The sequence below is a fragment of the Ochotona curzoniae genome, unplaced genomic scaffold, assembly GCF_017591425.1.
Source record: "Ochotona curzoniae isolate NIBS_2020 unplaced genomic scaffold, NIBS_Ocur_1.0 contig_605, whole genome shotgun sequence".
In the NCBI taxonomy this organism is placed as follows: domain Eukaryota; kingdom Metazoa; phylum Chordata; class Mammalia; order Lagomorpha; family Ochotonidae; genus Ochotona; species Ochotona curzoniae.
In genome coordinates this window covers 1,349,743-1,489,130 of record NW_024466491.1, presented here as the reverse complement: position 1 = coordinate 1,489,130, position 139,388 = coordinate 1,349,743, and the positions used below count along the sequence as shown (strand labels likewise).

Below are 139,388 nucleotides of genomic sequence, written 5' to 3'. Positions count from 1 at the left end.
TGCAAAGCAGAGGACTGTCCATTGTGCCAGCCCCAGCCCTGTTTATTTCCCAGGCTCACCTCAGCTACATCTGCTCTGTTCCTCCCGAACAGCCCCATTTCCAAAATAGGCTTTCCTCCCACCCCCTGCGTGAGTACCCTAAAAAGTCGTTATGGAGTTAGACACTTTTTATTCATGACTGTCAATTTTTTTTAAATGGATCATCTTGAAACTATGAAGTATTCCCAGAACTGTGAATTAACTATTCACATGCAGAGACTGCTTTTTTTAAAACACAGATGAAGCTAATGAGAACAGCTACCCTTTATATAGCCTACAGACTAACTCCTGTGCAAGGATCTCTCACACGTTAGAAAGCACCTGTTTTGGGGTGCATTTTTGCACACCGGGAAGCTGTACCTCCAAGGGCACACATCCGTTGTCCAGGGGCTCCCAAGTCTGAAATAGAAAAGCCAGTATCAAAACTCAGGTCAGGGCGATCACAACATTTGTCTTCCTTTTAGTCATAGCCACCGCTCGTGGTGGCTGTCACTGCTGTTCATACGAAGCAGAGGCCCCTTCCAGGCCAAGGAGGTCTTCTCCCTCCATGGCTGACTTACACAGAGATTCTCACGTCTTCATCATCTCACAAGTTCAAAGGAAAGAAAGAAATCTATATTGACCAAAATCTGACAACATCTGGGGGGAACGTCACTACGTGGATAGCACGCTATGAAATTATGGTTGCGGGGGCTTCATGTATAACAAATATCTTTTATTCAGAAAGGGTTAAACTATGGAAACAGGAAAAAAAAAATCTTTGCTCCCACAGCATTGCAGTTAAAAAATCGAAAGAATGAGCACAGAACGTGTTAGACATGTCACATCATGAGTTTGTTACAACCCAGAGAATGATGCATTCTTGTGGATCATAACATCAATTGTGGATTTCACTGAGGGGGTCAACATGTCTTCATTAATGTAACATAAATATGTGCATATGTATATATGCATATCTGTATATGTGTACATATCTGTACGGATACATATTTTGACAACAGGGTTACCCAACTTTAACATTAGGAGCCCTTGGTACCTACAGACCGGTTGTCTGTAAATTCTTAATAATACTTTTGCCTGACACATGAGAATTGCACACATGTAGGTGCTGTGTGACTGTGTCCCCAAAGACAGCACGGTGAAATATAAATGAATGTACGTATCACCTCCGTTACTTCTCTTTGTAAGGTGAGAGATTTTGAAATACACATTTTAGTTCCGCTGATGTGTACAACGTCTTATTCAGTCTCTTCGGTTTCTGATGAGACAAGCCTAGCAAACACTTGTAACAGCAGGTGCTGCGTGATCTCACTTTACCTGTCACCTGAGAACTAGCGAGAAGGAAGGGGGCTGATCACTCTTTGGGGGCTGGTATCCCTTGTAGGATGCGGTTGGGCAGGATGCCTGGCTGGACATACTAGCTGTTGGTGATAGAATCCCCTTACCACAACGATCAGAAACATCTTCAGATAGTGCCAAACACCCTCCTGGGGAATAGAACCAATTCCAACTGCAAACCCAGAGCTTGGGGTCCTTTCTCTCAGACCCCAAGCTTCTTCTGGCTCCCTCTTCTTAGTCATCTAAGCCCCTATTTGCTGCCTTTGCAGTTCCCACCGATGTGTGTCTAATTCTTTACTCCTCCTGGCTAGTTATTCAGATCCTCTCAATCAGAACCCGCCTACTGCCTCTCCTTTGCTTCTTCTTGATACTTTTTTTTTTTTTTCATGGTTTTCTCCTCAGCACAGACCCAGCAGGAACGTGCAAAACACAGAAGCATTCTGGATAATGCTACAAAATATCTCCTCTTGTCACACCTAAGTTTTCTCACCTGCCCAAGGAACCTACCTCATCAGGTATCAGGAGTTGCACAACAGGTGAGGTTTTTGAGAGTGCATCACCCTGGTTTGAAGCCTGCTTCTCCACAGGCATGCATTGCCTGACAAATTGTACAAACTGCCTGCTTCTCTAAGTCACCCGTGGGTGCCGGGTCAGGGAAGTTAATTGCCTTAATCTACAGACCCAGGGACAAAGGAGGGCTGCCCCAACTGGGGACTGGCTGATCAAAGAGGGGCTTGGCTGAACCTGGTCATTAATATTTATACCATCCTTTCCCCATCTGCCGTCTTCTCTGACTGTGGTCCTTTGGCCCCTGTCTCTGCTGTGGAGATGTTGGGACCCTGGGGATGCTTCCAGGATGTAGGTAACCTCAGGGAGTCTGTGTCCTCACTACTACTCCTCCCTCCCTTCCTGCCAAGAGGAAGCCAATTACCTGAGCATCTCAGGGGTCTGGAGTGAAGTTTATGGTTCCACAAATGTGAGATTTGGGACACTGAGTGTTTGTTACGAAACAGCGCCACTTCCATTACCCACAGGACCCAGGAAGTTGCTTGAGATTTTTCCTTGACCCTCATCTTCCCCATCTGAATTCTCTTGTTCTGTAAATGGTGTTTTAAAGGATTGATAAAATCGAAGGACACACAAATTTCTTTCAACCTATTGAGGAGCTGAACCGCTACCCAGAAGGACACTGGAAAATCATCGTCATGAATTTCCTTGGCATTAGTTCAAATCTTGAACACATCTGATGCAACAACAAGTGAAAACCTTGAAAAACACTTGTTTTAATTGAAAAAAAAATTTTTTTTTAACTTGAGGCAAAATTATATGACATAATGAATCAATTTAAAGTGTCAACTCCCTGGGACTCACTTCTGATGTGCAGCCTCTGTCTCTATTTGTTTTCAAAACATTTTTTTTTTTATCTCCCCACATAGAAATCCTATCATCATGATCAATCATTTCTCCATTCACTCTTTCCTTGTCCTGATGGTTCCCTAAATCAAACTGGAGGAGTACAGAGACAGAACTCGTCCATCGACTGGTTCACTCCCCAGTTAGCTGCAACGGCCAGAGCTGGGATGGTGTCCGGAGCTGGGAGCCAACTTTGGGTTTCCCACGTGGGGTCAGCAGCCCAAGGCCTGGGCCCCACGTGGGACTTGAACCAGTGCCCAGATAGGATGCTGGTGCTGAGGTCAAAGGATTGCCTGCTCTGCCGCTGTGTTCGCCCCAGCTTCATCTCTCTTTTAAAATATGTAACTAATTGGCTATAATCAAAGTCCAGACTTGAAAACACCGTTGCAGAATCAAGTAGGCAGCTAGACCAAATAAAGATAAAATACAAGGCACTCCAATTGTGTTCTAACAGGCAAAGAGTAAAATTGAATTCCCATTTTATATCCGTGTAAGTAAACACGCATTGTTCTGTTCTTAGCTATCTTATAAAATAGCATTATTTATAAATGCTTTGTCTTATTTATTTCAATGACATGAACTTGCAAAAGCCTCAAAACTTGGAAAGCCTCAATAGGGTAATAGCTCTGAATTTTCTCACTAATGCTTCCTACTCCCGTACATTTCCCAATTTTTTTTTAACATACGCCAAAAAAAAAAAAATCTTTTCAGTAAATAGGGCATGTCAGTTTCTTTGCTTAAACCACCTCCCCATACAAGTTTTTTTTTTTTTTTAATTCAAGTAGCCTGTGAATTTTGAGGTTTCTTTTTTTGCTTCGCTGAAGTGCAACAAGAAAAGGCTGTGATCATTTTTATGCAAGCAATTTCCTTAAAGGGGGAAAAGTTATTCCCTATATTGTGTCTTAGAGTTGTTGCTTTCATTTTATGGTCATTAGAGGGAAAACAATAGGGGGTTTTCATACACTCTGGCCAAATATATATATACAATTGTGAATTGTAAATCTTATGCACCAAGTCTTTTTCTTCAAAATTGCATTTATACTACATAGCTTAGATTTTTTTAAAGATTTATTTTTATTATTTTTATATTGGAAAGGCGGATATACAGAGAGGAGAGACAGAGAGGAAGATCTTCCGTCCGATGATTCACTCCCCAAGTGAGCGCAACGGCCGATGCTATGCCGACCCGAAGCCAGGAACCTCTTCCGGGTCTCCCACGCGGGTGCAGGGTCCCAAAGCTTTGGGCTGTCCCCGACTGCTTTCCCAGGCCACAGGCAGGGAGCTGGAAGGGAAGTGGGGCTTCTGGGATAGAACCGGCACCCATATGGAATCCCGGGCGTGCAAGGCGAGGACCTTAACCACTGCGTCACCGCGCCGGGCCCCATAGCTTAGATTTTTAAAATATCCCCATAAGAGATGACCTACTTTTCCCTAACCCTTGAATCTTCCCTACCCTGATCAACTATGTAAACATCATCAAAAATTAAAATACAAAATTTAATAATTAAAAAAAAAGAGATGAACTGACATGATATGCAACTGCTGTGTGCCTGTGTGTGTATTTTATTTTTTCATTTTTACAAATACTATTTTGTTAACTGAAGGAGTCCAGGGTATACAGAAACATAAAACCAAACATGTTTCTCAGAATTTTATCACATGGGCTTCTCAGAGGATGTACAATTGTATGTAGATAAATGGAGGATTTGCAGGAACACACGGAGAGAAAACAAAGATAATATAAACTACGAAAAGAAATAAATATTGACAATAAAGAATAAAATGAAAATGGAATTTAAAAAAAGGTTTATTTGTATTGCAAAGTCAGATACATAGAGAGGAAGAGAGACAGAGAGGAAGATCTTCTGTCTGTTGATTCATTCCCCAAGTGACTGCAATGGCCAGAGCTGTGCCAGGAATTTCATTCTTTTGGTATTTGAGTAGTATTCCATGGAATACATGTGCTACAATTTCTTTATCGATTCCTCTTTGGAAATGCACCCAGGTTGTTTCCACATCTTTGCTATTTTAGTTTGTGCTGCTGTGAATATAGGATTACAGATCCTTTCTCATGTGCGGATTTCATTTTAATTGGATATATCACCAAAAGTGATAGCCAGGTCCATTTTCAGCCCTCTTCACACTCTGCATTCTTATTTCCACAGTAATTGTACCAGCCTACATGCCAAAAGCCGTGAAGGAGGGTACCTTTCTTCCCGTATCCACACCAGCAGGTGTTGTGAGTGGAATTCTGAATGTAGGCCAATCTCACTGGAGTTTGGTGAAAATCGGTGTGGTTTTCATTTGGATTTCCCTGACAGCTAAGCAGCCTGAGCATTTCTTCCTATGTCTATTCGACATTTGAATTTGTTCTTTCCAAAAATGCCTAATTCATTTCACAAGTTGCTTGTTGTGTGGTCATGGACTTCCTGAAGCTCTTTGTACACCCTGGATGTTAGTCTCCTATTGGTTGGGTAGTGTGCCAAAATTCTATTCTATTCTATTCTATTCTATTCTATTCTATTCTATTCTATTCTATTCTATTCTATTCTATTCTATTCTATTCTATTCTATTCTATTCTATTCTATTCCATTCCATTCCATTCCATTCCATTCTATTTCTATTCTATTCTATTTCTATTCTATTCTATTCTATTCTATTCTATTCTATTCTATTCTATTCTATTCTATTCCATTCCATTCCATTCTATTCTGTTCTATTTCTTCACTTGTTGAACATAGGCTTTGCTGCACAGAGGCGCTTTAGCTCATTGTAGTCCCATTTGTTTTTCTTGGCTTTGACTGCCCGTGCGTTTAGTGACTTTCTTAAACAGCCTTTCCTCATTGCTGTATCTTGGAGAGCGCTTCCTGTTTTGCTGTAGTTTCTGAGTGCAGATTGACGTCCTTCGTCCATTTAGAGTAGATTTTTGTATAAGGTGAGAAGTCAGGGGTCTTGCTTCTTATCTCTGCAGGCTGCTGTTCAATTGTCCCAACAGAAGAATTTATTGAGGAGACCAGACGTTCCCCCTGGATTATATTGTGTTCTCTTGTCAAAGATTAGTTGGCTATTCATGTGTGGGCTCCCTTCTAGGGTTGTCCTTCTGTCTCATTGATCAGCTCTGTTTCTGTACCAGTACCACACTGTTTGGATGACTGCTGTTCTATGTCTTGAGGTCTGGAATTGTGATTCCTTCTGCTTGGTTTTTATTCTTCAAGATAGCTTTAGCTCTTTGTGGATTCCTGTGTTTCCAGATGAAATTTCGTATCTTCTTTTCTAATCTGAGATGAGTGTTGGGGAGGAATCTTGATTGCGGTCATGTTAAAGCGGTGTATTAGTTTTGCTACTACGGACATTTTGATGATGTTGATTCTGTCAATCCAGGAACGTGGTAAATTTCAACATCTTTTAACGTCTGCTATTTCTGTTTAAACTGTCTCTTAGTTTCACCATAGAGGTCATCCATATCTTTGGTGAAATTCATTCCAACGTATTTATAATTTCCCCTTTGCTATTTTATAGGGGACTGCAGTTACAATTTTTTTTCTTTCTTTCTCAGTTATGGAGTTATTTGTGTTTACTAGCACCATCGACTTGTGTTCATTAATATTCTATCCTGTTACCTTGCCAAAGGTAGTTTTGAGTTCCAACAGTCCCTTATTTAGACTTTTGGGAAAACCAGTATTGTGAGTTTGATGTCAACAGCCTGCGCTTGGAAGCAGAGCAAAGGAACACAGGTGATCTTTCTTGTGTCAAGGTCCCAGGTACAAATTCTTTTCCCCATTCCCTCTTGCATCAGCATCAGCCAGTCCTCTGAGACTGGGACATCCTGGACCTGCTGGCTAATGAGGAGCTCTGGGCACTGAACCCCCAAGAGTCCTTCAAGGGTAAATAATGAGCCAGCACCTTCAGACCTGGGCTTTGCCCTGTGCTATGGGCCATAGCATTGTGAGCTCTGGTATGAGAAGGACGCAGCCTGAGTCTGTTTCTTCTCCAATCCTGAGTAGAGAAATGTGAGGCACCGCTGCATGGTGGGAAGAGGAGAAGCAGCAGAGCCCTCAGCCTGGGTCATGCCTCAGCTGAGACTCAGCACAGCCTGGTAAGTGCTGAGGGAGACAAAGGCATTGTGGAATATCAGGAGCATTATTTGTCCGTCATGAAGACAAAAATGTTGGTTGTGACAGAAGGGGAGAGAATATTAGGAAAGCTGTCAGTTGGCCAGATTGCAATGTGCAAGGAGCATGACCTTTACTGCCCTGTGATGACCCGGGTGTTTCTCATTTTTCTTCCTCCAGGAAGACGCCTTCTGCCCACTGTGCTCTTCCTTTGGGGTTTCTTTACAGATCGTGGTGGGCAGGAGCCTGTGAAGGATGGCAGGGTTCAGAGTCAAAGACCACAGAGAGAGCAGGCACAGGGTCATTTAGAGATGGTCTCCCTCTAGAGAAATGTCACTTCAACTTTCCGCTTCCTTCCCTCCTCTTGTAATCATCACGCTGTACCCAAAAATGAGACACTCAGTTGGGGTGTGAGTTCCCATCTCTACTGCAGAATCTGCACAGGTTAATAACAACGAACTTCAGACATATCTGATGCTTTGGCCTCTGGAACTCTAGTATACTTTCTGATGAATCAGGGACAGTGGCGTGGAGGGAGGCGTCAGGTCCAGAGATGTGGTCTCATTTTGAATCCTGACCTTGTTATTGGTGTGTTTTCAGGATCTCTAATACGGGGCATGTCGTCTCAACCGCTACATCTTTGAATGATGAATGAACTCGTAATGTAGACACCCTCTGTGTGACCTACAGGCATAGATGAATCAAAAGTGAACAAATACATTTTACATATTGTTTACTACTTTTTAAAGTCAACTATTTTATTCGCTAAGTTGCAACCTGCTGGACACTGTGCATTCCAACTCTTCACCAGGATGTGTTGCTGTTCTTATATGAAAACTCAGTACATTTGCGAAGCATGGGGTTATTGTAATACAAACTTTTAAAAAAAATCTATGCATATGTTTTCTACATAGTACATTTGCCACATACCGTCAAAAGTTTTTTCTCCCTAATCTATTTTCATATTAAAATAAACTCACTCTTTTATTCAGTACTTACAATAGTTTTTCGAGTGTCAACACGCACTCGCTCAGGTTAAGCTGGGTATTTTGAGGGTGATTGTCTTTTGCTTTTGATTTCCCATGTACCACTTGCTACTTGGCAGAGAGGAGGCATCGAAAGCAAAAATCTCTGTTCCTACTGAGCACAGCCGCCCATGACTCATGATCATCAGCCTCAGTCAGTGTGTCTGTAACCCCCTGGGTGTCTGCTGTCAGCACCTCCATCCTCTGCAGGAATGTCCAATAGGAACAGTGGTGGTTTCTTCCTGGGACAGCAGATCAGCTGCTGAAGAGCAAGACTGCATGCCATATTATTTTGAACTTTATCTTTTAGACTTTTCTCTAGGCAAGCAAGATGGATGTAGAGATTTAGAACATATTGTCATCTTAATAAAAGAGTTCAATGATATTCTTTTCTCTCTGCTCATGTTGGGACAGACAGAGGGTTTGAAGGAAATGTGTGCGCTTGATGGAGGGACAAAACCAAGTTTGAATATACGTGAGGCAGTACTTAGAGAGTGAAGGTGAGAGACAGAGAGATCTTTCATCATGGGCTCACTCCTCAAAGGGCCAAAAGGAAAGCAAACGGGTTGGTCCAAGGCCAGGAGCCAGCCATGGGTGTGTGTAGTGTCTCAAATGAGTGTAAGCTAAAGATACAATTCTTTAGTCTCTCATGAACCTGTTTGGACATGCATGGCATGCATTGGGCTGCGGTAGGAGGAGCCTGCCTCGCCCTTGAGTACCCAACTCTAATCTCTACTCTCCACTGTGATCCAGTTCCTGCTAATGAGCACAGTGAGAGGCAGCCTGTGTTGGTGCTGGTATTGAGTTCCTGTATCACGTGGGGGGATCAGGCTGGAGTTGCTGGCTTCCGGTTTCAGCTGGGACCAGGACCACCTGCGGTGAGCATTTGGGAGATGAATCAAAGGACAGAGGTGGGTCATTCTCTCTGTTTGTCAAATGAAATGAAAAATGAATAAAATTGAGTTAAAGTTCATTTAAAAAAAAAATCACCTTCCCAAGGCCTCTAAGCAAACAACGATACACAGGTACGTAAACTATTCAACTGCATTTATATTGTGTTCTGGAATTCTGGGTTTTGCATTTCTTCCTTGGTGCAATAGCAATTTATGAGCTGATAAAATGATGACTTAGATTTGTCTTTAGAAGTCAAAATTAAGGGCTGGCATGGTAAGCTACTGGCTAAAGTCCTCACCTTGCCAGGATCCCATATGGGCACTGATGCATGTCCCAGCAGCCTCACTTTCCACCCAGCTCTCTGCCTGTGGCCTGGGAAAGCACTGGAGGACGGCCCAAAGCCTTGGGACCCTGCACCCACTTAGGAGACCAGAAAGATGTGCCTCACTCCTGACTTTGGATCAGCTCAGCTTCCCCTGTTGCAGCCACATGGGGAGTGAATCATTGGATGGAAAATCTTCCTCTCTGTCTCTCCTTCTCTCTGTATATCAGACGTTCAGAATTAAAAAAAAAAAAAAAAGTAAAAAAAGTCAAAGTGTTATGGAAACTTTCTTAATCATCCGTAGGAAGGTTGGGAATCCACCCTGGCCTTGGGCCTTCCCTACAACCACATGTTAAAATTCTAAGACCTATAAAACTGTATTGCCAGGCAAGAGATCAAACAGAAAAAATATTTTAAACATATTTAAGAAAGAGACAGTTGATATATTTTAAAAAATTTTTTCTTGAAGCAGAATTACAGAGACAGGGAAAATATAGTGTTCTTCCATTATCTAGTTCACTTCTTAGATGGTTTTACTGGCCAGAGATGAGAGCTAATGGTCAGCCTTGGAGACAGGAGCTTGTTCTGGGATGCCCGTATCAGTGGCAAGGGTACCAGTCTATGTAGCATAACTTACTGCTCTCACAGGCTGATCTGCATGACACTGTATTGGAAGTGGAGAAGCTTGAAAAGCAAGAACTGGAACTAATAGAGTTTGCCAACAGTGCAGACTGCCCACTGATCATTGATGCCCCAAAGCTGGCTCCAAACTGTAGGCATTTTTAAAGGTTCAAATACTGTGAAGAATATAGCTACATAAAATTATGAATTTTAAATCTTATGTGCCAAAATATTTCCCCCTCACATTCCATTTTACTACACACCTTATAGTTTCTGCTGTAGCATCAGCATCGCAGGTTGAATTGCAAATATGTGCAACTGAGTTGAACTGGTTTTCTTTTTTCACCAACACTATTTTTTTTCCTGATGAAATATAGGTTATATGGAAGCACGAAACCACACACGTGTCTCAGAATTCCACCTCATGGGCTTCTCCGAGGATCCAGAGCTACAGCCCTTCCTCATAGGACTTTTCCAGTCCATGTACCTGGTCACGGTGCTCGGGAACCTGCTCATCATCCTGGCTGTCACCTCTGACTCCCACCTCCACACACCCATGTACTTCTTCCTCTGCAGCCTGTCCTTGGCTGACGTGGGGTTCATCTCCACCACAGTTCCCAAGATGATTGTGGACATCCTCACCCACAGCACAGCCATCTCCTATGGCGGCTGCCTGACTCAGATGTTCATGTATGTCCTCTTTGGATGCATGGATGATGTGCTCCTGTTGGTGATGGCTTATGACCGCTTTGTCGCCATCTGTCACCCCCTGCATTACCAGGTCATCATGAACCCTCGCCGCTGTGGCTTCCTACTTTTGCTGTCCTTGATGGCCAGCCTTTTGGATTCCCTGATGCAGACTTTGGTTCTCGTGGGGGTTACTTGCTTCAGCGGAGTGGACATTTCTAGTTTCTTCTGTGACCCTTCTCAACTCCTCAACCTTAATTGCCCTGACACCTTCAGTAGCGACATAGTTGAATATCTTGTTGCCATCGTATATGGTTTGGTCCCTGTGTCAGGGATCTTTTACTCTTACTACAAAATTGTGTCCTCCATTCTGAGGGTCCCATCAGCAGGTGGCAGGTACAAAGCCTTCTCCACCTGTGGCTCTCACCTCACAGTGGTATGCTTATTTTATGCAACAGGCATTGGTGTTTGTATCAGTTCAGCCTTCTCACTTTCTGCTTGGAAGCGTGCGGTGACCTCAATGGTGTACACTGTGTTCACCCCCATGCTGAACCCCTTTATCTACAGCTTGAGGAACAGGGATATGAAGAGGGCCATGAGGAGGCTCCTGAGCAGTGCTGTTGGGGTCCCTGTCCCTGCAAGAGGGAAAGGAGAGCAAATCTAACAGCACAAACCTCCAAGTCCCACCTCTCTGTGACATGATGTGTGAAGCTTTTGTCCTCTCCAAATCCTGTGTCTCAATATTGCTGCTTAATGGGGAATGTTGACAGAGCTTTTATGCATGGGAAGTCTCACATCTGAGTTCTGTCGCACATGTGGAGTTTATTATCGATGAGCCAGGTATTCTGCACAGATGCCCAACCAACCACAATTTAGGTATTTTGGGAGATTCTATCTCTCATGTATCATATCCACTTTCCATATGCAATTTGGATGTAACTTGTTTGTGCTGGTTTTCAGTGTGGACCCAGAACACTTCTCCTTTTTCTTGATCCACCTGTGACATTTACGCAATCACAGACCAGGTCCTGGGTGCCAGAGATTCTGATTCCTTGAACTGATGCAAAGACATGAATGAGAATGTTTTAAAAATATTTGTTTTACTATTTTTTTGGAAAGGCACTGTTAGAGAGTGAGATAGACTCAATGAAACTGTTAAATATATCATGACAATAGGATGCTGGAGTTCGTGCCATTGGACAGCTTGCCATTTGATTTGGTGTTAGTCCATCCATCAGAAATATTTTCAGTGTAGTTCACCGAGCTCCTTGAATGTGTATCTTAACTACCACTTTCCAATGGGGGAAGTTTAAAGTTTCATTCACTGTGGAAATGGTCCTCCAGCATGTTTCTCTCTTTCTTCTTGCTGTGGGACTTCTGTAAGAAATATATTGTTCCTCTTATATAGATCTGTATATCTCTTGTTTTCATCCTGCTTGCATCTTTGACTCGATAACTTCAAATAAAAAAATGCTGAGCACAGAATATCGATTACAGGAGTTTGGGAGGCAAGGAAGTTATAAAAGTTGGATATGCTTGATTATTTATGGCAATGGAGAAAATTGGGTGAGCGGATACAAGAATCTTTTTTTATCCACACATTTTCAGCGGGGAAATTTTTTTTTTGACTTTTTTTATTATTATTATTATTTTATTACATTGCATCATGAGACACAGTTTTACAGGCACTGGGATTCCCCCCTCCCCTCCCCATCAGCGGGGAAATTTTAAAATGTTTCTGAAATAAAACGTTAAAAACAAAATAGAACTGTTAGGAAATAAATGTTTTGAAAAGCCAATAAGTTAACTACTGTACTGGTTAGGATTTTCTGTTGAATAGCGGTTAGTCCAATGTTATTATCGTGTGTCTCAACTCCAATATTTGTTTTTCTGCTTTTTTCCGAGTGTTTTAGCTCAATTCTCATGATGTGTGTGCATTTTTTCCTGACTGCATATAGATTATCTATGACACCTATTGTCTTATGGACCATCTTTAAGATGATTAGTCTGCGTTCTTGTTGGAAAATCAAATGTCTCCACTTTTCAGATGATGAGTTAACGGTGCTGATATGGGAGCAGAGTAAACGGATCATCCACTTTCGGCAGCAGCGTCCTATGTGGGCAACAGTTCGTGTCCTGAGTTTTCCACTTCAGATCTGGCTCCCTGTTTGTATCCTGGGAAAGCTGTGGAGGAATGCTGAAATGCTTTGGCCACTACACTGATGTGGGAGACCCAGAAGAAGCTCCTGGCTCCTGATGTTGAATCAGCTCATCTCTTTGTTGCAATACTTTTGAAATTGGCATAGCAGGAGGAGGACCTCACTGTCTCCTTTCTCTGTAAAAAAAAAAAAAAATCTGCCTTTCAAATAAAATTTAGAAAAAATAGTGGTTTGCTCATTTATTTCTGAAGAAATAATGTGTTGCTTTGAGTTGGCCTATCTTTTCCAGTTTCTATGCATTTTTTTTTCTCTGCTCAGTTTTGAACACTGGGGGGAAAGTTTCCTATTTGTTTTCCTGGATTGGTTTTATAGAGGGAAAGCTCTTCAGCAGCAGACTTGTTGGAGATAATAGGATCCTCAACCCTTTTCTGGGGAGACATCTTCTGTGTGTGTGTGTGTGTGAGAGAGAGACTTTATAGTGAAGATGTTTGCCCTTGCTCAAGAGCTCATTATTAAAGTGCCTGATGTCTCTGCTTCTACAGTTCCTCTAGTGCTGTAACCAGGTGGAGCTCCTGGCTTTGGGTTGGTGCAGCTCTGGCTGTTGCGGCCGTGTGGGGAGAGAATCACCGGGCAAAGATCTTCCTCTGTGTCTCTCCTCCTCTCTGTATACCTGACATTGTAATAAAATTAAAAAAAAAAAGAAAGAAAAATTTTTTTTCCTTTCCTCATTGCCTGGTCCATTAGAATCAGCCCGACTCCAGGGACTGGGACATCCTCAACCTACTGTTTTAATTAGAAGCTCTGCGTATGAATCCCTAGGGTCCTACAAGTGTAAATAATGAGCCAGCGCCCTCAGACTTCGATTTGGCTGTGGAAATCTGGCAGCTCCGTGATGTGTCCCACAGTCTTTTAGCGCCTACATGAGGAGGACACGGTCTGAGTCTGTCTCCATCAGTCCCGAGTCAAGGTTGTGAGGTGTCACTGCATGGCAAGCAGAGGAGGAGCAGTGGACATTCACCTGGACCATGCCTCAGCTGAGACTCAACCCAGCCTGGTAAGTGCTGAGGGAGATAGCAGAGGGAGATGCTAGAGGGATCCGGGAATGTCAGAAACACTGTGTTGTCAACATCAGGATGAAAATGACTTTGATAGAGTGGAAGCCACCACCAACATCTCCGCTGGGGAGTTTATGTTTGTGGTTCTCAACGGGCCCTCAAGGATCTCATTCAGAGATTTCCTTTTCTTTCACACTGATTCCCTACTCGCTGGCGTTGCCTTCATGATAGAGGCAGTTGAGTTTGTATAAACTCTCCCTGAGCAGCCAAACATGATCACCAAGTTGAGGATGAGCGTGCCAGGAACCAAAGCATAATAGCATCAGCGACTTTCATTGATGGCTTCCTAAAGTGCCAGGGTCTGAGCGCTGTGTCTTAAATAGTCTGTCTCACCGCACTACATAACGCCTCCAGGTGCACTGCACATGTGCTTTTTCTTTGGTTTCACAGGACTGCCCAGCACTTCCGTGTAACTTGTATCAGGGATTGTCAGGTGGAAGATGAAGCCAGTTCTAACTCTGCATCAGGTGTTCTGGTTCCACACATAATGAGCGTGGCCAGTGTTCCCCTGTGATGACCCGGGCACTTCAGCTCCCAATCCCGGCGGGAAGAGACCTTCTGCTCACCGTGCTCTTTCTCTGGAGTTTCTTTACCCATCACGATGAGCAGGAGCCAGGGAAGGGTGGCTAAGTTCAAAGCGAAGATTTCAGAAAGAGCAGGCACAGGATCCTTCAGGGAGAAGGATGCTTGATCTTGATGCTACTCCAAGATTTCACTGCATCCTTCAAATTTCCTCTCCTGCACTTGTAATCACCCCACTCCGTCTCCAAATGAGACACACAGTTGAGGTGTGAGACCCCGGTCCTGTGCAGAAACTGCAGCAGCAATAGCAACACACCTGATGCTGTGACTTCTAGAACTCAACGGACCTCACGGGTACCTGATGACTTCTAGCACTCTTCTGAGAGCTTTTGTAATGACTGGAGGACAGCGAGGTGTTTGTGTGAATCAGATGCAGAAACGATGCTATGTAGCTTCCTGTCCATGCTGCAGATTGTTTTTGTGCTGTTGGAGTTGATCAGGGGTCCTCTGACCGTCTTGTCATCTGAACGTATTCCTCATTGAGGTAGGAGTGAACGCGACTTGACACTTCCTCGTGTGGTCTTCTGTGACAGGTGAATCAAAAGTGGACAGAACAAATCACAGACAGGGTTACTATTCTCTTAAGGTCGATTTTCGAAATGGAATGGAACATTTGACTTGACTTTGATCCAATTTAAAAATCTGTGCACCAGTGCTTAAATACACCTTTTCCAAATATCATGGAAACGGGTTTTATACCAAAAACATTTGGCACTTTAATTCCACTCTTCCAAAAACACTTCATAGTATAAATTAACCTTCATAAATTTATACGCTGCAGATATATTAAAAAACAAGAGTCTATTGTTTCTGATTCCTCAAATCCCATCTGAGCTGGAACAGAACAAGCTAAAAATTCTCTGTTGTCATTGAATAGAGTCTTCACTGATGCATAGTAATTGGCCGTAGTCAGGGTGCTCTCAACACATTTGGTGCTTTCTTGTCAGTACCTCATCCCTTTCAGGAATTCCACATGGAACTCCAGAGCATAAAATAACATGCGTACATCCAAGCTCCTTTTGTTTGGTTCCATTTGTTCCACAAATCTTAGCGTTCCCCATGCATTGCGTGTATAATCAGTTGAATTAAAAATAAATACATGAACTGTGTGTCTGCCTTCGTTTCTTCTGACAGCACTATTTTCTTTTTCCTAAAGGAATTCTAGTTATCCTGAAACACAAAACCACACATCTGTGTCAGAATTCCATCTCATGGGCTTCTCCGAGGATCCAGAGCTACAGCCCCCCCTCTTGGGACTGTTCCTCTCCATGTACCTGGTCACGGTGCTCGGGAACCTGCTCATCATCCTGGCTGTCACCTCTGACTCCCACCTCCACACACCCATGTACTTCTTCCTCTGCAACCTGTCCTTGGCTGACATGGGGTTCACCTCCACCACGGTTCCCAAGATGATTGTGGACATCCTCACCCACAGCACAGCCATCTCCTATGCTGGCTGCCTGACTCAGATGTCTCTCTTTCTCCTCTTTGGATGCATGGATGATTTGCTGCTGACAGTGATGGCCTATGACCGCTTTGTCGCCATCTGCCACCCCCTGCATTACCAGGTCATCATGAACCCCCGCCGCTGTGGCTTCTTAGTGTCATTGTCCTTTGTGACCAGCCTCTTGGATTCCTTCACGCAGACTTTGATGGTCTTAGGGATTACCTGTTTCAAAAGAGTGGAGATTTCTAATTTCTTCTGTGACCCGTCTCAACTTCTCAACCTTACTTGCGCTGACGCATTCACCCATGACATGGCCAATTATTTTATTGGCATCATATTTGGTGTTTTCCCTATGTCAGGGATCTTTTACTCTTACTATAAAGTTGTCTCCTCCATTCTGAAGGTCCCATCAGCAGGTGGCAGGTACAAAGCCTTCTCCACCTGTGGCTCTCACCTCACAGTGGTTTGCTTATTTTATGGAACAGCCCTTGGAGTGTATCTCAGTTCAGCTTTGTCACTTTCTCCCAGGAGTTGTTCAGCGGCCTCACTGGTGTACACTGTGGTCACCCCCATGCTGAACCCCTTTATCTACAGCCTGAAGAACAGGGACATCAAGAGAGCCCTGCAGAGACTTTCCATCAAGACAGTGTCGTCTTAGTTGCTGTGCCATGCATTTGGACTGCAGGTGGGAAAAGCAGCAGACTAAGCATCTAGACCTCCAGATCTTCCTCCGTTGTTAAATGATGAAAGAGCCTCTCTCTGTGTTGCCTTCACACGTTGCTTCTTTTGTTCCTTTGAACAGAACATATTCTAGGTTATCTGAGTATGTTGTCCGCTGCATGTCTGCTTCCTATTATACCCATGTTGCTTTCCACCCTCCAGGATTATCAGACAGGTGGACAGTTCTGCTTCTGTGTTCTTAAACGTTACTTCTTCTCCACAATTGGACCGTCCCACTTGTCTGTGCAGGTGTCAGCGTGGATGCCCAGTGAAGCTCTTTTTCAGCAAGTACCAGTGAGTTTTCATAGTTCTCATGCCATGATCTCACAGCAGAGATGGTGGCTGAGATGAGAATTCTTTTAATTAAATTTATTTATTTGAAAATGTATGATACAGTTCCATAGGATTTGGAATTTCTCGTCTGCCTCACCAAATCCCCACCCCCACACTGATTTCCCATCATTCTGTTATTTAACTGTATCCTGACACTGTGCCTGAAGACAATGACAGAGTCCAGCATCCTCTTGTTAAGATATTAGCTAACAGTTTCATTAGCAGTCCATCTTTGGTCTGGAAGTAGAGAGATGCATACTGCATTGTATCTTCACATCTGGATATGATAGTCTGTGTTACACAGTTACCATACATCCCTTAAACAAAAAGCCATAAAACAAAGCAACAACAGGAGGAAAAAAAAAAACAGATCTTTACAACAGGAGGTTAAATAGCATGCTACTGAATAGCCAATGTTTGAAGAAATGAAAAAGAAAATAAACAATGTTCTCGAATCACAATCACACAATGCTGCTGTGTGACCTATGAGTCACTGAGGAAATTCACAAGAAAACAGAAACTTTTTATTGCATGAATGAAAAGGAAAACAAAAATCTCCAACACCCTGAGATGCAGCACACACAGCAGTGGAAGGGCTGTAGATCTTGTCTGTGCATGAAGGCTGCCTTATGTGAGATGAGAGTTTTCATGGCAACCTTGGGTTAGGCTGCAAAGACTGCTAGTTTTGGGGAACTTAGTGGTGTGTGATGTGTAAATTTTCCCTTGTCACACTTAGGACTCTCCCTTTGTGCATCTTGACTTTATTATATTTGAAGTTTGTTGAGCTTCCTAATGGTTGTATGTGTATTTCCTTCCTCTAATTCAGCAATCCCCAAATTTCGTTCATTTCAAACTGGTTGTCGACCACACTTCCTCTCTCTTCTTCTTTCGAACTTACGTACCATGTATATTGTTCTTTTTTTATTTTTTAATTTTTAAATAAGAAATTTAATTTTGGATGATGCTTTCATAGAGGAATGATAATTGAGAGGGATGCCTGCCCAGGATGAGGAGGGTCAAGAAGTGGGGGAAGGAGACAACTACCTCCAGCTCTCTTTTTTCTTCTGGTGTCTGGGGAAAGTGCAGAGAGAAGGGGAGAAGGGTTACTCCCAGCATCCCAGGCACATCAGTACGCTGGAGTCAAGGGAAGGCCACCCCATGTCATCCCAAAGTGCTGATGTGGAGCCTAGGTAGTGTTGAAGTGTTTATGATATTCTGAGACGCTGTTGATTTCTTTGCTCCAAGTTGGAGCAAATCCTTCCAAGGTCTGGTAATTGACATAGTCCATTTTGGTTCTATGATCTCCCCAGATACTTGTCTAGCAGAACTGGGTAACATGGATATAAGGAAAGCTTTCAATAAACTTCTTCCGTGGACTCCTGATCCTGGGATGTTGTGTCTTTAATAGGTCAACTCTCTCAGGAGCTTCTCTCCGTTACCTACTTGGATTCAGGGGCCGAAATGCTTGTTGAATCAATTCTCTGCAGCTTTCCCAGGTACATTAGCAGGGAACTAAATTGCAAGTGGGGCAGTCTGGCCTTGAACCAGTATGCAAATGGGATGCCAGCACTGCATGCAGTGGCTTTTAAGGTACATGAGCACGCTACACTACATCACAGCACTGTACCTCACCATAGTTCTTCCAAAAGTGATGCTAGGAGTTGAGATTTTCTTTTAATTCTGCAATGGTGCTTCTGGAACCAGGAGGACCTTGGCACTCCAAGGCAATAAATGCTCTTATTCACTCTGATACCCTCCTTGGTTTTGTGCTCTTCTGAGGGATTACAAAGACAGTTAGATCCACTGATGCTAAGTCGTGGCTGCGTGGAAAACGAAGACATGGGAATTCCTAACCTACCGTGTTACTGACGTCACAGTGACAAACGTGTAGTTTATGAACGACCTGGTGGGCTGCTGACACTCATACATGGAAAGATTTGTTCTCAGTTTGGCTGCAGAATGCGACTTTGGGAATTCTGGAGGAAGTAAAGAACCAAGAGTCCATGCTTTGGATCTCAGGACCCAATTGGATTCTTAGGACTGGCTGTAGCCTGGGCAAGCCTCTTTGTTGGGGACAACACGGGAATAAAGAGCAGATGGGATATCTTACTCTGCCTTTGTCTCTCTCTCTGTCTTCAAATAAATCAAACAACTTAAAAAGACCGCTTGGCTAGTCCAGAAAATAACTTGAGTGTGTATATACCCTGGATCATTTGTGTTGGGAGGTCTGGGCCAGTCCATCTGTCCTCATGACTCAAGGGATGCAGGAAATCGGATCTTTAATTGTCAGAGATGCTGTAGCACACAGAGCTCAGCTCCGTGTTCAGAAGGACGCTGAGTTGAGCTTGTGGTTCTGGGATCGTTGCTCCTACCAAAGCAGCAAAGCGAGGCAGCTGGGATAATTCGACTGAAAAGCTTTCATATGCTATAGCTGTGATTCAGGGGAGGAACTCAGGAATCAGTGGACACTTTGCTTTCCTTTAGGCGGGATCATTATAGATTATATCACTACACACACACAAATATTTACCAGAAAACAGGAACAGCTAAACACTGTTCTGCATTCTTAAAGTGTCTTACATTTCAAGGTAATCGGATATTATCCATTATCCATTATCCATTATCTTATAATGGATATTCTTTAAACTGGAACAACCTATTCTCTATGCTTTGCTCCTCCTGAACTATTGTATGAAAGTATAAACTCAAGAATAAATATATAAAAGTGAATCATTCCACGGTGCCAGTGTACTTCGAGGAGACGCTGCTTAGAAGTGAGGAGTCGTTCTGTCAGTCTGTGAGTTGCCCAGACATCAAGTCTCATCTCAAGCAACTGCTACGAGGACTGACTTTAGAGAATAACGATGGTTGGAAAATGGAAACGGTATCAGACTATTGCTACAGTATCATTCTCCCTTAATGTCATGATTAATCAATGCATCAAACAGCACAAAGAATCACTTACTGAGTTGAAATTAAAAACCAGCACTGTTTTTGTGATGTCAACAGCCTGCACTTGGAAGCAACAGCAAAGGAGCACAGGTGATCTTTTTTGTGTAAAGGTCCCTTGTGTCAGGTACAAATTCTTTTCCCCATTCCCTCCTCCATCAGCGTCAGCCAGTCCTCAGAGACTGGGACATCCTGGAGCTACTGGTTAATGAGGAGCTCTGGGCACTGAGCCCCCAAGGGTCTTCCAAGTGTAAATAATGAGCCAGCACTTTCAGACCTGGGCTTTGCCCTGTGCTATGGGCCATAGCATTGTGAGTTCCGGTATGAGAAGGACGCAGCCTGAGTCTGTTTCTTCTCCAATCCTGAGTAGAGAAATGTGAGGCACCACTGCATGGTGGGAAGAGGAGAAGCAGCAGAGCCCTCCGCCTGGGTCATGCCTCAGCTGAGACTCAGGACAGCCTGGTAAGTGCTGAGGGAGACGGCAGCATTGTGGAATATCAGAATCACCATTTTTCCCATCATGGAGACAAAGGTGCTAGCTGTGACAGAGGGGAGAGAACCATTAGGTAGCATTTAGGCTCAGGATGTTGGGAAGTTTATGGTCATGGATCTTACAGGTGAGAACCAAAAACTCACCCTTCGTTTTCTTTCCTCTCACATGGATTTTTTTTCCTAATGGGATTTCTTTCATGATAGTAGGAACGGAATATACATAAACTTTCCCTGCACACCCAGGAAGATGAGGACCACAGCAACAGTAACCAAAGCATCACAGACCTTCACTGAGAGCTTCCTACCTTCCTAATCATTTTGCACTTATAATCTAAGTTAGGTTGCTTGATTCCACTATGCAATTCCCCAATTATGCTGCACATGTTTTTATTTTACTGAAGAGCTAGGAGCTCAGCGCTTTTGTGTGTAACTTGTTATCGGATAGTCAGGTAGAAGAAATGAAAGCTGTCTGTTGATCAGAATGCAATGCACTAAGAGTGTGGCCGTTACTGCCCTGTGATGACCCAGGCGTTTCTCATTTCTCTTCCTCCAGGAAGACGCCTTCTGCCCACTGTGCTCTCCCTTTGGGGTTTCTTTACAGATCGTGGTGGGTGGGATCAGTGAAGGGTGGCAGGGTTCAGACTCAGGGATCACAGAGAGAGCAGGCACAGGGTCCTTTGGGGATGGTCTCTCTCTGGAGAAATGTCACTTCCACCTTCTTCTCTCTCTGTTCTTGTAGTCATCCCGCTCAATATCCACATAAGACACTCTGTAGGGATGTAGATTTCATTTCTACTGCAGAAACGGCAGAGGAGCTAACAATGGACAAAAGCAAAGGTGAATGGGCACAGGGCAGAGTTTCAGAGAGTGAAGATGAGAGAGAGAAAGTACAAGATAAATATTCAATCATTTTGAGACAAACAGGAGTAGCACACAGCAGTGGTTAGGATGCAGGACTCCCAGTCGGGAGGTCATGAGTTGGCTTCCTGGCTCTGCTCATGACTCAGCTTCCTGGCAACACAGACTGTGGATGCAGTGGTGACAGCACCTGTGGTTGGTTGTCCTGCTGCCCATGAGGGAGACCTGGCTTGAGTGTCAGGAGCCGGTGGATTGAGTGTCAGCCTCTGTGTTTGTCCTGGCACAGGCACTGCAGGCATTTGGGGAGTGAAGCGGTGGATGGGGGCTCAGTCTGTCTCACTTGCAGCTTCCCTGTGTGTCTGCTTCTCAATGAAAAGGAGGTGTTGGAGGTAAATGAGCAAACTCAAGAAAAAAGTAAATCCTGATATGTAATGATATGTGCCTTTCATGAACATTCAAGTGCACTTTAGTGTTTAGGTAATGCGGTGCTAGTTTATGCAGTGTATTTGTAAATATTCCAAGTCAAGGGAATTTACTGTCACCATAGAATAATGTTAGCTGTATTTAAGCTGCTTCATTTTCTTGGATAAGAATTGCATTTTCTTTAAAGAGGAAGAAAGGAGTCATTTTTCTGTCTTCTGAGAGTTTTTTTGCTTTATTTTAGGGTCGCTATGTCTGAAACCATGAGAATTTTCAAAGAGTGTGAAGAATACACATCAATGTGAAATTATGAATTTTAAATCTTATGTACTTATTTTTTCCTGCAAATTCCAGTTATAATCTGTACCTCACACTTTCCCCTGTGATGTCCACAGAACAGGTTGAATTACAAACATATGTAACTGCTGTGTGTTGTTTTTCTTTTCACCAACACTATTTTCTTTTCCTGCAGGAGTGCAGATTATGCAGAAACACGAAACCACACACGTGTCTCAGAATTTCACCTCATGGGCTTCTCCGAGGATACTGAACTGCAGCCCTTCCTCATAGGACTTTTCCAGTCCATGTACCTGGTCACGGTGCTCGGGAACCTGCTCATCATCCTGGCTGTCACCTCTGACTCCCACCTGCACACACCCATGTACTTCTTCCTCGGCAGCCTGTCCTTGGCTGACGTGGGGTTCATCTCCACCACGGTTCCCAAGATGATTGTGGACATCCTCACCCACAGCACAGCCATCTCCTATGACGGCTGCTTCATGCAAATGTTCACGTTTGTTCTCTTTGGAAGCATGGATGATGTGCTCCTGTTGGTGATGGCTTATGACCGCTTTGTCGCCATCTGTCACCCCCTGCATTACCAGGTCATCATGAACCCCCGCCGCTGTGGCTTCCTACTTTTGCTGTCCTTGATGGCCAGCCTTTTGGATTCCCTGATGCAGACTTTGGTTCTCGTGGGGGTTACTTGCTTCAGCGGAGTGGACATTTCTAATTTCTTCTGTGACCCTTCTCAACTTCTCTATCTTAATTGCTCTGACACCTTCAGCAGTGACATAGTCATATATCTTGTTGGCATCATATATGGCTTTGTCCCTATGTCAGGGATCTTTTACTCTTACTACAAAATTGTGTCCTCCATTCTGAGGGTCCCATCAGCAGGTGGCAGGTACAAAGCCTTCTCCACCTGTGGCTCTCACCTCACAGTGGTATGCTTATTTTATGGAACTGCTTTCGGAGTGTTTCTCAGTTCAGCCTTCTCACTTTCTGCTTGGAAGCGTGCTATGGCCTCATTGGTGTACACGGTGGTCACCCCCATGCTGAACCCCTTTATCTACAGCCTGAGGAACAGGGACATCAAGAGGGCCATGAGGAGGCTCCTGAGCAGTGCAGTTGGGGTCCCTGTGCCATGCTGTTGGACTGCAAGAGGGAAAGACAGCAAATGGAGGCATGCTAACCTCCAAGTCTCACCTCTCTCATGACATGATATGTGAGGTCTTCCTCAATCCTGTGTCTGAATCTCGCTACTTTTGATCTCTTTAATGGGGTGTATTTACAGATTTCTTGATTCACGTTAAGAGTTGTATGCCTAAGTACTGGTTCACCTATGGCTCTTTCCAGTTTGTTAGTGATGAGCCAGGCATCCTGGTTAGATGAAAATCATACTTTGCGTATTTTTAGAGTTTCCAATAAAATCTTTAAAACAAAATAACTATGCTAAATAAATGTTTTAAGAAGTCAAAAATTTGCTGCACTGCGTACAATTCTCCATTCAATACTTTATTGATTAGTCCAATTTCATTGAGTACTTCAGCTCCAATGTTTGTTCTTTTTATTAATTTGTGCTTGTGTTACTTCAATTCTCATCGTAAGTGTGGATTTTTTCTGGGTGCATTTATTTATGATACTTATTATCTTATGAGCCATTTAAAAATGTTTGGTCTCAGTTCTTATTGGAAAGTCAGATATCTCCAACCTTCCAGTAAAGACTTAGTGGGACTGACATGGTATCATAGGAATAGTAAACATCTTGGAATTTATCCAAAGATCTGAAAGAATCCATGATGAAAATTACAAAACATTTTAAAAAAAAATAGAAGACATTAAGAGAAAGAGAAACTTACCAGGTTACTGGATCAACAGGACCAACATCATTAAAAAGTTCATATTACTGGGCCCGCCGTGATGGCCTGGCAGCTAACGTCCTCGCCTTGAATGTGTCCAGATCCCATATGGACGTAGGTTCTAATCCCAGCAGCTCCACTTCCCATCCAGTTCTCTGCTTGTGGCCTGGGAAAGCAGTGGAGGATGGCCCAAAGTCTTGGGACCCTGCACCTGCGTGGGAGACCCAGAAGAGGCTCCAGTATCCTGGCTTTGGATCAGTTCAGCTCCAGCTGTTGCGGTCAGTTGAGGAGTGAATCATCGGATGGAATATCTTCCTCTCTGTCTCTCCTTCTCTCTGTATATCTGACTTTCCAATGAAAATAAATAAATCTTTACAAAGAAAAAAAAAAGACATAAGATTTCTAAATGCAGTCTTGGATACTAGCTGCTCTTCCAGATTTAAAATGTGTTACCATGAAGAAATCGCAAAACCTTTTCCACCTCAGTTTCCTTGTAAGTTCATGATAATATGGTCTACAGAGTTAATCAAAGGGTTAAATGAGAAGTGGGTTAACGCCCTCAGCAGTGTTGGCTCTCCGTGTAGTCCCCGTTTATCTTGCTGCACCAGGTGAATCTAAGCATGATGTTAAACGATTTGGAAGGAACTACAAAGATCAATAAAACCAAATCTGTAATTCCCAAAATTGGATGTTAGACGAGAACCTTTGTAATCCCTCTAAAATCATATTCGTATTCATGTATGCCTGGATTCTGATAACCAATTGCCCAGAGACACCTTCCAGGGACATACATGCTGGAAGAAGGAAGGCAGAGCTTCTGGAGGAGCTAGAATGTGGGGTCAGTTAGCAGCGAGCGTCTCTCTTTATAGAAAGGAAGAGCGTCACCCACCCTCCCTTGAGCTTTTCCTCGGGGGGGATTGGAGGAGGGACTTAAACAAAAACAAACGCTCTCCGATGTCATTCTGTTCCCACCTGCCAGACTTCCAGACCCAGTGCAGAAGGGCCAGCAGGAGAATTTGATGGGACTGCCCTGGACCTGGACTGCATTTCCCAGAGTGCCTAACGTCCTTGGTGTGTGTGTGTGTGCGCGCGCGCGCGCGCGGCTCGGAGCCCGGGACCCTGGAGGTCCACCCACTGCCCAGAGGTGGCCCGAAGGCCGCACCGCTCCTTCTCCCGCCATCACCGAGTCTCTGGCTCCGTGCCGCTCCTTCCCCCCGGTGCTCACCGAGTCTCTGGCTCTGCGCCAGTGTCCCAGGCAGCTGGCGATCGCGCCCCGAGTGCGCCCTGCGCTGCCTCCACTGCAGTTGCTGCTGCAGGATCCGCCGGCGCCCCCCGCCTCGGGCCCCAGGGCGGGCATTTCCCCATTGTGACTGCTCGTCCTGGCTCCCTGCGTGTCCTGAGCCCCGAAGACTCCCAAGGCGAGTACGGAGACCTGGGAGGGGTGTGCATCAGAGGGCGCCGGGGGAATAAGGGGTGTGCGCAGAGGGACCTGGCTCGCTGGGTGCACCGCCGCCGAGTGACCCGGGAGTGTGCATGGCCGACCACGGCCAGCGCTGCTTCGCTCACACTTTGCTGCAAACGTTTTACGTACTGGATACCAAGTGGAAGGGCCCGAGGCGGGGACTGGACAATAGGACGGGTGGGAAGGCCCCAAAGGCGGGTGGCGGAAGACTCCCCTCGCCTGTGTTTTAATGCACCCGGTCCCCCACTTTGTGTCGGCTGTGAGATGTCCCCTGGCCTTTGCTCACGATGTGGCCCTGCGTAGCAAGCAGGATGGATCAGCCCCGTGGCCACCCTGTCCACGCCGCCTGCCCCTTGAGTACCCCGGGCCCCTGCCCCCTCCGCGCGCCTTAGGCTGACTCGCCCAGCTAGAGCTTCGTGGTGCGTGTGCGGGAGCTTCGTGGATGATGCTGTTCATCCGAGTTTAGTTCCCAGGGCCTAGTTTCTGCCCTCTGCAGTTTGAGACTTGTGCAAGTAGCTGCTGCTCCGTGGCTTCTGCCTGCAGCACTCTTGCTTCCCCTGCTGGCAGGGGCGTCCCTGCCCTTGGTTGCCTCCGATCCCCTTTGCGAAGGCAGAAGTGAACTGAGCTCCTGCAAGTGTCTGCTTGGGGCGGTGTATGGGCTGTGCTCACCTGGATCTGAGTCAAATACAGACTTCCACAAACACCCGGCCGGCAGAGGCCCACTTGCCCCTTTCCCTGTTCTTTACGCGCGCGCCCAAACGCTTGGCTCAGCTGATCCTCTCCCAGTCCATAATAACGCTTTAGTTCCCAGGGCGGGTTCCTTTGCTTATGGAGTCCGGGACAGCTTCAGCCCTGGGAGCTGTGGAGATGCCACGCAGTGGGGGAAGAGAACCATGCTGATCCTGTCCAGGAAGATGATGTTTTCAAAGGAGTAAACCAGTGTGAGCGCGTCCCCCTTCCCGTTAGCATGTTGGCGCTGTCATGAGCGGAATCATTGGGTTGGCACCCAAGCAGAGGAGTGTTCAGGCTGCAGCCTTCCACCTCAGCCCTGGTGTGGGGTTTCGTGGTGTGGGGCTTGGTGGTCCTGCAATGCTTCCTGCCCTGCTGTTGTTTTGGGTGGGCAGTGCTGTGCATTTTTGCTGTTGGGGGTGAGGGTCGCTGCCTCACGCCCGCGTGCTGAGTGCCCTTGCTGTGTGTGACCTGCCCAGCTGCTGGGCGCATTCGCGGACGGGATTGCCAGCCTGGTGAGGCTGATGGGGAGGGGGCCTGGCACGGCAGCTTGGTCCCGCACTGTGATGAGCAGACAGGCAAGCTGTGTCCCATTTAGGAGAGAAAATGTTTCCGTACGAGAGCCGCTGTCTGCTGATTTAGCAGTGACATTCAGCTAAGGAAAGGTGCCAGGTGAGGAAGCGGTTGATAGGGTCTGTTGTGTTCCTGTCAGGAACTAGTTGGTGACACCTGTTGCGGGGGAGGGAGGACTCCCATCACTAGCGAAGTACATACACCTGATTCTGGCCTGGTCCACCTCTGGCCTTTTAAGCCATTGGCATCACGGGAAATCCGCCGTCTGAGCTGCGTGACGCCAGGGAGGTGCAGCTACAGTCTGATGGAAGTGTGTCGGAGGCAATAACCTCTCCACTTCCTCGGACGGGGTCTTCAGAAGGGGGTAGAACTTTTTTTTTTTCAAATCTGACACTCATTGTCATGATTGTACCAGTGATTTTTTAAAAAGATTTATTTTTATTATTTTTTTATTGGAAAGGCGGATATACAGAGAGGAGAGACAGAGAGGAAGATCTTACGTCCGATGATTCACTCCCCAAGTGAGCGCAACGGCCGATGCTATGCCGATCCGAAGCCAGGAGCCTTTTCTGGGTCTCCCACGTGGGTGCAGGGTCCCAAAGCTTTGGGCCGTCCTCCACTGCTTTCCTGGGCCACAAGCAGGGAGCTGGAAGGGAAGTGGGGCTGCCGGGATTAGAACTGGCGCCCATATGGGATCCAGGCGCATGCAAGGCGAGGACCTTAACCACTTGCGCCACCGCGCCGGGCCCTGTACCAGTGATTTTGAGTTTCATTTCTATTTCCTGTATTTTTTTTTTTAAGTGGATGAGCGCTAGTATACATCTTATGGTTTTGGGGGAAATAACCTTTCTCTTCTCTCTCACCCGATCCACATCTTCCATGTTTGTTTATTTGAAAGGTAGAATGTTGCTTTAGGACCCAGCATCCCTCTCTTTCCCCCTACATCCCTCTCTTTTCTTCCCATCCCTTTCTTCTTCTTCCTTTTTTCCCCCTTTCTTTCTCCTTTTCTTTCATCCATTCCATCACTGTACTTCCAAGTCACGCTTACAGATGGAGAGGCAGTTCCCCACCACCGACTTGTTCCCTCCCCGTACGGTGCAGTGGCGAGAGCTGGGCTGAGCTGAATCTGGGATCCAGAAGCTTCTCTGGGTCTCCCAGGTGGGTATACAGCTCCATAGCCTTGACCCATCTTTGCTCCTTTCTCAGGCCCATCAGCAAAGAGCTGCATTGCAAGTTGGAGCAGCTGGGATGCGCCCCCAGCACCCCCTATGGAATTCCAGTCAGAGGGTTAGGATGCTGCACCATTGCACCAGCCCCTCTTACCTCCTTTTCAAGGCTATGAAGTCCCGGGCAGCATTTCAAGTTCCATTTACCCGTCACTCCTGCAGCAGGCACTGCAACCTTCTTGGTGCCCTGGTTGTTCCTGTAATTATTCTGGATAGGCCTGCTGGTCAACCCTGGGTTGGTTCTTTGAACGGCTGCTTTCCATGCAAAGCATGCTCATTAAAGGACAGAGGCGGCTCCACCGCCACTGTGGCAATGCTGGGTTTCTTGTGGCATTTGTGGTTCATGACCAGTTCAGATCTGAGGCTGCTGGTGACATTCGGGTGCCTTCAGAGTGTGACAGCCTTCTTTCAGAATAGAAAATGTCCCGGGAAGTCTGCATTGTAGTGCTCTTATGAGCCACGGTTTAGTCTCTATGAGATGCTGGTACCTTGCCTCCTGTTAGGTGTTGCTTAGCAACAGTGGAGAGCGCATGATGCGTGACTCAGTTCTCACCACCAGCGGAGTGTGGTGCACTCGCACGTTAGTTTTAGTTGAATAAAGCTCTTACAGTACTTTATCTGCCAACCAGGCCTGTTGGGCACATCCACTTGGCACTCATGTGTTTCTGAGGACAAGTGTCTAGCGTTAACAGGTGGTTAGGGTTAGGGTTAGGGTGAGAGGGTTACTGTTAGGGTTAGGGTAAGGGTTAAGATGAGTGTAAGGGGTGGTAGGGGGTTAGGGTTTATGTTTGGGGTAGGGTTGCTCAGCAGGGACTCCTTCAGAGTTTGCCCTGGTGATAACAAACGGATCCAACACCCACAGCCTTCCGACCAACCACATCAGCAGAAAGTCGCGTTGGACAGCCAGGATACACATAAGGCCTTTTGTCGTGGCGTGTAGTTTATCTTCTGTGTAATTTGAGTGCCCCCTCTGTTTGGTGGTTTTTCGCTAGTTCTTGTTGTCTCGTTTCCATCAAGCAAGTTCAAGGCTTCGTCACACGATCATTGTGTAATGAGGCAAATTACAGCAGGCAAATGCTTTCCAAAAAATCTGCTGGTATCATGTGTACGGATGGCCTGTGACCTAAAAGAAATGTCAAGGATGAAGGATTATTGTGTTAAAGGAGTTTCTGAAGCCTTGGCATCAAGGGAGGGTGGCATTTGGGGCAATTGCCAGACAGTTGTATCATGACGAGTGTATATCATTTCAATTTTTTTCTGTGCAATTGTCAAGGGAGAAATTCACCTTGTGAGGCACATGTGTTCTGTGGAACTGGATTTGTGGGGATTTAAAAGGAAAAGGTATTTTATTGGAAATACTTATGGGGTGCAACTCTATCAACAGGAGATAGTTGTGTGTGTGTGTGTGTGTGTGTGTGTGTGTGTGTGTGTGTGTGTGTGTAGATTTTAGTAGCAGCATGCTATTTCTTCCCATGACATTACTGAATGTCATTTGAACAGTCATCCTGAAAAAGGATAAATTCTTTTCAGTCATATTTCTTTTTTTTTTGTCTTACAAAATTAGGGAGGGAGTTGTGGCACAGCGGGTTAGGCTCCTGCTTTTAACGCCAGCACCCTGTATCAGTGCTGGTTTGGCTTCTGTATGTTGGGGGTCTTTTGGAATCAGTGGATGAAAGATCTCTCTCTCTCTCTTTGCCTAACACTCTGTAAATCCGCCATTCAAATAAACCTTTTCGGAAATGTACAAAGTCATCATTAACCTAGTATCTGGTACTGTTCCACAAGGAGACTGATATTTCTACCTGTTGCTATCGTGATGTTATCATGAGCTGGAAAAACACCCTGCCAGTTCTCACACCGCCTTCTCTGTTCCTTCTCTTCCAGGTACACGTCTCCGTGTTCCCAAGACCGAAGAACATGAATGCATCTCCAGTAAGTTGTTGATTGATTTATTCCTCCGAGGTGTCTAATTAAGTATTTATCACACAGCTGAGGGGGTTGTAGACCCATGCAGGATATTTGAACTGTGTGTGTGTGTGTGTGTTAGTGCTTGCTTTAAGAGAAGCACTGTCTAATACTACTTATGGGTTTTTATTGTTTTTAGTTTCCAATTGTTTCAGTTTAGTTTCTAATCATCCGGAGTTAAAGCACAGGGTAGCGCACACGTTTGGACCCCTGTGGGAGACCCAAGATGAAGCTCCCAGATTCATCAATGTCCCATTGCTGGAGACTGTGGCCATCAGGGGAGTGAACCAACAGATGGCACACGTTGGAGTTCTCTGTCTCTCCTTTTCTCTCTAACTCTTTCAAAAGAAATACATTGAAAAGGACATTTATAACATCAGGTGTTGTTCTTCCTATTGTTGATTTGTATTGTGGCTTTTCATTTAAGGGGATGTACGGTAACTGTGTAATGGAGACTGTCGTATCCAGATGTGAGGATGCAGTGCAGTACGTATCTCTACTTCCAATTCAAAGACGGACTCCCAATGAAACTCTTAAATGTATCTTGACAATTGGATGCTGGACTCTGTGTCATAGTCCATACGCACAATGTCAGGATACACTTAAATAGGAGAATGATGGTCTTAGAGCTGTTTATGAAGGTCTATACTATTATAATAATACAGAAGCCTTGTGATGTTAAGATCCACAGGCGTGAACGCCTTTCAGATTTGGAAGATGGGGGCAGACATAGGGAAAGCTGTTGTAGCACCTTTGGAATGTTCGTCCCGGGGAAAGATGTTTTCATTGTTGTGTTGTTTTCTGTTGCCCTTGTACGTTGCGAAGTTAGTTGCGTGTTATGCAAGACGCAAATCAAACGCGCTCGGAACACGCTCCTAGTTTTGGCGGCGTGACTCCGAGTGGATACATGAAGCAGGACTGTGCCGTTGCAGGTGTGGGTGTCGTTTGAAGACGTGGCTGTGGACTTCACTCCGGAGGAGTGGAAAGGCCTTGACCGTACCCAGAGAGCTCTGTACAAGGATGTCATGCTGGAGATCTACAACAGCCTCTTGTTTGTGGGTGAGTGGGGGGAAAAAAAAAGTCCCCTTTTATGCTACAGAAAATTCTTTCTTCCACTTGCATGGATAAGTGGAACACAGAAGAATTCAAATTTGAACTTTTTTTTTTTTTTAAAGATTTATTTTTATTATTTTTTTATTGGAAAGGCGGATATACAGAGAGGAGAGACAGAGAGGAAGATCTTCCGATGCATCCGATGATTCACTCCCCAAGTGAGCACAACGGGTCGATGCTATGCCGATCCGAAGCCAGGAGCCTCTTCCGGGTCTCCCACGCGGGTGCAGGTTCCCAAAGCTTTGGGCCGTCCTCGACTGCTTTCCCAGGCCACAGGCAGGGAGCTGGAAGGGAAGCGGGGCTGCCGGGATTAGAACTGGCGCCCATATGGGATCCCGGGCGTGCAAGGCGAGGACCTTTAACCACTTGCGCCACCGCGCCGGGCCCTCAAATTTGAACTTTTTAAAGATTTATTTTTATTTGAAAGATAGCATCATGTGTATACACACACACACACACAATCTCTCACTGGGCCATTCCACTGGTCCAGTCCTCAAATGACCTCAATGGCTGGAACTGAGCCAATCCCAAGCCAGTCTCCCATGTGGTTACAGGAGTCCAATGGCCTGAACCATCCTTCCCTGCTTTCCCAGGTGCTTTATTTATTTAAAAAAATTTTTTTTTTTTAAATTACAAGTCAGATATATAGAGAGAAGAGGAGAGACAGAGAACAAGATCTTCCATTCCATGATTCACTCCCCAAGTGAGTGCAATAGCCGGAGCTAAGCCAATCAGAAGCCAGGAGTTTCTTCTGGGTCTCCCACACGCAGGCGCAGGGTCCCAAGGCTTTGGGCTGTCCTCCACTGCTTTCCCAGGCCACAAGCAGGGAGCTGGATGGGAAGTGGAGCTGCCGGGATTAGAACCGGCACCCATATGGGATCCCGGGTGTGCAAGGCGAGGACTTTAGCCACTAGGCCACGCCGCTGGGCCCAACTTGGAGCTTTTCCTAAGTCACTTGCATTGGTGTAAATGTACAAAGACTTCAGCCATCTTCAGCTTTCCTAGGCACAGTTGCAGGAAGCCGGATTGCAGGTGGAACAGCCAGGACTCAAACCTCCAAGCGTTACCCTTACGGGATGCTGATGCCACAGACAGCAGCCATAGCTGTCACGCCACAACACCGACCCTTCACATTGGCACCGTTGTCGCTACTCTTGGGACCAAGTGGTTGTGCTTCCACACGTCTAAGTTAATGACTTGACAAAGTTGAGTGTTTTCTCCCCTGACAGGATACTGCATTAGCAAACCCGAGGTGATCGTCAAGTTGGAGCAAGGAACGGAGCCGTGGATGGTGGAGAAACCCCCAAGCCAGAGCCGTGCAGGTCAGTCTGCATGCGTACGTTGGACAGGAAGGCTTGGCTGCAAGGAGCTCAGCAAACGTTGTCTATGGAGAGCTTCACCCATGATGTTTTGCAAGTGCCAGCCTTGACGCTTGCAGTAGCTGCTGTCATTCTGTTTTTTTTTTTTTTTTAAAGATTTATTTATTTATTGGAAAGTCAGATATACAAAGAGGAGGAGAGACAGAGAGGAAGATCTTCCGTCCGATGATTCACTCCCCAAGTGACCGTAACGCCTGGAGCTGAACTGATCCAAAGCCAGGAGCCTCTTCAGGGTCTCCCACGCAGGTGCAAGGGTCCCAAGGCTTTGGGCCGTCCTCCACTGCTTTCCCAGGCCACAGGCAGGGAGCTGGATGGGAAGTGGAACAGCTGGGACATGAACCAGCGCCCATAAGGGATGTCGGCACGTGTAAGGGGAGGACGTTAGCCACTAGGCTCCCATGCTGGACCCTACCGGCTATTATAGTGGCTACTAGCTTGGTCCCTCCTAGGCACTTTGAGTACTAATTTCTTACTAGGTGCAGGTGTTGGGCTCCCACCCTTGGTTTTACAGTTGCAGAAATGTGAGGTGTAAAGCAAATTGGAGGAAGCTCACTGCTCATCTCTCTCTCACAAATAAACAGATAAATAAATAAGAAAATGATCATTTCGCATGCATTTGGGAGTTAAGCCCATGGATTAGTTCTGGTTTTTGGTCTCACTCTGTTACTCTCAAACGAATCAACAGAAACTGAAAAAAGGGTCCCAGCACAGTGGCCTAGTAGCTAAAGTCCTTGTGTTGAAAGTGCTGGGGTCCCATATGGGTGCCAGTTGTAGTCCCGGCAGCTCCACTTCCCATCCAGCTCCCTGCTGTGGCCTGGGAAAGCAGTGGAGGACGGCCCAAAGCCTTGGGACCCTGCACCTGCGTGGGAGACCCGGAGGAAGTTCCTGGCTCCTTGCTCCGGATCGGCACAGTTCTGGCCATTGTTATCATCAAACACTCCATTATCAGTGATGACAGGAGGAAACCATCCAACATAAAATCGAGAAATCAGAACTTGAAATTATCCAGTAGTTGTGTGCCAACCAGGAATTGAGACAATATCAAGTGTGTTGATTTTAAATGGAGGTTGAAAACAAATATTGTTTTTTGATGATGTTGACATAGTTGAGAAGGATCATGCCTGTATAGGACACTGATTAGGGTGGGAAGGGCCAAGAAATAGGAGAAAGTGGATGCAATGATTTGTTTCCAATTTTCTTTTTTCTTCTACCTGTATGTGGGGAAAGCGGGGGGAGAAGGGAAGAAGCCACATCCAGCATCGTAATCGTATCAGTACCCAGGAATGGGGGACGTCCACCCAAAGTCATCCCAGGGTCCCCCAGGTGGAGCATGCTCCAAGGGTTTTGCTCAGATCGTTTCGATGGTTCTGAAATGATGTTGTTTTCGTTGCTCCAAGGATAAGGAAATCCTTCGGAGGTCCATTGGCAGACGTAGTCCACCTCAGGGTCTCCTATTTACTCAGATCAACTTGCTGTGAAATCTTGCCTGGCAGACTTGTCCAATTGGTTCTGCCCTCCATCCTCTGCTAGAGTACCAGATGTTTTCTGCAGGCCCTGTGGACCGCCATAGGCTACCTGTGCATTTGGACGTGTTGTCGTCCGCTGTCACATCTTCCCAGGGAAGCCCAGCTCTGACACATGCACAGTTAGATCTCTGATCCTGCGATTCTCCCTGTGGTTGGGGTCCTTAATCCAGCGGTTCAGTTGAAAGAATCCCTAAAGAAGCCTCATCTGAGGTGACCCAAGACCTTACTTACTCCTGTGTGTGCTAGCCAGTACAGGATCCAGCTCAGTCCATCCCCCACATCAGGTTACACACACACACGGGTGGTTGCAGTTGCTGGGTCGGTTCTGTCTCCAACTTAGTATCTTACACTAACCAATGAATGATGTGGTCCAGCCCAACCCTGCATGTCACACACTTTGCTGTCACCCTTTGGCTTTTGTATATACCAGTGGGTGCTGCATCCTCGCCCAGCCCAACCAACCCCACTATCCAGCCCACACTTACGCTGCAGGTGCTACACCTGTCCTGCCAGGACCACCCCAGCCCTAGTTCTCATGCTCACCAGTGATGCCTGCAGCACATCCAAGGGGTGCCCACAGTTTTCCTACTAGGCTCACTCCCACTCCTGAATCTTGCACTCTCCAGATGATTCTGCAGTCTAGCCTGATAGGATTTGCCCCATCGCCAGCACTTGCCAGCTGATGTTGCAGCAAAAAACCAACCAGCTTGCTGTGGCTCATTAGTGCAACAGTAGATACAGTCACTTAATTCAGCCCGGCTCTCCCATAAACCTGCTCGCATGCAGGCCAAAGGGTGTTGTAGCCTACACAGCCTGATCTGCTCCCAGTCCCAATTTCTGCAACAGAGGAGTCCTCGCTGCCCCCATACCAAGGTCCACCACCCGCCTTGGGTCTCACTTGTGGTGGTGCTAGCTGTGGCCCAAGCAGATATGGCCTTCCTCACCTTGGCAATTTCCAACAGGTGCTATAACATGACCCAGCCTGTCCTGCCTGCCATTACAGCTCATGCAGTCTAGCCTAGCCCAGCTAGCCCCCAGTCCTGGCCCTAATGTAAACTGCCTGGTGATATGGCCATACCCAGTTCATCCTGTACCCCATCCTGGTTATTACATCTGCCAGTGGGAGTTATGAACTGACCCAACCTGTCTTACCCTCAGACCTGACCCATATGTATGCTAGCATCAGTGTCACCTGGCCTGGTCTGGGTTGCTCCCAGTTGATTCTTGTACTCACCTGCAGGGACTGCGTTCCTAACAGAGGATTTCTCCAAGCTCCTCTATCAGATCACTTCCCAGTGGCAGATCTTGCACACACTGTTGGGTGCTTGGCCAAACCTGATTTGGTCCGCCTCTTGTCCTGGCAGGAACAGCTGCTGTGCCCGACCAGCCCACACCCATTCTGTCTCTTACTGTTGGGTGCTACAGTTTAGCCATGCCTGGTCTCTTGCCCCTTTCTCCCCCTGATACAGCTCTCACATGGTTCAACAAGTGCTAAGACTTAGGGCAATCTGTCCTATACCCACCCTGGCTCCTGCAAGCATCAGCAGGTACTGGAGCCCAACCCAGTCTTGCACACCCCAGGCCCAGTCAACACCATGTAGGTCATTCATATGTGTGCGAGGGTCTCATGCGTTTGAATCATTGTCTTCTGCCTCTTAGGAAACATTAGCAGGAAAGTGTTGAAAGAAATATAACTGGGATCCAAATTTGGACTCTTGTAGGATGCAGGCATCTCAGACAACGGTTGGATGGATTGCAAAACATACCAGCCCCTGTTACAACATTTCTAGTAGTGAAATATATGGTTGAGCATTGGGAAGCCTGCTGCTTTATTCTATTGTATTAATGCAAGAAGGAGAAAATCCATAGTGGTCATGAATTATGATCTCTTTTTTTATAAGGATTTATTTTTATTATTTTTTCATTGGAAAGGCAGATATACAGCAAGGAGGAGAGACAGAGAGGAAGATCTTCCGTCCGATGATTCACTCCCCAAGTGAGCGCAACGGTCGATGCTATGCCGATCCGAAGCCAGGAGCCTCTTCAGGGTCTCCCACGCGGGTGCAGGGTCCCAAAGCTTTGGGCCGTCCTCCACTGCTTTCCCGGGCCACAAGCAGGGAGCTTGAAGGGTAGCGGGGCTGCAGGGATTAGAACCGGCGCCCATATGGGATCCCGGGCGTGCAAGGCGAGGACTTTAACCACTGTGCCACCGCGCTGGGCCCTTGAATTATGATCTCTTATTGATATGTTCAAATGGTATTTCTCTGCGTTGTGTACGATACTAAAAAAAAAAAAAAAAAGCACTCAGATGTGATTCGTGAATATCGTTACTTTTTCTCATTTCAGTTGCTCACAGAAAAGATGACCTGTTTAAAACCAATCAGAAAAATCAAGAAATCAATTTAAGGTAAGTTATAATGACACATAGCATTGAAATTCACAGGAGAGTTGAATTGAGAAAAAAAAGATTAAGCTCAATCTATATCTAGAAACTGATAATATAAAAGAAATTGTTCAGCAAGGAGATGTGTCATGCGATTCATTCCAGAATCTGCTTTTCCCTAGGGTGCTAGATGACATTCAAGCTGGGGAGAAATGTGATGGCCATTCTGTCCCTGGAAACTCCCTCCAGTGCCAGAAGCCTTTCCATACACATCACAAGATGCAGTCTCTACAGCCACTGGAAGAGCGAGAACACGGGAAAGACTTCAGCAACGAGAGAACATTCCTCACCTGCGAAAGTGTTCGAAGGGGAGACACCTGTAAGAAGTCAACTGTTGTTGTAGGAAATGCATCTGAGACTGGTAACGACGCTCCTCATGAGAATTCCTACCTCAGTAAACCTCAGCAGAGGTGCACGGAACAACTCCATACATCTTTTGAGAATGTGGAAACCTTCGTTTGTGATTCAGATCTTAAAAGAAACCCAAAAACACATGAAGGAAAAAAGCCCGGTGGATGTCTGCCCTGTGGCGAGTCTTCCAGCTCTAAATTCTTTCTCACTACCCCTCACAGCACGAACACGGAGAAAAAAAGTGAAAAAAGCATTTGCCAGAAGTCAGACCTCACTAAAACTCACTTAACTCACTCAGGGGAGGCATCTTTTAAATGCAGTAAGTGTGGGAAAGCCTTCTACCAGAAGTTGAAACTCATTGCACATCAGAATAATCACAAAAAGGAGAAAACTTACGAGTGTAAGACATGTGGAAAAGGCTTTTGTTGGAAGTCAAATCTCATTACGCATCAGAGGATTCACACAGGAGAGAGGCCTTATGGATGTAATACCTGCGGGAAAGCCTTTCGCCAGAAGTCACAGCTCATTAAACATCAGAGGATTCACACAGGAGAGAAATCTTACAGATGCAATACATGCGCAAAAGCTTTTGGCCAGAAGTCCCAACTCATGAAACATCAGCGAATTCACACAGGGGAGAAACTTTATGGGTGTAACGCATGTGGGAAAACCTTTGGCCAGAAGCTGCAACTCAAGGCACATCAAAGAATTCACACAGGGGAGAAAACTTACGAATGTAATATATGTAGAAAGGGCTTTTGCCAGAAGTCAAATCTGATCAGACATCAGAGCATTCATACCAGGATGAAACCTTACGAATGTGATGAGTGCGGAAAAGCCTTTTCCCGGGAGCCAGACCTTATTATACATCAGAGAATTCACGAAGGAAAGAAACTTTATGAATGTAATACGTGCGAGAAGCCTTTCTCTCAGAAATCACAGCTCATTACGCATCAGAGAATCCACACCGGGGAGAAGCCTTATGAATGTAAGACGTGTGGAAAAGCATTTAGACAGAAATCGCAACTCATTACGCATCAGAGACTCCACACTGGGGAGAAGCCTTATGAATGTAAGACCTGTGGGAAAGCCTTTCCCTGGAAGTCACAATTCACCACGCATCAGAAAATGCACGTGCAGGAGAAATCTGACGAATGTAACGAGTTGAGAAAAGGCTTCCACCAGGAGCCAGACGTCGCTACGTTTCCAAATGTTCACACGAGGGTGAAGCGTTACGAATGCAACACGTGCGGAAGGGCCTTTTGCTGGAAGTCGCAACTCATTAAACATCAGATCATTCACACGGGGAAGAAACCATACGAGTGTGATACCTGTGGGAAAGCCTTCCTCCAGAAATCCCAATTCATCGCGCATCAGCGAATCCACACGGGGGAGAACACGTATGAGTGTGACACATGTGGGAAGACCTTTCCCTGGAAGTCCCAGCTTGCTACCCATCAGCGAGTTCACATGGGGGAGAAGCCCTATGAATGCAAGGACTGTGGCAAAGCCTTCTGCTGGAAGTCAAATTTCATCAGACATCAGGGCATTCACACGAAGATGAAACCTTATGAATGCAAAACATGTGGCAAAGCTTTTTGCCAGAACTCTCAACTCCTTAAGCATCAGAGAATTCACCGTAAAGATTCTTACGAGTGTAGCGTATGTGGGAAAGCCTTTTATCTGTTGTCAGAATTTATTAGGCATCAGAGAAGTCATTTGAGGGAGAAAATGCATGAATGCGATGTGTGTGGAAAAGTCTTCTCCCAGAACTCCAAATTCATTTTGCATCAAAGAATTCACACTGGGGAAAAACCCCACGAATGTAATACATGTGGGAAAGCATTTTGCCAAAAATCGCAGCTCACAAAACATCAGAGGGTTCACACAGGCGAGAAGCCGTACAAATGCAATGAATGTGGCAAAACATTTTCTGAGAATTCCAATCTCAGTAGGCATTATAAAACACACAGATCGGAATTTCCCAAAAAAAGGAAAAAGGGGGAAACGAAACCGACGAAGGAAGGATCGTGAAGAACGCTTTTGCCAGAGCTCTTTAGAACACACCGGTGAATTCACAGTTAGGAAAACACGTGAATTTAACAACTTTCATAAGCTAGCTCTGATTGTCTGTCAGACAACTTAAACAGAAGAAAATCCCTATGAAACGCAAAGTAGAAAAAAAATTTAGTCCAAAAAAAAAACCCAAAAAACTTCATTAACAGTCACACCCCTCCAACTTGTGTCGCGTGAGAGAATAACACTATATAACACAGATTGGTTGTGTTGTTCAAACTCAAGTTTCTTCCCCGTGACATTGAATCTGCATTGACCTCTGCTTATTGTGAGTGGATCTCTTGTCAATGTTTTTTTTTTTTTTTCATATTCAGTCTCTTGCAGGCACCTGTTTGAAATACCATCAACATGATTTTCATCTATGATTTGATGGAGCTCTTTTGCTGTTTGCTTATGGGTCTTCCCTTGCATTATTCTAGTGACCACAGGAGTGTCACCTGACTCATTTGCCAATTGTAATGTTGTACCAGAAGCTTTGCGTAAATGGCATTTTACTAGGTCGGGACTGAACTCCTGTGAACTCTGCAGTCCTGAGAATCCCAAAATCATATGTAAGTGTTCCTAACTTGCTGATCTGGTGGCTTAAAGTTCAGTCTTCCTGAGTTTGAATTTGTACTTCCGTCTATTTTTATAAGGATGTCTTTCTTTGGAAGGTAAGGTGACAAGGAAGGGCAATGACATAGAGAAGATGGGAGGACAGGAGAGAAATGTTCCGTTCATTTACTTCATGCCCCAAATGGATACCGCAGATAGGTCTAGGCTGAGCCAGATCCCAGAGCCATGAATTCCATCTGGGTCTCTCACATTCGTGATACTGGCTCAAACACATTGACCGCCTTACAGGTGCCTTTGCACAGAGCTAACTCTGAAGCAGCATAGCCAGGAAGACCACCAAGTAAAGATGGAATGTTGACATTCACCCGGCAGCTTAACCTGTTTTGCCACATTGTGGGCCATGCGATTAAATTTTCTTTTTGACTTTTTTTCTCTATTGCTTTTACTGTTGTTTGTAGCTGAATCATGTCTAGACTAGACTCGTGTGATTTTGACCTCTGTTTTATTTCATTACACTTTTTGGAGATATGACAGGCTGCCTAGTGAGCACTAGAAATTGAAGACGGTAACGTCCAATGCTTGCACAGAAGTTTCTCATAGCACAAACCCCAGACCTTCCCTGCAGGTGTCAGGGTTCTGCCAGTTAAAACTTTCTAACAACAGGGCTACAGACTCAGCAGGGGGGTAAAAAAAAAAAAAACAATAGCCGTACTTCTTGAAACAGGCCAAAAACTTTGACATTACTTTGATGTCAATATGTGTGCCCAGCTACGGCTGCGCTAGTTCCCACGACAGTACTGGGATTTTTAGAAGCTGAACATCCACTCATGCATTGAATGATGATGTTTGTTTGTTTGTTTGTTTAACTTCTGCCTCTCCTTGGCTCCCTTTTATTTTTCTGAGATGTGCCTACATTCCACTGAGATTATTCACAAGAGACCATCAACACGTGTTGTACTATGCTTTCCCTCAGTGAGTATGTTGGTCAGAGGTGAGGCACTATATGCAGTTGCATCCAGTTCTGAACCCAAGGTGATGACCAAAGTAGCCACTGAGATGAGATGAGATGAGAGGCATGTGTCATGAAAAAAAAAAAGTGACTTAACCTTGGCGTAAGCCACAGCCTGTCTCCCCACTCCACCAGGACCAGGCCTTCTGCTCCCAAAGCCTGCAGGTGCCCTATCTTGTATTCCTGAAACTGTACCATCTGGTACCCAATCTGGAACTTAGAAAAGTTAAGCATGATGGAAAACAGCCAAACCCCTCACATCTTCAGATACACTAATACATCAGGGAAACACGCATCCCTCTTCCTAGCTCGGAAGATGCTTGAACTTCAAGTATTTTGGTGTCTTGGAGTCTTGTCTCTGAAAAACGGGCACTTCAAGACGTACTGGTGTCTGGCCAGTGCCACCCCCAGGCACTGTTGGGCATGCTAGCCCTGGATGTGCAGGCATCTTGGAATATCCTGGCATATGCTAAGCTCATCCATCAAATGTGGTCTGGTTTGCTTTCAGTACCACTGCCTCTGTGGCTCTGGAAGCCCCTGCCTTGCTTCCACCACAGCCATTGTCACATCTACATGGCAATAATACATTACATAAAAGATCTGTTTGTCTCTCTCTCAGCTGTTTTTTCATAACCATGTTTTCAATTTGCAGGCTTCTGTGTCTCTGAAAATGTCGCTTCTGTACTTGAATGCTTTTGTGTCCCAGCCTTTAAGATTTTGCTTAGAATTCTATGTGTTTCAATGGTGCTTTGTTAAAGTATAATTGTGTAAGCAGAGTTTTAAAATATTTACCTGTTACTACATAGTTCTCCAAAGATCCAAGACTATTGTACTTCTATACTCTTGAATTTTTCTCTTAATTTGGAGATGTTATAGGGTTGCTTAAAAATGGAAATGAAAGAAACTAGTGGTAGCGGAGAGAGAAAATTAAATCAGGAGGTAGGCATGAAAATATCTTGCAGGTTAAAGCCATAAGAGCGTAAGAGATTTTGTTCATAAAAGGAAATCAAATACTATTCCTTCTATATTGAGATGGCTCATGATCTGAAGCAAAAAGAACAATAAAGCAGAAGTAAGTGTAAGAATGTTGTAATTAAGATGAAAGGTGGATCTCGTTTGGAAGATGGAGCTTTGGCTAGCTTTGAAATTTTCCTGGTGGATAGCTAAAGACCTCAATAATGTCACTCTCAATTTGGGAGAGAATTTTGTTTATGTTGCATTTTCAGGTAATTCGGGGGGCCTGTCTCACACCTCTGCACCTTCATCAAATACCATTCTTGGAATTGAGTTCCAGGTCTGACCCTTTCTCATGGCCTTACTAGACATTGTTAGAATACGGAGCAAATTGGAAGGCTCTGCCATCTAGGGAGCATCCCTTCGGAGTCTTAGCCACACTTAAAACATGTTTTTCAGGAAGGACCACTTCGATCTGCAGCCATTATTATTTGGTTACATTAACCCAGGAGAAGTGCCAAGCCAGTTCCTCTCCAAGTGGGAGACCAAACATGCATGGCTATTCTATCCCTTTCTTCTTGGGAGGAAATGAACAGAAATGCCTGACCTGTTGCCCCCATTTGTTCTCATGGCTGAAAAGTACACAAAATGTATTCTAAATGTGGAAAATGGAGACATGGATGCAAGACAAACCCCAACCTGAAAGTCCTATTACCTCCTGCCTTCCGTGTACAAAGAGGCACTAGAGTGGCATCGCCTTGAATTGAAATGGAAGGGAAAATGTCTCATTCCCGAAGGTTCTCACTCTTAAGAGTTGAAAATACCGGGGAGCTCAGGCAGTTCCCAAAACTAGGATGAGCATCAAACATCTGGAGCTGGGCCAGATGGAGTGCGGCAGCAAGTTAATACTCTACCTATTGGCAGCAGCATTCCATATGGACACCTGTTCAAGTTCCAGCTGCTCTACTTCCAACCCAGTGCCCTGATCATGGACTTGGAAAGCAGCAGAGGAAGGCATAAGTACTGAGACCCAAACGTGAGTCCAAGAAGAAGCTCTTAGCTTTGGATCAGCTCAACTCTGGCTGTTGAGACCATTTGTGGAGTGAACTGGTGGGTGGAAGAAATTACTCCATTTCTCCTCTCTTTAAATTTGCCTCTTGAATCAAAACAAATGTTTTAACTAAATAAAATAAAAGTTTAACCACCTGGAGTACCAAATGATGCTGACTGTTTAAGAATATAGCTTTTCGGGCCCGGTGCTGTGGCGCAGTCCTCGCCTTGCACGCCCGGGATCCCATATGGGTGCCGGTTCTATCCTGGCAGTCCTGCTTCCCTTCCAGCTCCCTGCCTGTGGCCCGGGAAAGTAGTGGAGGACGGCCCAAAGCTTTGGGACCCTGCATTCGCGTGGGAGACCCAGAAGAGTCTCCTGGCTTCGGATCGGTATAGCATCGGCCGTTGCGCTCACTTGGGGAGTGAATCATCGGACGGAAGATCTTCCTCTCTGTTTCTCCTCTCTGTATATCTGCCTTTCCAATAAAAAAAAATAATAATAAAAATCAATCTTTAAAAAAAAAAAAGAATATAGCTTTTCTACTTTACAGATGCCTCAAAAGTGTTATAATGCAAAACTCTTGAACAATCTTTACAAGAGAGTGAGTTTTATTAAAAATGTGGTGGGGCCCAGCACAGTGACCTAGCGGCTAAAGTCCTTGCCATACGGGCACCAGTTCTAATGCCGGTAGCCCCGCTTCCCATCCAGTTCCCTGCTTGTGGCTTGGGAAAGCAGTCAAGGACAGCCCAAAGCCTTTGGGGCCCTGCACCCGCATGGGAAACCTGGAGGAAGTTCCTGGCTCCTGGCTTCGAATCGGCACAGCACCGGCCATTGCAGTCACTTGGGGAGTTAATCATCGGATGGAAGATCTTCGTCTCTGTCTCCCCCTCTCTCTGTATATCTGATTTTGCAAAATAAATAAATAAATAAATAAATAAATAATAAAATAAAAGAGGGGTTCTGACAAGCTAAGCTAGGCATGATTGTGGAATACTCTGTTGCTCAAGGGTGCTGGGATTGGGTACAGGCCAGGCTGGTCTGGGCTGCAACACCCACAGGAACACGGAAGAATAAGGTGTTGTGTGAGCCGAGCCAAGACATCCACTCATACGTAGGCTGGGTGAGGGGAAAATGTGTCGAGTGAGGGTCTAGCATCCATTGGCGTATATGAGATCTGGGTCTGGGAGTCGGCCTGGTGGGAGAAGTTGGGAAGCTCCCCCGTGAGCCTTACTTCCTCCTGCTGGAGAGTAAAATTCAGGCCTGGGTGTTGGTCAGGCTCAGCAAGGTAGCTCCACCCATCAGTAATTGTGCAGGTTGGTTCTGCAAAGGGATGGATCGGGCAGGGGTCAGACCAGGCCATGGCACACACTGGCAAGTGCAGGAGCCAGGCTGTAGTGTGGATGGACCATGCTAGGACAGGCTACTGTACCTATCAAGTTGCAGGAGCCAGGAATGGGAGCAGACTGTGCAATGCCAGACTGTAGCACCCACCAGTGAGAGCTGGGACTGGGGGCTGGCCAAATCAGGCCAGGCTACAGCATCTGATGGCAAAGGCGAAGATGGGAGAAGGACTATGTCAAGCTGGGTCGGAACAACCACAGGCATGCTCAGGACGGTGCCTGGGAACAGGTCTGGTTGGGGGGAGGGGGCTAAGAGAACACCATGGCCGCGTTGTGGTTTCTACTGGAGAGTGTGAGAGCCAGAATGGAGGCAGTGATCCGGGCTGGACTTACAGTCTCCCTCTGCATGGGTGTGGGCTAGGTCTGGGATGCACCAGACAGGCCCAGATTCCAGCACCCACTGGTGCTCATTTGAGCTACGGTGGATGTAGAATAGGCTGGGTTAGGTTTTAGCTCACACTGAACCACATGACAATTGTGCCTGGGCATGGAACAGGTGTGGCTGGGCTGTAGCACCCAGCAGTAAAAACCAAAATGAATGTGTGTCAGTTGGACAAGGATACTGTTCCTGCCAGGACAGTAGGTGGACTAAGTCTGAGCCAAGGATCCACAGATAAGCCTGAGATATGCCACGGGGAGGAGCCATGATAGAGGAACTTGGCGAACTCCTCTGTCATGGTGCAGTCCCTACAGCTGAGAGCAAAAACAGCAGCAAACAGCAGCAGACCAGGCCAGGTTATAGTACCCATTGGCATATTGTGGGTCAAGTCTGGGGGCAGGTTAGGCTGGGCCAGTTCATAACGCCCATTGGCAGATGTGAGAACCAGGACAGGGTGCAGGACAAGCTGGGTCAGGCCACAACAACAGTCAGTTCACATTAGGGCTGAGACTAGGGGCTGGCTAGGACAGGTTAGGCTGCTGTGCGGTCCAGGCTGAGCCAGGCCACAGCACCCGTTAGCATATGCTAAGATATGCCATGCCAGACTGGGCTGCAGCATACATCACTACATGTGAGACCCGAGAGGAGGGGTACAACCTGGTAAGGGGGCTGGCTGTGCAGGCTCCCCCGCTGGGCCACTGGTGAGTGTGATAAACGTTGTTTTGACTGATGTGACATTGTCACAAGGAAGAACCTCACTATCAAAATCCCAATCATTTGTTCATGGCTCATTGTTACTAAGAAACTGTATGAGCTTGCAAACTAAAAGGCCTATATAACCTTTAATGGCCTATGTGACCTTTAACACCGATGGGCCCCAATTCTTATGAATCAAGGCCCACTTAAATCTGTTTATCTCACAGGTGGCTGCAAGTAATTAAGCTATTGTGGACTGCCCCTCTAAAAACCCTCTGAATGTCTGTCAAGTTGAACTGCAGAACCACCTGGAGAGTGCATAATCTGGGAGTGGGAGTGACCTAGAAGGGACATAGTGGGCTCCTCCCTCTTAGGTTACCACTCCCACTGGAAGGCACGAAAACCAGGACTGGGGCGGGGTGGCTAGACAGAAGGACGCCCAACAGCATGTATGCCTGAAGTGCCTGCCCAATTTCATCTCCGGGCCATTGCCAAGGGGGTCGTGTTTGAATGGTCAGTTTGTCATCAGCAAGGAACTGAGGAAGTTAACCAATATTTTCTGAGCTTTTTGTCTCAGAACCAGGTATCAGGGAAACCAAGATATTTCCTTTGTTTATAGAGAAATTCCTTTGAAGTGAAGACACCATCTCCACCCTTCACTTGGGTTTTCCTTCCTTCTGGAGGCTCCTCCTGCTACTAAGGACTTTAGCGGCTAGACTACTTCACCGGGCCTGCAAACAGATTTTAAAAGTCCGAATGCAGCCAAGGAAATCAGAGACATCAAGGAAAGATGAAGAGCAATAAATAAAAACCTTTCAATGATTTCAGAGAAAAAGATGCCAGACATCTGAAGAAAAGATAAGACCCAAACCCTGCAAATATTTAGAAAATGGCAAGTCAGCTGCCCGACTCCTGAGAGTTAAGGGTAACATGACGTCAGGTGCGAGGGCTACCCGGAAGTCACAGCGCCTCTGCTTACTGGGAAGCCAGGATTCCAGGAATCTGACGCAACTTCCGCCCGAACCAGTGCGGACCGCCCCCCTCAGGAGAGACGCGATTCTGATTGGTTGCGTCTCCTCTGACATAGCGTGTGCTCACTGGCTGCGTTCACTGGGCCTTCAGGCACGCTGTAGTCGCGCCGTTGAATAAGGCGGGACTTCCTTCTGAGCGCAGCCATTTTGGCCCTGATGGGGAAGGTGTTGTGCTGGGACTGAACGGATTCATCCTGGGACACTTTGGAGCTGGAAATGGTGCGTGGTTGGGCCCGGGCCCTCGGGATGTGCAGCCCGCGCGTTCTGTGTCGTTCTGCTCGCCTCCTCGGGGCCAATCGTGGAGGAGTAGTGTTCTAGTAGGGCGCTGGATCGGAAGTGGAGCAGCCGGGACTCGAACAGGCGGCCGCCCGGATGGGATGCCGGCACTGCAGAAGGAGGCTTCATGGGATATTCGGTGGTACCGGGCCCCGTTTTTGTTTTGTTTTGCTTTTACTCGGTTCTTTATCAAGACTAGCGTACACTGGGTCGCAGTGGGGGAAATGAGTTTGTTTCTTGATTTGCTGATTTCACTTCATCAATCTTTTTCTGTTTTCTTACCGAGGGAAAATACATTCATATCCTCGCCCCCTGTCTTAATTATATTATAGGGGATTTTTTTTTTTTTCCCAGTTCCCTTCCATATCCTGGGTCGTAATCGTTAGCTGGATAGTTTTCAGGTCTTTATATTTTTGGCATTCTGCTTGTTGGTTTCAAACGCTTTGGGGTTGTTTTTCTGGTGAAAAAGCTCTTGCTTGACTTAGTGAAACTTGTCTGTTTTTGTGGCGGGCGCTTTTGAGATACTATCCAAAAACTCTTGCCTGCTATCAATGTCTTACGGCGTGTTCCTTACGTTTTCATAGTTTTCGATCCTGTGGTTGGATTTCTGCATCGCATTGGACTGTTTCGTAGTGTGATAGGTGTGAGGGTAAGCGTTTTCAGTTTTGTAAATATTTAGTTGCCTCTGGACCGATAGCTGGAAAGATCTTTTTTTTTTTTCCTAGTGTATTTTGGCTGCATTTGAAAAGATTTCTTACCTGTAGAAAATGTGAGTTTATTTCTGGGATCTCTAATCTGTTTTCAGCGATCTGTGTGCCCGTTTTGATGCCAGTGGTTATATTGGCTCGCCAACCTTTCTCATGTTTACTGTGTAAATGGCCACAGTGTTTGAAACTATGTCAGGTCAAAAGCAGGTGCCTGCCCTTGCTTGTGAAAATCTATTCACATTGAGTGCAGGGACCCAAGAACAGGGACCGTCATCTGCCGCTTTCCGATGTGTGTTTGCAGATGGCAGGGTAAGAGGAACGTTTGATCTGAGATGAGATGTCGGCTTTGCGGTCCCCGACCCCTCACACTGCCCCCTCTGAAGTCTGTCCTGGGTCTTGTGATGCGTGTGACGTGTAACTGGCTTTGGATGTCTTTAATTGGTTTGTCAGTGTTTTCTGATGATGATTATTATAGAGGTCTTTCACCTCCTGGATGAAATTTATTCCGAGGTATTTTCTTGTCACTGTTGTGAAGACATTGTTAGAATTTGTCAGTGAGTTCGCGCTTGGTATGCAAATATGCTGGTGATTAGGAATGAAAACCTGAAATGTGTTTCTATGGAATTTTTTTAATAAAAGATTTGTCTATTTATTGGAAAGTCAGATATACAGAGAGGAGGAGAGACAGAGAGGAAGATCTTCCATCTGATGATTCACTCCCCAAGTGACCACAATGGCTAGAACTGTGCTGATCCGAAGCCAGGAGCCAGGAACTTCTTCTGGGTCTCCCACACGCAGGTGCAGGGTCCCAAGGCTTTGGGCCGTCCTCCACTGCTTTCCCAGGCCACAGGCAGGGAGCTGGATGGGAAGTGGAGCTGCTGGGATTAGAACCGGCGCCCCTATGGCATCACAGCACATTCAAGGCTAGGACTTTAGCCGTTGGGCCACGCTACTGGGCCCCTGAGTCCTTTTTCTTAATCTGTTGAGATGAGAATCCTAATTTTATGCTTCATTTTACTGATGTGATTGGCTTCTTTATTGGCTTATTTGCTTTTGTTGTTGTTGTTGTTGAAAGTTTGGCTTTATTTGAAAGGCAGAATGGCAGAGAGAGGTCAAATAAAAGATGTCACAAGTGCTGGTTTAATCCTCCAGTGACTGCCATAGCTGAAGCTGAGTCACGCCGAAACCATGAGCCGAGAGCTCCGTTTCGATCTCCCCTGTGGGGTCCCAGGGTCCCAAGTGCTTGGACTGTCCCACCGGCCTTGCAGGCGCAGTAGCAGGGAGACGCACGGGAAGCAAAGAGGCTGAAACTGGAGACAATGCTCTTGAGAGGTTGCCATTACAGTCGGTATCTTAACTCACCGTGCCACAGCCTGGCCCGTGATCCTTACAGGCAGGCGCGCCAATGTGTCCCTGCCATAATTCCCATCTCATCAAGATGCCTGGCCTAGAAGAGGTGCACTTGGATTCAGCGCGTTGGTGTGCCAGTGAGAGTTTTTGTGCTTGTTCATCAGGAGTATGGGTCTGTGTTTGATCTGGAAGTCAATGGAGACAGGTTGAGAAGGGAAGGGATTCCGCGTACACCGATTCTCCCCACACGCAGACTCCAGAAAACCCTGGCCTCCAGGGTGTTTGCAGAACGTTCCGTCTTTTTCAGATTGTGCAATGGCTTGAGAAATCTTTAGTGGGGTTTCAGGTTTTGAAAGGTGAAAGCGGTTGGTGGTAAAGTCAGGGTATTGGAGGCTTTTGATTTAGCCTTAGTGGTATCCAGTTCTTCGCATTGCCTGTGGCTTCGCGGGTCAAGTTCTGTGAGCTGCGTGTGCCAATATGTTCCCATTTCTCCCTTAAGGTTCTCCAGTGTGTCACTTTATACTTTGCTGGTTTATAGTCCCTCCTGATGTGTTCTGTCGGAATGCTCTTTAATCTTGGACTTCTATTTATTTATTTATTTTAAAGATTTATTGAGTTTTATGGCAAAGTCAGATCTACAGAGAGGAGGAGAGACAGAGAGGAAGATCTTCCATCCGATGATTCACTCCCCAAGTGGCAAACAATGGCCTGAGCTGAGCTGATCCAAAGTCAGGAGCCCAGAGTCTCTTCTGGGTCTCCCAAGCAGGTGCAGGGTCCCAAGGCTTTGGGCCGTCCTCCACTGCTTTCCCAGGCCACAAGCAGGGAGCTGGATGGGAAGTGGAGCAGCCTGGATACAAACCCGTGCTTACACAGGAGCCCATGCGTGCAAGGCGAGGACTTTAGCCACTAGGCTACTGCGCCTGGCCTGTAAGTCAAGCTTCTAAGATTTAAATCTTGTCAAGTATTTTACAGCTTTTTTGGCCCTTTTCCCCAGTTAGTTCCACCCTGTGTTTTGGATAGTGGTCGGTTAATATCCCTCATATGAACCTTAGTAATGGATCCGGTTGTTGGACGTAGCACGCGTGCGGATGGGCGTGTTTTGCTTTGTGAAAATAGAATGCCCTATTTTTACATTGAGGCATGCATTTGCACTCCAGTCTTGTCTGAAACATTTGGGAACAGAGTTCCAGGCACAAAGGAGAGCCTGGTGATCTTAGAAATTAATGTTCGTGGGCCCGGTGCGGTGGCCTAGCAGCTAAGTTCCATGCCTTGAACGCACCAGGATCCCATATGGGTACCGGTTCTAATCCTGGCAGCCCCGCTTTCCATCCAGCTCCCTGCTTATAATAAGGCCTGGGAAAGCAGACAAGGATGGCCCAAAGCCTTGGGACCCTGCACCTGCGTGGGAGACCTGAAAGAGTTCCTGGCTCCTGGCTTTGGATCGACACAATAAAAATAAATAAATCTTAAGAAAAAAAACAAAAAACAAAGAAATTTGCAGTCAAAGCATTTGCCTCGTGATTATGGTTTCCGTTGCCGTGCCATACACAGCCTAAACTGCCTCTTATCTGTGGGACGCGTGTGAGGCACGCACGGAAGGCGTTCGCTGTCTTCCTGTGGAGTGATCCAGTGCTGAAATGTTGATGAGCCATGCACCCTTGCAGGAGGTGGTGTCCTTTGAAGACCTGGCTGTGCACTTCACCCGGGCCGAGTGGCAGGGCCTGGACAGTGCTCAGAGGAAGCTCTACCAGGATGTGATTCTGGAGACCTACGGCTGCCTCGAGTCCTTGGGTGAGCGGTACTCCATCAGTCACGGCCAAGCGCAGCACCTGTTCCCCTTTGCTGAACCAGTGCTTTGGTGGTAGTGGGGGATTTGGGGTGGGACACTGCTAACTTAATCCTGGTGTTAGATCCAGTCACCCAGTGAGGATCCGTGCTTGCTAGCAGAGGGTCCACATGGTCCCCCTTCTCACAGCGATCTTAAAGTCCAGCTGTTGTCTTTGAAGAGCTCTTCGCGATCTGACACAGCGCTGCGCTGGTTTGTATTGACAGGATTGTGCGTCTCCAAGCCCTTGATGATCTCCAGGTTGGAGCAAGGAGCTGAGCCATGGCTGGAAGAAGGAGCCCTCGGTGAGAGCCTGCCTGACTATAACTTGTCCTTTCATAATGTTTTCTTCCTTCATAAATTGATGATTTTTATTTTGACAGTGCTCATTAACTGGCACTCCATATGCACTGGTCTTTTTCTAGTTGTCCACAGTGAGTTTGTTTTCTCTCTCTGTTTAAGGATCTGTCTGCTTTTATTTGATAGGCAGATTTTATACAGACATCTACTGGCTTACTCCCCAAATGGCTTCAAAGCCCAGAGCTGAGCTGATCTGAGGCCATGAACCAGGAGCTGCTTCTGGATCTCCCACATGGGTGCAGGGAACCCAGGGATTTGCTCGGGCCGTCACATCCTCTACTGCTTTCCCATGCCACAAGCAGCGAGCCGGGTCAGAAGCGGAGCAAGAACCGCCACCCGTATAGGAAGCCAACCCTTGGAAGGATTAGCCGGCATTGCTACCACGCCCACCCGAATTGCGTGTTCATTTTTCGTTTGCCAGGCTGAGGCCTTTCTGTGGCATGCAATAGGAGTGAAACACTAGATGGGAGCTATATCTCTTTTACAAAACCAGAATAAATAAATGTTCTTTTTAAAAAATTTTATTTATTTTTATTATAAAATCAGATGTACAGAGAGGGGGAGAGACAGAGAGGAAGATCTTCCATCCGATGATTCACTCCCTAAGTGAGGATGTTTCTAGACTCGGTAAGGGAACCAGGAAGTTCTTGGTCTCAAGGCCATGGGAACTTACAGATGCAGGTGGAAAGGCTTAAATTTGTTTAAATAGTACTGGTTACCAATTGGGAATAAAACTGTTATCTATTGAGGAAAAGTGGGGTTTTTTGAAGTTAGGGTTCTTTTTTTTTTTAAGATTTATTTATTTTTAATTGCAAAATTAGATTACAGAGAGGAAGATCTTGCGTCTGATGATTCACTCCCAAAGGACTGCTTTCCCAGGCCACAAGCAGGCAGCTGGATGGGAAGCGGGGCTGCCGGGATTAGAACTGGCACCCATATGGGATCCCGGGTGTTCAAGGCGAGGACTTTAGCTGCTAGGGCACGGCACCAGGCCTGGGTTGTTCCTTGTTGAAGGTTACTATAAAACCAGCAGGAGATAACAAACACAGGGGAGACATCTTCGTGTGTGTTGAGACCAGGAGACAACTAACGTGTCCACGTGGAAACCACAGGCTGTCAGAATTGTGACTGGTAAAGCTGGAGTGAGTGTTCCAGGAGGATACCAGGGCCACTGAGCTCAGATAAAATACTCTCAAAGCAGACAGACTGCACCTGAGGGGGCAGAACCAAATTCTTTATTTCCTGTCGTGCGGGTGGGAGACCTGGAGAGAACCCTCGACTCCTGGCTTCCATGTGGCCAGGCCCCAGCTGGTGCGGCCTTTTGGGGGTTGTTGAACCTAACAGATGGAAGATGTGTTTTCCTGTCTCTCTCTCTCTCTCTGACACTCTGCCTTTCAAATGAATATTTTGTTCATGAAAGAACTGATAAGGTGGTAAAAAGAATTAAGACGGAACATTGGGAAATCTGTTGAAGTTGTTTATTAAGAAAAAAAGGTCAGTCGCTAAATAAGCATCAAAGGTAATTGTGCTTCATGAAAATTGTTGTTGTTTTCTCATTTCAGTTGCCAACAGCTTGGATAACCCAAGTGGGGCCAGCCGGATAAGTCAAGACACGAATCCGAGGCAAGTTGTTTAGGAAGTGGGATCTGAATTTCAGAATATTTCAGGATCTGTGCTTTCCTGGTGAGCCTGGTGCAAGCTAGAGCGACGGTTGCTCCCAGAAGACACGGACGAGCCCTCCACTGCTGGCAGCATTGCAGCACCACAGTATTCTGACTGCTGCAGACTTTTGAATGCAGGGGATGGGGGCGTGGAAAAATCCAGAATCAGGACAGTGTCCCTGCAAATATCATATTCATATGAACACGCCTCTGTCTTAGTAACAACTCAGCATAGACCCAAAAACGCCTGCTGCAGAGCTCGGCCAGGAGAGTTGTCTAAACTGTTCTGCTTTTCGTCCTCTGACGTAACTGCACCGTGGCACTGTAGGTAGTTCTCGTAAAAGGTGAACATACGGGCCGGTGCTGTGGCATAGAGGGTAAGCACATCACCTATGCTACAAGTATCTCCTTTGAGTAGGTTGGAATCCCAGTCGCTACACTTCCAACCCTACTGTCTGTTCATATCCCTGGAAAAGTAAGATCACCCAAGAACATGGGCCCCGGCGCCCAAGTGAGAGACCTAGATGAAGCTCCTGACCACTGGCTTTGGTCTGGCCCACCTGTGGTTGTTGTGGCCATTTGGCGGGTGAAACAGCAACTGGAAGATCTTTCCATGTCTCATCTCTGTTAATTGCCTCTCCAATAAATAAATCTTCAAATATATATATGTTAGCTGGGTGTGATGTAGTAACCTAGGGACTAAAGTCCTTGCCTCGAATGCGCCAGGATCCCATATGGGCACTGGTTCTAATCCCGGCTGCCCTGCTTACCATCCAGCTCCCTGCCTGTGGCCTGGGAAAACAGTCGAGGACGGCCCAAAGCCTTGGGACCCTGCACCCACATGGGGAGATTCAGAAGAGGTTCCTGGGCTCCTGGCTTCAGATTGGCGCAGCACCGGTCGTTGCAGCTGCTTGGGGAGTGAGCCATGAGATGAAAGATATTCCTTTCTGTACATCTTTGCAATAAAAATAAATCTTAAAAATATATATAAGCTGAGCAGCACAGAAGCCACATGGAAGCAGAAATGTGAAGCATAAATCTTAGAATCTCTGGATAACTTATTTTTGAGTCCCACGAAATCTTTTGATTGGTAATATCCAGCTTGTTGCATAGATCATGTTAATGGAACTTGTACATGAGGTTATGAAATCGCTTTGGTCATATTTAACTCTTCATTTGTGTTTTCTTTAAGGTATAATTCTGGGGACTTGTACATGTCTCCAAGAGCAATGAAAGTGAATTTATCTCCTGTAAGTTGCTTATTTAATGATTCCTCATTTTTTTTCCCCGAGCTTTTATTTTTAGAGCTATAACGGTTTACTCTATAATGGTCAACTAAAATGGAAAAATAAACATGAATAGAGTTTGCCCACACACAGTGCACATGAACAGGATGAAGTTGGCTGTTTCTAAAACGTTAGAGTGATGTCAGATAAGGCAACTCGATGTCTGGTCTTTCTGTTGGCACATCCCTTAACATGTTTTCAGTTGAAGCTTGGAAGAGATTGTGAAGCTTTTGTGAGGTATATGATCCGTGAAGCCAAGTCTTTACTGTCGCATGTGTGATGCAATGGGCAGTGTTTTGGTGCTGCCCTGTAAATCAGCCCCCAGCACTCTGTGGTGCTAGGAGTTACCTAGGGTTAAAGCATAAAGCAGTTAGATTTTCCTAGAATTCCTAGAAAAGGTTGGGCCTTAATTATAGATGTGAGGAGCCTAGCTTGGACTCATGGATAGACCCAGAAATGTAAGGAATAGGATTTGTTTTAAGTTCCTAACTGTACGGCATATATTTCTCTGAATTAGTCTACAAAGGCAGGTTGTATTGCAGATTTTCCAGAGCTATAGTTTTGGGCAGATAATTTGCATTGCTTGTTTTCGCATTATCTATTCAGTGTAGTGTTATTTTAGTTTCCAAATGCTTTATCGGCAGCACAATCCTAGATCAGTCATTTTTTTTTTTTTTGTCTTACTTGGATCTGTTGCCTTATTTTAAACTATGTATGAAATAATAGAGATGTTGACAGAGGTAGAGCTGTCATGTACCGATTCACTACCAAGCTGAGATGGGGCAAGGCTGAAGCCACAAGTGAGAAATGGAGTCCAGCCTTGATGGCACATTGTGGCATCGTCATTCAAGTCTTCATTGTCTGGGGGCTGGAAACAGCAGCTGACATGGGCAATCTTATCTGGCTTCCTAAATACTGGGCCACATGCCTGTTTTCTCCTTGGGAAAAAAAAAAATGTTTCTTTTCTCACACCCATGGGTTCATATCCATCATAGCCTCAGTGATGGCTTTTGTGTCTTTCCCCCTGAATGCCTCTCCTTTTTTTTTTTCTCTGTCTGTCTCTCTCCTTCACATGGCTCATTCCAAAGTCCCATCTGGTCTTTCATTATGTCTGCTCTGCAATTTCCCTTGACAGATGTGGCCCTCCGTGGTCTGATATTCCCATTTCCTTGCGTGTTGAACCTTTTCCACAGCCTTTCCAGACCTTCTCATGAACACTTCTTTGTAGCTGAAATAGTGCCTTAGAAATCTGAAACCAAATGACATTCTTTATTCTCTCTTCATGCTCTTCTATATTAGTGTTTTACAGACTCTAATCATTCGTTTTATGTCAAGGCTATTGTTTCGAGCAGAAATGTGCTGTTGCAGGTCCTGGTATCATTTGAAGACGTGGCTGTGGACTTCAGCTGGGAAGAGTGGCAGCACCTGAGCAGTGCTCAGAGAATTCTCTACAGGGATGTGATGCTGGAAATCTACAACAACCTGCTGTTCTTGGGTGAGCGATCCTTGGCACATGCTCGGTTGGAACATTTTTACTATTTGACAAAAATTTTATCACGTTCAGTGCTGGTTAGGGAAAGAATGTGAGTAGAACTTGAGCCCATGAAGAACATGAGCGCCTACCCTGTGGGAGAGAAGTCAAATTGGAACTTCAGTTGTTGTCCCTTAGGTAGTAATCTACAGTATTTCCCTGGCAAGGTCTTAACGTTATTTCCCACTGACAGGATGCTGTAACACTAAGCCTGACTTGATCTTCAAGCTGGAGCAAGGACCAGAGTCATGGATGGTGCAAGAGTCTCCAAACCTGAGCCTTGCAGGTCAGTCAGCCCTTACCGGGCAGGGAGACCCTGACAGAAAGGTTGCAACAGATATTGATTGCAAATTTTGTCACTAATTTTTCGCAAGTCCTAGGCCAGAAGACAACTGATTTTCTGCACCAAGCACAATCTCTCTTTCTGTTCACAAGTAAACATCTCTTAATTCTGTGAAATTCCATAAGATGCATCTTATGTCTGTGAAATTCCATAAGATGCATCTTATGTCATGGACACAACAAGTATCTTTGCCTTCACATGAGTAATCTGTAGAAAAACGACTGGGTGTGATACAGAGACATGCTTTTTTTTTTTTTTTTTTTATCGTTTCAGTTGCCATGGAAGATGACCCGATTGGAATCAACCAGGAAAGACAAGACACGAATTTGTTTCAGGATGTTATGACAAATAACAACACGTTGACTCATGAGAGGGTTGAATTAAGAAAAACGCCTAATTCAACTTCAAGCTGTATTCCAAAACTGATCATTAAGAAAGGAAATTGTTCAAGAATGAAACCTGACGAATGCAGTGGGGACTCCAGTCCGTATCCCCACAGTGGACATATTGACCAGCAAGCTGGAGAGAAACTTGATATCCCTGGGGTACCTGGGAACTCTCCCCAGGGTAGTGAAACTCTTGGTAAGCGTCACAAGATTCAGACCATGCAACAGAGTGAGCAAGGGAAAGCCATGAAAAGGAAGACGTTCTTGCCATCAGAGAGAGTTCACACGCAAGACACCTACAAGATGACCAGTGTCAATGTTGGAAAGACAACTCCGACAAGAAAGAAGACTTTTGGTAAAAGTGCTGACTTCCATAAGAATCCGCAAATCCACACGGGAGAGAAATTCCCCCAACACACTGAGCATGAGGAGCCTCTTGTTGACAAGTCAAAACTTCAAATAAATCAAAGGTTACATACAGGAGGAAAAAAAGACGGGAAAAATTTGAGTGGCAAAACCCTCTCGAACAAGCAGCACCGGAATCGCAGAGGGGAAAAGACGGCTAGGTCCAATAAATCTGGGAAGATCATGCATCAGGAGTCAGACCTCACTAGAAATCAGAAAATGAATAAAGTTGCGAAACCTCACAAATGCGATACATGTGGAAATACTTTTTACCGGAAGTCACGCCTCCTAGCACATCGGAGGGTTCACACAGGGGAGAAGCCTTTTGAATGTAAAGAGTGTGGAAAAACATTTGGCCAGAAGTCATATCTCATTAGACACCAGAGAATTCACACAGGGGAGAGGCCTTACAAATGTACCACGTGTGGGAAAAGCTTCCCTCAGCGGTCAAATCTTGCAATACACCTGAAAATTCACACGGGGGAGAAGCCGTACAAATGTAACGAGTGTGGAAAAGCCTTTTGCCGCAAGTCACATCTCCTAACGCATGAGAAAATTCATACAGGCGAGAGACCTTACGAATGTGTCAAGTGTGGAAAAACCTTTGGCCGGAAGTCCTCCTTCATGATGCATCAGAGAATTCACACAGGGGAGAAACCTCATGAATGCCCCGAGTGCGGGAAGGCTTTCCTGTGCACGTCTGACCTCATCAAACACAAAAGGGTTCACACGGGGGAGAGACCGTACCAGTGCGATGAGTGTGGGAAGGCATTTAGTCAGAAATCGATCCTCATAACGCACCAGAAGACTCACACTGGGGAGAAGCCCTATGAATGTCACGAGTGCGGAAGAGGCTTTCGACGGAATTCGGATTTCCTGATCCATCAGAGAATTCACACGGGGGAGGGCAAGCCCTACGAATGTAACCAATGTGGGAAAGCTTTTACCTGCAAGTCCTACTGCCGCGCACACAAGAGAATTCACACAGGGGAGAAGCCTTACGAGTGCCACGAGTGTGGGAAGTTTTTCAGACAGAGATCGGTTCTCGCTACACATCTGAAAATCCATGCAGGAGATAAGCCTTACGAATGCAGCGAATGTGGAAAAACCTTTGTTGACAAGAACCATCTCCTAAGACATCACCGAACGCACGAACGGCAGAAGCATGAATGTAAGCAATGTGGAAAATCCTTTTCTTACAAGGGACCCTTTATCATGCATCAGAGAATTCATGCAGGGAGAAAACCTTACGAATGTCAAAAGTGTGGAAAATGTTTTTACTACAAGTCAAACCTGATGACACACCAGAGAGTTCACAGAAAAGGGAATTGATGGATGTGGAAAGTGCAAAAGACTGGGCCTGGTGCGGTAGCGTAGTGTTTAAAGGCCTCACCTTGAATGTACCAGGATCCCATATGGGTACCACTTTGAATCCTGGCTGTTCTGCTTCCTTCTAGTTAATTAGGACACAAAGGTTCAAGGGCTAACGGGAAAGTGGGTAAGACTGTTGTAACAGTTCTGAATTGCTGCCAATCTCGCCATTCCAAGCACGAAGAAATCTCACTGGTTGACATAGTCCACCTTAGAGTCTCCATTTGCCTAGATTTTCACTGCCAACACATGGCTGGGGTAGTTGATTGATTTGTTCTGTTGTGGTGCCAGGTATCCTCTGTAAACCTGCCTTTCTAAAAAAAAAAATAAAATAAAAAAATTTTTTGAGACTTAACTAGAACTGACACCTTCTTTTGCAATAGGGAATTCCAACAGTGGAGAAACATTAAGAATGAATTAACGGTGGAGGGGGGGGGGCGATACTCTATGTAGAAACCTATATGATCAATGTGGTAAGGCCATTTGTTTGAAGTTAAGGCCCATATTTCAAAGATTTACACAGGGTAGAAGCTCCTAAATGTTTTGAGTGTGGCAGTCCCTTTGCCGGAAGTCCTCTGCAGGTTCCAATGGGCTGCCCTATCCTCCATGGGCACCTGGGTATGCTGTCCACTGCTCCGTCTGAGCCTCTGAGGAGGCTTGGCTCTGGCACTTGCACTCCATGGTAAGACCATGAAACCTGCGCTTCTCTTCATGGTTGGGGTTCTGAATCCGGCAGTTTGATTGGGGAGATCCCCGAAGAAACTTCATCTGAGGTGATCCCAGACCAGGTTCTTGAGTGTGCTTGCCAAGTACAGGGTCTGGCACAGTCCATCACCAATCAGCTGGTGGTTGCAGTTGCTGGGTCGCTTCTGTTTCCAGCCCTGTCTTCCACACGAACCAATGAATGTTACAGTCCAGCCTGATTCTGCCCAGCACACACTCAGCCCTCACACAAACCAGTGGGAGCTGCAGCCTAGCTGGGGTGACTTCCAATAACCCCCACCAAGCCGACCCGCTACCTTGGTTCCCATGCTTGCCAGTGGGAACAGACTAGTCCACAAATTAGTCCTGTTTGTCCCACATCCCATTTAGCTGTTGTATATGTCAATGGGCATTGAAACCTAGTTCAACTCAACCTGCCCCACTATCCAGCCCACACACATGCTGGTGGGTGCTATTCTGCCTAGCCACCCCTGCCCCAGTCCTGGTTTTCACGCTCTCCAGTGAGTGGTAACCCAAGAGGGGGGAGCCCACTATTTCCCTCCTAGGCCCTCTCTCCTGGATTATGCACTGTCCAGGTGGTTTTGCAGTTTAACTGGATAGATTAAGCTTCCAGTGCCAGCCTCTGCCAGCTGATGCTGTGGCAAAGCCCCACCAACCCTCACCCACTGATTCATGCTTGCAGCAGTAGGAATAGTCAACCTATCCTGATCCAGCTCACATGAGGCGCACAGGTGTTGTAGCCCTGCCCGGTCTGATCTGCCCCCATCCTAACTCATGATCTCCAGTGGGAGTGGTGGTACAGCAGGGGAGCTCTCCACATTGCCCCTACCAACATTTCCCTATTCCTCTTGGTTCTCAACGTGTGCTGGTTGGGTGCTGCGGCCCAGTCTGGCATGGCCCACCTTGCCTCAGCATTTGCCAGTGAGTGCTGTTGCCTGCACCGGCCTAGCCCACCTCCAATTTCAGCTCAGGCTGGTGGGGATTACAGCCTAACCCAGCCCAGCTGGTACCCAGTCCAGGACATTCTGTCAAGTACTAGGATCCAGCCCTGTTAGACAGGGCCCCAGCTCTAGCTTTCACATGAACTGGCATATAGTGGTCAGCATTGTTTGGTGGTAATAAGTCCTATACAGGACTCACATGTAGGCTGCTGTATCAGTCTGACCCATACAGATCATCTGGCTTCCCCCCTCCAAACCACCTAGTCCCATTGGCCCTGTCATTGGGAGTCCCTCAGGATTGACTCCTCACCAACATGCACAGTGGCCTCATTCATGGTTTTACCTAGGCAGAAATTCCACACCCCCAAGACCCCAAAGCTCTCCAAGTGACCGCAACAGCTGGGACTGAGCCAATCCGAAGCCAGGAGCCAGAAACCTCTTCTGGGTCTCCCACACGGGTGCAGGGTCCCGAGGCTTTGGGCCGTCCTCCACTGCTTTCCCAGGCCACAAGCAGGGAGCTGGATGCAAAGCGGTGCTGCCAGGACTAGAACTGGCACCCATATAGGATCCCGGTGCGTTCAAGGTGAGGACTTTAGCAGTTAGGCCACCACGCAGATCCTCTCTGCTAACTTCTGCTACCCATTCTCTCAACTCCTCCAATCCCCACGGTAGTCAAGTGACTCTGATTGCCCAAATATAAGAACGGCCAAGAGTTAGAGACCAGATGCCAAGCACAAGAACTCTTAACTAGCGCAAGATGAGAATTCACAATGGTGCAGCCAAGAGGGAAGCCAATTCGGCAACTTCTTAATAAAACTGAACTTATGCTTAGCCTGCAAATTCGCTCCCCCACTCCCCACCACGAGGTTCATTGGTTCCATGGTTTGACTCTGCTTCTGAAGAGGAAGGGGTACAGTCCTATATCCTACACCCACACCCCAGGATGGGCACCTGTGACAGGGAAGGATGACGAACCTGGAAGTGAAATGAGGAAAGAATGGGTCCACCCCAAGTCTCCGTCAAGGGTCCTTGGCACAAATTGGTGGCTCATCTGGTATCTGTTGAACAAGTGGTATTAAGGCCTGGGGTCACGAAGAACGCATCATGAACTAGGACACCTGTGCTCAGCCAGAGAGGCGCTCAATATATCCAACCCAAGAGTCACGAACTACACCTCCACCCCTCCACCTCCATCTTTGCTCTCCACTAACCCACATGGCCCCACTGCCAAGGTCCACCCCCGCTGGTTCTTGGCAAGGCTCAGACAGAGGACACAGCACAGTTTATTCCAGAATGTGCAAAGGGGAGGTGGGTCGGTGGGCTCAAAGGGGCTCCAAAGCGTGGCCCCACAGGGGTCACTGTCCCTCGACCAGCGGCTCCACCCGCAGCCACAGCCCGCCATCCGCACGCAGGATGAGCTCCGGCTTGCGACTCGGCTCAGCACTGTCGGGCAGGATGCGGAAGCGCAGCAGCGTGAGCGCCAACACCACCTTCATCTCGGCCATGGCGAACGCCTGCCCGATGCAGTTCCTGCGGACGGGGAGAGATGCGTACTGCGCCCTGAGGACCTCGGACTGGGATCCTCGTCCCACCCTGACCAGTCGGAGGGACAGACATGGGGGTGCCCCTTCTGGGGATAACCAGGTAAGTTCCGTTTCCCCACAGACTCCATTCCCTGGTAGACTGGTAGACGGGAAGGGCATTCTGAAGGTTCCAGGACCACCATCCGGGCCATGTGGGTCCTGTGCCTGAACCAGGGCACTGCTGGGAACTCCTGGGGGCTACACAGCTCCCCGACCTGGCCCTGACTCAGGCCCCAGCACACACCAGCTAGGGGCTCTGCGTGCACATCAGACCCGTCTTGGACCAGCTCCTGGAGCCCCAGGCTTCACGCTGGCATCCAGGCAGGGGAGGAAGGAATGCCTGCAGCGCCCATCCTTGCTTCCTGCCCCACCATCATGCCCTCATCCCTGCCCCGGTCTCACTCTGCCCGGCCTCACATGGCACTGCCCTCACCTGGGCCCTGCTGAGAAGGGGATAAAAGCCAGGGGCGACCTGTCCTTGACTTTCTCTGGCTCGAAGCGGGAGGGATCATAGACCTGGAGGTGAGAGGGGAAATAGGGTTGCCAAGTGGGGTTCCCCCAGTAGAGCTGGCCTCGGAGACAGCAGCTGTGACATCGCTGACTCAACCCCTGCCCCTCCTCCCTCCAGGACCCCTGGCATGATCAAGGGGTCAACCATTGCATTGTTCAAGGGTGGAGGTGGGGACAGGAGGCAGCACCTCGGGGTCCGGCCACACAGTTGGATTGTGGTGGGTCCCAAAAATGCTGATGAGGCAGATGATTCCTGTGGGAGGAGATGGGGCATTCAGGTCAAGGTCCCTTGCCTAGTGGGCCCTTTCCTGACCAAGAGGAGCCTCCCCCCTGATATGCGGGCACCTTTGGGGATGACGCGGCCGTCCGGGAGTGGCACATCCTGGGTGCAGCGGCGGGAGATGACCGTGACGGGAGGATGTAAACGCAGGCTCTCCTTAATGCACATGGTCATGTAAGGCAGCTGGGCCAGGTCATCCCTAAGGAAGCGCCCGGACCATTACCCAGGGAGCAACGTGGAGTCCGCCAGGCTCCCATTGTGAGACCTTTTCTCTCTTTCTCAAAATTAACTTTAGGTGGACCAAATATCTGAGCTTGGAAACGCAGAAAAAAAAATATAAAGAGAAAGACAGACGTTGAGAGAGACACCACGCTGGAAAAAATTATTATATATGAGAGAAATATAGCCTGGGAGAGCAGCAGAATATGGCCCAAATTCTCAAGCCCTCGTACCCACATGGACAAGCTGAGGCAGCTCTCGGCTCCTAGCTTCAGAACAGCCCAGCTCTGGCTGTTGCAACAACAACAAAAAAATCTCTCCTTTTCTCTCTGTTTGTTTTTTTTTTTAAGATTTATTTTCTTTTTATTGGAAAGTCAGATATACAAAGAGGAGGAGAGAGAGAGAGGAAGATCTTCCATCTGATGATTCACTCCCCAAGGGACCACAAAAACCGGTGCTGCACCGATCTGAAGCCAGGAGCCAGAAAGCTCTTCTGGGTCTCCCACACGGGTACAGGGTCCCAAGGCTTTGGGCCGTCTTCCACTGCTTTCCCAGGCCACAGGCAGGGAGCTGGATGGGAAGTGGAGCTGCCAGGATTAGAACCAGTGCCCATATGGGATCCTGGCACATTCAAGGTGAGGACTTTAGCTGCTGGGGGGCACCGGGCTGAGCTCAGCACTGTTACACCTGCTCCCCACTCTCTCTCCCTCGCCCAGGCTGATCTATAATATTGTGCCCACCACCACACTCAAGTGTCTAGGGCTCTCCTTATGAGATACATCATTTTTCGGTAGTCTTGTTTCTTAACTTTTTTTTTGCCACTCCTACCTGTGACAACTGGGAGTGTCCTAACCTGCTATTGTTTTCCCCCACCAGACTAGGACCTCCTGGAAGAGAGGTCCCTGGTCTGGGAACAGAGTTGGGGCTGGGAAGTGTGTGTGCGTACTTGATGGATGAATGTTGCATGGGTCTCCCCACCAGTTCCCTGTGAATCCTTGCCTAGGAGAGTACGGTAGAGATTCAACTTCGGAATATCATTGAGGAGGTGAAGATGTTTGCGAGAAAGGTGACTTGAGGGAGGGCAGGAAGGGATTATCAAGAAGATTTCATCTACAAAACTTGTGTTGCGTCTGCTCATCTTCTCACATGTGCTCACTCATTCTCACAGCACTCCAGATCTTTCTGTCCCCAAAGCCCACAGTTCTTCCCCCACCAGCCAGAAAGGGCAACCAGTAATAATGGCAGAATCAACGTGCCCTTGCCTCCTTTGCCCAACTTGAGTCACTGATCCAGTGCGAAGGGCTCATGGGCAGGCTTGGAGGGCCTCCACTCACCACTCAATCTCTTCCGGTTTCCGGTCCTTGACGAGCTCTCTCACTTCCTTCCGGCAGCGCTCCTGGTATTCTGGATGCTTCGCGAGATTGTACAGGATCCAGGAGAGACCACTAGCTGTGGTGTCATGGCCTGAGGGACAGCCAGTATGCTTGGACCTCTGGCCGCTTCAACCCCAGGGGACAGGCAGTGCCCGTGCATACGAGCCTCAAGGAGAAGCAAAAGAGGGGGGTACGGAATAATCCAGGACCCACCCACCCCATCCCTAGGAACTTAGTATCTGTTTCCACTCCAGTTCACCTGGGACCCTCACCCTCAAACATGAAAGTGTCTGCCTCTGCCCTTACGTCTTCATCTGATAACGCCTTCCCATCTTCATCCTGAAAACATAAAGCCCCCATAATCACAACAGTTCTGAGAGCTCCCGAGTCTTACAGATGCTGTGTACACCCAGCAATTCCAGCCCACTGGGCACCCCGAAGTCTCTCTTGATAAACAGCACAGGAGACCCAGCCCTCAGGCCTCCTAGGACCCTCTGACTACTGTCTGTCCTTGGCGAGCGGGTTCCACGATCTGTCAGTATTGCACCATTTCTCCATGGTCTCACGTACAATGGTACATGAAGATTGGATGTCAATTTGCCTTGGAAGCTAGGGGTCCAATGTTGCTCCCAAGATGTGAACTCACATTCCAAGCTGGAGATCCAGCAAGTCTTATCTATCTTTTTACAGGGATTTTGCTTGGTAGTCTACAGACTACCAAGAATCTGTTTATATTCCAGAACAAAGCTAAGCTCCCCCTCAACCCTCGGAGGGACAAGTAAGGGGCAGAGGTACCAATTGAGACTCATACTGTGGGGGCCCTTCTATTCTGGGCAGGTTTTGCTGGACTGACAGGCCAAAGTTTTGCATTGTCTTGGATGGAAGGTATTTGGGAATGGGGAGTGGGTGCAATGAGCCTAACAGTCGTGATTGCTATGAGCAAGAGGCAGGTTGCTCTAGCCCAGTGCTTTTATGCTTCTGTCAGCAGAGGGATGGGTACACATTGTCTGGAGACAGGCACATATTTGGATACAGATGTAAACTTGGAGAGACTACGTGATGAACTTGTCCATAGAGTAAAAACGCAAAGTCTTCTACATGTCAGACTTCGCAGCCGCCGATGCCTGTGTCCCAGGATCAGCTCTGAGATGTGCCTCTGGTTGCCCTCTCCTTTGGCTAACACCATCCAGGTCCTTCTATCTGACCTCAGGCTACCTCCTGAACGGAGACCCTTGGGGAGCCCACCCTGGTCAGCAGGAGCACGTCAATGAAATCCAAAGTCTTCGTCTTGGCCTTGGCCTTGAGGAAGTTCTCAATGTCTAGACGAGGGAGGGTGTGGCGTCGCTCCTGGATGACGGCGTCTGTGAAGTCGTGCACCAGGCGGCAGGCCCTGTGGAAGCGCTGTCCGTCAGAGGTGAGAGAGTACAGGCGGTCCGGGTGTATGAGGATCTGCTGTTGCCTTCTGGCCACCAGGGCACTGAGTTCCAAGATGGCGGCAATGTATTCACTGGGCTTCCTGGAGGATGAGGTCGCGAGGAGAAGCAACAAGTGAATACACCCGACCTCTGGTGTGCAATAACTCCCCCAGATTCCAACTGCCACCTCCTGCCAGAGATGGAGTGCCCAGAATTAGCCCCATGTACACCACAGGGACAAGTGTGAGATGTGCTTCTGCAAACTCCCCCTGCATCCCACCTCGGCATCCTGCCTCTGTTTCAGGTGCCCAGAGCCCGGTGAGAACATTCTTCCCTCTTCTTTCTCTTCTGCCCAGTATCTAGTCCTGCCTCCTCTCCTCTTGAAATCACCCACACAGTAGAGATGTTGTCTTCTGACTAGCCCCAGCCATGCCTCATGGCCTGCCATGTCAAGATCCATTGAGCATCTACGAGACAGTCAGTTTTGACCAAGCCCATAATTAGCTCAGACCCTTCTAGCACTCCCTGGAAACCTCAGCATAAACTTTATACCATTTGACTGTTAAAAGTCTTAACAATCTAGGCACTGACCCCCTGTCATCCACAGGTCCAATGAGTTTCTTTACTTCATGCTGCTCATTCCAGTTCCTTTGCCTTCCTTCAAGCATTTCTACCCATCTGGAAGGACCATTATTCCTCTCTCCCCTTTTCTGTATTTCAATGCCTATATAGGATCCATTTCTTCCAGGAAGCCTTCCCTGATTGTTGGTTTGTCCTCTCCCCACCACCTTCTCTCTTGGGCCCTTGACCCAAGTTCCCCATGTCCCGAGCAAGCACTCACTCCTGACAGTTGCTGTCGTAGCTGAAGACGCATTTCTGCAGACTGTCCAGGGTCATGAGGCTGATGTGCTCAAACATGTCCACACGGGTGCTCCCCTCAGAGGCCAGGCGCTGCCACTTCGCCTAGCCAGAGAAGAAGACAGAACTGGGCTGAACTCTGCTCCCACAAAGCGCCTTCTCAATCCCAATCTGCTAGAATCAGCTCTGTTCCTGTGACCCAGGTATCCAACCCCAGGGAAGATCAACCTAGAGTGAAAGTGAAAACCATCATTATGACAGCGAAATACCCAAAGCTCAGAATGAAGAGACCTCGCCTGAGCACCAGCTCTGTCTCTGATGCCTTGGACATGCTTGGTGAGGTCATTGCCCTCCGCTGAATGCCATCTGTCAAGTCTTCAGCAGCAGCTACGTTGACCTGGAGTGTGGAATCCATCAAACTGATGTCAGGCTCGCTTATTTTGCTGCGTGAACTTGGAGCTCACTAACCTATCTGATCAGAGGTTCTATCATCCGTATAATGGGCAGATCCCAGAGCACAGGCACTTGTCATCATCATTTCTGTCACACAGCGAGTGCTCAGTCACTACTAGGTCTCCTCATCTACAGTGCAATTTTGGAATTTCCAAAATATCCACCTGTGGGGAAAGTTTGTTCTCCGTGACACCTGAGCATCCTGGTGAATGTGTGTCAGGCATCCTACCCCCTGCCATACTTAGCAAACAAAACTGAGGACTCCCTTTTACTTGCTATAAAAATAGACTCCCTCACCCGAATTTTTCTCCCATAAAATACACCATGCCACGTGAGCAAGCATCCCTTAAATGACAGTGTGACATGGGTGTATAGGTGGCTGTGAACCAAAAGTCAACACATACTACTAACTGTATCGTAAGCAATAAACAGGACCATCTATGACCCAGGAGCCTCATGTTATGAATATTTATAAGCTAAATTGTATGCTACCAAAAATATCCTAGGCACTTTGCAAAAGTTTTTCTCACAAGTCTTTCACGTCTCCATATAAACGCACACTCTTCCCAGTACGATCTCATTGCAACCTCAGCTTAAGAAATTGTCTCCCCTTGATTCTGTGCTGGACTTTTAACTTTTTCTTTGGCCAATAAAACATGGTGAAAATGGTAGAACAATAAACTCCAACAAACCCAAGCCACCCCATGCTCCTTTACATCTTGTCTCTGCCACGCAATTAAGTCCTAGAGAATCTCACATGGAGCAAAGTCCAACTGTCCCGGATCAACCGAAAGCCAATATAGCTACAAACAGGCGAGATAAGCGAGCCAGCCTCAGGACAGTTGCTCCTGAACCACAGCTTACCACGCACCACGAAGGATGCCAGCCACAGCAGAAAACCCAGCCAAATGACCTATAGACTTATGGTTTAATCATATATCTGCTTGGATTGAAAACTACGAGCTGTGAACAGTTTGCAACTCAGTCATAGCTACTATGAGAACCTCAACATGAATGACTTGGGTCTAGGAGATAGACTGACCTAGTCTGTGTATCTGTGTTCCAGGGATGTGATTTTTAAAAAATGTAATTGATTTATTTGAGTATCAGATAAAAATAACGGATAGGGATGGACAGACAGAACTCCTGGCACCTGCTGGTGGCTGGGCTTGGGCTGAGACTGAACCTTGAAGCTGTAGACTCAGTGTAGGTCTCCCTTGTAGGAGTTCCAGGGAGTCAAGCAAAGGGTCCAAGCACAAGGAAACCTGAAGGCAGGAACCAAATTGGTTCCTGGTGCAAACCCAGAAATTCTTTATTTGAGGTCAGAGTCATTATCCTCATTACAGAGATGAGAAAAGTGCAGAGAGAAAGAGAGAGAGAGAGAGAGAGAGAGAGAGAGAGAGAGAGACAGAGAGAGAGAGAGAATGGTGCTAGAGCCAACCGGACTCGGTATGTGTACCTATGAGCTCCCAAGAATCCCTCTGGGTCCTTTGCCTTAAAGCACTTACATGCATAACATTTGCACTCTTGTTGAAAATCTTCATGTAGGGCTTCAGGATATTGAAATGGAAGGCGGGCGTCAGCATGTGGCGGTGGCGGCTCCACTTGCCCCCGGTGCTCAGCAGAAGCCCGTCCCCTGGCAGGCAAGAAGACAAGAGCAGAAGACAAGGCCATCATCATCATCCACTCCACCTGAACTCCCAAGGTTGGCTTCAGCCGCCCACCTCCAGTTACTCACCCAGCCATGGCTTCAGGAAGCTGTAGAAGATGACATCCTTGGGTGCAAAGGCCGCTGACGTGGAAGATGAGCGCCAGGGCCGTGAGAGAGGAGGAGAGGGGTTCTGGGTAAGGGTGGAGGCTCTCCACATGCATGTCCCCCATCCAAACTCAGCCTCGTAGGAAGGGGCCAGGTGCAGAGGATGCAGGGACGCATGAGGGAATTGAGCCGGCTTCAGCAGCACAGTAGAACAAAGAGATACCATATACACAACTTGCTCCATCATGATGCTCCCTCACGCCACAGCACGTCCCTCGTGCTCCGACGCGTCCTGGACAGCACTGCCTTCAACCAACACTCCTGAGTGGATCTAGATTGTGTTTTCTGCCCCCCCCCCCCAGCGCTCTCTGATATCTCTCAACATACAAGTGGGACATGCGACATGGCCCCAACACTTCCTGACATGTCCTGATAATGTTCACTGTATGTATGTCTTGCTCAGGCATGACATGTGCTCTGACATGGCCTCAACACGCCCCCATGGACGGGATTTAAATATAATCCCCGGAACGTCTTAGGTGTGATCCAAGTATGTCCCAGTGGGGCCCCATATACATTAGGATCTTAGAAAAGAAGCCGAACAAATCTCAGATGTTTCACAAAAGCAATCTGAGCTTCAGACCTCATACAAGTCCTGTAGCAATTATGAACCATGTCTCAGGTAGGAACTTGTCGTGACCCCCATGCGCCTGGCCAGAGCTGAACCCCACACATGACCATCTGCTCATTCTCCAGCGTAAGCACACCACCAGCTATAAATGTAAAAATGGTGCAATGCAACACACTGTGACACACGGCAGCCACAAGCAGACCCCCGGACATAACCATGCACGATCGGAAGTCAAACAGGTGGATGTACAGGTGAGGCAGAGAGAGAGGTAACTGAGCAGGTGATCTGCCCAACCACAGGCAACACAGAGACCACAGCAGCAGGAAGCCAGTGACCAATGCACCATCTACCTGGGACAAAGAGAACAGGCTGCATACAGGTGGGGTAAAAGGTGCAGGTAACTGCATTCCAGGGCCCCCCACACCAGCCCCTCTCATCTCCTAAGGTGTACACCAGGCCCTGGGTGTGCAGGAGCCCTTTCTCTGAGCTCTACATCTGCACAACAAACAAGACCAAATGCAGGCTCTTCTAAGCTGCCAGAGAAGGACCGGCGTCCAAGGACCCAGACACTTGGTCCACCCACACGAAACAACCATGCAGATCCTGACTCAAGGCGCTAAGAACTCCACATCCAGAGACAAGCTGCTTGGTGCTTCCTGAACAACAGCCCTGGGGACCCTTGTTCCTCCAGGGGCTGGGCAGTCAGGGTCCCAGTGATGGGCTGGGTAATCAGGTGAAGATAATTTACCCAGATGACAGGTCATTAAGAGGAAAGAAGAGGCCCCAGTCAGAACTGAGCTAGACTCATCATGGGCACCATCATGAAGAGGCCGCTCCGAAGGGCAACATGGGTTGGACAAAGACAAAAGCAAGAGAGGCAGGCAGGTGCCTGACAACAGTATTAAAGTCCAGGAACCGGGTATTTTGAAGACTGTCTTTCCTGGCCTTCATGGTCAATGGCTCCTTCTATTCATCCAGCACACACGGCATGGAGTTCCCACGGCTTACAGTTTAAACACGTCATCAGTCAGAGGGAATGGGGGTCCGCCACACATTTTAGTGACAAAGTCACACTTTCTGCGGGAGAGAAAAAGGGGCCAGGATGAGGTGGCACCTCTTAGGGGAGACCTGCAGCAAGAAGCCAAAAACACATACAGTGGCCGTGTCAAAGGATCCGACCACCAGAGTTGGCTGTCACCAGATGAGCAGTCCAGAACCTCCACCAGCCACAAGTCCTTCTAATTTCTCTTAGCCTGAGCCCAGACAAAAAAATGACCATCATATGCGACTCAGGTCCACCACACCAGTCCAGATCCAGCTGCTGCTGCAACTGCTGCAACTGCTCTTCAAGGACATCTTCCAACAGTACTCAAAGAAACATTGGTCCTTGTCAAATTCCAACCGCATCACTCATTGCACGCGAACACACACACCGATCTCACCAACACTGGGGAGGGGGAGAGGGATTCTTCCTGCATTAGGCACTGGATTGAGGCCTTCAGGGATTTCCAGAAGTGCTCAATACTGCAAGACAGCGATCAGAAGTCCATGGAAGGAGGAGATAGTGATGGCAGAAAAGAAAGATAAGCTAAGAGAAGAGAAAGGGAGCCAGCTCCTTGCGGGTAGATGGACTTGGTAGATGTTGGATACGCCACAGTGCCCACCGCCACAAGCTCCACCCGGGTACCTGAGGCATTCAAGACAGGTCGGACAATGTCAGGGTGGCACAAAGTAATGAGTGGGATGACGGGGCCCAGCCAGCTCAGAAAGCCCTGGGGGTAGGTGGTGACCAGCCGTGTCACTTCTCTCAGGCCTTGTTCCGTGGGGGGGACCTGCAAGCAAGGTAAGGGTTGTCACCTCCTGGGGTGGCTCCACACTTTCCCTCCATTTCCATTTGACAGGGCTGAAAGGTTCCCAGGGGGCTAGTAGGACATGGTTTCTGAGGCTGTGCCACTAGGATGCTCCCAGGAGAGATTAGCATGTGTGTGCATGAGCACCCTAAGGTCCCCAGGCACCAGTGCGGGTGAGCACCTGCCCCCCAAGGACCCAGCGAGAACAGGCAGAGGAGAGACAGGCTCGCTGTCTTCAGGAGGTGGACACCACGTTCTGTCCTGGGCCACCAGCACTGTGGATTCTGGGGCCTTTGGGGTCAGCAGATACACCCTCAGTTGAAACTCTGGGTTCTTCACAGGGTAGGGGCTGGGTTCAATTACACTATTGGTTTCCCTAGTCGCCAGCAGTGACAGTGATGGGAATTCCTGGCTTCCTTCCTGGTGTGAATCAATTCCGATAACATAATCCGTATTTGATAGACAAAAGATAGATGGATAGATAGATAGATAGATAAAGAATCCTTCCCCATTTATGTCACAGATTCTTTTTTAAGATTCATTTATTTTTTATTGCAAAGTCAGATATATAGAGAGGAGGAGAGACAGAGAGGAAGATCTTCCGTCCAATGATTCACTCCCCAAGTAACTGCAACAGCGCCGATCTGAAGCCAGGAGCCAGAAATTTTCTCCAGCTTTCCCACATGGGTGCAGAGTCCCAAGGCTTTGGGCCGTCCTCCACTGCTTTCCCAGACCACAAGCAGGGAGCTGGATGGGAAGTGGGGCCGCCAGGATTAGAACCGGCGCCCATATGGGATCCTGGTGCATTCAAGGTGAGAACTTTTGCCACTAGGCCATCATGTTGGGCCCTTGTGTCACAGACTTAACCAACAGTGAATCAAAAAATGTTTGAAAAAAAAAAGCAAGCATTTTAGTTCAAGGATGGACTCACAGCAAAATGACTGATAATCTCGTACATTGTTGGGGATTTTACCTCAGTGGCAGCATTGTGCACTTGCACAAATTCACTGTAAGGCTGGAGGGGAGGCAATTTAGAGAAGAGGAAGGGAGACCCCAGTGCCTATTAAACTGTCATAAAATAATAACCAAAAATAATGGGGCCTCAAAAAAAAAAAAAAACCCTCTGCATTTTACTTGACATGTAAAGCTTTGTTTTCTCATGGTTCTCTGAAAAATACATCATGACAACTATTTACACGCGTCCTACCTTCAATTTGATGAGTCATGGGGAGACGGTTTCAAATCTGTGGGAGGAATCTGGTCTCTAGGCAAACACCACCCTGCTTAATCAAGGGACTTAATCAAGTGTCCATGAATCTGGGTGTGGGTAAGGCGGTCTGCAACGACCCCTAGTGGACACACAGCAGACATGCAGGTCCATCTACACTGTGGCCATTCTCTCTCTGCAGAAGCCCAAGGCCCCTCCGAAGGGGACACAGCAGGGGCTTCTGCAGGAGCCAGAGGTGGCACAGCATCTGCCCTGGGCAGCACGGCTGGACCCCAACCATAGAGGGAATCGCTGCTTCTCCTGCCCCTCCTCTCTCAGAGCCATCTCTAAGTCAGCAGGGCGAGTCCCAGGCAGAGGGGTGTGAACTTGCTGTCTGCCCAGAGGGGTCCACCTCGGCTCAGAAGGATGGGTTTGCTCAACCAAAGGAGGGTCCCAGCTCGGGGGCAGGCACAAGGGGATGTGCTCTGGGGAACAACATTTCTGGGCTTGAGTCTATTTTTGCATGCTCTTGTGTCCTGCCTGGTCTTTGGGGTCTGCAGTCCCTCCTAGGGAAGGGTCTGTACACTGCGGACCCCAGGGAGCAGAAGTGAACCCTGCTGTCCTTGAGAACCGTGGCTTGCATCTGCGGGCACCCTCTGCTCACCAGGGTCTGTGCTGAAGTATGTCCTGGGCACCCTCACCCTGACCTCTGCCCACACCCCTGGGAATACCACGTACAGGTGAGGCCACAGCGACCCAAAGGGGAAAGCCCCGGAAGAGAGAATCCACTATCCACCCTCACTCTGTTGTACAACAGGGCTCTGGGGTGGGTCTTAAGGAGGAAAGAGCGAGAGAGAGGAAGTGCCTGGAGAGCAGAGACACTGAGAGATGCCCACACCTCTGCCCTGGTCCAGCTGTGCCCCCACTGTGTGTGCAGATGGAGGAGTCACAGCTCATCCCTGTGGAACCACGGCTGCCAGACATGAGCAATCACAAACTAATGGACGGAACACAGAGCAGGCCCTGGACACGCCCCTGAAGCAGTGCACAATGCAGCAGCGGAGAAGGTGCCCACCCATGGACACCCCCCAGCTACCACACTGTCTGCTACCACACTCACCTGTCCCATATGGCCCAAGAACCAATTCCGTTTGGGAGGCTGTGGGAAACATTGCAGGCGGCGAGAATTTTGTTGGAAAGCATAGGCCCAGTTGAGGCTGCGTGCCAGCAGCCAGGAGGTCGCGATGAGCAGCAGGAGCAGCCACGGGGAGGCGGCCCCTGGGACCAGGTCCAGCCAGGACAGGCTCAGCTGGGACATCTGCCCTGGAGCAAGTGATGGAGCTGTCAAGACCTGGGAAATGAAAGCGGGAAAGAAAGAAGCTGGGATATGGAGTGCTGGGGACAGGGCAGGGAGGTCTCAGAGGAGGATGGAGACTTCGGGGTTAAACGGCGGGAGAAGTGGAGAAAGAGAGAGAAATGATGGAGGAAGAGAGAGAAAGGGAAGGAGAGAGAGAGAAAATGTGATGTGCAGAGAGAACTTCAACGGTCTGCAGTTACCCAAAGCCTCTCGTCTCCTGGGCGGGCTGCTCCCTGGAGCTGCCGAAGTCCAAACCAAGTCCGTGTCCCGCCCCTGCCCCATCCCCGCCCCCAGATCCAGGAACAGGCTGGCACCTTGTGTCAGAAGCAACTTGTCCCCAGCAATCTCCTCTTAGGACCAGCTGGAGGTTTAGCGGTTTAGCCCAGGTTCCCTCTCTTAGAGAAATGTTTAGGACCAATCTGAGCTGGGCAGGCTGGGCACGGCTGTGCACCTCTGGGCACGGCTGGGCATGGCTGGGCTGCAGCCACCAAACCCTGCAAACCTGGCTGTCTCCTCCCAGCCCTGGGTTCCAGTCAACATGTGACAGTGGAGACAGTTGGGTCCAAAGGAACCAACTCAGGCCACAGAGCCCTTGGCAATGTCTCCCTCGGAGACCGGCTGCAAACAGGTGCAAAGGTGACTGCCCGTTCCCTTTGCAGGCCAGGGTACAGAGAAGCAGCTGATGCCGATGTGGGCACCATCAGATGATACATACATTGTCGCCCGAGCTCCTCAGCAGGTGCAGGCTGCGGGGACATCGGACACCTTCTGTCAGGGCACAGTTAGGGGAGACAGAGTCCTCCGTCCTCATGACCCCCATCTCCCTTCCCGAGGGAAGGTCAAGTGCAGGCTCCAGGCAGCCTCGGGCTGGAGACACCTCGCAGGATGCGGGATGATGGAGGAGGGACTTAGGAAACAGGGCAGATGGGGGCCGTGCTCAGATGATGGCGTCCAGGTGGAAGAAGGCAGAGCCAGAGGACCAATGGACTTGTTATTATTATTTTTTTTTTAAATTTTATTTTTTATAATGATTACATGGTAGATCAGGGTGGGAAGGATTGAGGTTTAGGGAAAATTGGGTGCATGCATTGCTTTCAAATTTGCTATTTTTTTAATATTAAGTATTTCATTTGCTGCTGACAGTGTGTATAAAAGAATTACCATTGTGAAATAAAAATTTATGAAACCACAGAGAGGCAGGTGTTAAGAAATGACAAATGTCGAAGTGTGTCTTTAAGGCACATGTGCTAAAGGGAAGCTTTCTGTAGTTCTCTTCAATGAATATTCACCGATTAATGAGAAGCAGTTCAGGTGCCGTCTGCTCATTTGACTACAGAAAGAAACAGCCTTTCTGGGGTCTGAAGGGATTTGCACTTGAAGATGCTCCAGTCGGTAAGGGATCACCCAGCAGACAGAACCGGTTCGAGTCTACAGACACCTGCGCGCGGCTGAGGTCGGCCTTCAGCCAGGACGGTTGAACCACTTTCCTCATAGCAGCAACGCTGGAGGAATCAGACGTGGCACAGGCACAGAAGAGCCCGACTTTGCGGAGTCTTCTCATTGTTCCTGGAGGAAGGGAAGAGACCATGGGGGAAGCCGCTCACGACTTTCCACACATCCCAGTATCCAGGGATGAGGAACCGCCACTGCACATCAACGCAGAGTCTCCATGCGTACGTATCCCGAGGGTTCTGTCCAAGTGGTTTGGATAGTTCTGGAACGCTGTCCGTTTCACCAATCTAAGGATGTCACCCTCCCCATGTCCGTTGGCTCCATCCGTTGAGATTTTTTGCTGTCATTGTTTATTTGGGGTAGCTATCCAGCTAGTTATGTTTCAAATGAGCTGCCATATTCTCCTTTTTCAACAGGGTCTGTGTCCACTGCTCCACCTTTCTCGTTAAGTAAGACATGTTTTTGCATGCGAGTCCAAGGACCCAGGCCAGGCAACCCAAGTCCCACCGGTTCCCCCATTCCTGGGGCTCAGGAACCCATCCCCAACCACACATGTGGGCCCCAGGACCTGAGCCAAGCTACCCAAGCCCTGTCAGATCCCCCTGTACCCGGGACTCACGAATCCAGCCCTCACTAGGTCCAGGCTGGCATGACTCACCTCACTTCAGCATCCGCAATCTTATTGCACAGCCTGGCCTAGTTCGATCTGCCCCCTCTTCCAGCTCCTACTGGTGGGTGCTGCAGCCTATGCCAGCCCAGCCTGATTGCTGTCCCGGTCCTCATGTGAACTGGCTGGTGTTGCGGCCTGATCTGGCTCCTCCTGCCCCCCGCTCTGGTTCTCATATCTGTCAGTGGGTGTTATGTGCTGGCCCAGACAGGTCTGCCCCTAGATCTAACCCACATGTACGCCAGCGGGTCCTGTAGCCAGGTGTGATCTAGGCTGCTCCTTGCCTTGCGTCCCAATGAAGCTTCCCAAGTTCCTCCATCGAGGCTCCACCCAGTGGCAGTTCTCACGCACACCAGTGTTGACTTTGTCCATCTCCTGCCCTGGCAACAACAGTGCCCTTGCTCGGCCAGCCACACCCATTCTGGCTCTTGTTGGTTGTTGCAGCCCAGCGCTACCTGGTTCTCACCCAGACACAGCTTTCACGGAGTTCAGTAGGAGTCGAGACTCAGCCTGACCTGTTGTACACCCAATCTGGCTCTCACGAGACCCAGTGGGGACTGGAGTCTAGCTCAATCTGATGTTCCACGTTCCCAGTTCACACCCACACCAGGGCAGGCTGTAGCCATGTCCAGTCAAGCCTGCCACCTCAATCCTGCTCTTGTCCTCACCAAAGGGTATCCCAACCAAGTTGGGTCACCCCCTTAGCTTCCCTGCCTAGCCTGACCCTATCCACAGTTCTTGGGCGAGTCAGCAGAGACTGGATGAGCCAGTCTCCTTGGGGTGAGCCCACATTGCCCACACAGATTCTGCTATCAGGCCCACTTTTCTCACTCTCACTCCCCTCCAAACCAATTTGCTGTCAATCCCTTACTTATATGTACATGCCATGGACTTGTCTATGGAAATCCTGTAATTCCTAAGCTGGGCATAACAACCACAGGTCATCTCTTACTACCACCTGTGGGATCCCATCATCCCGCCCTGTAAATCAAGACCCTTCAAACCGCGAGGGTGGGCAGGGCTTCGCCCAGTGCCTTTGGCGCCTGGGCCACCTGGGCCCTTCACGGTGGAGCCACGCAGCCTGGCTATAGGTACCCAAGAGGGTCGAAAACAATAATTACTTTCAGGATGGGGTGTTCAAGAATTAGACTTCAACAAAGGGGGTTATTTTTGGCCCAAAGGCATTTTGAAATTCTTGCACAGCACTCCACAATTATGGAGTCCTTGGAATAGAACAAAACATATTATAGGCACCATGGCTACCATCGCACCTGCAGGCTCATGCTGCACGGTGGGGCTGTGCATTGCTTGGGCAAGAGGGTCTGCGGACAAGTCAGAAGAGGGCCTGTTTGACATTTATTGGGTGATTCTGGAGGCTTCTCTAGGCCAGCAGGTCATTGGAGGGTGGGGTGAGGTGGAATGGGGGTACATCTGATGGTGCAACTTGGGGATCTCCCTGAGTCAGACGAAGGCACATGCCAATACGTAGAAGCCATGCTGGTGGCAGAACAGACTGGGCAAGGCTGCACCATCTGCCACCATGCGTAAAAACTGGGGCTAGTGGCGGGCCATGCCAGTCCAATCTGGAGCACCCACCAGCACATGCAAGAGCCAGGGTAGGGATTATTTGGCGCGTCCCTTATTAAGTCGCAGCACCCACCAGGGCACAAGAGAGCTGGGGCAGGGGTGGGCAGGGGTGGGCTAGGCTGCAGCACCCAATGACATACACTAAAGTTGAGGTCAGAGATGAGCCAGACTGGAGTAAACCACTGCATCTGGTGAATGTAGTTGGGACTGGGAACATACTAGTCTAGGCTAGGCTGCAGCACCCACCAGGGCACACAAGAATTGGACACAGTATTGGGTAGGGTGCCAGGCTAGGCCATAGCAACCAGCAGCGCACACAAAAGCTGGGGCTGGGGATGGCAGGGGCAGGCTAGGTGATAGCAGTTGACGGTACACACGAAAGCTAAGGCTGGGAACAGGCCAGGCTGACTAAGCCACAGCACCCACTGGCTTATATAGCCCACAGCTCAGGAAGAGAGGCAGTCTGTCTTCCTTGCTCCCCCTGCTCAGAGCTTTCTCCTCCACTGAGTCTTCATAGGTCCGCCTCTAAGGCCATCATCCCAAACTCCACTTTTCTGATGGGGAGACTACGACCAGGTGGCACAGGACATGGGCAGAGCAAGGGCAGGATAGAATGAAGAGTCCACTCAGCGTCTCCTGCATCTGCCCTCCTTGTATTTCAGCCTCGTCCTCTCCTCACTGGGCCTCCTTCCCAACTTCTGACCAGCCTCCAGCTGAACTCTTCCCACCCAAAGCTTTACCTCTAGGAGCTGTTCCCAGGGAACCCGCTAGGGCTGGATGCCGTGTTCCTGTTCCAGCCACAACTTGAGCTGGGCTGCCTGGAATCTGCACTTGAACTCCTGCCAGGCTGCAGGATGGCCAAAGGGTCCATCTCTGAGCCCCTGGATTGCGCCCCCACGTCCTGAAGCACTCAGGACATTCTGAGATTAGCTGGGCCTGGCCATGCTCCCCACCCCTGCTTCCTCCACTCTCAGTTTCCAGCTTTTTTCCTGCTGTACTTTGGCCTGGGAAGGGGCGGGGTGGTTAATGAAATTGCAGCCCAGAATCAACCTTTGCCCCTGCTTTGAGCAGGAGATCTCTGGAGTGGTTCCTGTTGTCCACTAGCCCTGCCTCCCCCACCCCGCCCCTGCTCACTCACTCCCACCTCTTGACTGGCTGGCTGGGCTGATAGGAGGAGACAGCCACACCTACAGGGATTGGAAGGTCCAGGTTAGCACTGCCCACTCCGGAAGATTTCTCTAGAGTGGGAGCATGGACTGAAAATAAAAACATCCTGGCAAGACGGGAGAGGAAGTTGTTGGGGACAAGCTGACACAAGGTGATAGGCTGGGAGCAGTGACAGTAGGGGCTCCTGGGCCTGGATCTCTCTCTCTCTCTCTCACTCTCTCTCTCTCTCTCTCTTTCTCTCTCTCCTTGTACATATTCATTCTCGCTGTGTGTCTGGATGCTTCTGGATTTCTGTACCCAGTCCCAGAGCCTTCCCTGCCCCAGCCCTGTCCCCCCTTCACTGCCCTGACCTCCCTTTCTATATCTCAGAACTCAATTTCCATCTCCACTACCCTACAGGATGTCACAGCTTAGCCTGTCCCAGCTGGAGCTGGGGCTGGGGCTGGGCGCAGTCTCCCCGTGGCTGCTCCTGGTACTGATTGGCACCTCTTGGGTCTTGGCTCACGTGCTCACGAGGACTTACGCTTACTATAAAATGTCTCGCCGGCTCCGATGTTTTCTGGAGCCTCCCAGACAGAACTGGTTCTTGCGTCATCTGCACTTGGTGAGTATGGCAGCGGATAGGGGCTGGAATACCCTGGAGGACAGAGATGGAGTTTGGAGGGTCAGAGGAGTACTGGGGTCAAGGATAATAGAGCAGCAAATGAGGCCTCTTGGTCACTCCTCATTTTTGTCCTGACACCCACATCTGCTTTGGACCCCGTTCCCCTACATAGTGCACCCCCTGGGGAGCCCCCAGAATGAGCAGCATAGAGAAGAGATGCCTGGCTTTTCTACCTTCTCCACTGTAGCACTGGGCACTGCTTCAGGGGTGTGTCCAGGGCCCGCTCTGTGTTCCGTCCGTTAGTTTGTGATTGCTCATGTCTGGCAGCCGTGGTTCCACAGGGATGAGCTGTGGTCCCTCCATCTGCACACACAGTGGGGGCACAGCTGGACCAGGGCAGAGGTGCGGGCATCTCTCAGTGCCTCTGCTCTCCAGGTACTTCCTCTCTCTCGCTCTTTCCTCCTTAAGACCCACCCCAGAGCCCTGTTGTACAACAGAGTGAGGGTGGATAGTGGAATTCCACCTTCCGGGGCTTTCCTCTTTGGGTCGCTGTGGCCTCATTTGTACGCGGTATTCCCAGGGGTGTGGGCAGAGGTCAGTGTGAGGGCGCCCAGGATACACTTCAGCACAGACCCTGGTGAGCAGAAGGTGCCCGCAGATGCAAGTCATGGCTCTCAAGGACAGCAGGGTTCACTTCTGCTCCCTGGGGTCCCCAGTATACAGACCCTTCCCCAGGAGGGACTGCAGACCCCAAAGACCAGGCAGGACACAAGAGCATGCAAAAATAGACTCAAGCCCAGAAATGTTGTTCCCCAGAGCACATCCCCTTGTGCCTGCCCCCGAGCTGGGACCCTCCCCTGCTTGAGCAAACCCATCCTTCTGAGCCGAGGTGGACCCCTCTGGGCAGACAGCAAGTCCACACCCTGTGCCTGGGACTCTCCCTGCTGACTTAGAGATGGCTCTGAGAGGGGAGGGGCAGGAGAAGCAGCGATTCCCTCTATGGTTGGGGTCCAGCCGTGCTGCCCAGGGCAGATGCTGTGCCACCTCTGGCTCCTGCAGAAGCCCCTGCTGTGTCCCCTTCGGAGGGGCCTTGGGCTTCTGCAGAGAGAGACTGGCCACAGTGTAGATGCACCTGCATGTCTGCGGTGTGTACTAGGGGTCGTTGCAGACCGCCTTGCCCCACACCCAGATCCATGGACACTCAAGTCCCTTGATTAAGCAGGGTAGTGTTTGCCTAGAGCCCATAGGTTCCTCCCACAAACTTGAAACCGTCTCCCCATGACTCATCAAATCGAAGGCCGTGCGTGAGGTGTGTAAATAGAGTTGTCGTGCTGTATTGCTCAGACCACAATGAGAAAACAAAGCTGTGCAAACACTGCACACGTTCAGCAGTGTTTGAGCCACAATTTGATTGAGTGCTTGATGCACAATACTATGACCTAGCTCTACCTAACTGAATTGATCTCATCTACCCTTTCCTTCCGTTCACCCCTATCGATCGGTCTAGCTAGTTTATAGTTGCATCATCCAGCTAGCAGCTATCATTCCTCGTCTATCTGTCGACCATTCTGTGTTTCGGAGGAACAGTCCCCATCTGCCTATCCCTAATCCTACCCACACATACCCATCTCCCCTCCTGTGTCTTCTTGCTCTCTCTCCATCATCCTCTTCATCCGTGTAACCATTGCTGTGTATATAGCCCCCTCTATGAATCTGTCATGTCTTCTTGACATAGCCATTATTCTGTTTATATGCGTGTCATTCTATTCATAGGTATCTGTGCACCATCTCTCCCCTCTCTGCATCCACTTCTTATGTCGCATCCTACATTTTATGTACCTAGAGTCCACCTCCTGAAGACAGCGAGCCTGTCTCTCCTCTGCCTGTTCTCGCTGGGTCCTTTGGGGGGCAGGTGCTCACCCGCACTGGTGCCTGGGGACCTTAGGGTGCTCATGCACACACATGCTAATCTCTCCTGGGAGCATCCTAGTGGCACAGCCTCAGAAACCATGTCCTACCAGCCCCCTGGGAACCTTTCAGCCCTGTCAAATAGAAATGGAGAGAAAGTGAGCCACCCCAGGAGGTGACAACCCTTACCTTGTTTGCAGATGAACTCCACGGACCAGGGCCTAAACGAAATGGCTCGCCTGGTCACCACCTACCCCCAGGGCTTTCTGTTCTGGGTGGGCCCCACCATCCCGTTCGTCTCTTTGTGCCACCCTGATGTCCTCCGACCTGTCCTGAATGCTTCAGGTACCCAGGCAAAGCTTGTGGTGGTGGTCAATGTGGTGCGTCAACAATCAGCTTGCATATCCTCTCCCACCAAGGGGCTAATGCCAACGCCATGTCTCCTGGCTCCCCTTCTTCTTCTCCACCAGGTGTTTCCTCTCTGCTTCATGCATTCACCAGCCTCCAGCCACTTTCTCCCCCCACTCCTGCATCCTGACTCCTGTCCTAGGACCCCTGTGTTTTTAACAGGCTTCAGTCCAAATGTCAGCCCTGAAAAAAAAAAAAGCTTAATTTTGAAGGAATGGATCATACCAGATTTATGTGGCCAGGAGAGGAATGAGTCAGGTGGAGATGGGCTGCAACAGCTCAATGGAGAAGTGGCATCTCTGGTGGAACAGGCTGGAAGCCTGCCTGGAGGAGTCGTCCCAAGCTGGGTCAGGAATGACGAGTGAGTGTTGGAGTGCTTGCTGCAGGCTGGTGTTTTGCATGCGCCCAGTTCCACAGAAATGAGGAGAACCTGTGGCTGGCAAAGGCTCTGGGACAGAACTTGTGGCTGGAGAGGGGTCCGGAACAGAACCTACAGCTGAGAGGGGAAAGCCTGTGGCTGCTAGGGGTTCTGGAGAGAGACAGTGGTTGGCAGAGGCTCAAGGGCAGAGCCTGTGGCTGGCTGGGTCTGTGGGAAATAGCCTGTGGTTGGCAGAGGCTCTGGGCTGCTACTTCTGAGACAGCCATCACCTTGGACCTCAGACTCCTTGGATCTTATCCGGTGGTCTGTCCACAGCAGGACAGTTGCCTGTCTGCTCCAGCCCCAGGAATCTGCACCACATCCTGCCACATGCCCATTGCCCACTGCCCACTGTCTTCTCCACCCCTGTGTAGATGGGTGAGTTTTATAAATGGGCAACACCCACCAAAATGGAATGGGGTCCTGGTCAGGCCCCCACACTCTCTCTGGCCTTCTGAGGTCTCTTTCAGCTGTGAGTGGTAAAAAACTCAAAGGTTGTGTTTGTCCTTAAAACTCAGGGAGAGTGGTCTTCAGGCACAGTAGGATTCGGAATTCCCTCCCTCCTCCTATGAGTTGAACCGATTTCCCTTTGACAGCTGCCCTTTAGTCACGGTGCCCATGATGGGTCGGGTTCTATCCTCAGGGACAACTCACCTTTCCTCTTAGTGACCTGTGATCTGGTTAGATTATCTTCACCTGATTACCTAGACGGATGACTTCAGCCCATCACTGGGACCCTGACTGCCCAGCCCCTGGGAGGGACAAGGGTCCCCAGGGCTGTTGTTCAGGAAGCACCAAGCAGCTAAGCGGTCAAGTGCTCAGGCTCTGCATTCACATTTGAGCCACGTCACACACACCACCTGACCTCCTGTGGTCAAAGCACCTCATCGCTCGTGGCCTCGGTCTCTGCCTCTGGAAAACTGGGTGGAAGAGAAGCCTGGGGATGTGGTTTTGGGGGGTCCACATGGAGAGTGACTTTTTCTGTGCCTCTAACAGGGGGACCCTGACTGTAAGTGTCCGGGGGATGTGGGTGAGAGTCCAGGAGGCAGCTCAGCACAGAGAAGGTGATGGGGTGCCAGGTCTGTCTGGGTCCTTGGACGTCGGTCCTTCTCTGGCAGTTTAGAAGAGCCTGCATTTGGTCTTGTTTGTTGTGCAGATGTAGAGCTCAGAGAAAGGGCTCCTGCACACCCAGGGCCTGGTGTGCACCTTAGGAAATGAGAGGGGCTAGCATGGAGGGCCCTGGTACGCAGTCACCTGCACCTTCCACCCTGTATCCAGCCTGTTCTCTTTGTCCCACATAGATGGTACATTGGTCACTGGCTTGTCCTCTGTGGAGGTTTCTGTGCTGCTAGGCAGGTGACTCAAGTGCAGACAAGAGAGCCACCTGTGTCTCACTCGGACTTCCATCTCTCTGCCCTCTGCTCACCTCTGAAGTCTGCTTGCGTCTGTTGTGTGGCCACGTCTAAGCTTATGGACCTGTACATCTGGATCCTAACTACACCTGAGATGTGTGCTGCCTGCTTACACCTGTCACGTGTATACCCTTGGAAGCCAGCCATCACGTACAAGTCATGTCAGCTTCCCGTCTGAGATGTGGCTTGGGGTTATCTTTTGGTCCTGCGTGCGATGCCTATGCATTGCCGGGAGCTAGTCTGAAATCTCGGGTGCTTTTCGGTTCGGGTCATGTCTGTTGCCTCATTCGGTCCTACCCGAATCACAGCTGAGACACTGATGGAAGTTTATATGAATCCTTTCAGTGGGGCGTCCTGAGGTCATGTCACGGAGTCTCTGGTCCATGTCAGAGCGTGTTGTGTCATGTCTAGGACAGGATATGGCGGTTGTGACACCACGTCAGGAGCACGTTAAGACATTTAGGGAACAAGTTCTATAACCCAGGTGCAAGTTGGAAGATTTCAGGACGTGATGGAGCAGTGTGTCCTAGGTTCGTAAAAGGATGCTTATTGAAAATGTTGTGATTGCATGTCACAGAACATGTTGAGCCATGTAGAAGCCATGTCATGGTGTGATGTGGCATGTTGGCATGTGTCTTTGCTTTTCTGTGCATTCCTGAAGCCTGGTCTGGTCCGTTCTTTCTCTCTATCCTTGGCACCTTTCCTGATTCGTTGGGTTTGGAGGGGGGAAGCACAACCCCCTAACTGACACAGTCCCTCCCCTGCCCTCTCATGGTTTCGTTGTTCCCATCAGCTGCCATCGCACCCAAGGACATGGTCTTCTACGGCTTCCTGATGCCATGGCTGGGTGAGTAACTGAAGGTGGAGGGGTAAGGTCAAGTTTGGAAGTTCAGGGAAGGGTGATGGTATTGCCCTCTGCCCATGGCTACTCTGCCTGCCAGGGGACGGGCTTCTGCTGAGCTCCGGGGACAAGTGGAACCGCCATCGCCGCATGCTGACGCCTGCCTTCCACTTCAACATCCTGAAGCCCTACATGAAGATTTTCAGCAAGAGCGCGGACATCATGCATGTGAGTGTCTTAACTCCAGGGACCCAGCGGAAGTCTTGAGAGCAAAGGGGCCACGGAATACCCATTCTGAAATAAATCTTCAAAAGACTTATTTTGCTTTGAAAGATAGATGTACAGAGAGAAGCAGAGAGAAATAGAGGTCTTTGCTTGTCCCTGGCACACTGTGTTGAAGGTGTCAGTCTCCCAGAAGCCCTATAGACATTAATGTTGAAGCTCTCATAGGAACTGTTATTATCATGAACCATCTGAACCCCATGGGTTTAAAGCAATAAAGGTTTATGACTGCTAATAAGTCAACGGGTCATCCGGCTGGGCCTTGCATGATTGGGTCTTTCATCCATGGTCCACAATGCATAGTGGGTCAGAAGTCAACCCTACTCTGTTATCTTGCCAATTTGTGGCTCAGCTGGCTTTAGGGCAATCTAAGCTGGGACACGCTATGCCAAGTGGGTCCCTCTCTGAGGGAGGTCATCTTCAGAGACAAGTGTTCAAAGGAATGTGAGGACACTTTCGTTGGACAGCGTTAACATTTCATCATTATGACCACATAATTTTTAAAAATTCAGCACAGAGTCAAAGGTAGGAACAATGGAGGCTTTCTCTCGTAATACAAGTTACTGAAAAGACATGTTGCAAAAGATGTGGAGGTAGGAAGAAGTGAAGAATTTGGATAAAGAGTTTTAGGAAGTACCTAGAACTTTTTTCTCATATAGTTCTGGTAACTTACCTTCTCACTATTTCAAGCATTCTACCAGAAGACACCCTGGGAAGCTTACTAGTCATCACACAACATGCGGGTACCCCAAGTGAGGTTCTATGAATGTCTGCTTCTACGGCATAGTCTGTTAGAGAGTGTGAGAACTGGGCTTTGGGAAATTCTGCTTTGATTTTTAGTAAAATGGAGAGAACTAATTTCATGTGCTTCGTGGATGCAGTTCTAAGGAAATAAGCATTCTCCGCCCTCTCTTTACCTCCTTTCATTCCTACCTCCATCCCTCATCTTCCTTTCTCTCTCCTTTGATTTTTACGATGACGTAATTTCACCTTGCTTGATTATCACAGGCTTAACACACCATGAAACCATAATGTTCAACAAGTAACAAACAGGAAGGCACAGTTCCACAGAAACATAGAGATGAGCAAAGACGAATAATCAAATCCTAAGATGTCAGGGACGCCTTTACACATTTTTTTAGAGGAAATAAATGCAGTGTTTTTTGCCAATCATCTTGGATCATTATTTTCACAACCTTGTTGTAAAATATAGCATCTCATTCTTTCACTGGTTGAGTAGTATCCCATTGGATAAGTATAAACCGTATTTTATTCAGTCGACCAGTCGATGGGACAACGTTGTTTATCCCATATCTCAGATACTGTGACTTGAGCTGCAATCTATTTTAGGGAGTAGAGTTCAATCTTTCAAATGCTGATTTCATTTCCTGGGTTAAATTCCTGGGCATGAGCTGGCAGGGTCCTGTTCCTTCAGAGCTCTGAGGAATCTACATGCTGTCCTCCGTAACAGTTGGACTGGTTTACGTTCACTAGTACACTGCTGGATGGGAATGTAAGCTAGGAAATCCGTCTTCATGGTGAGTGGGAAGCAAGCCTGACACTTTTATGGGGGCCATCACCATTAGATTCCTCCGTGTTGTTGTCTACAAAGGTTAAGACGCCGGTGAAGAACATGAGAGATCAGGATGCCTGGCAAGGATGTTTAGGTCCGTGGAGAACTGCTTCTCCCAGCACGGGGAATCCGCAGGAGGCATAGCAGGTCAAGCTCCTGCTGGCTATAATTGGCATCCCACATGCATACCAGTTCATGTACTCACGACTCCACTTCAAATCTAGCTTCCTGCTAATGACCTGAGGAGGAGGAAAAAGGTGATGGTGGGGGGAAGATGCCCCATCTGTTTTGTCTCCTAGCCTTCCACATGGTAGACCACTAGCTTCCATCTGGCCCAGCACTGACCATTGCAGTCAGCTGGGGCGTGAGCCGGTGGATGAGATATCTTTCCCTCTGTGTCTGTATCTCTCTCTCTCTTTCTCTCTCTCTCTCTCTGTGTGTCTTCCTGTCTTTGTAAAGTTGACTTTCACAGCATGGAGACGAGGATACCTGGCACTAACTGGACACACAACAACAGTGATGACAAGTGCCAATTGATCTAGATAGCCTCATTTCCACAACCCTTTGTGGTGCCTTATCGTGGGCATTGAAACTGAGAATCAGGGAAATTGTGGGGCTTGGCCAGGCTCACTCAGTTAGCAAGTGTACCTGGAACACTGTGTCACTGACATCACTTTGACCTGACATCCAAACGGATCAACTTAACTGCTACCATAGACTTGATGTAGTTCAGGGAAGGTTACTGAGCTCTCCAAGGTCACACGGAAACAGGAGGAAGAGCTGGGACTTGGAGCCAGGTCTCTGGAGGCCAAGTCTGGAAGATTCCTCCAGAAACGGTAACAGGTTTCACTCCCTCTCAAGCTGGTCCTCCCAATTGGGTGGTTGAGGCAGAGAAACAGAGGTCGATTTGAGTTAGGGGTCCCTCCTGGTGGTTAGACTTAAAGAAGGGTTCTTTCTGAGGACCCAAGGTCCAGCTAAGCTCTGCAATTTTCTTTGACCAGGCCAAATGGCAGCGCCTGGCCTCTGAGGGCAGCGCCCGTGTGGACACGTTTGAGCACATCAGCCTCATGACCCTGGACAGTCTGCAGAAATGTGTCTTCAGCTACGACAGCAACTGTCAGGAGTGAGTCCCTGTCCAGGGCATTGGGAACTTGGGACACGGGCCCAAGGGAGAAGGTGGTGGGATGAGAGGACAGACCAGCAATCAGGGAGAGATGAGTGAGGTGTTGGGTGCTAAATGACAGGGAAGGGGAGGGAGAAAGGATGGTCCTTCCGGTTGGGTAGAGATACTTGAATGAATGAAAAGACACTAGAATGAGCAGAGCGTGGTCACAGATGGTCAGGAGACAGACAGCCTGGACTGTCTAGATCTTAACTATGTTGAAAGGCTGGCCAAAGCAGCACGAAGGCTGTCCTAGATTATCCAGGGAAACCTGTATGTATTTGAATATGGTGGACATAGTCACAGCTGACTTTTGCGAGCATCCATATACTCAGAGGCAATGAGGAAATGGGCCCGTTATCACAGGGTGATGTCCACAGGTAGTTTCTGGGAGTAGGACAGGAGGGATAACTCCTGGGCAGGAGAGACAGAGAAAGAACATAACTGAATTCAGACATGGCCAAGGAGGGAGGCATAGGGAATGTGAGGAGGCAAGTCTCGTGCGTGCCCTTGTGTTGTCTGGATGCTCAGTCTCTCTCGAGCGAGATAGCTGTTGAGTTCTGGAGAAAGACATTGCACACAGGTCGGGTATGTTCACTTATTGCTTCTCCTCGCGACCTCATCCTGCAGGAAGCCCAGTGAATACATTGCTGCCATCTTGGAACTCAGTGCCCTGGTGGCCAGAAGGAACCGCCAAATCTTCGTGCATCCAGACCTCCTGTACAACCTCACCCCTGACGGGCAGCGCTTCCACAGGGCCTGCCGCCTTGTGCACGACTTCACAGACGCCGTCATCCAGGAGCGGCGCCGTGCTCTGGCCAGCCAGGGTTCCGATGAGTTCCTCAAGTCCAAGACCAAGACCAAGACTTTGGACTTCATTGACGTGCTCCTGCTGACCAAGGTGAGCACCCCGAGGATCTGTTCAGGAGGCAGGACAAGGTCGGGCGTCAGAACGACTTGATCTAGATGGCACTGGAAGGCATTAGAAGAAGTGAGGGAGCATGCAAAGACAGATGTAAGACATGACTGCGAAGTACAGACATCAAAGGAAGACACTGGTTTTACCTGACTGACAAATCCATCGTGAGTCTGCCACAATTTAGATCTATGTCCGAATCTGTATCTGAGGCACACAGCCCACGCACATCCCTGTGCTGACAGGTGCACAAGAACCCTGGGTCAGAGAAGCTCATATGTGGGTTCACACCGGCCACAGCAAGGATGTAGCTAGCCCTGACTTCTCCTTCCACCTAGAACAATGCAATGGTTTTACCTGAATTTGCAAAAGGATGGACCCTGCAGGAGGAGTCTTGGATGGCCCTTTTTGGTGTGTGTGTGTGTGTGTGTGTGACTGAGAGAGAGAGAGAGAGAGGAGAGAGGCTATGGTAGAATGATACCCATAGAGCTCCAAAGTGCCTCCAGGAGATGTAAGATTTCCAGTACTCGCCCAACTGCAGTGAGAGTCAACATCTTTGGGACAACTCTTCAACTCTGATTCTCAACGCAACTCAACAAGCAGTTCTCACGCAACCTGGGCTGACAGCAACTTTTTCTCAGAAAACCCACATCCTGCAAAAAAACAGGACAATGCTCCTGGACCCTTAATTCCTCCCACCAAGGACAATTGCAGGAGCCAAGGAGGCCCAGGATGCTGCCTGGGGTGGCAGTCATCCCATGACAATGACCAAAAGATAGATGCCTAGAGATGCAGTGTGCTTGGCTTCTGGGAGGATGATAATCCTTTGAGAGCATCCCAGGTTACATCCAAGAGCCTTCAGAGCTGGTGTGACATGGTCATCTTGTCTCCAGGATGAAGAGGGGAAGGAGTTGTCAGACGTGGACCTACGTGCAGAGGCAGACACCTTCATGTTTGAGGGTGAGGGGCCCAGGTGGATTGCCGTGTTTGTGAGTGTGTGTGTGTGTGTGTGTGTGTGTGTGTGTGTGTGTGTGTGTGTGGTGGGAGGAAGAGAGGGTTGCGGCATCTCTGCATCCCGTGGGCATGGCGGGTGAGACCTGGTGCATGACTCCTGGACCTCTCTGTGTGGGCATTTGCCCACTCTATGGTACTGGTTGCTGAAGTCCAAGCCTGACTTTCTGCCCCTTCAGGCCATGACACCACAGCCAGCGGCCTCTCCTGGATCCTATACAACCTTGCAAAGCACCCGGAATACCAGGAACGCTGCCGGCAAGAGGTGCAGGAGCTCCTGAGAGACCGGGAACTGAAAGAGATTGAGTGGTGAGTGGAGGGTGAGTGGAGTTCTTGGAACCCCTTTCTCTGGATTAGCACTTGGACAGTGGGGAGGGAAGATGGCCTTTGTTGGTTTTTTGGTGATAATGTTATTTCTTGGTACACTCTCTGGCTAGCAGGGGAAGGACTGCAGGCTTTGGGGAAAGAACAGTCTGGGCTGCCAAGAGAATTAGGGGCAATGCGTTAAGGAAAGATAACTCCACTTGGTACAGGTTGTCTAAATGAGCCTCCTTCCTACTGCCTTCTTCAACCTCCTAAAACCGCATGTCCCCCAAACTTCTTCACTCCCTGAATACGCGTGCTTCTCTGGCCCCTTAATTCCTACACCCAGCTCCTTTTCTTAGCAAACACAGCCCACACGGCTTTGCCAGCCTCGTGTCCTCCCTGGGAAGCACCCAGGGAGGTGTGTCCCAGTCTGATGGAGCCAGCACCTGGTACGGATCCACCTTTGCCACACGGATGGGGACAGGAATGAGAGAAAGCAAGGCGACAATGCAGTTCTCTTTTGTTGCATGGTGATCATACATATTTTCGGGGGAACCCTGGGACATTTCCATACACACAGAATGTATAATGACTAACCTGAGATAATTTGCATATCACACACCTCAGGCATTCACCACTTCTCTGGTCTTTGTGCCTGATTTTTCTTTTTAATTTCCTAGATATCTTGCGATAATTATCTGGCTGAATTTTCTCTGCTATGTCTACGATTGTCTGCTTTTGTCATTTATTTTCTTCTGCCTTTAAAAGCTCAGCTATCGGGTGCACCTGCAGTTTATTTAATACAGACAGAAATATTCATCAGGCTATGGGAGGATGGCCGGCTCCACGTTGCTCCCTGGGTAATGGTCCGGGCTCTTCCTTAGGGACGACCTGGCCCAGCTGCCTTACATGACCATGTGCATCAAGGAGAGCCTGCGTTTACATCCTCCCGTCACAGCCATTTCCCGCCGCTGCACCCAGGACCTGGTGCTTCCAGACGGCCGTGTCATCCCTAAAGGTGCCTGCATATCAGGGGGGAGGCTCCTCTTAGTCAGGAAAGGGGCCCACTAGGCAAGGGACCTTGACCTGAATGCCCCATCTCCTCCCACAGGAATTGTGTGTTTCATCAGCATTTTTGGGACCCACCACAATCCAACTGTGTGGCCGGACCCCGAGGTGCTGCCTCCTGTCCCCACCTCCACCCTTGAACAATGCAATGGTTGACCCCTTGATCATGCCAGGGGTCCTGGAGGGAGGAGGGGCAGGGGTTGAGTCAGCGATGTCACAGCTGCTGTCTCCGAGGCCAGCTCTACTGGGGGAACCCCACTCGGCAACCCTGTTTCCCCTCTCACCTCCAGATCTATGATCCCTCCCGCTTCGAGCCAGAGAAAGTCAAGGACAGGTCGCCCCTGGCTTTTATCCCCTTCTCAGCAGGGCCCAGGTGAGGGCAGTGCCATGTGAGGCCGGGCAGAGTGAGACCGGGGCAGGGATGAGGGCATGATGGTGGGGCAGGAAGCAAGGATGGGCACTGCAGGCATTCCTTCCTCCCCTGCCTGGATGCCAGCGTGAAGCCTGGGGCCCCGGGAGCTGGTCCAAGATGGGTCTGATGTGCACGCAGAGCCCCTAGCTGGTGTGTGCTGGGGCCTGAGTCAGGGCCAGGTCGGGGAGCTGTGTAGCCCCCAGGAGTTCCCAGCAGTGCCCTGGTTCAGGCACAGGACCCACATGGCCCGGATGGTGGTCCTGGAACCATCAGAATGCCCATCCCCGTCTACCAGTCTACCAGGGAATGGAGTCTGTGGGGAAACGGAAACTTACCTGGGGATCCCCAGAAGGGGCACCCCCATGTCTGTCCCTCCGACTGGTCAGGGTGGGACGAGGATCCCAGTCCGAGGTCCTCAGGGCGCAGTCCGCACCTCTCCCCGTCCGCAGGAACTGCATCGGGCAGGCGTTCGCCATGGCCGAGATGAAGGTGGTGTTGGCGCTCACGCTGCTGCGCTTCCGCATCCTGCCCGACAGTGCTGAGCCGAGTCGCAAGCCGGAGCTCATCCTGCGTGCGGATGGCGGGCTGTGGCTGCGGGTGGAGCCGCTGGTCGAGGGACAGTGACCCCTGTGGGGCCACGCTTTGGAGCCCCTTTGAGCCCACCTCCCCACCTCCCCTTTGCACATTTCTCGAATAAACTGTGCCGTGTCTTCTGTCTGAGCCTTGCCAAGAACCAGCGGGGGTGGGCGTGGGGGGTGGCCACAGGAGCTTTGGGGAACCCAATTGTCAGATTTGAAATGTTTGCTATCGTAACAGAAGACCTGAGCGCATGTTCTGCCCACGGATTCCCAACCCCCAATGGTGGATTTTTTTTCTGAAGCCAAGGGTAGGCTTCATAGCCTGGGCAATAGGGAGCCCTGGGCTGTTAGTCACACACAATACACCAAGAACAGAACCCTTTGTCTGGACCCAGATGCTCCCAGCCAAGGCACCTTACAGGTTCCCTCTGGTGAACCTGTTAAAACTGGGGTCTCCTTAGCCATCTCTCCTTACCTATGTCTGCCCCAACTGTGTGGGATTCTTCATTTATCTGTGCCACACCCTGCCAGTCCAGCCCCTGCCTTGCCCTCTTGTCAATACAATGCTAAATGTCTTGGTCCTCGCCTTGCATGCGCCAGGATACCCATAAGGGCACCAGTTCGTATTGCAGCTGCTCCACTTCCCATCCAGCTCCCTGCCTGTGGCCTGGGAAAGCAGTGGAGGACGGCCCAAAGCTTTGGGACCCTGCACCTGCGTGTGGGAGACCCAGAAAGAAGCTCCTGGCTCCTGGGTTTGGATTGGCTCAGCTCCAGCCGTTGCAGCCGCTTGGTGAGTGAATCATCGGATGGAAGATCTTCCTCTCTGTCTCTCCTCCTCTCCGTAAATCGGCCTTCGCAATGAAGATAATAATAAATAAATCAGTCAGGCCCTAGGGAGTCAGGCAACTGGTTCTACCCATGACAAGATGCCCGTGCTTGGATGAGAAATATAAACCTCATCCCACCTCTGTTTTATCACCTGCTCCAGGGGCCTTCTTCAGAGACTGCTAAGATAACATGAAGACAGTATTTAGATATAAAGGACTAACATGTTGTCAGCCCTAAGAGGATGGTTTGCAGGTGTGTGTCTGTACAGGAGCGGAGGGTGGGCTTGGAGAAGGAATGAGAAGATGATGAAAGGATGAGAACGAAGGGACTCGTTACTCCTTTCTCTGAGGAGAGCTGGACCATCCTACAGATCCCCCATGGACCACGGCCAAGCTCTCTGACCGGGGCCATCAGGTGGACCTGATGGACGGGAGTGATAAGAGACCGTCTTGGACCTAGTGTGGGCTGGGGGGGCAGTGGGGACAAGAAAATTCTTCTATGAACTCTGGGGATGAAGGTATAGTCAACTCAGGCTGAGCGTCCAGCTATGGTTATAAGGTTCTAGGCCGGCACTGCAGTCAACAGCTTAACCCACCGCACCACAATCCCAGCCCCCAGCTCTTAGGTGGGAATAATAGACAGCCATCTTAGTGGATGTGCAGTGACAGATCTCTTGTTTCCACAACTCCGCATTTCAGATTTTAAAAATGCAAATGCTACTGTTTCCTTTATCATTCTCTCAGAAAAAAAAATAAATGGATACTGTCTCTCATAAAATATTATCATAGTCATTTATAAGAGTCCTTCCCCCCCCCCATGGCTGTATTATTTCATCATTTAAATACCAAGCAATTCACCTGCTAATGAAAAGTCTATTTCACCCAAAAGGGCCTTTCTACATAGCTTTGCCGTAGGGACTGTGGTGCATACAAGCGTAGTTCCTTCAGACGGGCAGTAACTTGCTAGTGTCGCCCGAAGGCCAGTTCCTCATCTTCACCTTGTTGGCTTTGCCGAAATACCAGCTGAGTACAAACAGGACTTCATTATGTAAAGAGAAGACCACCTCTGGGCCTTTCTCTGTGGGCTGTGAGCAGGAAATACAAATTGGATAGTGAGAACCCAAGGTTTTACATCCCTTCTGACGTGGGTGCTGGCACCCTGATAGGGCAAGGAATGTTGGCCTTTGTCCACCATCGGCCCGTACGTGGCCCTGGCTGCCTTTGGGGCGCGCCAGATCTCTGGCTGAGGTCACTGTGGTGTCCACCCACTTCCTGTAACCATGGTAGCCATCCTACCTCACTGCATGCCGCTGGGTGCTGAGAGACAGCTCCTTGGTCCAAGGTATTTTTCTGAGGTTCCTGGTTCCTCTTAACCCTCTCTAGTCCCTTGTTAGTCCTTGTTGCTGTTCAACTACAGAAGCTTAAAGGAATCTACGTGAAGGTTGGGTGTTTTATAGATGTCTTCTAACATCAAGTGATGGTGCAGAATTGAGAAAAAGATGGTGACGTTTCCGCATCCTTTGGGTTTTAGGCAGCTAACACTTCCATGAGGCAGGGGCACTATCAGGGGTCCTCCCGTCCCGCGGAAGAAATCACCCGACACTTGAGAGAGTCTCCGAGGCGCTTTATTCCGATCTTCCGTTGAAAACCATTATGTCCCTTACACTCCAGCCCCTCCCCTGCCTAGCCCCGCCCCCTTATCTGTCAAACTTGTCCAATCAGCTTAAAGATAACCAAGGCAGACCAATCAGGGCAAAGGGCCAATCACAGGGCAGGAAATGATCAGTGCCCCCAACAGGGCACCACCAGCGTCTGAAACCGGCTACCTCGGACAGGGGAGATTTTCTTTATACATCTTGAAGATCCAATTTTAAAAGCAGAGACAGATCTCTGTATTCCACATTAGATGCTGCTTAGAGTCTGCTTCCATCTAGCTCTCAGATGACCACGTGGGAGGCACAAGGTGATGGCTCCAGTGCTTGAATTCTATGCTTCCACGTGGAAGGCCAGGATGTGGAACCTGGCTTCTGGCTTCAACCTTGCCCAGCTGCTGAGGGCATTTGTGCAATAAAACAGCAGATAAAATCTCTCTCTTGCATTCAAGTAAATCTTTAACCACACACACGGACTCATGAAGGGATTTTGACCTTTGATATGCCACTAATGTCTGTTTCACCCCGATCTACGCATCACTTTCATTGACCTAAGAAATCAGAATGGTAGAAGAAGGAATGAAACTTTTCCAAAAAGGTCACAGAGGGACTGGTGTTGTTCAGGGGGCTTGAACCAAAGACACTGCCTGCAGCATGGGACTCCCTGGTGAACAACGCTTCAAATCCCAGCTGCTCCACTTCTAATTCAGGTCCCTGCTCATGCACTTAGCAAAGCAGTGAATGACGGGCTCTGTCAACGGTGTAGGGGACCAGGCTGGAGATCCAGTCATCTAATAGCCTGAATCGGACCTGGGCTTTGTGGCCAGTTGCAGAGTGAACACATTCTCTCTCTCTCTCTCTCTCTCTCTCTCTCTCTCTCTCTCTCTCTCTCTCTTTCTCTCTCTTCAAATCTTCTTTGAAGGTCATAGAAAAAAAATCAAAGATAAGTTATGTCACTGCCCCAAATTTTCACTTCCGTGTATTCATGATGTTCTCAAAAATAACTATTGGGTCTGGTACGATGGCCCAACGGCTAAAGTCCTCACCTTGAACATGCCAGGATCCCATATGGGTGCCGGTTCTAATCCCGGCGGCTCCACTTCCCATTCAGCTCCCTGCTTGTGGCCTGGGAAAGCAGTGGAGGACGGCCCAAAGCCCTGGGACCTTGCACCTGCGTGGGAGACCCGGAATAAGCTCCAGGCTCCTGGGTCTGGATTGGCTCAGCTCCAGCCATTATAGTCACTTGGGGAGTGAATCAATGGACGGAAGATCTTCCTCTCTGTCTCTCCTCCTCTCTGTATATCTGCCTTTCAAAGAAGAAGAAAGAGGAGGAGGAGAAAGAAGAAGAAGAAGAAGAAAGAGGGGGAGGAGGAGAAAGAAGGAGAAGAAGAGCAAGGTCTCAAAGTAACATCCTGATATGGGATTCCAGTGTCACAGGTAGCAGCGCCACCTTTTGCAACTCAGTGCTGGTCCTTGATTTCAGAAAAAAAAAAAGATCTGCACCAAAGTAAGATTATGTCTCAATTCCTTTTTCCTTGAAATGTACATATGTGTATTTTTTCTGACTTTTTTTTCAGTTTTAATTGTACTTGTTTATGGGACATTGTGATGATTCAACATACACGTTCAATGTGTGAAGATAAAATGAGATTACTAAATATTTGTGTATTTTTTTAAAAGATTTATTTATTTTTATTGGAAAGGCAGATCAGATTCACAGAGAGACAGAGAGAAAGATCTTCCATCCACTGGTTCACTTCCCAAATGGCCACAATGGCAAGAACTAAGCCGATCCAAAACCAAGAGCTTCTTCCAGGTCTCCCACATGGGTGCAGGGTCCCAAGGCTTTGGGCCTGTCCTCGACTGCTTTCCCAGGCCACAGGCACGGAGCTGGGAAGGAAGCGGAGCAGCTGGGTTGTGAATCAATGCTCATATGGGATAACGGTGCTGGCAGGGTGAGGATTTAGCCATGTTGGGCCCCTTGTCTTTATATTTCTGAGTTTCACTCGCACTCAGTGATTGCATGGATTGGATGCAGCATGGTATTCAGTATACGCAAAAGGGCGCTGACCAAACCTGGATCAGAATGTCTTCTTCTCCTTGCATTAACGATTGCAGCCCTCAAGCTTCCCTCTTACAGTCACCTGTGGCTCAGAAAAGCAGTAGATCGCTTAGCAACAGTCACTGCATCACAACCTTGTTGACACACCCTTAGATGTGCCCGTGTGTATGTGCCTGATGCTCTGACCCTCACAAAATTAGATCATCATAGGTGTGGGTCACACACACACACACACACAAATTGATAGAACCCAGTGTAACTAAGGGTGGACCCCTCCTTCACACCACAGACACTATCAACTCAAACGGGATCAAAGACTGAAATGTGGAAGTCTTGCTGGATAGCACAGATGCTCACGCCCTCAGTCTAAGCCATGGTTTCCTTAGACGGGACTCCCAACATAGAATCAACAAACAAGACGATGGACAACATCCTTGACATGAAGAGTCAAGAATAAAACGAGCTTGGAGCCTTATACCGGTTGCTGGTGGGAATGCACACGTGATACAGACATGAAAGGAGAAACCGGCAGTTCCTAAAACATTCAGCACAGGACACTATTTGATCCAGGGATGGCACCCATATGTATATTTCTGAGAGAATCAGAACACTTACTCTAACAGCAACTTGTACTTGCACTTTCATAGCAGCATTACACAAAAACTTGAAACACTGGAATACGTAACGGTGAATAATAGAAGCGAGGTAGCATGCCTACGCCATCTAAGATCAACCGGCAATTAAACAGAGGTCCAAGTCACGCTACCGACGTGGTGTGCAGGAACCCAGCAGAAAGGACCCCCGTTCCATTCGTGACTCCGTTTCTAGGAAATATCCAGGTTAGGCCGATCTATGCAGGCAGGAAGTAGATGGCAAGGGCAAAGGAGATAGAGACAAATGGGAAGTGATTGCTGAGAGATGTGCCTTGGTTAGGAAAACGCTCTGTAGCTGATGGTGACATAATTCTGAGTATACGAACACCATAGAAATGTGCGCTCTCTCAGGCAAATTGTAGGGCGTGTGAATTGCTTCTCAGTGAAGCTCACTAAATACTTAAAGATAGGGACGAGTAAGGCATGCGAAATGAAAACGTTTTGAATATTTATTGAGCACCTGCTACATGACACGCACTCATCTCTCGCCTCAGTCTTAGCAGGTGCACAGCCGAGGGTATGGGATTCCTCACACAGGGTTTGTAACCCTGCTTCCACACCGGCTGCTCAGGCATTTGAGTGGAGTCTCTTGAGGAAAGTTTTCTTCAGGGCAATCTTGAGCTCCTTGTTCCTGAGGCTGAAGATGATGGGGCTAAGGAAGGGCGTGAGGACCGTGTAGGTGGTGGCCATCAGGGTGTCACCTTCCTGGAAGTGGGGACCCTTGGGCTTGAGGTAGATGACAGAGGCGAAGCCATAGTGGACCACGACCACGATCAGGTGCGAGGCGCAGGTGGAGAAGGCTTTGTGCCGCCCCTCGGCGGATGGGATCTTCAAGATGGCATTCACAATGAAGGCGTAGGAGAGGAGGATGAGCAAGAAGCAGCCCAGGAGAGCGGTGATACACACCAAGCCCACGCCCAAGGCCACCGCTGGGACGTTGCTGCCACAGGCCAGCTTCAGCAGAGGGGGCACGTGGCACAGAAAGTGCTGGATCCGGTGCGAGCCACAGAAGGAGAGTCGGAAGATGGCCGTGGTCACCACCAACCCTACCGCAGAACCACACGCCCAGGACCCGGCCACCAACCAGGCACAGCCACGGGGACTCATGAGCACGTTGTAGCGCAGCGGATGACAGATGGCCACGTAGCGGTCATAGCCCATGACGGTGAGCAGCAAGGAGTGGGTGAAACCAAAGGTAAAGGAGAAACACATCTGGCAGGCGCAGGCCAGGAAGGTGATGGAGTGGTGGGCGGACAGCAGGTCGGCCAGCATGCGCGGGATGATGGCCAGCGTGTAGAGGATCTCCGAGATGGAGAGAGCGCACAGGAAGAGGTACATGGGCGTGTGCAGGCTGCGCTCGCTCCACACGGTGGCCATGATGAGCAGGTTCCCCAGCAGCGTGAACAGGTACATCAGCAGGAAGAGCAGGAAGAAAAAAGGCAGTAGCTGCCGCGGGAAAGTGGAGAAACCGATGAAGATGAACTCGGACACCGAGCTGTGGTTTACCTCCGGCATGGCAGCTTCAGCTGCTGGGGAAGAGGGCCCTGCGGGGTGGGCAACACAGGGAACCCAACCTGGGAAGACTTCCTGGAGGAGGTATTCAGCCAAGCACGCCACAGCTAGACCACCTGCAAAAGGACATGAAGAGTCTTGGCATACGAGGATTCAGTCAGTGGATTCTAATGATCATCTGTTGACTCGTCATTATTACTATTTTTTTATTATGTGATACAGTTTTATAGGCACTGGGATTCCCCCCACCCTTCCCACAACCCTCCCCCCGTGGTGGATTCCTCCACCTTGCTGCATAACCACAGTTCAAGTTCAGTTGAGATTCCTTCGTTGCAAGCATATACCTAGCATAAAGTCATTATTTTTTTAAAGGTTCATTTATTTTGTGTTGGAAAAGCAGACTTAGAGAAAAAGGAGACACAGAGAGAAAGATCTGCCATTCGGTGTTTCACCCTCCCTCCATGACTGCAGCAGCCAGAGCTAAGTCAATCCAAAGGCAGGAACCAGGATTTTGTTCTGGGTCACTCAAGTGGGTGCAGGAACCCAAGCACTTAGACCATCCTCGGCTGCTTTCCCAGACCATAAGCATGGAGCTGGGTGAGAAATGAAAATTCAGGACACGAACTGGTACCTGCATGGGATGTAGTTGCTTGCAGGTGAAGCCAGTGGAACTTCATAGAGGCCCCAACCCACCATCGTTATTCACAAGTATTAAAGTAAAAACAGTAACAACAAAAAAAACCCAAACAGGTATTGCCACTACTAGTCCCAGGCAGCCCACCCTGCTTTGTTTTCCTGTCTTTGCCCATGTGTGACCTTTCTCTGATTCCCCAAGCCTGCCTCAGGGGGGCAGGCATCAGCAATCTTGGGGTTTCAAGGATGTGAGGCACCTTGAACATTCAGCTGTTGTCATTGTTGGGTCTGCCTTGCTTGAGCCTCTTACAAGGACGCAGCACCGACCAGTGTCACCAAGGGGCCGTGTCCTCTGGGCTTTCTATCTCTGGTTCCCTTCTAACACTATTCCGAGTTGCCTCCCCTCTCTTAGAACCCTCTGCCTCCTCCTGCTGGCTACAGGTGCCAAGATTCTCAGCCCCAGGTACTCTCCCTCCCTGAGTAAAAATCAAAGCCACACCTGTGCAGCTCTGGCATCTTCTCCAGTCTCTCTCTCTCTCTCTCTCTCTCTCCTCTCTCTCTCTCTCTCTCTTCTCCCCTCTCTCTCCTCTCCTTCCTCTCTCTCTCCCTCTCTCCTCTCTCTCTCTCTTCTCCCCTCTCTCTCCTCTCCTTCCTCTCTCTCTCCTCTCTCTCCCTCTCTCCTCTCCTTCCTCTCTCTCTCTGTATTCCCTATCTCCTCTCCTCTCTCTCTACTTTCTCTCCTCTCTCTTTCTCTCTCACACTTTGTCTTACTCTCTTGTCATCCTGCCTTTTAAGAACATAAGTCTTTAACACACACACACACACACACACTGTATTTAAAATGTAGAGTGGGACCATGGCAGTCCCTGTGGGATGTTCACGCAGCTGTGTCAGTGTGTCAGGGAATACAGTCCTGATCTACAATGTAACAGGGATGGATCTCCAACACATCAGATGCTGCCTGATACAAAGAGCCACAAGGGGGTGGGATTCCGTCTGTTTGAAGTGTCAGCAGCAGCCAGGTGTGCTGAGAAAGGACTCCGGCAGGTGCTTTTCAGGGACTGGGCGAGGGGTGCAACGAACAGCAATCCTAACCACATCGCTGCTGATGGACTTAAAGAGAGGCAGTGGTCGCACGTGCCCACGTAACCAGACTCCATCGGAGTGTGCCCTGTGACGGCTGCTGATCATTTTAGGGCAGTCTCTCTCTCTCTGTTAGACAGGGGTACACTCAGATCACCCACTCAACGGGAGCACCCACCAGTCCCGCGGAACAGTGGGCAGCTGCCGCTGGCATCCCCCCACCTCCCACATCACAGCTTTCCCTAGATAAGCTACTACAGCCATGACAGAAGCGCAGGGCATGGCTCCCACCAAACCTCGGTAGAACAAGGAGCCATCTGCTCCCTTCCAGCTGCGAGATCCACCCCTGTCTCCCAGCCAACACTCCTACAACGATCAGCCTTCCCCGTGATCTGCACTTGTGTCACCTCCCCAGGAAGACAGCATGCTCACCTCTGTGGCCGCCACGGAGGGAGTCTACCCCTTCTGGGGGGGCAGCAAAAGAGACCCTGCACCTGTCACCCACACAGCTCAGAAAGGGCAGACCAGGGCAGGAGTCTGCACCCCTTGTTTTAAACACTGTGTTCTGCAGCAACACGCTCCCAAGGAATCCCAGAGCGGGGCAGGTGCTGGAGGCAGCTAGGACCACTTTGGAGCCCCAGGAGACAGGCAGGGGACCTCCAGGGACCATCAGGGCTCATCAAGCTTTGTGGAGTCTGCTTACAGCTGAGCGAGCCTCCCTCCTCCCACTCCTCTGGGCCCAGCTCAGGGCCAGGGACTGGGAAAAGCATCAGGCTGAGAGGGGTGAGTGACCATGCACCTGCAAGGGCTGCTCTGAGGCTGGAAGAAGTTCAAGGCACAGACAAATTACAAAAGGGCGAAGGCTTTGGAGCAGTGGTGAAGGTACCACTCTGTCTGTCCCCTGTCAGTGCTTGGATGCAGCAAGCTCCGCCTCTGATTCCAGCTCCCTCCTAACGTTGCACCCTGGGAAACAGCAGGGGAAGGACTCAGGCCCGTGGATCCCAGCCACCCACCCATCCAATCCACATGGGAGACATAGATTGAGCTCTGGACTCCCAGCTTTGCTCTGGCCTAGCTTTGGCTGTTGCAAGCGTTTGGGGGAGTAACCTAGAAAATGCAAGTTGGCCCCTCTCTCTCCTTGGCAGATAGAAAGTAAATGTGTGGGGCCTGGCGCGACAGCGTAATGGTTAAGCTCTTCGCCTTGAACGCATCGGGATCCCATAGGGGCACCGGTTCTAATCCCGGCAGCCCCACTTCCCATCCAGCTCCCTGCCTGTGGCTTGGGAAAGCAGTCAAGGATGGTCCAAAGCCTTGGGACCCTGTATCTGCATGGGAGACCCAGAAGAAGGTCCTGGCTCCTGGCTTCAGATGGGCTCAGCTCCAGCTGTTGTGGCCACTTGGGGAGTGAACCAGCAGATGGAAGATCTTTCTGTCTCTGCTTCTGTCTATATATGTGCCTTTCCAATGACAGAATCAAAATAAATCTTAAATAAATAAATAAATAAAGTCTTCCCCGTACTTAGAAGTAGCTAGTGGAAAATAAGCAAACTCCATTGCAATCTCAGTGTTGGGGCTCCACTGGGCTTCCTCCAGGCAAGACTCCTGGGTTTGAAGGACTCCCCACTTGCTCTGACCCACAGGAAAACCAGATGATACAGTTATCACTCGCCAGCATGGTCAGCCCTTCCTGCTGCCCAGACACTGCGCTCAGGGCTACAGAGCGAGGGGCTGGTTCCGTCTTCATTGCACTCCCAAGAGAAATCTTCTTTACCCACTTCCACGCACACTCAAGATAGAGAGCGTGTGGCAGTTGCTGCGATGTCCCCCCCAGGACCCCAAGTACACCAAGTTGAGCCAACACCCTCTCTGTTTATGCTAATGTAATTGCTCGTGGTCTTCCAAGGGTGGATCTTGGTTCAGCGCGGGGGGGAAGGCTGTATCCCAGGCAACAGATTGGCACACCTTGATTGCCTCTGTCTGGTGGCATCTGACAGACTTGAGCACCTGTTTCCTCTTCCAGGAGTTCTCAAAGATAGAATCGAGATCTCCATCATCCCAAGCACGCAGGAGGCACGCTAAATCGTTCTAGGATGACAGTTCCACTAGCGGCTGCTAGGTTGAGTCCAGTTGAAGGGCTCTACCTGCTTGGCCCACTTTTCAGAAAAGTGAGTACCTGTCTGTCAGTGGACAGACGAGTGACTGCCTGTTGTATCTGTGACGACGCAGAGAAGTCGCAACACCTGCTCGTCAGGATAAAGACGGCCAGTGTCAGGATGTACATGACATCACCCTTGCCTCCAGCCCAGAGCAACCCACAACCTCTGAGCCAGGAACTGGGGAAGACCACCGTGGCCAGAACAAAGCTGACCCCTGCTGCTGTGCCCCCTTACAGCCCATGCTGGATCATTTAAGGGCACGAAGAGCAGAAGGAGGGGAGGTTCATGGCCATGAGAGGTGGACAGTTTAATTCTCAGAGGGGCTGATGGGGAAGGGCTCCAGGCAGGTGCTGGCATGTGAGCCAAGGCATTCTGCCGCAGGGGCAGAAGGAGCACCAGGCAGAGGGCAGAGCCCGTGTGAAGGACCTGAAGTGGAGTGAGGAGGGCCAACCTGAAGCACAGTGGCAGGAAGGAGCATGGAGTGGCACAAGGAGGCCTATTCTGGATTCACACAGACAAGGATCAGAAGTTACAGATCCTCCTCCCAGGATCCCAACAACCACGGAAACTCAACATTCCTCCACCAGGGGCTACTGTCTTTCCTTGACCCACAGGGCAGGTGGGCCCACATAAGTAGCCACACCTGAGCAGTGAATTCTGAACGCTCACATTTCCAAAATAGTTTTCAACTCCTAGACTCTCCATAGGGTGGCAGTGAGCGCCATGGGCTTAAAGTGTGCCAGGCAAGGGGGACCCAACGACAAGTAAGTTGAGGTTGACCCTACCCCCCCCCCCCTTGAGGCTAGCAGCTTGGGAGGAGACGTGGGTAGATGGGCAAGAAGTATCCAGATGGTGGAATGTGACAGAGAAAGCGTCACCCAAGCTCGAATCTTCAAAAGCCGTTACCTGCCACGGGTCCCACTGCGCAGGACGCTGCCAGGGGTCTCACTCAACAATAAGTACCTTGCAGGATTTGATCCTGCTGCCCAGGGAGCCATAGCAGAGGTGTTAGCATTTGCTGTTAGGATTGTGCGTGTGCACACGTGTGTATAATGTGTCAGAGGTAAGTTGGGTCACTCCTATTCCCACCTGCAACACTTCCACTTCGTGCCACCTGCAAGCTGGCACTAAGTGCACAAGCTGTGTGTGGACCACTCCGTCAGTGTCAGGGGCACCTGCACCGCTGTCCCCACCTTGGCCCAGAGCTGTAGATCAAGCCTTGACTAGCTGCGGCTGCATGACTAACCCCTGGGGACTCATTTCTGCACAAAGTGGAGGAGACGATTGTATCTCAACTTTTAATGACATTTCCGCCCGCCCCCCCCCCCCGCCCCAGGAGTCACGGCAAAGCTGTTGGCTTGTTTGCTTACAAAACTCAGAATTGACTTCCCAGGGGTTGATGATGTCAGCACAGCTCAGCAGGTGTACAAAACAGGTGTCCCCCTGGGCTCACCAATCCCAGTGCAGACATGTTCATCTCCTGTCCCGCAAGGTGGAGGCCATGGCGCTCTGGGCAATAGGCACTGGGAGCCTTGGAGTGAGGGCAGAGAAAGCAGGTTGGGATGAATGCCTCTAATTGCCCGTTCTCCCTACCCTCATGACAGCACTTCATTTGGAGTCTCTGGAGGCTGCTGCTGTCTTTCGCAAGCAGAGTTCGCTGTGAATTGTTTGTTTTCTCTCAGGTCCCCAGACCCAGATTAATAAGCGAGAGGAGAATTAAACAGCAGCCTAGACAGTAGTCTGTATCACATAGATTTGGGCTCAAATCTTGTTCCGTCACTTCCTGGATGGGTGACATGGGTGATGGTAAACGACCCTCTCCGAGCCATTGTCTGAAGTGAACATGCTAATATCAAAATCACCTACATTATGATGCAGCATGTGTCAGCATGCTGTCCCTTTCAAAGACCGATTTGAAAGTCAGAGTTACACAGAGAGAGGAACAGACACAGAGAAGAGAAACCTCCTCCTTCCCCCAAGCGGCCACATTGGACCCAGCCAACGCCAGGAGCCCAGAGCTTCCTCCACGTTTCCCACGTGGGTGCAGGGGCCCAAACACTTTTGGTACTTTCCTAAGAACATGAGCAGGGAACTGGATCAGAAGTAGGACAGCCATGTCTCAAACCAGCACCTATACGGGAATGCCACGATGCCACGATGCCAACCCCAGCTGATTGTCATTTAGCAAATGTTCAATAAGTATTGGGTTTGTCTATTTTTATGGGAAAGGCAAGATTTACAGTGAGAATAAAAGATGGAAAGATCTTCCACAAAGACAGCAGCTGAGCTGATCCAAAGTCAGGAGCCTCTTCCGGGTCTCCCACGTGGGTGCAGGGTCCCAAGGCTTTGGGCCATCCTCCACTGCTTTCCCAGGCCACAAGCAGGGAGCTGGATGGGAAGCGGAGCAGCTGGAACACGAACTAGTGCCCATACAGGATGCCAACAGGGAGAGGAGTAGCCAGTTACACCACCTCACTAGTCCCATAATTTAGTGTCTTAAAGGAAATAAAAAGCACGGTGCGGTTATTTCATTTTTCTACGAACGCATACAACATTTGTCTTTCTGGATCTGGCTTATGATCTCCCTTTTCATGCATTTTATTGCAAATATTAGGAATTTCTATGGCTGAGGGTATACCGTTGTGTATATGTGTGAGATGTGCCTTATCTGGTCATCAGGACATCCGAATTCATTCCATACCTTTGATATTGCGAGCTGATCGGCTATAAATGTGGGGTGCAGTTTTCTCCTTCGTACACCGAACTCACCACAGGCAGTGATTTTAAAATTAGAAGATGGGGCCGTTCAGCAGGTCCATTTTCAGCTCTCTGAGCACTCACCATTCTGACTTCCACAGTGGTTGCGCTAGCCTGCACTCCCACCAGCAGCGAAGGACGGTCCGTTTCTCCCCACATCCACGCCAGCAGGTGTTGTTAGTACAGTTCTAAATGTAGGTAGGTTAATCTCGCTGGAGTGAGGCGGAACCTCAATGTGGTTTTCATTCGTATTTCCGTGACATTTAAGGAGCCTGAGCTTTTTTTTTTTTTTTCGTGTATCTGTTATCATTTGAATTTATTCTTTTGGAAAATATCAATTTCCTTTGCCCATTTCTTCACAGGGCTGTTTATTTGGTTGCTGTCTCTGAGTTTCTGAAGCTCTTTGGAAATCCTAGATATTAGCCCCCTACCGGTTATGCAGTGCGCAAAGATTTTCTCCCAAGCTCTTGCCATGCCTTCTCATTCACCCACGTTGCTGCAGACTTGTTCTCCTCTGGACATAGCTGGTGGCCTCTCCTCCTAAATCCCTTATGATGACCCTGTTCTCGCGACTTGCCCTCTGTCAGAGGCACAGCTGCGCTTGTGAGAAATTAGCAATTAGTCTTACGATTTCTCCCCTAGACGAGCATGGCCAGACTCACTCCCGACACACTGAACTACAACTCCAAGTTGCACAGCAAGGAGACGTTGGGGGCTAAGGATCAAGCACAGCCCTTTAGGGACAACATGGGTTATCAAAGAAGCTTCCAGCAAGTACACCCCGTCTACGTCCTTTTATTTCAAGACTGCATGATGGCTGTTCTCTCGTCTCCAGTTTTCAGCCATTTGATGAGGCTACGTCTAAGTCTGTGTGTGTATAACTTTCTGGAACTTATCTGTCCAGGGATTGGCTGAGCCGTTTGAATCGGAAGCTGGTTGTTGTTCATGATTTCTAGAACATTCTGAGCTTCTGAGACCCATGAGTCACGTACTGGTTAGAATTCTCATCCTTGGTTTCCAGCACCCAGAAAGAACAGTCTTGGAAGGGCGTGTTTTCTTCTACAGTTGCCGGGCGTCCTGAGCGAGGACCTGGCAGCAGCCTCTTTAAAACCAAGCATTCCTTGTGCACCCAGCACCATGCTCAGTCCCTACACTGGGCGCTGGGCAGCATCAGGGCAGCCACAAAAGAGAAGCTACGGAGGACAGCTGGCAAGAGCAGGGTGCAAACGCTTAGCAGGCTCTCCTATGTTCTTATGCACTTCCTCCCCTGGGCAGTGGGCACACTGTTTATTCCAGCAATGCACAAAGGGTAGCTGGGTCGGTGGGCTCAAGGGTGATCCCACGGGGGTCACTGTCCCTCCACCAGCGGCTCCACCCGCAGCCACAGGCCACCCTCGGCGCGCAGGATGAGCTCTGGCTTGCGTCTTGGCTCTGCGCTGTCGGGCAGGATGCGGAAGCGCAGCAGCGTGAGCGCCAACACCACCTTCATCTCGGCCATGGCGAACGCCTGCCCGATGCAGTTCCTGCGGACGGGGAGACATGCGTACTGCACCCTGAGGACCCAGGCCAGAGACCCCCACCTCGCCTTTACGAGCCTGGGGATGGAGGAGGAGGGAGCTCCGCGCATGGGAGGTCCCTACCCCTATCATGGGTTACACCTCGCCTAGCCAGTTCCAACTCAGATCCTACCTACCCTGTGAGAGTTGCTCTATTGCCCTTGCCTAGCTCAGACTTCAGCCCCCCAACTCAGACCTAGATGGGGAAGGGGACTCTGCATTGGGATCAAAGCCAGCAATCCCACCTTGGTCCCTGCAGCTCCTCAGCCTCGCCTCTACACGCCACGACCTCTCCTGGGGTCCCCGCAGCCCCCAGGCACACTGAAAAAGGGGCTCTGAACCACCTAACTGTCCCCAAGACCCTGCTAAGCCCCTGAAACTCGCGACCCCAGGTTGGGCATCGCTAGGCTGCTTCTTATCCCAGCACCCCGCTCCTACCTGGGGCCCGCAGAGAAGGGAATGAAAGCCAGAGGTGACCTCTGCAGGGCCTTTTCCGGATCAAAGCGGGAAGGGTCGTAGACCTGTGGGGGCAGAGGCAGGGCAGAGCGGCTGGGTGGGGTCTCCCAAGACACCCTCCTGCTCCCTGACCCCCTTCTTTCCACCCTCCCCCCCACGGCTCTGGTGGGGGGCGGTGGGTCCGCACCTCAGGGTCCTGCCACACCGAGGGGTTGTGGTGAATCCCAAAGATGCTGATGGCGCAGACGATCCCTGGAGGACGGGGAGGGGGGAAGCAGTCAGGGCGGAGTACGTGCACCAGCAGGACCCCTCACCCTGCCCCTTCCGCAGCGGGCACCTTTGGGGATGACGCGGCCGTCCGGGAGTGGCACATCCTGGGTGCAGCGGCGGGAGATGACCGTGACGGGAGGATGTAAACGCAGGCTCTCCTTAATGCACATGGTCATGTAGGGCAGCTGTGCCAGGTCGTCCCTAAGGAAGCGCCCGGACCATTACCCAGGGAGCAACGTGGAGTCCGCCAGCCTCCCCTTGCCTAACAAAACCCTCCGACACCTGCCGCCAACACCGCAACGCAGCGCGTCACAGAGGAATCAAAATATTTAGGCAGAAGAAAATTTTAAGGACAGTCCTAGAAGAGGAATGGGGGAAGGCTGGTTTTGTTCAGAGCCTTTTCTGAGCAAATCACGGCAACTGGGAGGGGATCCTAGAGAGTGTCCATACACGCCTTAGATTCATGTAAGGAGCTAAAGCAAGGTGGTGGGGGGGTGGAATTCCGAGTTTCCCTGAAGCAATTCGCTCCATCCATACTTTATGCTCGGAGGACTTTGTAAAACACGTGTATTATTTCTAAAGGAGTCCACCTGCTTCATGCAATTCCATGAAAATCTAGCTGGGTACTTTAAGAGAGAGAGAGAGAGAGAGAGAGAGAGAGAGAGAGAGTATAGCAACTAATAGCATCATTACAGGAGCCAGTTTGTCATCTTAAAAATAAAAATGGAGAAACTAGCGGCTAAAGTCCTCACCTCGCATGCGCCGGAATCCCCTATGGGTGACGGTTCTAATCCTGGCAGCTCCACTTCTCATCCAGCTCCCTGGCTGTGGCCTGGGAAAGCATCAGAGGACAGGCCCAAAGCCTTGGGACCCTGCACCCACGTGGGAGACCTGGAAGAAGCTCCTGGCTCCTGGCTTCGGATCGGCTCAGCTCTGGCCATTGCAGCCACTTGGGGAGTGATCCATCAGATGGAAGATCTTCCTCTCTGTCTCTCCTCCTCTCTGTAATCTGACTTTCCAATAAAAATAAATAAATCTTTCAAAAAATACAAATGGAGAGGTGAGCACTGCGTCGAGCTGCCAGCTCTCTCCCCAGCATCCCATATTGGACTACCGGTTCAAGACCCAGCTGCTCCATTTCCAATCCAGTTCCCCGTTCAGGCACCCGGGAAAAGCAGCAGAAGACAGTGCAAGTTCTTGGGCTCCTGCAAAGGTGGGAGACCCAGACAGAGTTCAGGCTCTTGGCTTCTGCCCAGTCCAGCACACAACTGGCCACTTGTGGCTATTTGGGTTAATGGAGCAACAGATGAAAGGTATCTTTCTTGCTCTCTTCCACTCTGCCTTTCGAATAATCTTTCTAAAGTAAATAAGGGAATCTTTCTAAAGATGAAAATTGGAAGAAAAAAGGAATCCAATGTGCTGGATATTAGAAACAATGATAAAGTCATAGCAATAATAACAAGATACAAGGTAGGCTTTTGGTACAGTTAAACTGCCACTTGGGGGCGTTGGCATCCCGTACCAAGTACCCTGCTTGCAAATCCAGATTCCTCCCTGGGCACATCCTGGGAGGTGGGCGGTCACGACTCAAGTGCTTGAACCCTGCCACCCGCAGGGAAAGCCAGACAGAATTCCAACTTCCCCTGCCCCCTCGTTTCAGTCTCATCTGATCTGCTTGGCCATTTAGGTTTTCTCTCTCTCTCTTTCCTGTTTATTTATTTATTTATTTTTATTACAAAACCAGATATACAGAGAGGAGGAGAGACAGAAAAATCTTCCCTCCAATGGTTCACTCTCCAAGTGACCGAAACAACCAGAGCTGAGCTGATCTAAAGCCAGGAGCGTCTTCCGGGTCTCCCACGCGGGTGCAGGGTCCCAAGGCTTTGGGCTGTCCTCCACTGCTTACCCAGACCACAAGCAGGGAGCTGGATGAGAAGCAGGGCTGCCGGGATTAGAACCGGCACACATGTGGGATCCCGGTATGAATTTCCCCAATCACAGAAGAGAAACGTGATTCCAAAAAGAGAGTTGATTGGACGGATGTCATCCAGCGAGTCAGTGGCAACAGAAGTGTAAACTTCTGGAATCCTTCTGGCCCCCTAAAGCCTGCACTCACCATTCAATGTCCTTCGGGTCCCGGTCTCTCAGGAGCTCCTGCACCTCTCGCCGGCAGCGCTCCTGGTATTCCGGGTGCCTCGCAAGGTTGTACAGGAGCCAGGAGAGGCCGCTGGCTGTGGTGTCGTGGCCTGAGGAGCAGATCAGCAATGCTCACTTGGCCACATGGCTTTAGCGCTGGACGGCAAACAGCACCCAGGCATGGAGGACCCCCTGGGATGGATGGGAGGGGACTGAAGGATCCAGGCTCCACCCACCGGGGGATGGAAAGGCACCTGCCCCACTACATTCCCTCACCCCCAAACATGAAGGTATCCGCCTCTGCCCGTATGTCCTTGTCAGACAACTCCTTTCCATCTTCCCCCTAGGGACAAATACACCAGCTCTTTTGGCACCCGAGTCTACCCTAACACTCGTCATCCAGGAGGGACCTCTCCCACTTCTTTACAGCTTGCCGCCCCTCGCCGTAAAGGCCTTCTGCCTCCTGTTGGCCACTCCCAGGCGTCTTCCTACAGCCAACACTGAAAACCATCGCTGCCTCTTTCTCGCGCACCTGCCAGTCGAGCTCAACTCCTCCCACCTGACCTCTGACACCAACGTCCACACCAGCTCGTCGGTTGTGGCTCCCACCTTGCTCAGCAGGAGCACGTCGATAAAGTCCAACGTCTTGGCCTTGGCCTTGGCCTTGAGGAAGGCGTCTGAGCCCTGGCTGGCCAGAGCACCGCGTCGCTCTTGGATGACGGCGTCTGTGAAGCGGTGCACCAGGTCACAGGCCTTGAGGAAGCGCCGCCCGTCGGGAGTGAGGTGGTACAGGAAGTCCAGGAAGAGCAGAATCTGCTGGTTCCGTTTCACCGTGAGAGCGCTGAGATCCAAGATGGCGGCTATATACTCGCTGGGTTTCCTGGAGACGGAGGCCAGAGGTGGGAAGCCAGCCCTGGAGGCATCTCTGGGACCAGCTCCTGGGCATCAGACTCTCTCTCTCTCTCTCTCTCTCTCTCTCTCTCTCTCTCTCTCTCTCCCTCCCTTCCTCTCCTTCCCTGCCCCTCCCTCCTTGCTTTCTCTCAAATCCAACCAGGTTTCTCCGTGAAGCTCACAGCCCCGCCTACCCTTACATCCCGTATCTCCATGACCCCGGTCTTCTAGAAAGAGAGAAAAAGGACCAACGCTGTGACATAGCACAGGAAGCCACTGCCTCCAACACCAGCATCCCAAATAGACAGCAGTTCAAGTCCCGGTTGCTCTACTTCGGATTCAGTTTTCCAACTAATGCATCTGGGAAAGTAGCGGAAGAGGGTCCAAGAGTTTGGGCCCCTGCAGCCATGTGGTAAATCTGGATGAAGCTCCCGGCAGCTGGCTCTGACCTGGCCCCAGCCCCATTTGCTGCAGATGTTTGGGGAGCGAACCAGTGGACGGAAGATTCTCTTTCTCTCTTTCTCCCTCTCTATAACTCTGCCTTTCACATAAATAGCATAAATCTCTCTCTCTCTCTCTCTCTCTCTCTCTCTTCATTAAAGAGAGAGAGAAATCCAAGTTAATCCCTGATTAGCACTCACATTCAATTTCAAAGCCTTTCCGTGGCTTCCCCGAACCCCCAAGCATCAAATTCACTCCGCTCTGGCTGACTTCTCCTGCCCTTAAGATCAAGACAGTGCTCACCCCCCAACCTCATTTCTAAGATGTCTTCTGCCCCTCACATCCTGGCGTTCACTCAACATTTCCACACACCTGAAAAGACCTAAAAAGATCTCTTTCTCACTCCTCCTCCTTGTCTTTTCATACCCACACTTCACCCACCTCTCCAGGAAGTCTCTCCTGGTTGCTGGTCTGTCCTCTCATCCCACCACCTTCTCCCTTGGGCCCTTGACCCAAGTTCCCCATGTCCCGAGCAAGCACTCACTCCTGACAGTTGCTGTCGTAGCTGAAGATGCATTTCTGCAGACTGTCCAGGGTCATGAGGCTGATGTGCTCAAACATGTCCAGACGGGCGCTGCCCTCAGAGGCCAGGCGCTGCCATTTGGCCTGGCCATGGAAGAAAAGAGAGGTGGGCACTTCCCCCAATCCCTACCATCAGGCGGGAGTGACCCAGGACCACCCAACTCCTGCTATATCACACACCCAACTCCGAGGAAGGCCAGACTCGAGTGGAAGCAGAAATTGTTACTACCTAGATGCCTACCCAAAGCTTGGAGCCAGCTCTGCCTCCGGTACCCCTGAGTACTACTAGGGAAACTCAACATCCTCCCCTGACCTACACCAGGTTGGATAGGACACCTGCTCCAGCACTCCTGGCAGGGTAAACTTGGGAAAGCTGCGTCATCTCTCTCTGACCCTCCGTGTCACAATGTGCAGTGGGCTAAACAGAGTGTGCACCCACAGGGTCTCACACACACACACACACACACACACACACACACCACATGGCGCAGCCTGTGCCACAGCATCAGCAAACGCTGAGTCATCAGGACCATTGTCAATGTTAGGCTCCCTTGCTCAGCCCTAAAGCAAAGCTGAGCGGCGCCTGCTGTGAGGAGGCGCAGCCTGCTTTTCCGTGCCTAGAATCTGAGCTGCACACTCAGGCTGGATTCAGCCAGCGGAGCATAGCAAGGACGCAGCTGTGCAAGCTCGGGTGGTAAGCCTTGGAAACTCCCGAGGTTAGCTTCTCTAGAAATCAGCCCTTTGCTGTGGACCTCTCCCAGCTCAGCCCAGCTTGCTGGAGGCTCGGGGACAAAAGGGATGAATCCGCTCAGTCAGCCAAGACCAGCGAGTGTTTCAAAGGGTGCGTTGTCCAGCGACCACGCCGGGCTCGGCAGGACTTTGTAGAGTTTATAAGGCTTCACTCAGAGAGGGGCCATTGGTGCACCTGCTGTATGTGGCCAAGTCACTCCAAGAGCAGCATCTCGACTCGTCTCTTAAAGTGGGAAGTACTTGTCCCACACAGGGGTGGGGCAAGGCTGCAATAGTCCTAGAGCCACCACCATCCTTATCCTCCTCCGGTCCCTGCCCTGAGCCAGGGGTCCAGATCCCAGCTGTGGGACACTCACGTGCATGATGCTTGCACTCTTGCTGAAAATCCTCACGTAGGGCTTCAGGATGTTGAAGTGGAAGGCGGGCGTCAGCATGCGGCGATGGCGGTTCCACTTGTCCCCGGAGCTCAGCAGAAGCCCGTCCCCTGGCAGGCAGGGAGACAGCATTATCACCTTCTCGGGGTAACTCCCCAAGGTGGGGTCCCCCGCCCGCTCCTCCCGCTGTGGCAACTCACCCAGCCACGGCTTCAGGAAGTCGTAGAAGTCCATGTTCTTACAAATGGCCGCAGCTGACATGAGCAGTGAGCGTCAGCAACCATGAGAGGGGAGGGGAGGGATTCTGCAAGGGTCAGGGATGTGGGGCCTCCCAGAGAAAGGTGTGTGCATGGCAGGAATGGGGGGCGGGCAAGGGTAGAGGAAAGAGGAGATGGGGTACAGGGACCAGAGCAGGCAGCAGCAGCAGAGAAGGGCAAGGGCACAGCCAGAGCTGGCACAGCACTACCCAATATGTTCTGCAATTCTGGGGCCAGTGCAGCCTTCACAGGACATCTGGACCCAGACCTGGGATAGCTGTTTGTCCTTACATGGCCCCCCCTTGTATATGACCTTCTCAGACATGACACACACATTCTAATGCGTACACAAGACCGGTTATCATCATGGCAGCCTGCCGCACGCATGAGTTCCACACACTGTTTAAATGTGGCACTTGGAGGCTGGTGTGGTGGCCCAGCAGCTTAAGCTGCCATGTGCAGCACCACCATCCCCTATGGGGACCAGTTCAAGTCCTGGATGTTCCATTTCCAAACCAGCTCCCAGCTAGTGCACCTGGGAGTACAGCAGTGCTTCCCTGTATCCATGTGGGAAATCCAGAAGAAGCTTCTGGCTCCTGGCTTTTGGAGGCCATCTCAGAAGTAAACCAGCAAAATAAAGACCTCTCTCTCTGTCTCTCTCTCTTTCTCTGCTTTTCAAATACATAAAATCTTTTAAAAAATAAAGCTTAGGGCCAGTGCTGTAGCATATCAACTTAAGCTGCCATCTGCAATGCCAGCATTCCATACGGGTGCTGGTCCAAGTCCCAGCTGCTCCACTTCCAATCCAGTTTCTTGTTGATGAACCTTGGAAAGCAGCAACAGATGGTTCAAGCGTTTGGGCCCCTATATCCACCTCTAATGAGAAACCCAGAAGAAGCTCCAGGGTTCTGGCTTTGGCCTAGACCAGTCCCAGCCATTGCAGCAAATCAAATTTTCTCTCTCTCTCTCTGACTCTGTCTTTTAAATAAATTAGTATATCTTTTCAAAAGATAAAATTCTTCATTCTTTTTTTTTTAGTCACCTTCATAATAAAGATTAAAAACACATGGTGGTTGGAAGGTGGCATTTGCTCAGCAGTCCAGCCTGTGACCCATGTCAGGGCCTGGCTATGATTCCCACTTCTGGCTGCCAGCTCCAACCCCTCTACTGATAGTCAGTAATGATGGCTCTAGTGACCAGGTCCTGCTGCTGATGGGGGCACCTTGGGAGGGAGTCCTCGGGTCCTGAATTCAGCCCTGACCCAGCACTGAACGGTCTGGGTCTCTCTGTTCTTTGTTCCGTCTGCCCCTCAGATAACGTTTTTATCTGATTTATCCGAAAGGCAGAGCAACAGAAAGAGAGACAGACAGATCTTCTATACACTGGTTCATTCCCCTCAAATAACCACGATAGCCAGGAACTCCAGCCATCTTAATCTGCCACCTACCTCGGTTTCAGAGAACCAAGCACGTCACCTGTTGCCTTCCCAGCCACATCACCAGGAAACTGGATCGGAAGCAGAGCAGCCAGGACTCAAACAGGCACTCTAATATGGGACACTGGCACTGCAAGCAGAGGCTTAATGCACTCTGCCACAACACCCAAACCACACAAATTTAACAACCCAGGGGCAGCCCAAACATCTTCCTCCTTAGCCCCACACTTTGCATGGGGTCAGAGGTCCTGCTCTTTTTTTTTTTTTTTTTTGAAGATTTATTTATTTTTGTTGGAAAGTCAGATATACAGAGAGGAGGAGAGACAGAGAGGAAGATCTTCCATCCGGTGGTTCACTCCCCAAGTGGCCGCAATGGCTGGAGCTAAGCTGATTCGAAACCAGGAGCCTCTTCTGGGTCTCCCACACGGGTGCAGGGTCCCAAGGCTTTGGCCTGTCTTTGACTGCTTTCCCAGGCCACAAGCAGGGAGCTGGATGGGAAGCAGGACCTCCCACCCATATGGGATTCCAGAGCATGCAAAGCAAGGACTTTAGCCACTAGGCTACTGTGCCGGGCACTAGAAGAGGCTCTGCTCTCAAGGAGACTGGAGTGTGCCACCTCCTAGGTCCACAGGCTCCCCCACCTACCAATAGCAGCTGCCTGCTCCCTGACTCTAGTCACCAAAGAAGCACCCAGAACTGACCAGGCCTCGCAACCACTTCAGTCTACCCTCTCCATACACTGGACATACCCTCCCCCCCAGATCACCTTCCAACTGAGGGTCCCCGCCGCCTGCCATGAGAGGCAGCCAGGTCGACCCAGGGAACACAGCACACAGGGAGAGGGCTTGGAATGCTGTGTAGCCTTGAGAAGCACCTGCCTGAACCTCTGGCTGCTTTCCCAGGAGCCATGTGCCTGCCAAGGATGTCGGTGGATGGACACTTCCGCTGTCTGTCTGCCCAGTGTGCATCATGCCCTTCTCTTAGGCTCACCCCAACCCTGGCAGGCAGGGCACAGCGATCAGTGTGAGGAGGAAGTCCCAGGGCCCAGCCCAGGCAACTTCAAGGAAACCTAGGGAATTTTCCCACCTTGGAAAGTGGCCTTCTAGGCTCTGTCTCTATTGGCGTAAGACAGAAGCTGCCACAGAGGGAAGCAAGCTAAGAGATGAGGGCTCAAGGCACGAATGATTGGAAGAGCTGCCTCCAGCCGACACTCCCCGAAGACTCAACAGGTGCCCTTCGCCTGCTCAAATCACATGGGGCCAAGTCTCCGCAGCTCACCCCGGGGCAGAGATCAGCGGCCAGGGAGCCGGACCCACCCAGTCGCCCACCAGAGCCACGGTGGCTGTCTGCTGCTGCTGCCTGTCTGTCTGCTCAGCCTGACTGGTCCAGAGAGGGGTCAAAGGGCAGGAAAGAAACTGGGTGGGGTAGAGGTAGGGAATGCTTCTAGAAGAGATACCTGGAGCCTGCAGCAAGGGAGCCACGAAGTTAGGGTGCACGAGCCGCAGCACGGGGTAGAGGGGCCCTAACCACCACAGATGGATGTCACGAAAGTGGTATGCCAGCTCCGATACCAGTCGCATGCCCTCCTCGTTGCTCTGTGCCTGGGGAGGGGCAAGACTGAGGCCAGGCCTGGCAGGGGGCCTTGGTTGCTCCCACCACTCCTCTCTGCCCAACCGCCCCGCTCAATCCCTCTGCCCCGATAATTGGTCTACAGGTTCTGCCAAATCTTCTTGGTCCCTCACTTGGATGGAAGCAAGCTTGACAGATTATAGAGACAGATCATTAGAGAGCTAGATAACTAGATGATGAACTTATAGATAAGTAGATAAATGGAAAATATAAATAGTAGATAGATAATTAGATAAAGATAAGCAGATATGTGGATGCATGGCTCAATGGATGGGAAGATGAAAGATCAATCATAAATAAATTGATAGGACTTAGATAAATCATAAGTAGGTAGACAGATGATTAATAGTTATGTAGATAAAGAAGATTGATAGATGATTAGATGGTTATATAGGTAGGTGGTGGATGCCTGGATGGATGGATGGGGTGGGTGGATGGAGGAATGGATGGATGGATGGATGAGTGGATGGATGGGTGGGTGGATGGATGGATGGATGGGTGGGTGGATGGATGGATGGATGGATGGGTGGATGGATGGATGAATGGATGGGGTGGGTGGATGGAGGAATGAATGGATGGGTGGGTGGATGGATGGATGGGTGGATGGGTAGGTGGATGGATGGATGGATGGATGGATGGATGGATGGATGGATGGATGGATGGATGGACGGGTGGATGGATGGGTTGATGGATGGATGGACGGATGGGGTGGGTGGATGGAGGAATGGATGGATGGATGGATGGATGGGTGGATGGGTGGGTGGATGGATGATGGATGGATGGGTGGATGGATGGATGGGTGGATGGGTGGGTGGGTGGATGGATGGATGGGTGGATGAGTGAGTGTGTAGGTAGGTAGATAAGGCAGGTAGATGTGGATAAGGGAAAGGCATATAGCAGGGACAGAGGCTGATTGACAGAACTCATCACAATGGAAGAAAGACGGAGATGGGAGACTAGGACTGAGACGGATGCCCACACAAGGCTGCACAGGTAACCCGGATCCAAGCGTGCGCGTGTCTACCTGTACTGTCTGTTTCTTTGACTCCCTGTGTGTCTGTCTCCATCTTTTCCCTCACTTCTCCCTGGGGAGGAGGACTGGGATATAGAGGAATGTTAGACAGTAGGAGGCAAACAAGGACCCTTCTGCAGGGAGGAACAGAAGCACACTGGAACCGATGGCGTGGGAGGCAGCACCCTCACAGCAGCTGTCCAGGGCTTAGGTTGGGCCTCTGGGGAGAGGAGGGCGGTGAGGGAACCAGATTGCACCCCCACTGGGCTTCTGTCGATACATCTTGAAGACCAAGACCCAGGAGCCAGAGGAAGTGGCAGAACATGCCACCTTCCCTCCCAGCTGTAGGGAAGTGACAGCCGTTATCCGAGGCCAAGAGAAACGGCAAGGGTCAGGGAGGGAGGCCCTTGGAGGAGTCCACAAGAAGGCCTGGACTCCAAGCGGGGAAGAGGCTGGGGTGGCCAGGGATCCCTGCTGTGTGCATCTTCTTCACGATTCATCCTCCTGCCCTGAAAGGCAGAGTGATAGAGGGATGGGCAGGAAGAAACAGAGAGGAGAGAGATTTTCTATTCACTGTTCAACCGCCAATGAAACAGCTGTCAGAGTTGAGTTTATTCGCACCAGGCCAAAGCCAGGAGCTAGGAGTTTCATCTAGGTCTCTCACATGGGCGCCAGGAGCCCAAGCCCTTGGACCGGCCTCCTCTGCTTTCCCAGAGTTTTGGAGCAGGGAGTTAGTTGCTGCATCAGGGGGCGGGTTTTGCAGAGTCGGATCGGAAATGCGGCAGCCAGGACACGAAGCAGGGCTCCAGCAGAGGATAGGGTCATCAAAAGAGTGAGTTTCACTCACCGTGTGTCACAACACAAGATGCTCTCCACTCCCCCTCCCCCGCCAGGAATGTAAACGGAACAGGCGTGGGATGGGGACGAGGATAGAAGAGCAAGGTCACAGGGCTGGGGCGCCAGCAGAGAGGAGAGGAGGGACAGATCGCCATGGGCGGCCCTGGTGTCTCCCTGCTCTTCTTACTGTCCTGGACTCTGGCTTGTTTCCAGATTCCCCTCCTCCTCCTCGGGGTCTCCAGGCACCCAGGACACTCGAGGCAGGCCTCACTCACCACACCCAAGTGACCCAAGAACCAGTTCCGTCTCGGAGGCTGTGAGAAGCACCGGAGGCGACAGCAGTTGTTGTAGAAGACGTAGATCCGGGTCAGGATGCGGGCCAGGAGCCAGGAGGCGCTGATCAGCAGCAGCAGGAACAGCCACGGAGAGACCGACCTTGGCCCCAGGCCCAGCCAGGACAGGCTCAGCTGTGGCATCCTGCTGGGCAGGTGCACAGGTTTAGCTCCAGCAACCTGGGGAAAAGAGGAGGGAGCTCGAGGGGAGGGGAGAGGGGCAGGGAGAGCTCAGAAGAAGGAAGTGGGATTAGAAAGAAAAGGGAGAGAGAGAGAGAGAATGGATCACACCGCCCAGGAACGTAGCCAGGGCTCAGCTGCCTGGAAAACGTGAGTCTCAGAGGCCAGCTAGCTCCCAGGAGCCGCCCAGCTCAAAGCAAGGACCCGGCCCTCAGTCAGATCCCTCCAGTACCACCGAGGTCCACCGCCTGGTACCTTCTGTAAACAGCAGTTTGTCTCCCACGGGGAGATCTGTGCCCCAGGTCCCTGTGCAAGGCGGAGCCGGACGGCAGTCCACAGTCACCAATCCTGAAGGAGGACCCGGCTGCCTCCACCCACCTTTCCTCCCCGCCCATTTCCTCCCACCGCCCCGCTGCTGCCAGCTCCAGGGCAGGCAGCCAAGCCACCAGGGGGTGGGGCCAGCTTTGGCTCTGGGTCACAGACTCTGGGGCACAAGGCTCCTGGGGAGGCAAAGCCTGCTCCAGCCAAGGGCGGAAGGTACTCTGGGCCCCAAGTTGACAACTCCTCACTGTCCATCCAAGGCCGACGGTGGGAGGGGAGGGGCAGCGGGCTAAAGCATGAACTTGAGACGGACTCAGAAGAGGTTGCTCTGCAGAAGCACGGGCTGGGAGGACACAGGACAGTCGTCACCCAGTCTCAGAGCATGGGGGCTGAAGGAGAGCTGGGCCCAGGCCAGGGACCCTGCATGGGGGTCTTCTCTCATTTTGCCCATGGGCAGCCCCAGCCATTTCTGCAAACCACCTTTCCCCGTGGACCTCAAAGAGGGAGTCGTCCATCTTGTTTGTCCAGACTCTGTCCTGATGTGCCGAGGGGTGATCTTAGTTCATCCACACAGTCTCCCCAAGAAGGAGGTGAAGAGTGCTCGTGTTGAGTGACCGAGCTGGGAGAGGACAGGGCTGCCGCAGAAGGGCAGCATGCTGGGGAGAGGGCCAGACTCTGCTTCCGCCCATGTGCTGCCCAGTCCCTTGCGGTTCTGAAGGATCCTGGAGCCCTCAGCCACCCCAAAATTCTCATCCCTTCTTCTTGGAGGGACGCAGGAGCAGGGAACTCCAGAGACCAGTCAGGGGTCACGCCAGGGTTTTAGAAAGCAAGGCAGAAAGCAAGGGACCGCAGAGCCAGAGGAAGTAAGGAGGCAAGAGGAAACGAAGGATGGCAACTCGCTCCAGGCACACAGCAAAATCATCCAACACGGGCCCAGCGCAGTAGCCTGGTGGCTAAAAATCCTCACCTTGCAGGCACTGGGATCCCATATGGGTGCCAGTTTGTGTTCTGGCTGCTCTGCTTCCCATCCAGCTCCATGTCTGTGGCCTGGGAAAGCAGTCGAGGATAGCCCCAAACCTTGGAACTCTGCACTCCCCTACATGGGAGACCCAGAAGAAACTCCTGGCTCCTGGCTTCATACCAGTTCAGCTCTGGGTCTTGTGGCCACTTGAGTGACCCAGCAGACAGAGAAAAATATCTATATTCAACAGGACACAACACATGGGAAAGAGAATCTCAGGTCCCAGTAACTATGGTCAGGCTAGCAGGGACTTCTGCAGCCGAGGGCACTGAGAAATAGCCACTCATCCTGTGGTTCTGGAGCCCAGCACTGGCCTAGCTAGTACCTCTCAGAAACAAAATCGTGTGTTCTAGTACCAACCCTGCAAATTGTGCCCAACTAGGGAGTCAAGCAATGGATGCAAGATCTCTCTGTGTGTCGTTTTTCTCTGTAAACCTTTCAAATAAAAATAAATAGGGCATAGTGCCTAGGGCTGGCTCAATTAGCTAAACCTCCAAGATCACATATGGGTTGTGTTCTGGCTGCTCCACTTCCCATCCAGCTCCCTGCCTGTGGCCTGGGAAAGCAGTGGAGGACGGCCCAAAGCCTTGGGACCCTGCACCTGCTGGGGAGCCCCTGGCTCTTGGCTTCGGATCGGCTCAGCTCTGACCATTGCGGCCACTTAAGGAGAGAATCAGCAGAGGAAAGATCTTTCTCTCTGCACCCCTTCTGTGTATAAATCTTCCTTTCCAGTAAAAATTAATAAATGTTTTATTTTTTTTAAAAAAAGAAGTGTTTGCAAAGGGCACACGATGAAAAAAAAAAGGAGGGCATTTTCTTTAAATCTGTGCATCAAACTAAAATGTGTATATTAATTGTATTTTCAGTGAACTGTTGGAAAGCCCTCAGTATGATGCAGATGTTTAGACAACCACAGGTTTGCACACTTGTCTCCCGGAGGGGTGGGGTGGGTGCTGAAGTCTCATTTAGTCTCCAGGATGCTGTGCTGAAGTCCTTGGAGAGGCAGGACTTGATGGGGGACGTGTGGGGGTCGAGGATTTGGGGGAGTGGGTCTGAACAGGGATTGGTTCTGGTGTCAGAGTTAGTTCTCTGGTTCTTGAGCCTGGGAGAATCAGAAAGCAGCGGTAAGAGCTCAGGTACCTGGGTGATTCGGAATGAGCTCCTCATTTCAGCCTGGCGCAGGTGACAGCGCCTCCCACGCACGCACTCGCTTGCACACACATCCGTGCACACCGTCTCTCAGACGCAGAAGGTGGTGGTCCCCACCCCGGGCGCACACAGCAGCAGGTGCAGGTGCGCGGGAGACTGTCGTCTGCGGATCTGGCGGCAGAGGGAGCCTCCGCCACGCTCTGCAGTGGGACGCGCCGCCCTGGGCACGCGGCATTAAGACGGACAGCGCAGCTACAGCAGGGTCCCTGGGACCCAGGAGCTCTGCACCCACCACCCACTCCGTTCCTCCGTCTCGCATTCACCCACTCACGCGGCCCTTAGCGGAAACTTCAACGTGCATTCCTACATAGAGCTGCCTCTTGGTTATTTGTACTGTAGGCTGACTGTAGGTTTGCAGACGGTGTTGGGAGAACGGTGCGCTCTCCGTGACCTTCTGTGGGGGCGAGGAGAGTGGAAGAAACACCACCGGCAAAAGCCAGGACGAGGACGCAAGGACCTCAATCGCTTGGCCGTGAGATTCCCGCCGACGATTCCAGAACCAGCCGCTGGGGTGCACCCAAGGCTTTCGCCTCGGCCATCTGAGCGGAGGGAAGGACACAGGAATGGATGTGTGGAAAGAGGGATGGATGGGCGGAAGGATGGATGGAGGAAGGGAGGGAGGGATGGGGGATGGATGGACAGAGGGATGGATGGGTGGGTGGATGCATGGGTGCATAAGGCCAAGAGACCAAGAGACGAGCAGAGATCTTCCATTCTCACAGCAGGTGAAGCTGGATCAGGCTGAACCTAAAAGCCAGGAATTCAATCCAAGTCTCCCAGCGGGGCGGCAAGGACTCAGGCTGCCACCTGCTGCCTCTGGGAATGCCCACTAGCAGGGAGCTGGAATGAAGCCGAGGGCTCAAGCCCCATGCACTCTGATAGGGATGAGGGATCTGTCGTGGCCTGCCCCTTCCCTCCTACCTCAAACCTCGGTGGAGATGAACCCCTTGGCTAAAATCACCCCCCTTGACCCATACTCCTCATTCTGTCTTCACTCACACACACCTCCTTTTTTTTTTTTTTTTTAAATGAAATCAGCACCATAGCACATTAGGTAAAACCTCCACTGGCAGTACAGGTATCCCACAGGCACTGGTTCAAGTCCGGGTTGGTCCAGCTCCCTGCTAAAACATCTGGAAAAAAACAACCAATAATGTTCCAAGTGCTTGGGTCGTGCACCCACATGGGAGACCCAAAAGAAGTTCCTGGCTTCAGACCAGCCCATCTCTAGCCATTGTAGACATTGGGGAACGAACCAGTAGCTGAAAAATCAATTTATCTATCTATCCATCTATCTATCATCTATCTCTTTAACTATACCTTTCAAATAAAGTTAATTAAATAAAAAAGATTCGTTGTGGCCCGCACGGTGGCTCAACAGGTTGATCTTCCACTTGCAAGCGCTGGCTTCCCCTGTGGGCACCAGTTCATGTCCCAGGTGTGTTATTTCCCATCCAGCTCCCTGCCTGTGTCCTGGGAAATCAGCTGAGGACGGACCAAAGCCTTGGGACCCTGCACCCGCATGAGAGACCCGGAAGAGACTCCTGGCTCCTGGCTTCAAACTGACTCAACCCCAGCCTTTTGCGCCCATGTGGGGAGTGAACCAGCAGGCGGAAGGTCTTTCTGTCTCTCTGTAAATATGTCTTTCAAGTAAAAATAAACACATCTTGTTTTAAAAAAAAAGAGTTGCTTTATTTATTGCAAGGTAGAATTATAGAAAGAGCGGGAGAGAGATTGTCCATGTGCTGTTTCGTTTCCCCAGATGGCTTCAGCAAAGCCAGAAGGCAGCAGCTACTTCCCAGTTTCCCATGGGAGTGCCGGGGCCCAACCCTTGGGCCACGTCCTACTTTCCCAGGAGCAATAGTGGGGGCAATAGTGGGGGCGGAGAGGTCTGGATGGGAAGTGGAGCAGCTAGAACTTGAACCAGTGTCCATATGGTCCCCAAGCCTGGCCCCACCAGCCTGCCAATAAGTTTTCCGAGTTTGCCCCCGTTTTCCCCTTCCCTATCATCCACTCGGCTTCTGCTCCCACTCCAGTCCCCATTCCCTAGTCACATTTCACCCAGCACCTGAGGTCTCCTGTTCCCAGCACCTGTCACGGGCAGAGGCTTCTGTATGAAGTCATCGGCTCCTGCCACAAGCGAGGCTTGAGCCCCGTCTGCGCCCCAAGTGACGTGTTAAACCAAAGAAGGAACAGCAGCAAGTGAAAACCTGAAGTTTATGGCCTAGGACCAACCTTCCAGAGCCCACAGCTGTTGGCACAATGGCGTCCCACAGGCTCCAAGGCATCTGTACCCACCCTAGGGTTCTAGGTGCCTGGGTCTGGCTGAGCTGAGCTGGGCAGGGAGGAAGGGGAAAGGGGGTGCCTGTTTGACTTTGCTTTTATTCTTCAAAACTCAGAAGGCTCAGCGAAGGAAGAGCAGGGATGCATATTGCAACACAGTAACAAAAGGCAAAGTTTCAAGCCCGCAGCAGTCCCCAGTCTGGGAGGTAGGTCCTAGGTCCCCCCCCCCGGGACGGACCGACGGCTCAGTGTGTGGAGCCTGGGGAACCGCATGGCAAAGGAACCGGGGCCAGAGGGCGGTGCCCACGCCTGGTAGCCTCCGGTGCTAGGCAGGTGCAGAACTAAGGAAGCTAGACTGGACCTCAAGGTGTCAGACCAGCGACTCGGTGGGCAGAGCTTTTGCCCAGAGGAGCGTGGTTGTCACCCTCAGGCTGTGGTCTGGGATCTCAGCAGCTTGAGGGAGGATCTGGGGAACCGGGATCCGCTGGATCCCTGGGGAATGTGACCTAGTCTGATCCTTCAAGTGGAACAGCAGGTGGAGGAACTTAGGGTTCGGACCTCAAGGGGCGGGGTGCGCCTCAGGGGCGTTGCTAGCACCATCAGGCTGCTTCGTTAGTGGAGCCTGGTTCTCCCAGAGTAGATCCTGGACTGGGAAGGGCGTCTCTGGAGTTGAGCTTGGAGGCGGCTCCTGGACCTCGGGGGTGTCCGCAGGCAGGTGCGCGCGCCGCACGAGGGCAGCGGTCAGGCCCGAGGAGTGAGCGGCTCCACGTTGAGCCAGATGCCGTTCTCCGTGCGCAAAATGAGCTCGGGTTTCCGCCGCACCTTGCGCGTTCTATCCACGCTCAGACGGAAGCGCAGCAGCGTGAGCGCCACCACCACGCGCATCTCAGCCATGGCGAAGCTCTGTCCGATGCAATTCCTTGGGGGGGTAGGGAAGTAAGAGAAGGAGGGCTCAGGCCTGGGCGAGCCTCGTGGGCTGGATGGAGACAGGTCTCAGGTAAGTCACCGTGGGTTGGGGTCCCCGTGATGACATCCCTGGGTAGCGCGCCCTTGCGGACATGACCTGCCCCTCTGTCAGGAGCACGTGAGCCCAGAGCTGGGAGCCTGGGAGACAGCAGATGCTCAAACAGCAGGTGGCAAGTTGGAGGGGTCCTCCTGGTGCGTGAGGGAGAGACGGAGCGGGGCACATCCCACAGCTCCCATGGGTCCTGCCCCTCCCATACCTGGCTTGGGTGCGGCTAGGGACAGATCCGTTACCTGGGTCCCGCGGAGAAGGGCACGTAGGCCAGCGGAGAGCGCTGCTGGGGGGTGTCGGGGTCAAAGCGATAGGGGTTGTACACCTGGCCAGGAACACGCTGCTGGTGAGGCTGGGCCAGCCCGGCCTCTAGGAAGTCCTCTTGTGTCATACCCCACCCTATCCCCCAGTCCCACTCGCTACAGCCCTGCCTGGCCCTTCGGGGGCTCGTGGTGGGCGGCTTCCTCTGCCCGGATCAGACTGCTCCTCGCGCCACAGACACGCAGCTCCCCACGCCCTGACCCCATCCCGCAGTCCTGGCTAAGCACCTGCTTCTGGGCAAGACCACTCCGGACCCCCCTCTCCCCGCCCCACCTGCCCCGTTCTAACATCTTTTGCGCCTTAACCCATGGCCAAAATAAGCTTAGTTGCAATCTGCTTCTCACTGCGAGATCCACCAGGACCCAAACCATATCCGCCTCTCTCTGGGTGCCCATCGTAAGCCTGGCATACAGCGGATGTTCAGTAAAAATTTATTGGGGTGCAATAAATCAGGCCACTACTTACACCACCCAGCACTGTTGGAGGGCAGTTTTCTAATTCAGCTTTTACTGCCAGTGAGCCTGGGACCACAGCAGAACATGGCCCAAGTGTGTGGGCCCCTGGCACCCAGGTAGGAAACCTTGGATGGAGCTCCTGGCTCCTGCCTTCAACATGGCCCATCCCTGGCTTGTGTAGCCAATTAAGGAGTGGTCCAAAGGATGCGAGAACTCTCTCTCTCTCTTTCCTTTCTCTCTGTCACTCTGCCTTTCAAATAAATAAAAATCTATATTCATAAATAAATATGTGTTGACCTAATGAATTGACAACCCTACTGTATAATTCCCTGGGAGATGGAAGGCAAGGAAAGGAACAGCCCTCTGCCCCAAATTTCTCCCTCAGGGAAAGATGGAGTTTGAGCCCAGGGAGGTTTGGTCCAGGAGCTCACCTTGGAGTCGGGCCACACTGTGGGGTTGTGGTGAGTCCCGTAGATGCTGACCAAGCAGATGATTCCTGCGGGACAGGTGGACACAAGTGGGGATAGGACAGAACAAGTGGATAAGGTTGGCACAGGTGGGACGAGTGGAAACAGGTGGGCACAGGTTGGCACAGGTGGCACAGGTGGGCGCAGGTGAATCCAGGGGAGCAGAGTGGGTCAATGGGAATGAAGGGAGCCGGGTCCTTTTCTGGACACATCCCAAGGCCTAGGTTTCCCGAGACCCCCCTCTGTTACCACTTCCTGTCCACCCTCCTGTGACAAGCATTGCCACCCCACTCACTCCCCTGCCTCCCGTTAAGACATCCACGTCACATTCTTTCTGGCTGTCTCACTGGCCACACAGGGCTCTCTCTCCCAGACCTGTCATTCCTCTTCAGCTCCAACCCCTCCCGTGGCTCCTGGCTGCCCAGAGGACCAAGTTCAGGTACCTCCATCCAGCAGCATCGTCGGCTGTCTGAACCCTGTGGCTCTGCTCTAAAACAAACCTGCCCTTTCACCTCCAGCTTCCCAGGTTCACCTCCCGCCTTCCTCCTCCTCCTCCAGGCACTCCTCCTTGCCTTCTCCCTAGCTCAACGCTCTGCTGGTTAGCTTAATCTTGACGTTCAGTCGCTAGGGAATACCAGTGCCCAGGTTAGGGTGGTGTTGAAGACCTGCGGCCTTGGAGTGAGGCCTCGTTGGGTCCCCAGCATCAACCAGGACAAGGGGACATCTGGTGACTAAAGGACTCTCCCACACCACCCACACCCTTTTGCAGGGCCAAACCCCGCACACACACACACACACACACACACACACACACACACACACTGGCTCCTTCACCTCTGCCTCCTGCATACTCAATTGAGTTCCCCCCACCATCACCCCAGAAGCATCAGAGACACACAGCACTGCCTCATTTCCTTGGGAGCTTGAGGGGCAGGGAGACCACAGAATATCCACAGCAAACACGGAGGGGGGAGCCTCCCAGTGGGCACCTTTAGGGATGACGCGTCCATCCGGGAGTTTGACATCCTCTGTGCAGCGGCGCGAAACGAGTGTGACGGGCGGGAACTGGCGCAGGCTCTCCTTGATGCACATGGTGATGAAGGGTAACTGGGTCAGGTCGTCCCTGGGAAGAGAGAGCACGTGACTCCCCCAGGGATGCACTGGGGTGCAGAAGCAGGAAACCAGGCCAGGAGGCCGGCCTTGCCTAGCTAGCCTCAGCTGTCCTGAGTGCAGCTCGCTCGAGCTTAGGAAGACCCAGCCACCTGCTCACCACATCTGTACAGCCCTGGGGCAGGTCTCTGGATGGAGGACGGACAGCCCAGAGGCTCAAGTCCCAGGTGTTCCACTTCTGACCCGGTTCCCTGCTTACGGCCTGGGAAAGCAGTAGAGGATGACCCAACTCCTTAAGCCCCTGTAGCCACGTGGGAGACCTGGCTGGAACACCCGGCTCCTGGCTTCAGCCTGGTCCAGCTGTGACTGTTACAGCTATTTAGGGAATGAACCAACAAATGGAAGATTTGCTCTGTCTCTGTTTCCCGCCCCATCCCCCAATAGGTCTTCGGCTAAACCTCCAGTTGTGTCCCGACTTTATCCCACCTAGAACATGAATCATGCCTTTGTCCAGAGCATCTATGCTCCGTATGCCACCTGCCCATGAGTCATGTCCCAGTAGGCTTGGATATGCCAGTAGTTGCCCCCAGTATCACTGTTCCTATTCCCAGGCACGTAGATTCATTGTATGTTTGTTGGAAAGGCAGAGAAATCTTCCACCCACTGGGTCACATCCAAATGGCTACAATGGCCAGAGATGAACCAATCTGAAGCCAGGAGCTTCTTCCAGGTCTTCCAAATGGGTGCAGGGGCCCAAGGATCTAAACCATTCTCTGCTGCTTTCCCAGGCTGTGTGCAGAAAGCTGGATGGGAAGTGGAGCAGCCGGGGCTCAAACCAGCATCCAAACAGCATGCCAATGTTCCAGGCAGAGGCTTAGCCTGGTATGCCTGCTACACCGTGCCGGCCCTCGAAAGGTACTTTTAAAATTTTACAAACAGGTCAGTACTCTGGTTAACAAGTAAAACTGTCAGCTATGGCATTAGCATCTCATGTGGACAACAGTTTGGGGTCCACTTCCAATCCAGCTCCCTGCCAATGCACCTGGTACAGCTTGAGCCTCTGTACTCACCTGGGGGGACCCAATGGCATTCCTGGCTCCTGGTTTCAGCCCAGGGTGTTTGCAGCCATAGAAGGAGTAAATCAGCAAATGAGCAATCTGTGTGTGTGTGTGTGTCCCCTGTTCCTCCCTTTCTCTCTGTGGTTCTGCTTTTCAAATCAAGAAATCAACCACACACACTGGGGTGTGAGATGTCCCAACAACTTGTCCCAGGTCCCACACTGGACATGAGACAGCTGGCACGCATGCCCAGGCTCCCAGCTTCCACTCGCCCCGCCGACGACCACTGCAGCCCCCGCCCCTTTACTGACCACTGCAGCTCCTCCAGCTCCCGACCCTTCATAACCTCACGGATCTCTTCCCGGCACTTCTCCTGGTACTCCGGGTGCTTGGCCAGGTTGAAGAGCACCCACGAGAGCCCGCTGGAGGTTGTGTCGTGTCCTGCGGGCACAGGAGCCAAAGGGGGAGGGAGGCGGGCTGCCGTGTTCAGGCAGACAGCAGAAGGTCTCCCTTCCTCACCTCCGGCAGGTTCTGCTGGGGACCCCCTACACCCTTACCCTCAAACATGAACGTGTCCGCCTCGGCACGAATGTCCTCATCGGACAACTCCTTCCCATCTTCATCCTGAAATGGGTAGTGGATGGGTCTCAGCCTTCTCATCCCCTCTCTCCCTCCTTCCCTCCCTCCCTCCCTGCACCCCAACCACCCCACTCCCCTGAGCTAAGCTGTTGGGGATTCTGGTGGCTATGGTGCAGTGTGTTAAGCTATTGCCTGCAGCACCAGCAGGGATATCAAAACAGGGGTTCAAACCCTGGTTGTTCTGTCTGCAGTTCACTTCCTGCTAATGCATCAGGAAAAACAGCAGAGGATGGCCCAACGTCTTGAGCCCTGGTTAATCATGTGAGAGACCTAGAAGAAGCTCCTGGATGCTGGCTGCGACCAGAACCAGCCACAGACTTTGCAGCCATTTGCATGGTATACCCGCAGATGCAAGACCTTGACACCCACCCCCTCGCTCTCTTTCTCTCTCTCTTCCCCCCTCATCCTCTCTCAGTTTCTCAAATACGACAAAAATGGGTTCAATTTATAATTTTTTATGTCTATGGAACTGGCAGTGCTAGCACCTCCTTTGGGTGCAGGTTCCTGTCCCAGCTGCTCTACTTCCTTCCAGCTCCCTGCCTGTGGCCTGGGAAAGCAGTCGAGGACGGCCCAAAGCCTTGGGACCCTGCACCTGCATGGGAGACCCAGAAGAAGCTCCTGCCTCCTGGTTTAGGACCAGTCCAGTTCCGGCCATTTGCAGCTATTTGGAGAGTTAATCAATAGATGGAAAATCTCTCTGCTTGGCTCTGCCTCTCTGTGTTTTTCAGTAAATGAATCTTTAAAATATATATATATATATATTCATGGGCCTGGCATGATGGCTCAACTGGGAAACCCCCAGCCTACGAACACCAGCATCCTTTATGGGTGTTGGTTCATGCTCTGGCTGATTCAGTTTCCATCCATCCATCCACCTAGGAAAGCAGTTGAGGATGTCCCAAAACCTTGAGACCCTGCACCCATACAGGAAAACTGGAGGAAGCTCCAGTCGTTGCAGCCATTTGGGGAGTGAACCAGTGGATGGAAAATCTTTATCTCTTTCTCTCGGTGAGTCTGCTTTTTCCAATACAAATAAATAAATCTTTGCAAAAAGTCATAAGGACTCAAAGTCATGGTCAAGGCAGCCCAGGTAACTCGCTTCAATAGTTTCCTGCATTCGCGTCTGACTCTAGCCCAGGCCTGCATGGGTCAGGCTGTGTGTCATCCCCTGCAGCTGGTGAAAGCCCTGGGCATGCACAGTGCCACCCTGGAGCCCAGCCTCACCCTCGCCAGGAGCAGCACGTCAATGAAATCCAAGGCCTTGCCCTGTTTGGCCTTCAGCCAGGCCTGGGTGCCCTGCTGGCACAGGGCCCTCCGGCGCTCCTGGATGACCTCGGTGGTGAAGCGGTGCACAATATTGCAAGCTCGGCGGAAGTGTCGGCCGTCAGCAGTGAGGTGGTAATACACGAAGTCCAGGTAGTGATGCAGGCGGTACTGGCGCCGCACGACCAGTGCGCTCAGTTCGATGATGGCTGAGATATAGTCACTCATCTTCCTGGCAAGGAGAGAGCCAAGTCAGGGACAGAGGGCCCCAGCCAGTCCCAGGGTATGGCCCCAGACAAGTCTCCTCGCCCTCATCGCTTAGACAACAAATGGGCCCTATGTTGGTTCTATCATCTGATTGTTTATTCTTTTTAACGCTTGGGTCATCTTTCTCCCACTTCCCCTTAAACATCAGCTGGGAGCTGGGTTGGAAATAGCGCAGCCAGAAACCCCACCAGCATCCCGAAATGGAATACAGGCCAGCCAAAAGCAAATGGTCGTTGGAACTCTGTCGCCCAGCAGCTCCCACACTTCTCCTTACAGATGTTTGAAGGGACGTGTGCACTAGGGACCATCTATGAGACCCAGTGTGGTGGTACGGCCCGCGAGTACTCAGCCAGCAACAAGTGCCCCACTACGCCAACAACCACGGCAGGTTGCACATGGCAAGGATACAGGACCTGAATGGATTTCCTGGCTCTTGGCTTCCATCTGGCTATTGTGGGCATCTGGAGGGGTAAACCAGCAGGAAGATTCTCTCTCTCGCTCTGCCTTTCGAATCAGTGCATCTTTCTCTCTCTTTTTTTTTTTTTTAAAGATTTATCTATTTTTATTAGGAAGTCAGATATACAGAGAGGAGGAGAGAGAGTGGAAGATTTTCTGTCCAATGATTCACAGCCATCCTCCACTAGATGGGAAGTGGAGCTGCCGGGATTAGAACCGGCGCCCATATGGGATCCCAGCACGTTCAAGGCAAGGACTTTAGCCGCTAGGCCACTGCACCAGACCCCTAGTACATCATTTTTTTTTTTTAAAGAACAGTTTTAGGCTCTGTGGCTAAATCCTTGCCTTGCATGCACCAGGATCCCATATAGTCGTTGGTTCATGTCCCAGCTGCTCCACTTTCCATCCAACTCTCTGCTTGTGGCCTGGAAAACAGCAGAGGACGGCCCAAAGCCTTGGGACCCTGCAACCGTGTGGGAGACCCGGAAGAAGTTCCTGGCTCCGGCTCGGCTCAGCTCCAGCCATTGTGGTTGCTTAAGGAGCGAGCCAGCGGCTGGAAGATCTTTCTGTATCTCCTTCTCTCTCTCTGTAGATCTGCCTTTCAATTAAAAATGAACAATTTTTTTAAAAAAAATTGAGCACATTCATAAACAAATTTTCCCAACATGGCTACAGAAAAGGAATGAAAATGTCCATTTTCTGGATAAAGCAGATGAGCCCCACAGGTGGTGGCTCCCTCCGGAGCACCTGCCGCCTACCTCCTCCACGACCTCGTGCCCTGGGTACACTCACTCCTGGCAGTTGCTGTTGTAGCTGAAGACGCATTTCTGCAGGCTGTCCAGGGTCATGAGGCTGACGTGCTCAAACATGTCCAGAGACACCACCGAGGAGCCCTTGGCCAGGCGTCGCCACTTGGCCTGCAAGGTACATAGGCAGCTTGTGGACATGGAGGCCTCAAGCCACGAGCCAGGAGCCAGCGGCTCACCACCACCAGCCACCACTTGACTGACTCGCAGCAGCTGCCTCCCCCAGGAGCCGAGGCCATGAAGGCACTGGACTTACATGCATGGTATCTGTGCTCTGGTTAAAGATCTTCATGTAGGGCTTCAGAATGTCAAAGTGGAAGGCGGGTGTCAGCAGGCGGCGGTGTCGGCTCCACTTGGCCCCTTTGCTGAGAAGCAGCCCGTCCCCTGGAACCGGGAGGTTGAGGTGAGGTGAGGGGCCTTCTCCCCAAGGATCCCCAGGCCTTCCCCCGTCACCCACGGGCACTCACCCAGCCAAGGTTTCAGGAAGCCGTAGAAGAAGTCATCCTTAGGAGCCACCATAGCTGTAGGGAGGGAGAAGGCAAGGAAGGTCCTGACCCTTGATCTCTGCAGAAGCCTTCCGGGGGCTTCTCTCTGGGGCCTGACCCTCCTCCTGCTTCATCCCACCCTTGCCCCTCTATGGTGAAAGATCTGTATGTCACACTGATCTGAATATGAGACACTTCCTCTGTGCTCAGGCACCTGCTGTGGCTCCCTGTTGCCCTTGCAAAAAAGAAAAGTTCAAGTTCAGCCTAGTATGGAAGGTCTGTCCTCTTCCGGTCCATCACTCACCTCCAAACTCCTGGCCAGGCTACCTTGCCCAGTAGGTAGGAAGCTTTCCCTTAATTCACCCCACTCATTTCTCCCAGTTCAGGACGAGTGCACCACATCTCCCAGGTTCCACCCTCCAGCCTTGTCCTCCATCAGGCCTGGCCACAGGGACATCTGATCATAGCCACTCCTGGCTCCCACATGTGCCACCCTCAAGTACCCGCTCCACAGCCCATGTCCAAAAGCCTGAGTGGTCTGCCTTTGTCTCCGGCCTCCACGCCCCCTTGCAACGTCTCAGCACTTTTCTCAGCACCTCAGAAAGGCCATTGCATTCTCTGCCGTCTCTGCACCAGCTGCCATCTCCTCCCTAAGCATCCTCCTCTCCTCCCTCCAACCCCAGTCAGATGCAATGCCCATCCTCACCCATCACTCTGGGCTGGATTTAACAGTTACCAACCCTTCAAGAAGTGACAGGGGCTACACTGGGGCTAAAGAAATTTGATTGAATGAGGGAATCAAGCAATCAATCAAAGGATGGATAAGTGAAAAAATAAAGGGATGGATGGATGAATAGTTGGGTTTCTATGTGGAAGGATGGATGGGTGAATGAATGAGAGTGTGGATGAATGAATAAATGAGGGGGTGGGTGATTGGATGAACGGATAGGTGAGTGGATGGATGAGTGAATGGGTGGATGGATGGATGGATGGATGGATGGATGGGTGGTTGGATGGATGGATGGGTGGATGGGTGGATGTGTGGATGGATGGATGGATGGGTGGATGGGTGGATGGGTGGATGGATGGATGGATGGGTGGGTGGATGGGTGGATGAATGGATGGATGGGTGGATGGATGGATGGATGGATGGATGGATGGATGGATGGATGGATGGGTGGATGGGTGGATGGATGGATGGATGGATGGATGGATGGATGGATGGGTGGATGGATGGGTGGATGGATGGATGGATGGGTGGGTGGATGGGTGGATGGATGGATGGATGGATGGATGGGTGGGTGGATGGGTGGATGAATGGATGGATGGGTGGATGGATGGATGGATGGATGGATGGATGGATGGATGGATGGGTGGATGGATGGATGGATGGGTGGTTGGATGGATGGATGGATGGGTGGATGGATGGGTGGATGGATGAGTGATTAGAGAGTAGATGGGTGGATGAGAAACGAATGGAAGGATGTGCAGCTGGATGGGTGGATAAACGTGCTGGTGGTGGGTGGGTGGTTGAGAGTATTAGTGGGCAAATGAACCACCTTGCTTGCATTAAATAGATGTGAGGTGCCTGGGCAGGTCCCCAAAAAGGGTGTATCTAAAATTCAAGCGATGCCATTCTTTTCTGAAAGTGACTCAGCCACCTATACATACACACACCCCAGAAATTGACCAACGGCATGCACCGTCATCCCGTCCAAGCGTTCTCTCATTCAGCACCCTTCTTCTGTCACTCTCCTGTGCCCAACCCTTGCTGGATGACAGAGTATCCAGAGATGACTCATCTCCATGCTTTCCCTGGATGGATGCCCAGATGGAGCAAGACAAGGGGAGCAGGAGCACATGGTGCAATCACCATGGAGGCAGAAAGCAGGTCAGGTGCTCAGCAGGGCACAGCAAAGGGGTTACTGCAAGCCAGAGCCAACTGCCCAGAGGAGTCTGTCACACAGCCCTGGGCAGAGGCCTGCCAGGCAGTCCTACCAGCCTCCCAGGAAAGGTGCAGCTCAAACACAGTGCAACACAGCCTCTGCTTCTCTCCCAGTCTTGCCTCCTGCCCATACCAAGTCCCTGGCATCCACACCTGTGCAGTGGCAAGACCCTCCATCAGCAAAGACCCAGCTTCCCTTGGGCTTCCATAGGTTCCTTCATCCAGTCCCAGCCCTGAATCCTAAGTGCCAGCTGGGTCCAGGCTGCTTCTCCCTGGGGTGGAAAGGGGTGGGGGTAACTACCTAGGCAGAGATTGAATCAGACAAGCCCTTCTGCTCCTTCTCCACGGTGGCCACATAGAAAAGCTATGAACACCATATGATGAAAAACCTGGGTTCTGAGCTGGCCAGGGTCGGGTTTGGAACCAGCAGTAACTTGCAGTGACTAGCTGCTTAAACTTCGATGTGAACCCATGCTGCCTTCTAGATCTTTGTCTGCCAGAGAACAGACAAGCCTGCCCCCATGACATCCCAGTAAGACTCCCCAGCCAAGGTGGCACACAGGAAGTGCCCATCCAGGATGTGTGGACTTGGCCCAGCAAATGAAGTCACCGTTGACAATGCCTGCATCCTGCAATGAAGTGCCTGGTTCCAGTCCTGGCTGCTCCACCTGTTTCAGGTCCAGCTTCCTCCTAACTTCCCTGGAAGGCACTTCAAGTACTTTAGCCCCGGTCATCCCCATGGGAGACCAGGATGGCGCTCCTGGCTCCTGCCTTAGACCTCGCCCAGCCCAGTTGCTGTGGCTCCTGGAGAGGTGAACCAATGAGTGGAGATGTCTGCTCCCTCTCGACTCTCATTTTTCAAATAAACAATCATGAGCTGACAGTGCGATGTAACACGTTAAGCCTCTGCCTGCAGTGCCAGTATCCCATATGGTTATCAGTTCCAGTCCTGGGTGCTCTACTTCCAACCCAGCTGCCTGTTAATGCAGTGGAGAATGACCCAAGCACTTGGGTCCCTGCACCCTTGTGGAAGACCCTGAAGAAGCTCCTGGCTCCCAGCTTCAGACCTGGCAAGCACCAAAGGCCACGATGTGCACAATTTCCTGGATTGGAAAATTCTTGCAGCCAGGAAGTAAGGGTGCGGATGCCAGGGAATGGCAGCGAGGGTGGAGCAGGGAAGGGGACAATGACTTCATGGGGACAAGGCGTCTTACAGGGTGATGAGAAAGTTTTGTAACCATAAGTGCTGCTTGCATAACCTGGTGAATACACTCAGCCCCATGAATGGTCCACTACTGGTTAATTGTATGAAACCTGCCACTCACTTCAATTAAAAAAAAAAATAAAGCAATTACGCATCAAAGCAAGCTGTAATTATTTGCCACCCTCTCCTTTCTCGCCACAAAGCCTTCTCCCTACTTTCTCCCGGTGATCGTCTCGACGGTCGGGAGGCACCGACAGGAGCCACGATCGCCTCAGGGACCAGACACAGTGCAGGTTCAAGTCCAGAGCAGAGGTGTGGCCACCTCAGGAGAGAGATGGAGTCCGGGATGTGAAACCGGGCTTGTCCTAATGCAGGAGGGCGGAAAGAGATGGGAGGACCTGCGGGTGCTCCGTGCTGACTCACGACTCCACCCATGCTGTACGGGAGCTCCCCATCCGGCTCCTACTTGGGTGGGGAGGCAGTGGCTGCCCTGTCTGTCCTGGGGGAGTGAAGGGGAGAGGAGGGGAGGTGACAGGGAGAAGGCTGGAGCTCCAACCCAGGTCTTGCTGCTAGTGCACCTGGGAGAGCAGCGCAAGATGGCCCAAGTGCTTTGACACCTGCACCCACGTGGGAGACCCACATGGAGCTCTGGTCTCCTGGGTTTAGCCTGGCCAGCCCTGGTCATTTTGGGAATTTGCAGGGAGCAAGCCAGTAGTGGACAGGTCACTCCCCATATGCCATTCAAGTTCCTAAACAGATTTTTTAAACACACACACACAGCTAGGTGAGCAACAGCCCACCTGAACGCGCTTGGCTCCGCTTTCCCACTGGGGCTCCAGCGACTTTCAGACCCTGTCTGTCTTGCCTTTGTGCTATGTTGTCCGCCATGAGCCTGCCTCGGAAAACTCCTATGCATCCACAAAACCCCGACTGAGATGGCCCTTGCTTGAGACTGTCGCATCCTAGCCTGGAAACCCCAGCTGGAGGCGTGGGCAGGGTTCCGTCGCAGCATGCTTACCGGAGGCACCCACCACGGGCTTGATGTAGTCCGGGTGCACCAGGACGAGCAGCGGCAGGACAGGTCCAAGCCACACGAGAACCACATGGTGCAAGCTGTCCAGAACCTTCTTCTCATCCTGCAGGCCTGACTCGTTCGGGAGGAACTGCAGGGAGCAAGGGGGAAAGGCAGTGAGGAGACGCCCGGTCCTGGATGCCCGCAATCTCCGCCCCCCCAACAAGAGCCCAGCCGTGCTATGCGGCTGTGCCCAGTTCACTGCGCATGTCAGAGCCTCTGGAAACTTGGCAAGAGCCAGCTCTTCCTCTGACCCGGCAGGCTAACCCTACAGGCCACTCCAGAGTGCTGGGTTCAAGTCCTCGCTGCTTTGTTTTCCAATCCAGCATGCCTACAAAAGTGTACACACAGGCCCGTTGCCGTAGCTCAGTGGCTAAGGTCGTTGCCTTGCACATGCTGGGATCCCATACGAGCACTGGTTCGTGTCCTGGTGGCCCCACGTCCCATCCAGCTCCCTGCCTGTGGCCTGGGAAAGCAGTCAAGGATGGCCCAAAGCCTTGGGACCCTGTACCTGCCTGGGATATGGGAAACAAGCTCCTGGCTCCTGGTTCCAGATCAGCTCAGCTCTGGCTGTTACAGCCACTTGGGGAGTGAATCATCAGATGAAAGATCTCTCTGTCTCTCCTCCTCTCTGTAATCTGACTTTCCAATAAAAATAAATAAATCTTTTTTTTTTTTTTTAATGCACACCCACGAAGCCAGCAAATGGTGGCTCATTCCTTGGGTCCATACCACTCACATGGGAGACCCAGGTGGAATTCCGGGCCCCTGGCTTCCTTGTCAGACACATTTGAGTCGAAACCTACTTCGGCTTTCTCTGTGAATATGGGCAAGCCACCTAACCACACTGAGCTTGAATCCATAGCAGAGCAAAGCCAGTTCACCGGCTGGTGGAGAGCCAAGAGACAACTCAGTACCTGCTGTGTCCCAGGCAACCCCCAGGAATCTGAAAAAAAATAAATAAATAAAAATAAAAGGTCCCTTGAGGTGATTGTTACAGGGGCCCATGCTGTGGTGCAGTGGGATAGGCCAACGGCTGTAAGGCAGGCATCCCTATGAGCAGCTGTTCAAGCCCCAGCTGCTCTACTTCCCATCCAATTCCCTGCTAATGCATCTGAGAGAGCAGTGAAGGATGCTCCCGGCACCCATGTGGGAGACCCAGATCAAGCTCCTGGCTCCCGGCTTTGGATCAGCTCAACTTTGGCCATTGTGGCCCCTCTGGGGAGTGAACTAAGAGATGGGAGATCTTTCCGTCTGCCCTTGGAGCTCAGGTAAAAAAAATCAATCGATCGTAAAACCAAAAGACTGTCCCAGTTCCCACCTGCAGACAGAGAAAGCTAAGGACACAGCAGTCAGGTAGCTGACTCCACATCACATGGGTAGAGTGGGGCTAGTCCTCACGCCCAGGCTCCGAAGTCCACACTGCCTTGTCTTGACTCTGCCAAGTCCACCTTCAAGCTCAGTAGGAAGCCGGGTCCAGGGCCCGGGTCCTGGAAGGGGGCTGGGAGTCCAGCGGGCAGGTAGGGACTGGACTTCAGGACCCAGCTTTCCTCTCCTGCTCTCTTAAGGGATGCCAAGCCTGGGTCTCCCAGAAGTCAGAAGCTGCAGAAGCTAGACAAGTCCAGGGATACTGGAGCCGGACGTGGCTCCCTGACTTGCAAGCTGTGTGGCCTCGGTCCTGCATCTAAATCCCCTCTGTGGCACAGTGTCCTCAGGTGAAACGTGGTACCTACCAAGAATGAGCCAGCATTTGCCTGCTGGGACTATAGTGCAGCAGTTAAAATCGCCACTTGTGATGGAACGTGTCACATTGCAGCGCTGGTTCGAGCCGAGGCTGCTCTACTTCCAATCCAGCTTTGTGCCGGAGGATGGCCCAAGTGCTTGGGTCCCTGCGCGTACATGGGAGATCCAAAGACCCTCGCTTTGGTCTGACCTAGCTTCAGCTGTAAGAGCCATCTGGAGAGTGAACCGGTGGATAGAAGATCTCTCTCTCCTCTTTCTCCTCTCTCTCCGTTCTCTCTCTCTTTCTGGAATTCTGACTTTCAAATAGATAAACAAAGTTCCCTGGTGGTCTAGTGGTTAGGATTCGGCGCTCTCTCAAATAGATAAACAATCTTTTTTTAAAAAAAAAATTGCCTGCCATTGCATATGACAGATGTGTGTGAAATTTTAAAAATAAATGCAAGGATAGACTTGGGACCACAGCACCCAACAAGGAGACAGTGAAAACAAACTGTGGGTGAGATGCAGGAACCAGGATCAGGGCAGGTGCTGTAACGCTGCCTGCGACTCCTGCATCCCATCTTAGAGTTCTGGTTCAAGTACCAGCTGTTTCACTTCCGATCCAGCTCCCTGCTAACGTGCCCGGAAAGCAGTGGATGGTGGCCCAAACATTCAAGTTTCTGTCACCCGTGTGGGAGGCCAGGATAGAGTTCCAGGGTCCTAGTTTCAACCTGGCCCAACCTAGGTCATTGAAGTCATTTGAGCAGTGAACCAATGAAATGAAAGATTTTTTTTCTTTCTCTCTCCTTCCTTCTCGGTCACTCAACCATTCACATAAACAGGTGTCCAATATTCTACCAGAACCCCTGCTCACCCCACCTGTGTCAGGATCCCAAACACCACAGCCAGGACACCTGACACAACTCCAGATAACATGGAGAGCTTCCTTCTAGAGTCGACTCTGCCTCTCCATGCCCCCCTACCCTCCAGCTATGGGATCTGGAGTCCACAGCTTGCCCTCAGTCTCACTCCCCACCCTCAGCACCCCATCACATCCCTGGGAAGCCAGCAGGCTCGCCATCCTGAGACCCTGCCACACTCACCATGCCCAGGTGGCCCAGCAGCCAGTTCCGCCGCGGCGGCTGGGGGAAGCAGCGCAGCCGGCGGCAGGTGAGGTGGAAACGCCAGCAGAACCTCAGCAACTGCAGCAGCAGGCGGAAGAGGAAAAAGAGGAGGGAGAGGAGGAGGGCGGACACGGTGTAGACGCGAAACGATGTCTTCTCCAGCCTCAGCAGGTGCAGCAGGTGGTCTGTGATGGGCAGCATCCTGGGTGGGAGGAAAGGGGATGAAAGAGAGTGGGTGCTCCCGGGAATCCTGGGAGTAGGGGAGGGGACTACCCTCTCACTCCATACCCAAAGTCACTGACCACACAGGGACCCAACCGCGTTCTCTCAAACTTGGCCTCTCCTACACAAGGCTTCCGCTGGCCCTGCACAGCTGGGGTGTTCAGATCCCCCCATGGGAGCTGCCACCAGCCATTGGCGCTAAACACTTCCCACTCGCTCCAACCCAACCCAGGGGAGATGGCTCAATCCAATCTCACTCCCTGATTCCCCGCTAGCAGGGTCAACCTCCGGCTGCCCTCACTCTCTGCTGGTAGACTCCCACCCTCGTCTTGGGTTTTTTCCCCCCAATAAAGTCAAGACACATATAACACAGAACCAAGAGAGCCATCCAGGACCAAGGGCTTGGTGCAGCAGTTAAAGATGCCGCTTGAAGGGCCAGCGTGGTAGCACAGCAAATGAAATCACTAGTTGCAAAGACAATATCCCATACGGGTACAAATACAAATCCCAGACGCTCCACTTCTGAACCGGCTCCCTGCTAATGTGCCAGGGAAACCAGTGGCAGACACATGTGAGAAACCCGGATGAAGTTCCTGGCTCCTGGCTTGCGTCTGTCCTAGCCCTGGTTGTTCAAGCTATTTGGGGAATGAACCAAGACTACTCTGATTACTCAAGATTGCCTCTCTCTCTTTCAAATAAAATGAAAAATCGGGGGCCAGCATTGCTGCTGGCTGCAAATCTGCAATGCCAACTTCTCATAGGGGCACCAGTTTGAGTCCCGGCTGCTCCACTTCCCACCCAGCTCCCTGCTGTGGCCTGGGAAAGCAGTGGAGGACGGCCCAAAGCCTTGGGACCCTGCACCCATGTGGGAGACCTGGAAGAAGCTCCTGGCTTCGGATTGGCTCAGCACCGAGCGTTGTGGTCACTTGGGGAGTGAACCATCAGACAGAAGATCTTTCTCTCCATCTCTCTTCCTCTCTGTACATCTGACTTTCCAGTCAACACTAAAATAAATCTCCAAAATAAATTTTAAGAAAGAAAGAGATGAGCAAACCTTGAGGACAGCATGGCAGCTAAAAGAAGCCAGAGAACAGACACCACAGCTCCCATTCCTAAGGGATTCCTTGAGCATCAAATCCACAGACCCAGATGTGGGACAGGTGTTGCTGGAGGGTTGGGAGGTGAGGAGGAACAGGGGGCTAGCATATGATGACGGCAGAATTTAAGTTTTGTAACGAAATTCTGGAGCTGAGTGATGGTGACGCTTGCCTGACTCTGTGAATGCATTGAACTCTGCTGAACAAAACACAAAAACACCTGCAATGCCAGCTTCAAGTTCCAGCTGCTCCACTTTCGCATCCTACATCCCTGCTGATGCACCCGAGAAAGCAACAGGTGATGGTCCATCTACTGGGGTCCCTGCCACCCATGCGGGAGACCCTGATGGCTCCTGGCTTCAGCCTGGCCAAACCCGGGCCATGGAGACCATTCGCAGGGTGAACCAGAGCATCCGAAAGCTGCCCTTCTCTCTCATGCTTCTCTCTCTCTCTCTCTCTCTCTCTCTCTCTCTCTCTCTCTCTTTCTCTCTCTCTCTCTCTCAGCATGTGCAAGGTGAGGACCTTACCCACTAGGCTCCCACTCCAGGCCCTCTGCTTTTCTTAAGCTTTATTTTATGTATTTGAAAAGCAGAGTTTACAGAGAGCAAAAGGAGAGATCTTCCATCTTTCTGGTTCACTCACCAAATGGCTGCAAACAGCTGGAACTTGCACCAGGCTGCAACCAGGGAGCCAGAAGCTTCATCTGGGTCTGCCCCGTGCATCCTGGGACTCCAGCAGATGGGCCATCCTCTGTTGCTTTCCCAGGTGCATTTAGCAGGGAGCCGGATCCGAAGTGGCACAGCCGGGATTCAAACCGCTGCCCCTTTGGGCTGCTGGTGTTACCGCGACACCAACCCCCAAGGATGTCTTTCTTTATTGATTTAACAACCATGATGGTTATCTCCAGCAATGTCATGGAAGCCAGTTAATGAGTGTTACCACTCGGTGTAAATCTTTCTCAAGTGTCCGCCTGGGTCACACCTGACACGTTCTGCAGGAGTTCTCCAGCATCCTGCCGTGTGTGTCATTGCATTCTAGGCCTTGGAAACGCCACAGCGGACATGCAGGGTGTGGTCCAGGCTCTCCAGGAGGGACCACAGGCCGACAAGGCAGCACGTATTCTAGGTGATGACTTTGTGGCACAGCACATTAAGCCACAGTTTGGGACGCTAACGTGCCAATCTCAGCAGTGCTAAGGTTCTGACCCAGCTCCTTGCTGATGTGCCTGAGAAAGCAGCAGGTGATGGCCTAAGTGCGTAGGTCCCTGCCACCCATGTGGGAGACTGCAGAGAACTCCTGGCTCCTGGGTTCATCCTGGCCCAACTCCAGCTGTTGTAA

General features: G+C 50.3%; 10 protein-coding genes across 10 annotated transcripts; 5 read left to right on the top strand and 5 right to left on the bottom strand.

The window, feature by feature from the left end:
• The first annotated feature begins 10,147 nt into the window (after positions 1–10,147).
• LOC121162964 (olfactory receptor 18-like) lies at positions 10,148–11,116 on the top strand. Its single transcript, XM_040990189.1, has one exon. The coding sequence runs from the start codon at positions 10,148–10,150 to the stop codon at positions 11,114–11,116; it is 969 nt and encodes a 322-aa protein (XP_040846123.1).
• Positions 11,117–15,477: 4,361 nt separating this feature from the next.
• Positions 15,478–16,413, top strand: LOC121162963 (olfactory receptor 18-like). The gene has a single exon (XM_040990187.1). The coding sequence runs from the start codon at positions 15,520–15,522 to the stop codon at positions 16,411–16,413; it is 894 nt and encodes a 297-aa protein (XP_040846121.1). The 5' UTR covers positions 15,478–15,519.
• Positions 16,414–21,955: 5,542 nt separating this feature from the next.
• Positions 21,956–25,038, top strand: LOC121162962 (putative gustatory receptor clone PTE01). The gene is made up of 2 exons (XM_040990186.1): positions 21,956–22,936; positions 24,811–25,038. The coding sequence occupies exons 1-2, from the start codon at positions 22,055–22,057 to the stop codon at positions 25,036–25,038; spliced, it is 1,110 nt and encodes a 369-aa protein (XP_040846120.1). The 5' UTR covers positions 21,956–22,054.
• Positions 25,039–29,397: 4,359 nt separating this feature from the next.
• On the top strand, positions 29,398–57,048 carry LOC121162961 (zinc finger protein OZF-like). Its single transcript, XM_040990185.1, has 8 exons — positions 29,398–29,421; positions 29,543–29,590; positions 30,556–30,682; positions 31,966–32,072; positions 49,584–49,710; positions 50,006–50,049; positions 54,420–54,546; positions 56,030–57,048. Exons 1-8 carry the CDS (start codon positions 29,398–29,400, stop codon positions 57,046–57,048), a joined length of 1,623 nt encoding a protein of 540 aa, XP_040846119.1.
• Positions 57,049–60,106: 3,058 nt separating this feature from the next.
• Positions 60,107–72,213, bottom strand: LOC121162959 (cytochrome P450 4F2-like). The gene is made up of 12 exons (XM_040990184.1): positions 72,007–72,213; positions 69,517–69,661; positions 67,181–67,234; positions 66,951–67,078; positions 64,973–65,094; positions 63,962–64,232; positions 62,989–63,055; positions 62,678–62,807; positions 61,190–61,323; positions 61,033–61,097; positions 60,768–60,850; positions 60,107–60,281 (listed from the first exon to the last, which is right to left on the bottom strand). The coding sequence occupies exons 1-12, from the start codon at positions 72,202–72,204 to the stop codon at positions 60,107–60,109; spliced, it is 1,572 nt and encodes a 523-aa protein (XP_040846118.1). The 5' UTR covers positions 72,205–72,213.
• Positions 72,214–73,573: 1,360 nt separating this feature from the next.
• Positions 73,574–73,804, bottom strand: LOC121162958 (guanine nucleotide-binding protein G(I)/G(S)/G(O) subunit gamma-5-like). Its single transcript, XM_040990183.1, has one exon. The coding sequence runs from the start codon at positions 73,802–73,804 to the stop codon at positions 73,574–73,576; it is 231 nt and encodes a 76-aa protein (XP_040846117.1).
• A 3,712-nt stretch (positions 73,805–77,516) lies between these two features.
• Positions 77,517–90,061, top strand: LOC121162957 (cytochrome P450 4F2-like). The gene is made up of 13 exons (XM_040990182.1): positions 77,517–77,720; positions 79,829–79,973; positions 82,660–82,713; positions 82,808–82,935; positions 85,564–85,685; positions 86,355–86,625; positions 87,534–87,600; positions 87,831–87,960; positions 88,009–88,014; positions 88,827–88,975; positions 89,069–89,133; positions 89,316–89,398; positions 89,887–90,061. Exons 1-13 carry the CDS (start codon positions 77,517–77,519, stop codon positions 90,059–90,061), a joined length of 1,599 nt encoding a protein of 532 aa, XP_040846116.1.
• A 5,715-nt stretch (positions 90,062–95,776) lies between these two features.
• LOC121162956 (olfactory receptor 10H2-like) lies at positions 95,777–96,724 on the bottom strand. Its single transcript, XM_040990181.1, has one exon. The coding sequence runs from the start codon at positions 96,722–96,724 to the stop codon at positions 95,777–95,779; it is 948 nt and encodes a 315-aa protein (XP_040846115.1).
• A 7,143-nt stretch (positions 96,725–103,867) lies between these two features.
• Positions 103,868–116,843, bottom strand: LOC121163152 (cytochrome P450 4F3-like). The gene is made up of 13 exons (XM_040990438.1): positions 116,744–116,843; positions 116,252–116,488; positions 113,955–114,099; positions 111,007–111,060; positions 110,789–110,916; positions 109,645–109,766; positions 108,378–108,648; positions 108,045–108,111; positions 107,749–107,878; positions 105,700–105,833; positions 105,550–105,614; positions 105,345–105,427; positions 103,868–104,873 (listed from the first exon to the last, which is right to left on the bottom strand). Exons 2-13 carry the CDS (start codon positions 116,450–116,452, stop codon positions 104,699–104,701), a joined length of 1,575 nt encoding a protein of 524 aa, XP_040846372.1. The 5' UTR covers positions 116,453–116,488; positions 116,744–116,843; the 3' UTR covers positions 103,868–104,698.
• Positions 116,844–122,063: 5,220 nt separating this feature from the next.
• LOC121163153 (cytochrome P450 4F22) lies at positions 122,064–136,932 on the bottom strand. Its single transcript, XM_040990439.1, has 12 exons — positions 136,711–136,932; positions 133,832–133,976; positions 129,647–129,700; positions 129,436–129,563; positions 129,166–129,290; positions 127,612–127,882; positions 126,306–126,372; positions 126,060–126,189; positions 124,570–124,703; positions 123,545–123,609; positions 122,580–122,662; positions 122,064–122,241 (listed from the first exon to the last, which is right to left on the bottom strand). The coding sequence occupies exons 1-12, from the start codon at positions 136,930–136,932 to the stop codon at positions 122,064–122,066; spliced, it is 1,602 nt and encodes a 533-aa protein (XP_040846373.1).
• Positions 136,933–139,388: the final 2,456 nt, after the last annotated feature.

Excerpts from the sequence above, each read along its gene's own strand:
- LOC121162964 (XM_040990189.1), top strand. The coding sequence starts at position 10,148 with ATGGAAGCACGAAACCACACACGTGTCTCAGAATTCCACCTCATGGGC.
- LOC121162963 (XM_040990187.1), top strand. The coding sequence starts at position 15,520 with ATGGGCTTCTCCGAGGATCCAGAGCTACAGCCCCCCCTCTTGGGACTG.
- LOC121162962 (XM_040990186.1), top strand. The coding sequence starts at position 22,055 with ATGGGCTTCTCCGAGGATACTGAACTGCAGCCCTTCCTCATAGGACTT. Across the intron at positions 22,937-24,810 it reads GGAGGCTCCTGAGCAGTGCA|AGGTGGCCCGAAGGCCGCAC; the intron begins GTTGGGGTCCCT and ends CCCACTGCCCAG.
- LOC121162961 (XM_040990185.1), top strand. The coding sequence starts at position 29,398 with ATGTACAAAGTCATCATTAACCTA. Across the intron at positions 30,683-31,965 it reads CAACAGCCTCTTGTTTGTGG|GATACTGCATTAGCAAACCC; the intron begins GTGAGTGGGGGG and ends CTCCCCTGACAG. Across the intron at positions 54,547-56,029 it reads CAACAACCTGCTGTTCTTGG|GGGAGAAGCCTTTTGAATGT; the intron begins GTGAGCGATCCT and ends GGGTTCACACAG.
- LOC121162959 (XM_040990184.1), bottom strand. The coding sequence starts at position 72,204 with ATGTCCCAGCTGAGCCTGTCCTGGCTGGACCTGGTCCCAGGGGCCGCC. Across the intron at positions 62,808-62,988 it reads AGACACTTTCATGTTTGAGG|GCCATGACACCACAGCTAGT; the intron begins GTGAGGGTCCCA and ends GCTGTCCCTCAG. Across the intron at positions 61,098-61,189 it reads CGGCCGCGTCATCCCCAAAG|GAATCATCTGCCTCATCAGC; the intron begins GTGCCCGCATAT and ends CTCCTCCCACAG.
- LOC121162958 (XM_040990183.1), bottom strand. The coding sequence starts at position 73,804 with ATGAGAAGACTCCGCAAAGTCGGGCTCTTCTGTGCCTGTGCCACGTCT.
- LOC121162957 (XM_040990182.1), top strand. The coding sequence starts at position 77,517 with ATGTCACAGCTTAGCCTGTCCCAGCTGGAGCTGGGGCTGGGGCTGGGC. Across the intron at positions 86,626-87,533 it reads ACGTGCTCCTGCTGACCAAG|GATGAAGAGGGGAAGGAGTT; the intron begins GTGAGCACCCCG and ends TCTTGTCTCCAG. Across the intron at positions 88,976-89,068 it reads CGGCCGTGTCATCCCTAAAG|GAATTGTGTGTTTCATCAGC; the intron begins GTGCCTGCATAT and ends CTCCTCCCACAG.
- LOC121162956 (XM_040990181.1), bottom strand. The coding sequence starts at position 96,724 with ATGCCGGAGGTAAACCACAGCTCGGTGTCCGAGTTCATCTTCATCGGT.
- LOC121163152 (XM_040990438.1), bottom strand. The coding sequence starts at position 116,452 with ATGCCACAGCTGAGCCTGTCCTGGCTGGGCCTGGGGCCAAGGTCGGTC. Across the intron at positions 114,100-116,251 it reads TCTTGGGTCACTTGGGTGTG|GCACAGAGCAACGAGGAGGG; the intron begins GTGAGTGAGGCC and ends GCCCCTCCCCAG. Across the intron at positions 109,767-110,788 it reads AGAGTGCAAGCATCATGCAC|GCCAAATGGCAGCGCCTGGC; the intron begins GTGAGTGTCCCA and ends TTCCATGGCCAG.
- LOC121163153 (XM_040990439.1), bottom strand. The coding sequence starts at position 136,932 with ATGCTGCCCATCACAGACCACCTGCTGCACCTGCTGAGGCTGGAGAAG. Across the intron at positions 129,291-129,435 it reads AGAGCACAGATACCATGCAT|GCCAAGTGGCGACGCCTGGC; the intron begins GTAAGTCCAGTG and ends TGTACCTTGCAG. Across the intron at positions 126,373-127,611 it reads ACGTGCTGCTCCTGGCGAGG|GATGAAGATGGGAAGGAGTT; the intron begins GTGAGGCTGGGC and ends TACCCATTTCAG.